The 144179-nt window shown below is 40.3% G+C and overlaps 3 protein-coding genes and 1 long non-coding RNA gene across 9 annotated transcripts; 3 read left to right on the plus strand and 1 right to left on the minus strand.

The window, feature by feature from the left end:
- Positions 1 to 5107: 5107 nt before the first annotated feature.
- TSPYL1 (TSPY like 1) lies at positions 5108 to 8391 on the minus strand. The gene is given in 2 exon segments (XM_070417508.1): positions 5108 to 8053; positions 8055 to 8391. Coding segments are annotated over 2 exon segments (1281 nt in total). The 5' UTR covers positions 8313 to 8391; the 3' UTR covers positions 5108 to 7030.
- A 257-nt stretch (positions 8392 to 8648) lies between these two features.
- Positions 8649 to 54024, plus strand: LOC139013018 (uncharacterized). The gene is made up of 3 exons (XR_011471920.1): positions 8649 to 8751; positions 28846 to 29040; positions 53926 to 54024. It is a non-coding gene; the product is annotated as an uncharacterized lncRNA (long non-coding RNA).
- A 2761-nt stretch (positions 54025 to 56785) lies between these two features.
- On the plus strand, positions 56786 to 113861 carry DSE (dermatan sulfate epimerase). 6 transcript variants are annotated; one of them, XM_070417511.1, is made up of 7 exons: positions 57515 to 57593; positions 62087 to 62239; positions 83756 to 84224; positions 102558 to 102811; positions 106601 to 106840; positions 108951 to 109158; positions 111196 to 113861. In XM_070417511.1, exons 3-7 carry the CDS (start codon positions 83809 to 83811, stop codon positions 112958 to 112960), a joined length of 2883 nt encoding a protein of 960 aa, XP_070273612.1. In that variant the 5' UTR covers positions 57515 to 57593; positions 62087 to 62239; positions 83756 to 83808; the 3' UTR covers positions 112961 to 113861. The 6 variants fall into 6 exon arrangements, with proteins under 6 accessions (XP_070273613.1, XP_070273612.1, XP_070273610.1 ...); XM_070417512.1 differs by lacking the exons at positions 57515 to 57593; positions 62087 to 62239 and adding an exon at positions 56786 to 56937; XM_070417509.1 differs by lacking the exon at positions 62087 to 62239 and having other exon boundaries at positions 57525 to 57593.
- Positions 113862 to 134668: 20807 nt separating this feature from the next.
- CALHM6 (calcium homeostasis modulator family member 6) lies at positions 134669 to 136575 on the plus strand. The gene is made up of 2 exons (XM_070419199.1): positions 134669 to 135318; positions 135998 to 136575. The coding sequence occupies exons 1-2, from the start codon at positions 134743 to 134745 to the stop codon at positions 136418 to 136420; spliced, it is 999 nt and encodes a 332-aa protein (XP_070275300.1). The 5' UTR covers positions 134669 to 134742; the 3' UTR covers positions 136421 to 136575.
- The last annotated feature ends 7604 nt before the right edge of the window (positions 136576 to 144179 follow it).

Genomic DNA, 144179 nt, shown 5'->3' on the forward strand with positions numbered 1-144179 from the left:
GGACCCCAGCAGCAAGCTAACCTACCGGTCAGAGCATCTGCCCCCCTAGTGTTCAGTGCACATCATAGCAACTGGTTGACCGGTCAACTGTCTGCCCCCTGGTGGTCAGTGCACATCATAGTGAGCAGTTGAGCAGCCTTACCATATCATTAGCATATTATGCTTTGATTGGTTGAACGGCCGGCCGGGTGACCAGACACCTAGCATATTAGGCTTTTATTATATAGGATTTTTAAAAAGAAGCAAACTGTGGGACAGCAAGAAAGTAAATTTTCATGGAAAGTACTTACTAAAGAGCTCTTTTGTACAATCAAGCTAATTCTATTCTGTAAGACTACATGGGTTATATGGAGCAGATGTGCTGAGAGCCTACTATATTCCCGGTACTTTGTCTTAGCTGGATGTTATAAGGTGGTAAATTTCTGAGTAAATGTAACAAAACTGGAGAGTGGGCATTTCCTCATTTGAGGAGGAAGGGTTATCCATGATTCTCAAACTTGTTTGCACCTTAGGGTCTAATTTAGTTGGTTTGAAGTAGAGCCTAGGCATCAGGATTTTATCAAAGCTCCCAGCTATTTATAATGGGCAGGTTTGAAAAATATTAGGCTAAATGACTACTGATCTAAACGTAAATTAAATGAGAAATTAAAACTGAGAGGAAGGTAAATGGGAGTTAAATATTGATTACATATTATATGCCAGGAATTGTGGTTGGCATTTTTACACTCTAACCTTTATTAACAACTAGAGGCCCAGTACACAAAATTCGTGCACGGGTAGGGTTCTTAGGCCTGGCCAGCGATCAGGGCCAATCAGGTTCCCACCTCCCCGCCTCCCCACCTCCTCGCCTCCTCCTTTCCTTGCTCCCTCCATGCCCCGCCGCTGGTCACCCACCATGTTCTGTGCTGCCCCCTGGTGGTCAGCACACATCATAGCGAGCGACCAAACTCCCAGTCTCCTGGTGAAACTCCTGAGGGGATACTTTGCATATTAGCCTTTTATATATAGAGATTAGAGGCCAGGTGCATGAAATTTGTGCACTTGGGGTGGGGGGTTGTCTCTCAGCCTGGCCTGTGCCCTCTTGCAGTCCAGGAGCCCTCGGGATATCTGAAAGATGGCTTGGGGAACGGGCCTAAGCCATCAGTCGGAAATCCTTAGTGCTGCTGCAGAGGCAGGAGAGGCTCCTGCCACCGCTGCTGCGCTCACCAGCCGTGAACCCAGCTTCTGGCTGAGTGGCACTCCCCCTGTAGGAGGGCACTGACCACCAGAGGGCATCTCCTGGAGGTCAGTGTGCATCATAGCAACCGGTCATTCCGCTGTTTTGTCAATTTGCATATTAGCCTTTTATTATATAGGATGTTAGTACTTTGAATCTTTTAGCACAGTGCCTGGCACATAGCAAAGCTCCCACGTTTGTTATCATCATCTTAAAACATTATAACGCATTCTCCAAATACAACCTAGGAGAATATCAACTTATAAAATAGATATTATCATCCCTGCATTGTGAACAAGGAAACTGAGACTCAGAGAAGGTATTTATTTTGCCTAATGTACTTGGGGGAAGATTCTAAAACTGTGATTTAATCCCAACTTAAAGTTAGTGTGTTTTCCCTGTCTCTTCAGGCCAGTAGAAAGACATCTGGATATTTATAATAATTAGCAGCTTATTTAAGTGACCGTTTTCATTATTTTTTAACTTTTTTCAAAAACTATGTTTTCTTTATGGATTTTAGAGAGAAAAACAGAGGCCCCTTTTCATTTTTAATAGAACCGGTTCTTCCTGGCCTGTTCTCAAGAAAGTTACATTAAATGCAAGTACTGAGAACATGAAGCCAAAAAGTAGACATTGTTTTCCTAATTTGATCTGATGGAAATTCTTCGGTGGGTCTTAACAAATTCTGAGGTCAAAGGAAATGGATCAAGGTGGCCCTTCAGAACTGAAACAAAGCACTTCAATCAAACATGGAATTAACAATTAATACTAATTAATAAATATTATATCTATTATTTCTATACAGTCTAGGCACTTCAATTATAAATTAACATGGAGAGAGAAGTTGGTCCTGAGGGGATGGTCCTCCTCTTGACCACATAAATCCCATTTTCTTGTGCATGTGACTGGTTGGAGTATGTGATTTGCTCGAGAAAACATCCGAGGAGTGATAGTCCCCCAATGAGATAGAGTTCTTAAAGAGCAAGGACAATATCTACATTCCATATAATCCTTAATATAGTATCCAATACAAAATAATAATTGCTGTTGCAGCAATTAGCACGCTAATTTTTAACAATCGAATATGCTTCTTCAAGTGGTGAGCATTGCATTGACTTGATGTAATGCTAGATTCAGATTTTTTTTCCTGTTGCTGGCTAACAGCTAAAACTTGCAGCCCATGGAGCATACACAAAATGATATATTTAACACATTGTATACGGGAAACGTATTTATACGTTTTACGTTGACTGGTAAACACAATTTCCAGTGAGTTTTCCAGTATTTGTCTGTTTAAAATTTAAGAAAAATAATTCAGTATACATTTTATAGTAAATCACAAAAAGTTTCATTGAAAAAAAAATATGTAAAACTAAAGTTATCATAATTTTACTGAACGTTGCCATTTGCGCAAAAAATTAGCAAAAACGGCCCGCATACAATGTGTTAATGACTGAAATTACTTTTATTTTCTGCGCTTCATGTAAATCTGTAAACCAAAAAGTACAGAATATTTTATTCTAGAAAAATATGAAGCTATAGGTCCTAAATATCACTAGAGACTGAACCAATATAACCATCAGTGCCAATTTGGCACCCAGATCTACCTTATTTATATCCAGAAAAAATAGTTTTACACAGTACATTTTGCAAAGTATTGAATATATCTTAGAACAAGATTATAAAAGGCATTTCATTATCCTTTTTACCCACTGGCCTCTAGTTATACTTTACCCAACTTGAATTTAAACTAGATAAGCCTTGTCCTAAAGTCACAAAAAATTTCATGGGGAGAAAGAATAACGTTTAATTTTTAGATATTTTTATATACTTTGAGATACTCAAGAAGTCTAGACCCATGCTGTCCCATGTAATTTAAAATTTTACCAGTAGCCACATTTAAAAAATGGAGAAATTAACTTATAATGCATTTTATTTAACCCAGTGTATCAAAAATATTATTTCAAATGCAATCAACATAAAAACTTAAGATTATTTACATTTCTTCCAAACCACGTCTATGAAATCCAGGGTGTATATTATACTTACAGCAGATCTCAATTTGGACTAGCCACAATTAAAGTGCTCAATAGCCATTGATGGCTCGTGGCTACTGTATTGGACAGCACATGTCTAGAGTGTAACAACCTTCAATCTCCAGGTGAATAGTCACCTTAAGATGTACAAAAACAAAGCACATAAAAGTTGATCCAAAGTTGATGCTCTGTTAAGATGGCAAGTGAAAAGTTAATAAATGTTAGTGTTTGGATTTTTTCTAATTTTTGCTTTTATTTAATAAAGGCCTTGTAAATTTTTTGACATAAATTTTACAAATACCTTTAAAACCATTTTCTTCTTTTCATTACCTCATCAAGTCTTTCTGGGTCAAGTATGTCAAACTCAAAGGCTAACACAAGCCAAGTAAATAAGGTTTAAGTTTATGTGAGCCACAAAAAAACAAAAGCTTCAATTTTCATGGAAACACAGGTTTATTTAGATATTTAAATAAACAGTTTTATTTAGCTGAATGCAAAGGGCTGAAATAAATGAGTAATCGTTAACATAAAACAATAGAACATTTTAATAAAAATTAAATTTTTCTTGAACATTAACTTACCAGACACTGAATAACTACACAAATAACACAAATAAACCTATTTTTCTTGTTCTCTGAAAGCAAAATATTTCCTGTTGCACACACCAAATAAGTCAGTACAAGACAAATGACGTGGCAATCAGCTGCTAAAATATTCGCTAGTATTAGTGGAGAGAAATGGCATACGGGAAATGTATGTAACAGGATTAGTCAGTCATTTGTGAACGTTGTAGTTCGTTATTAATAATTATGCATAACAGGATATTGTATAAATTAAGTTACAAACTTTTATTGAAACATTCCTTACATACCATTATATTGGCTGGGCCACAGAAGTATTCCTTGTGGGCCACATGCGGCCTGCCAGCCTCGTTTGACATGCTTGGCTGGGTACTAGGTTGTTTCTTTTCTCCATTTGTTATTTTGTCATCCAGTATTTATCTGGTGACAACTATGTACATTAAGCTAGATGCAGTGACAAAGGTAAAAATATCCTTTTCCATCTCTGCTTTCACAAAACTTCCAAACCAGAAAGGGACAGTGAAAGACATGGAAATAAATCTTTGTCACTCTGCCAATTATTTGTTTCCATATCAGTCTTTCCCCAGTTCTTTAACAATAAATGGAATGCATTCTCTCTTCTTACACTTGTTATCTTCCTGGGGCCTGTCAGATGCCTTAACAAATGTTCATGGAACTCAATAAAATGAATTACTGTGTTATTTTCTAGAACAGAGACTCCTACAAAGTACACCAAGTACATAAAAAAGAGTTCCATCTTCCCTAAGGGGAACAGAAAAAGTGTAAAACAGAAGAGTTATTTTTGACAGGCCTTGAAAGATCTGACAGAGATAGAAGGTGGTGAGGTTTGAAGAACAAACAAGTTTCTACAGCTAAGTATGGGATAGAAGAGTATATCACTTATGATAAGAATTCTCTGAATGTGTGCTTATTAAATGCACAAATGACTAAAACTAGCCTGAATGACCTGAAACTATTATCTATATAGACAAAAATGGAAGCTTTAAGTGAAGGTTGGAGTGGAGTAGGGGTGCTGCACAAAGTGTATGGGGAAAAACTGACATCATGAATAAGCAGTTGCAATTGTTGACATTTTAAAGTAAACAAAAGGAACATCCCTTCCTACCTTTCAAGGTGTAGTAGTGTGCCATATTTTATTTACTTTTGGATAATGCCTGTTGTATTCATTTAAGAACTTTATTAAATTCCATAATCTGTTCTCTCTAATAATTTCTTCAAGCATGTTTGTTGACAGGGTGAAAAAATAGGAACTCTTAACAGAGAAACATACTTTTATTTTCCATCATGCACATATGTTAATGGTACACTTCCAATGACAGAGCAATCTCCCAAGTACTTAAGCTAAATTGTTAATAAGTTGTTACCAGTGCAAATTATCAAGCAAAACAATCAAGCCACACTGTTTTTGCAGGTTATTTTTCCATGAAGACAATAATTTCCAAAGTCTTAATAATCTGACAAGATCAAGTTATTTATATTTCTAAGAATGCAGTTTTGACAGAAACAAGAACAAGTTGAAAACCATTAGGAATATTCATTTAAGTCTCTACATCGTCCTGTACTGGAAAGATTGTTATTTTTCTAAATGTTCCCAAACAAAAGCAAAGAAAGCTTGTATAACTCAATTTTCCTAGTAAGCAAAAACAGAAAATAACAGGCTTTTACTAAGTATTAGTGAAGTAAAGGACACAGTATTAATCTACATAAATTAAGTCAAATGAAAACGAGAAAATACCCAAAGTTGTATTTCTTTAAATAACTCTTCTCACCCTTGCCAGTGTGGTTCAGTGATTAGAGCGTTGGCCCAAGCACTGAAGTGTTGTCAATTTGATTCTGGTCAAGGTCAAGGGCATGCACCTGCGTTGCAGGTTTGATGTCTGCCCTGGTTGGGGTGTGTGCAGGAGGCAACCAATCGATGTCTCCCTCATGGATGTTTCTTTCACACCCCTCTTCCTCCCTCCCACTCTCTCTAAAAATCAATGGAAAAATTATCGTTGGGTGAGGATTAACATAAAAAAATCCTGGCCAGTGTGTGCAGTGGTTAGAGCACTGACCCACTACACCAAAGGGTTGTGGGTTCAATCCCCAGTCAAGAAAACATACCTGGATTGCAGATTCATTCCTGGCCCTGGTCAGTCAGGACATGTGAGGAGGCAACCAGTCGAAGTGTCCCTGGAAATCATGGAGAGCCAAATTAACTAAAAGATCTGCTTTTGCAGATGTTTCTAAGCTTTGTTTTTCTTTGAGATAAGGGACACACAGAGAGAAAGTGTACTGCTATCCTGACAATTACTTCAGGATGAGGAAAGAAGGTACAAAGAGGTACCTAAGTTTTGTGTGAATTCACTAGTTGATGCTGAGAAAGCCTGGACACCATCCTTATACTTGTCATGAGGACAAGATCTAAACTGTCACCTCAACCACTTTCCTGGAAGTAGGGCTATTGGGTGATGGGGATCAAGGGAAGAGGGGGTGAGGAACTGAGATGCCTTTTGGGTAGAGGAATGGAAAGGCTGGAAAGGAAACATGTCCACCACCAGTTCTGGAGATTCTGGTTCACCAGAAATCAGAGGAGCTGACAATGGTCTGGAAGATGTTCATCAAATAGGCAGCAGCTAACAGGAGTGGGCACAACCAGAGGTGCAAGGGGAGCAATGAAGTCACATAAGTCACAAAGACCAAGTGGCCCACTGCTGCTCTCCAGTGTCTCTGGTTGCTTTATTTTCTGCAAAAGTCCACAGGCTATATGCCTGCCCTGCAGAGCAGAGTGGGTAGAACAGGCCTCCAGACAAAGCTAGAATCCCAGGTGGTAAGAACCACCACACCAGAGGCCCTGGAAACAAAGAGTCCAAGCAGTGCAGGAAAAGGCAGTGAAATTCACAGCATATTTACTTAACTCAGCAGTAGTGAGAGTCATGGCCTTGCAGAATGTGACAGTAATGCAGAACAGCATGAAGGTTGCATATCAGTGGAAAAGTCAGGCTGTGTAGAAGTGGAGAAGCATGGCCATGAAGGTCTCAATCTTGCGGTTGAGTAAACAAATGTCCAGAGGAAAAAGGTCTTAGAAATGTCAGGGGAAAAAACAGTAGAAGGTATACCCCTTTCCGTTGCTCAAGCACAGGTTTCAGCAAGCAGTGTCAGGGGACCTTGTGCAGAAGCAGTCCCAAGGACAAAGTTTAACCAGACTGGAACCCAAACGGCCTGGGGATCTCCACTGGTTCCCTTATCGGGCGCCGTCTGGCTCTACGGACTCCTTCCCGCAGCAGGTAGTACTGCAGCGGGTTTGGCCACAGGTCCTCTTTGATGATCTCGGCAATCTTGTCAGACTCTGGAAGGCTGTGGTCTGAAAACCAGGTGAAGAAATTGCAGACGACGTCCTGGTTTCTGCGAATGAAGGACTGGGGTTCGTGACCCCGACGCCACACGATGGGAGTGGAGAGAGACACTACGCGGCCGGAAGCTCTGACCTCGTACTCCTTGACGATCAGCTTGTTTCTGAAGAAGGGGTTTCTTCGGAAGAAGAACTTGAACTTGCAGCCAGTTTTCGGGTGTCTGAATTCCTTCACTTCCAAATGGGTGACGTATCTTAACATCTCGGCGTCCTGGCCCCTGATCATGGGGGACAACTGGGGGTGGTTCCGAAAGGCGGTGACCCAGAAGCCCGGGATATTCTGAATGATGTAGTTCCGCCGCTCCAGGTAGTGCCGGCGCATCCGCCCGAACTTCTGCTCCAGCTGCTGGAAGGCCCGGTCAGCCTGGGCATTCACCGTGTCCAGTTCCTGCTGGATGGCCTCCAGGGGGTTCATGCGGAGGTTCACGCGGAAATTCACGTTCAGGGGCCGGCGCCGTGCCCCCTCCATCACCTCCGCCACCGGTCTGTTTGCCTCCGCCACCGCTCTGTTTGCCTCCGCCATTTCTACTTCTTCGCCTACTGGCTTCTCCTCTACCTCCACCTCCTGCTCCATGACTCTCTCCTCCTCCTCTCCTTCCTTTTCCACCATCGCCTCATCCGCGGCCTTCGCCTCGGCCACCACCTCAGCCCCCGGCCTCTCCGCGCCGGCGCCGCGCAGCTCCCCAGGACGACAGCCATTGTTCAGGCCGCGGTCGGTTGCCATGGCCACAGACTCGGCCACCTGGGCCCCGGCGGGGGGCGGGGCCTGTTCTAGCTCCGCTTCAGGCGCCCCGAAACTGCGACCCCCCACCGACTCCGAACTGGGGGGCATGGCCGCAGGCCGCAGGCTCGTGCGCGGCTCCCTCCTCCTCTGGAAGCTGGGCCCGTGGGGGCGCGACGGCCTCCAAGCTTCCCTCCCCCGACTCCGCCATCACCTGTGCCGCCTCGGTTTCCTCACGGAGCTTCGGGCCCTGGTGTGGGTCGGGGGGTCCGGTGGCACCGTCGGGAGCATCGGGGCTGCAGGGCTGGAGGAGAGGAGCCCCCTCGGCCCCATCCAGGCCGCTCATGGTGGTGGTCGTAGCAGCCAGACCAACCGTAGATTAACGGCAGCTTTCCTCACAGAAGCCGCGGGCGGTGTGAAGCGGCGTCTGGCACCGCCCACCCTCCGGTCTCGTCTCGCGAGGTTTTCCGTGAGGGTGACGTCACAGCTGCGGAGCTCACCGCGCGACTTCGCTGCGCCTGTGATTGGTGCCGCTGTTGCCAGGTGCGAGCGCGTTCCCCGTCTCACTGACAGGAAGTGTATCGGTTGGCGTGGTAAATTGACTTACATGTAAATAAATGTACCAGGGACTCGGAGACCGACGGCGCTGAGGGAACCTCCCCACAATGCACCTGGAACCTGCCTCCAGCACATACGCTGGGGTAATTGTAGGGGCCGTAGTGCTGCACTGCATACTTTGTGTAAACACACGTTTCTCTGGTTTTCGGTATTTCTTAGGCAGGAAGGTAAGTCTGTTCCCTGTCACTCCATCATGTCCGAAAGCAAAAATCTTCTCTGTATTTTTAAACCAGGTTGAATCGCAGATTGTTTCCCTTTTCTCAAAGAAGTGACATGAAAATATTAATACCCGCCTGTAACATCACTGGGAGCACAGGCCACTCGGTGAAGCATATTACTCCTTGCTCATCCTAAATTTATAATCTGCATCGAAGAACTTGTGCTGCATAATGTCTGCAAGAATTAAGCCACGATCAGTTTGCTAAGTCTTGCTCAATGGCCCCTCACTGTAGAAAATAGAAAAGCGATTTCCAGCCCCATAAATGACTAATCTGTTCACACATTTAGTTCTGCAAGAAGATAACGTTTGGCTGTAATGAAGTGTGTAATCATGGCAATCAGCTCATAGAGTTCCTTTAAGAGTTATGCCATTGTCTCTGGTGGTTTTATTTTCAAATTGTTGACTTGTGAGGAAAACCAGTGTTAGAGATTCCCAAGGCCTCAGAGAAAGACCACCTGCCACCATTTTAGGAAGAAAAGCCAGTTAAAATGGATAACCAAAATGGTCTTAAAGTAGAAAACAAACTTGCAGAATGCCAACATGCAGTTAGTTGAAGTGTAAAAGAGGCAAACACTTTTTTTCTTTTTAAATATATTTTATTGATTTTTTACCGAGAGGAAGGGAGAGGGAGAGAGAGTTAGAAACATCGATGAGAGAGAAACATCGATCAGCTGCCTTCTGCACACCCCTGCTGGGGATGTGCCCGCAACCAAGGTACATGCCCTTGACCGGAATCGAACCTGGGACCTTTCAGTCCGCAGGCCGGTGCTCTGTGCACTGAGCCAAACCCGTCAGGGCCAAACACTTTTTTCCTATTTTCTTTGCTTTCTATGGTAGGCTGAGTAATGGCTCTCAGAGATTTTCAACTGTTAATCTTTAGAGCCCATGAATGTGTTTTCTACCCGGTAAAGCGACTTTGCAGATATGATTAGCTTAAGGGTCTAGAGATGAATGATTATCGTGGATTATCTGGGTGGACCCTGTGTCCATATAAAAAGGAGGTGAGAGTGTCAGTCTGAGAACAGATGATGACCAAAGCAAAGGGGAGAGAGAGAGAAGGGGGAGATTTGAAAATACTATGCTGCTGGCTCTGAAGATGGAGGAAGGAACCAGGATCCAAGAATAAAATGCAGCCTCTAGATAGAAGCTGGAAAGGTAAGGAAACAGATTCTCCCAAAGAGCCTGCAAAAGAAAGCAGCTCTGCCATACCTTGATTTTATGATACCTAAACTCCAGCAATGTAGGATAATTACTTTGTGCCGGTTTAAGTTATTAAGTTTGTGGTAATTGTTACAGAAGTAATATGAGATGAATACTCCTTGAGTTGAGATTGTGTATTGCATCTATGTGTGCCTCCAGTTTTTCCTAGTAGCACCCCCTTCACCTTGTGAGGTCCTGCCCAACAACTTGATTTATCATATTTTGAGTTTCTTTTTGGTTATCGAGACCAGAAATTTATTTATGCAATATACAGAAAGACAAATTTAAAGTCAAAATCTACCACAAAACATTTTAAACACATTTCGTACCGCTCCGGAGTTTTCTCGTGTTTCCCGCGCCATCTGTTAAGGACTGCTCACGAGTGTTCTCGTTTTTCACGCCCATGGAAGAAGGAGCGAATCTAGATACTTATGTAAATTTTGTTTGGTCCCTCTTCATAGAGGAAAATGTTTTACGCAGTACCATACGTTAAAAAAGTACTAGGAACTTTAATTGTCTAATTGTTTTTGTAAATAAAAATGTTATAATTATTGAAAAACAACACCTAAAGTGCATTATGATGATTTAAATAACATGCAGTTTGTCCAAAAACGTGCGGTCCCTGGCGTATGTCTTAGAGATTTCTATGCAGTACGCAATGTGTTAAGAAGACCTCAGGAACTTATGTTTTTGTTTACCACTGTTTACCTAGTGCCTAGCACACTGCACAGCGTTGCATAGGTTATTAGAATTTTAATAAAGGAACAAATGAATAGTGTGCCGTGCCAGCTCAGTCAAGGGTTCAGTGAGCCTGAAGCGGGGCGGCGAAAGACAAAGAGAATAAGCTGGGTCTAGGCCTCTAGGTGGATCTCCTGTGCCTGACTGAGGCCATACAGAGAGACCCAGACAGCAAGCTGAGCCTTTATTTTATGGCCAGAGGTAAACAAGGTAGTGGTCACCATAGTTACAGTGTTCTTGTGAGCTTCACTTGTTTTGGCAGGTCTTGCTGCACCTCCCACAGCCCATTAGCTACCCAGATAAGATCTAGGGAGCCTCAGAAGGTCAAGATTAATTATGCTAAGAGGATTGTGCCCTCTAAGCTGGGACCTGTTTGTGGCTGTGCCAACCGGTTCAGTCCAGAGGCTTAACCCTATAGCTGCTCCCTACAGAATAGAATACAGTTTCTCCTGCCTGCAGCTTGGTGCTTGTAGAAGTAAGGGGTATTCAGATTTCCCCCCTACCTGCCATCAGGAAACCGGAGGGCTTCTCTATCTCCAGGAAGAAAGTCCTAGTTAAAATGAATTTGTATATATGCATCAGAGACTATTGGAAGCATTAAAAAAAAACAAAAACAGGAAAAAACAGTTTTGTTTTGCAAACAATTTACATTTGTGTGGTCACACTGTATGACAAACTCTGGATGGACCGACATATTTAGGTGAGTTTACATAGCAAAGCCTCAAACTACCAACACTGTATTTCCGATTCTTGAATGCTTCCTGAACAAGCCATGGTAATGATTCCAGGCCTTAACTTCATTTCTCTCTGCAAGAAATGCATATAGATCCTGTGATGCATGTCTGAAATTACTTTTGTATAGATAAGAATGAATAATGGAGCACAGCTGGTGTGACTCAGTTCATCGTCTGGTGCACCAAGATGTAGCAGTTTTGATTTCCAGTCAGAGCACATGCCCAGGGTGTAAGTGTAATTTCCCCAGCGGGGGCCATGCAGGAGGCAGCCAATCGATGTTTCTCATTGATGTTTCTATCTCTCCCTCTCCCTTCCTATCTCTCTAAAATCAATAAAAACATATTTTTAAAAAAGGAATGAATAATGGAGTTTTCCACAAGGCCCACTTCTAATTGCCATGAAATTATTCTCAGTCTTGGAACTGGAATAATTTAATTTGGCCTGAAGTGGAAACTTTTTTACTCTAATATGCCTTCTATTTTTAAGCAGAAGACAGTGCCAGGCTGTGACCAGTCCTAGAAGACATCTTTATTTGTCAAAGTCACCATTATGTTGTCTACATAATGTTATCCTGTTATTTTCTCTGTTTCTGCTTACTGGGAAAATTAATGCACTAACTGGTAATGTTAGGAAAAACTCCAGTGGTAGATGGTATATGTAAATGTAATCAGGACTCTGGTGAGTGTAATTTCCCCAAATAGTATTGAGACATTTTGGAGAAATCCTTCCTTCTCATATCGTCCTTCTATCACTGGAAAAGCTGTGATATGGAATATTTGATTGACTTTATACAGAAAATGAGGAAAAATAATTTTTTTCTAATTTTAATTGTCTGAAAATCACAGTAGAGAAGTGATTGTGATTATATTTAACTCTTCATTGTAGATGATGGTGACCCTAGGTTATGATCACTTTTAAGTAAGAGAAGGACCAGTGAGAAACAAGGATTGAGAGGGGAAAACAGATAGGTGTATTTTAGGCCTTTTTTTTTTTTAAATCTTCACCCGAGGATATTTTTTCCATTGATTCCAAAGAGAGTGGGAGGGATGAGGGTGGGAGAGAGAGAAAGGGAGAAACATCCCAGTGAGAGAGATACATAGATTGATTGCCTCCCACACGCCCCCTACTGGAGATCCAGCCTGAAACCAGGCATGTGCCCTGAGCTGAAATCAAACTGGCAACCTTTGGTGCACAGAACGACATCCTACCAACAGAGCCACCTTGGCCAGGGCCATTGCATCATAGTTTAATTGGCAATGTTTGTTTGTTTTTTTCCTTCTTGGTGATATTTAAATAATACTATATTTTACAACTGGTGAAATGCCATAATTTTCTTCCTGGAAAATTCATTGAGTAGTAAAACTGTAAACATTTTGTTTTTATATGTAAAATGATGTTAAGTTTCAAGCTCAGATAAATAAATACAAGTGAGTTTTCCCCCTTGGAAGTGGAGCAATATTTTGTTGATGAGGACTTCATGCATTCCTGACCCTACCTAATGAAAGCCAATAAAATCCCTATTCTTTGTAATAACCAAAATATATTTCCACTAATTTCCAAGAGACCCCTTAGAGAAGGTATCTCTTTTAAATACTTGGTGGGTATGGTATTCCCATTGGTTCCAGTAGATGGAGCAATTGGTTTTTAAGAAAGTGATATGTCTAGTCCAGCGGTTCTTAACCTGTGGGTCGCGACCCCTTTGGCGGTCGCCTAAGACCATCCTGCTTATCGGATATTTACATTACGATTCATAACAGTAGCAACATTACAGTTATGAAGTAGCAACGAAAATAATTTTATGATTGGGTCACAACATGAGGAACTGTATTTAAAGGGCCAGAAGGTTGAGAACCACTGGCTCTAGTCTATGATGGAAGAACTTTGAAATAATCTTTCACTATAAATGAAATACTCTTATAATTAAATTGAATCATAATATTTTATTTCCACTAAGCTGTAATTGTTACAAAGTCATTTTCTCAAGCAGATTTAGGTTTGTTATGATGGTTTCCAGTAATCAAATCAAGCCAAAATATCAAATGATCCTGCATACTCCTGTGTAGACTGGAGTCATGGACCTAGTTTCAAGTTTGAGCTCTGCTGCTTATTACCTGTTTGACCTGAGCAGGTCACATAATCCCTCTGAGCCATAATTTTCTCATAGTAAAATAGAGATTAAAATACATACTTTATAGGCCTATTAAGAAAATGAAATAAATTTGTAAAGTGTTTAGCACTATAAGCTTTCAATGAATAGAAGCTGGTAGTATTTTTTGGGGGGGGAGTATTTTATGCTAAAACTCATACATTAAAATTAAACTGTTGTACACTGAATTCCATTATGAAGCAGTTAAGTTCAGAGAAGAAAGACATTCATGTGAATTAAAGTGATCAGTGAAAGTTTCACAGAGGAAATGAGACTTATATCCTACTGTGGGTAAGAGTTGAATAGCTTGAGAAAGAGGTGGGGCATGAAGATATAGTAATCATACTTGTCCACTGCTCCAGCTATTTTAACATGCATTCCAAATCTTCACTGTCCAATATAGTGGCCAGTAGCTACATGTGGCTATTTAAATTCAAATTAATTAAAATAAAATGAAAATTTCAGTTCATCCATCACACTACCTGCATTTCAAGTGCTCAGTAGCAACATCTGGCTATTGGCTACTGCCCTGGGTAGCTTACAGCATTTCATCACAGCAGAAAGTTCTATTGGACAGTGCTGTTCTAGACATATAGTTTCTTCAGGTGGAAGAAAAAGAGGGCTTGCCAGACCGAAAGTGCCATACCACTGAGGTAGCCAGCCATTATTTTATAAAAGTATTAACGAAAACATTACTCATGAAAATTTATGTTTTCAGCTAGCATTTTTTTTATTTTGCAAAAATTGTGTGTGTTTATAATTAGGATTAAGTATATTAGAACTGGCTCACATAATATCAAATAGATAGTCCAGATGTTATATTTCTGTATTATAAAGCTTATAGGTTTAAAATAATTTGCAAATGTGTTTGAGCCATTACCCTTCATAGAGAGGAAGTTAAATGAGTCAAATGCAGGAAGTATTAGTTGAAAATTTTATATAATTTCATTAGTCATTTAGATAATCAATAAAATGTATGCTTGGTGGAACAAGCTCTTAATGTGTTTTTAATAAGGTAAAATAATTTAAGATAAAAATAATGTATGTGAAACAATTAATGAAAATAATTACATAGATTTTTATTTTTTAATACATTGTTATTGATTTCAGAGAGGAAAGATGAGAGAGAGAGAGAGAGAGAGAGAGAGAGAGAAACATCAGTGATGAGAGAGAATCATTGATTGGCTGCCTCCTGCATGCCCCATACTGGGGATCAAGCCTGCAACCCCGGGCATGTGCCTTGACCTTCTGGTTCACAGGTTGACACTAAACCAGTGAGCCATGCCGGCCGGGCTACATAGATTTTTAAAAGTCACTGTGAATCATAGTTATTTGTTTGGTATAATACCAAAAATTGACAGTCAAGCCATTTAATAAACATGACTTTTATATCTGAAAACATCTCAAAATCCTGAGGATAAGAAATTTCATACAAGAGAAAATGTGCCTTCCATTTTGTAGATAGTATGAAGTTTAGATGAGTAGCTACTTTTTAACAGTGTTATGAATTTGTGTTGTCACTGTTCATTAAAACTCCAGAGCTAATATATAATCTTACAGAAATATCAGTAAATTTTTGTGTGTGAGTACAGTCCCAAGGTCAAGGAACCTTTTTAGAACAACCAGACTTTTGTGATAAAAAAGAACAAACCAGCTCTTGGTTTGAAGCCAGGTTTCATCAAAGTCATTTACTACTTTCTACTTAAAAATTAATTCAATCTGAAAAGTTCTTATGGTATCTAACTTGATACTTTGGTTGTCATAACACTTCATCCATTAGTTGAGAACTCTGCCTTGTGAATTCTTTGGCTCTAAGACTATATTACAACTTCCTTGGGTTTGTAAGCAAACCATTCTATGCACATCTGTTTTTAAAAATGTGGGAAAGGTTGATTTAGAAAGAGACCACCATTCATTCACTTGATCATTAATAGAAATCATCTCATGACATAGGTAGAATTCACAGAATTCACTTTACTGTAAAGATAGGAAATCTCAGAGAGGTCAAATGACTTGCCAAAAGTTATATAGCTAGTAAGTTATGGAATGTGGATATGAACTTGGTTTGCCTGACTTCGAAGCTCTTTCTACTACTCCCTATTGCTTTTCTGATTTCTTGAAATCTTTGACAATAACGGGGGAACTCAAGGACTGCTGTCTCTTTCCGGATAAATTCTTTTTCCAGGGTTCACATCTTCAGTGCCTGGCACACAGGAGATTCTTGTGCACTGCTGGTTGCAATGATTGAATGTTTCTACAGTGAAGGCTAACTGAAACAGCCATTAAGCTAAACAGAGCATATGGCTTATATGAGACAAGTGCCTTCAGTGGAAGCATTTATTAAATGTGGGACAGATTTAAGAAATAATACCTTCTGCTACTGCTGTTATTTCTAACTTAACAGCTTTTCCAGCTTCTCAGACTTGGAGTTCAGAGATTTCATTTGCTGATGAATGAACTTAAGGATAAAAGAGCTGTAACAAATAAATATTTCATTAGTTTTCACTGTTCTACATTGAGAAAGAAGTCTTGAAAACAAAGGTTTGTTATCAGGAAATACATGAAGTCCAATTTGGAAATAATTCTAACTCACTCTGAGAAGAGAGAGGCAATCTGCATCCTTCCCACTTAGCATATCATCTACCCAATATGAAGATGGAATTAAGGTTGCCAGTCAGCTGACTTTGAGAGAGGAAGATTTTTCTGAATTATCTGGGTGGGCCCAATGTAATTATAAGGGCCTTTTTAAAGTGGAAGAGGGATGCAGTAGAGGTCAGAGTAATGCATTGCTTGCTTTGAAGATAGAAGAAGCCACTAGCCAAGGGGTGTTGGACAACCTCTGGAAACTGGAAAGGGCAAGGAAATGGATTTTCCCCTGGAATTTTCGGAAAGGAATGCAGCCCTGCTGACTTTTTTAGTTTAGCCAAGTGAAGTGCATTTTGGACTTCTGATTTCCAAAACTCTAAGATATTAAATTTGTGTTGTCTGAAACTACTTAGTTGTGGTCATTTATTACAGCTGCTATGGAAAGCTAAACATGTAAAGCATTTAACCCATTTTCTCATGCAATACTGTTAGCTGACTCAGTTCCTGTGTCCAAACTCACAGGAAGCTTTTGACTTTTTCTGCATTGTGAGAGGTGGCCCAGGGGAAGAGGAGCCATCCTCTCCCACTCTGTGTATTCATTCACACCCTTCTCAATCATTTAACTCGCGAATAAAATATTTTTGATATCTCAGTCTATATGTAGTATTCTCTTTTTTGAACCTTTGGGCATTGTTTGTACATCTATTGTGATTACTTGTTTTGTTTTACTTTGTTTTGAGTTATTTATGAATTTATTTTACTTAGCCCTGGTAGTTTGGAAATAAGTTGATCATGAGGACAATTTTTACTAGCTTTTCTATTCCCAGGATGGTATCAGTTTGCCTAAAGTAGGTAATAATTATTAAATGTTGTTAAGCAATAAATATTGGAAAAGAAGTGAAGGCAAGCAGTTCCCTAATGTGACCTAAGAATTCTATAGTCATATCTACTCACATGCCAGTGGCAAAACTTGGTTTGCAAAGGAGGCAGAGAGAAATTAGTCTCTAGCTAATGTGGTTTTGTGCTCAACTAAAATTCTAGGGGAAGGAGAGAGGACTGAATATTGAGGGATAAAAAGCAGTTTCTCCCTTTACCGGTTTTAAGAATAATTTGAGCTAATTAAATGTTATCTGTTATTACGAGTTTAGAAAGCCGTTAAGGAACAAAATGCCCCAAAGGCATGGTAAACTCATCCTGAAAGGCTGTTTGAATTAAAAAAGTTATTCCTTGATTTTGAGTTTCATAGAATTTGAGCTCATAAATCTTACAACTAATATGACTAAAATATATTTGGCTACTTGGGGCCAACATTTTTAAGAGTATAAGCCAACTTAGGTCAGTTTTGTGAAGTCTGCCCTTCAGAACATCCTCATTCTTGAATTCCTGATTTAATGGCGAACAGAGTGAGGAAGAAAAAGCAAAAGAAATTTGTGCCACATTTGTGAGTAGTGGAGAGGTCAATAGAGGTAAACAGAGAGTTCTGAGTATAGTTGCAAATATATATTAACTCGAGTTCTGGATGGACTTTTATAACTGATCGGACCATCAAAGATTTTTAGGAAGAAGAAACAAACAAACTAAAAGTATAAATGGCTTTCATTTTCTGGGGATGCTATGGCTTTAACTTGGGGGATTTTCTACAACATTAAGTCTTTTAGTTAATGCAGAAGCCTCAGCAGCTTGCGGTTAAGTTACTTTAGAATGTGGGTGGGTTGCTTCCTTTTCCTAAATGAGTCATGAGACATTCTAAGCAGAGAGGACATAATCCAAAAACCTATAGGACTAGTTAAAGATTAGGGATAGATGCTGATATATTGAGACAGAGGTAGGCAGGGATAGCAATAGATACAGAGATAGAGATGAGGGAGGTTTCTCTGACTCAACTTGTACCAAATAGGATCTCTAAAACTTGAACAAAACTCAGCTAAGAGGTCCAAGATAATATTTCAGAGGGCACCTCTAACCCTTATTAATGTTGAAATGGGTAATTCCACAATATACTGTGCATTAAAGTTGAGAAAGTAAAATTAGTATGGTCTAAAAGAAAGTAATTAACATTGATGTTTTCTGAGACTGCTAGTGTTTTGGCGATGGGCAAGGAATATTAGATGGAAATATAATTGTGGAATTATAAAAACTGCCAGTCTGCTAATAATTTGCTTTTGTTCAAACCATTTTTAAATTTTTGGCAGTTATTCATAAATCTTAGTCCAGAAAAAAAAAGTGTAATTTTTTTATTAGGAAAATGTGTACAGTATTAAGAGAATAAAGAGAAATCAGACCGTTACATCTTCCAAAAAGAGACTTTATTCAGGACTAACCTACTAAATTTGTACTTGTAGTCCTTTGGATTCCAGAGTCACAATTAGAGGAACAATTGGAAATAATAGAATTAGGGGTTTTTTTTGTGTTTTTTAAAAAAATCTTTATTGTTGAAAGTGGTACAGATATCCCCCTGTTTTCCTCCTTGACCTCTTCTAACCCCCCCCCCCCCCCCCCCCCACACACACACACACCAGGCCTTCACCACACTATTGTCTGTGTCCATGGGTTATACATATATGCTTACAAGTTCTTTGGTTAATCTCTTCCCACCCACCCACCCAGAATTATGTTTGAATAGTAAGTTGCAAATTGTACATTTAGACAGCTGTTGCTATTTTTGAAATATAAAATAGTCCTTAGTGGTACTCATTTCCTTTCATATTGAATATTTTCATACAAACATCAAAATGAAAGAAAAAAGCCCAACTTCAAATGTACCAGTTCCTTTAGCTTCTGAATATATACTTTTACCACTCTTTTTAGTAAACTTTTACAAGTAGTGAGGAGCTGGGAATTTTTATAACTTCGAGGGATCAAGTATAATATTTAGCAATGGCTTAATGTGCTTGAAGAGTATATTTATCTTATCTTTTTGCTCCTGCTAAAGACTTACTTTGCATAATTGTTTTCCTGACTATTCTGCCTCAGGCTATTAAGTCTAATGAAAAGAGTTTTGGCCTTCTACTAACTTACTATTGCTAGTGTCAAAGAACTATTGTCCTTCCCCCATTCCTCCCACCCTTTGAATCTAAGTCCAAAACAAATGAATGGTAACAAGTTTTCTTCACTGCTTTTTAGTATAGAGTTTCAGTTCAGGAAAAGTTCTGTTCAAGAATGAATTCCAGCAGTGTTCCTAATCACTGCCGGCAGCATAAAAGTCTTGGAGTATGGAAGTAAGCCAGAGTAAATTCTGCTCTAAGTGAAGTCATTTATATTGATAACACATGATTATCATTCCTAATGCAAACTCCATGGCCATCTTAAGAGTTTAAATGATGAACATTTATGAACATCAGAGTTAAAGATGAAATCATTTCAACTGTGATTTTTATTCACACACTATTCAAACAAACAAACAAAATAGGGAGGAAAGTCCTAAGAGCTGGAGCATTCTTTGATTGTAGAATGCTGGTTGGACTCCTGAAGGAGTAAGGCTGAAAGGTTTTGGAGTGAGTGTATGTATGAGCAGGGGGCAGGGGGTGGGGAGAGAGAAACATTTTTGGGGGCAGACTCGTCCGTTGGAAGTGAAAGGCTGTCCTGGGGATCCATCTGGAAAGGAGCCTTGATTCTTTGTCCTTCCTGGAGATGGCAGTCCTTTCTGGAAGCCCTGGCCTGACCCATGTGGAGCGAGGCTGTGTAACCCACTGTTTCAGGAGCGGGGAGATCCAGTCCTGCCCAGGGGTCATGCCCATTTGGTGTGCTTCTGTGTTACCTCTTTTATCAGATGTCTATGTGTCCTAAGAGGGAAGAACTATTTAATTCAGTTCTTCATACATTAACTTTCTTTTAATTGAATTTATTAGGGTGACTTTGGTAAATAAAATTATATAGGTTTCAGGTGTACAATTCTATAATACATCATCTGTATATTACATTGTGTGTTCACCACCCCAAATAAGTCTTCTTGTATCACCATTTATCCTCCCCTCCCCCACATACCGTCTTCTACCTCCCCCACTCCCCTTTCCCTCTTGTGATCACCCTACTGTTGTCTGTGTCTATGTGTTGTTGTTTTTTTTATTTGCTTAATCCCTTCACCTTTTTCACCCTGGCCCCAACCTTCACCTTCATCCCTCGAGACAGACAGCTATCAGTCTGTTCTTTGTATCTGTGAATCTGTTTCTATTTTGTCAGTTTATTTTGTTCATTAGATTCCACATATGAGTGAGATCATGTGATACTTGTCTTTCTCTGACTGGCTTATTTCACTTAGCATAATACTCTCCAGGTCCATCCATGTTGTTACAAAGATTCTCTCTCTTTCTCTCTCTCTCTCTCTCTCTCTCTCTCTCTCCCCCTCTACCCCTCCCCCCACTCCCCCTCCCCCTCTAGCCACAGTTATGGCTTTCACTTCCACATTTTGGCCAAGTTCTTTCCTGCCTTGGGTCCTTACTATGTAGTTTGCTTTGCCTGAAATTCTCCCCATCTCCATCCTCCCTCACCTCTATACTCCCTGCCCCCCTCTCCCTTTTCACCTTGCTCCCCAGCTACCTCCTACTCATTTTTCTCACCTTAACTCAAAAGTCACTTCCTCAGGGAAGACTTTCTTGAGCCTCTATGCCCAATTAGGCCCCTTTCTCCTCCTTATACCCTTTCATCATACTCTGCATCCCCATTTGTAGCAGGTACTACAATTTTAATTATTTAATATCTGTTTCCCTTGTTAGATTGTTAATTAAATGATGACATCAAATATGTCTGCTTATTGCTGTACTTTAGGTACTTAGAAAAGCACCTGGCACTTGTAGACATTTTAGTACATATTTCTTAAATGAATGAATGACCCAACAAGTGACCAACTGGATGGTTGAATGGCTGGGTGGTCTGATTCGGTTTTGCACACACATCCCACCTCCCTGTGTTCCAGTCAGGACAGCAGGCGACAGATGTAGGTGATAAGTCCCATATGGCACAGCTCAGTGAGGGCGGAGCAGGGCTGATGGGAGAGAGGAGCTGGTAAGCCCTTTTCTTAGCGGAAGTATGGTTCAGGAAGGCCAGAGATCAAATAGCAAAAACCATATCCTGAAGAAGAGTGAAGGCTTTAAATTGAATGGTGAGCCAGGCCTGTAGTGGTTGCTGAGGGACAGAATCAAGCAAAGAACCAAAGATGCATAAATGAGGAGCATGAGTCAAAACAGGTGAAATGAAGGCCTCCTTGAGTAGTTCCAGATAGAGGTGCCAAAGCCTGTGGAGTCTTCTTTGAGCTCCACTCACATTTTCATGGGATAAATGTTCATTAAAGGCCCCAGTCTAAGTTGCAAAGTATTTACCCCCACTTTTTAAATACACTTCCATATTTCCTTATTTGAAATCTTTACAGTCCCATGAATTTGAAATTCAGATTTTAGAAAAGAGATACAGGCATGATATACCCTGAATTAATTATTATCCCCAGTGAGTTCTGAGGAAGCCCTTGTTATCAAACACATTAATAGTCATGCAGTGAAATGTATGAAAATTCAGAGAGTGGGATAAACAAACACCATCAAAAGGCTCAGGATCATTTCTGGGCAGGTTTTGCTACCAAATGAGATACAAACATACTTTCAGAGTGTTTTTGGATTTGGAAATTCTGGATGAGGGATTGTGGACCTGGTACAAAGAGTTATGTGCTTCTGGCACCCTGTTAATACTTGTTTGGCTGATTCTCAGCAGCAGGGGAGGAGCTGCTCTGGTTTTCTGACTCAAAGGCTCCTCAATTCTGCTGGGAAATCCCTAGAGTCTTCCCGCCGCTCATCTTCCCAGAAGGAAACTTGGCCACCCCTGGCCTTTTGCGTAAGCTACTCTGACATGGTTGTTAGTCTTCAATCTTTATTAAGTGTCTGCCGTGTTCAGGGCTCAGCCAGGAGATAGAAAGACAAATGGAAGATGGGTTTATCCTCCAGGAAAAAATATGTGTGTGTGTATATATATATGTATATGTATACATGTGTGTATATATTTGTGTATGTGTGCATACACACGCATATCTATATATGTCTATTTCCATATGTCTAAATAATATATATGTTATACAAAGAAAAATGAAACAAATGTGGCAAAATAGTAATAATTGGTAAATTTGGGTAAAGAGTATACAGGAGTTCTTTGTACTATTCTTGCAATCTTCCTGTAACTTTTAATGATTTCAACATTAAATTTTTTAATTTCAGTTTTCAAATATTAAACTTGTATTACTGTTATCCATACAACAAACTTTATTATAGCACACACACAATTTTACCAACTTCCCACTGCCCATATGAAGAGATTTTAAGCTCCTCAGTCTCAGGCTCAGGGACTTCTTATAATCTGGTCTCAAATTACTTTTTCCCTACAGGTACTCCTTATTCTGTCTATGCTGAAATGCTCACCATTCATCCCTCCTCCTGCATTTTGTTCCTGCTGTTCTCTCTACAGATGTGCTCCCACTGCCCCTCCACTGGTGAGCTCCTACGCCTGCTTTGAGACCAAGCTCAGGAGTCACTTCGTCTGCAATACGCTCCTGTACTGTAGGCGGAGTGAACACTTTTCTCCTGTTACGCACTGAATGTCTGTGTTCCCTGAAATTATGTTGAAACCCTAGCCTCCAATGTGATAGTATTTGGAGATGGAACCTTTGGGAGGTAATTAGGGTTACTTGAGGTCATGAGAGTGGGAGCCTTATAAGAAGAGACACCAGGAAAAGAGTTCTAGCCAGGGACCTAATCTGCTGGCATCTTGCTCCTGAATTTCCTGAGCTCCAGAACTGAGAGAATGCACTTCTGTTGGTCAAGCCGTGCAGTCTGCGGTATTTTGTTATGGCAGCCCATGTAGACTAATGCACCTCCTCTGTGTATTCCCTGCACCTTGCTTAGAGGTAATCTATTAGGATTCTGTCTTTTAATTGGTTGCTGTCTTTCTCTCCTATTGGGGAGTGAACCCTGAGGGCAGCAGCTATGTGCTTTACTTTTCTGTCAAATCCCTTTTATCTTTTAAGGCCTAGCCCTAGCTGCATTCTCCATTGATGTATTATGTACATTGAAGCTGAAAAAATAAAGAATATTGTCGTGCCTTGGCCGGTGTAGCTTAGTTGGTTGGGCATCATCCTGTGCACCAAAAGGTTGCTGGTTCGATTCCTAGTGCAGGAGGCAGGGGATCATTGTCCTCACATCGATGTTTCTGTTCTCTCTCTTTCTCTCTTTTCCTCTCTCTCTAAATATCAATGGACTGTTCTTAAAAAAAAAAAAAGTTGTCCTCTTATTACTAACCACGTAATCCCTGGAATTCCACACATTTCCTCTCAGTTCTGTCATTTCTTCTGCAAAATCAAGGCTTGAACTAGATAATCTCTAAAGTCACTCTCAGCCTGAGATCACTAAGGTCGTAACACAGATTTTATTTTAAATTTACATTTTATTTTTCAATTACAGTTTACAATCAATATTATTTTGTATTAATTTCATGTGTACATCATAGTGGGTAGACAAGCATATAATTTATAAAGTGAACCCTTCGATATTTCAAGTATCCACCTGGCATCATGTATAAGTCATTTTAATATTGTTGACTATATTCCCTTATGCTGTACTTTACATCCCTATGACTTTTGTAACTACCAATTTGTACTGCTTAATCCCTTCACCGTTTTCACCCAGCCCCCCAAGCACCCTCCCTTCTGGCAACCTTCAGTCTATTCTCTGTACTACAAGTCTGTTTCTGTTTTGTTTGTTCATTTATTTTGTTCTTTCGATTCCACATATGAGTGAAATCATATGGTATTTGTCTTTCTCTGACTGACTTATTTCACTTAGCATAATACCCTCTAGGTCCATCCATGCTGTTGCAAATGGTAAGATTTAATTCTTTTATATGGCCAAGTAATATTCTATTGTATATATGAACCACATCTTCTGTATCCATTTGTCTATCAATGGACACTTAAGCTGCTTTTATATCTTGGTTATTATGAGTAATGCTACAATGAACATAGAGGTACACATAACTTTTCAAATTAGTGTTTTGGATTTCTTCAGATAAATACCCAGAAGTGGAGTTCCTGGGTCATATAATAGTTCTATTTTTAATTTTTTGAGGAACCTCCATACTGTTTTCCATAGTGGCTGCACCAATTTACAGTCCAACCCAACAGTGCATAAGAGATCCCTTTTCTCCATATACTTACCCACACTTATTGTTGATGTATATTTAAATGCTTTGCACATAAATGTTTTAAAAGATTTTTTTATTGATTTCAGAGAGAGGAAGGAGAGATAGAGGGATAGAAACATCATGATGTGATAGAATCATTGATCAGCTGCCTCCTGCATGCCCCCTACTGAGGATTGAGCCTGCAACCTGGGCATGTGCCCTGATTGGGAATCGAACCGTGTCCTCCTAGTTCATAGGTTGATGCTCAGCCACTGAGCCACACTGGCCAGGCTGCATGTAAATTTTCTAATAAATTAATTGCATGCACGGTTGAAGTAACTTATGCTAACTCATATCCTGAATCAGAGGAAAAATTCATAGAGAAATGAATTACATGTAAACTAAAGCCCTTCTAGGTATGGAGCAACTTTCTCACTGTTTACATCAAATTTCACTTATCTTTGTTCCCCAGACTATTAGCCACTGCCTTAATGATTTCCTTTTCCCCATTTTTTCCCCTGTCAATTTAATCTCTTATGCTACAACCAGAGTTACTGGTTTGTCTTTTTCTTTTCCACTCCATATGCTTTCATGATAAAGATAAATGATTTTGCTGTGTTATCAAAAGGCATGACAATAACAGATCAAGTTATGTTTTTCACATAGTTCTAGAATGTTCTGTAACATGTTTAAATTAGTTGCTCCTCTTTCCTTTACTCAATGTCAAATTTAATTGTTTTTAGTTTTGAGGGTCATGGGAATAAATTTTCACTCACTTGCATTATATGGTCTTAACCCTTATAGTTATCTCATAACCCAAACAAATATTAGTCATTCTAATAGTTAGAAGGATTGTTTGGCCATCTCATTGGACTTTGACTCAGATACTTTATCCTAATAAGTTTCTCAAGAAGATGTCTTCAATTATTGCTTTTCTAATTTCTGGTCTCCAGTAAGTTTTCTAAGTTCCATTTGACAATAAAAATGTTTTAAAATACAGCTTGGGCCCAAATATATTTCAAGAAATTATCATATTTTCTTTATTCACAAGATAGTACTATTGCATTAAGGGAGATTAAAAATAATAATAATAATTAGTAGTAGTAGTGTATTAAGTTGTGTCAAAAATGCATTTTATAGTGTTCTTTTACAGTCTTCCTTAGCCATTGTTTACCTATTTATGGTATAAATGGAGACCAGTAGATAGCCCCTCATAAGACTATTTTAATACAAAGTTGCTTAAGGAGTTGGCCTGAGTTATAGGCAGGTTGTGTTCTTTTAGCCCTTTATTTTATCCATGTCCTCAGGGATGACAAAAGTTGCATTTAGCAATATTTGCTTCTGATGTACGGCACCAACAAGAACTACATTCAGATATAGGTATCTGTGTCAAAAGGCAAGCTCTGGTTCCATTGTTTTAGTCTTTGTCTTCTAGCGCCATATTGAAATTCTTCTAGGAGTGAGTTGAGAAGGGGCAGGTAGGAATAGCCCTGAGCCTGATTTGCCTCCTCTCTTAGATGTACCTGGGAAGATTCTTCCATCTCTCTGGATATTAATTCCCTCAGTGGTACAATAAGAGAATGGCAGATAGCACTTACTGAACATGTGCCAGCCACTGTTCCAAGCACCTTACATATGAACTCTGTTAAATCTTTATAAGTTTATGAGGTTGGAAGATCCAATACAGACATTTCTCTCAATCCCCCCCCATCCCAGATTTCCCCTGTATTGTTATATTACATACACACACACACACACACACACACACACTCACACACTCACATTATATTGTCGTTTGTCACTATCCTAACTCTAGAGTGTAAATGGCACAAGGGCAGGAATTTTCTTTTTTAAGAAAAAAATATTTTGTTTTATTGCTTAAAGTATTACAAAGAGTATTACATATGTCTCCTTCCCCCCACTTGACATTCCTCCGGCCTCCCCTACCCCCCAGTGTCTTGTGTCCATTGGTTATGCTTATATGCATGCATACAAGTCCTTCGGTTGATCTCTTACCCTGCTCCCGCCCTCCAACCCTCCCCAGCCTTCCTGATATAGTGTGACAGTCAAGGGCAGGAATTTTCATTTATTTTGTTCACTGTTATATGTCTAGAACACAGCCTAGCACTCAACAAATATACATTAGATGTTGAATATATGAGATACAGAGAGATTAAGTAATTTACTGATGCTTATGAAGCTAGTAAAGGGGCAGAGTTGGAAATTGATCCAAACTTGTTTATCTCCAAAACCCATACTCTAAAGCAGGGGTCCTCAAACTACGGCCCGCGGGCCACATGCAAATACAAATATTGTATTTGTTCCCGTTTTGTTTTTTTTTTACTTCAAAATAAGCTATGTGCAGTGTGCGTAGGAATTTATTCATAGTTTTTTTTTAAACTATAGTCCGGCCCTCCAACGGTCCGAGGGACAGTGAACTGGCCCCCCGTTTAAAAAGTTTGAGGACCCCTGCTCTAAAGCATGATGTTATACTGCATTAAATTAAGCAATTAATGGTGCCCAAAGCCATGGCCCATAATGCTGGTTTCATGTCAGAATTATACCTGGTGATTTAAAAAAATACAAATGCCTACTGCTCCCCACTATCCACCATTAAATATTTTGATCCCCCTTTAGTGGAATACTTGACTCCAAAATGCTCCTGGTAAATATTTCAATTTGTTGTCAGTAGGCCCATTATTGGTGCATACTTTCTACCTCATTGGCTATTTTACATATTTTTAAGAAAATGCCTTGTTTCTTTTGTATATTTTATCTGCCTAATTTTGAGGAGCTGAAACCATTATGTATGTTGCTACAGAAAGTATGTTCTTATACCAGTTGATTTAGAGACACACTGCGAAACATCAGACTCTTGGTTGTCGTTTTTGCTGCTTTCAGTACAAGTTCAGGTCTGTCCCTCTGCATGCTCACTTCCACCACAGAGGCCAGAGCAGCACATCAAAGCCAAAAGCACATCAAGTCCTCAGAGTTCAGATTCCTTCCTGCTTCCCTGTGAGGGGTCAAGAATATAAACATCCTCAATGGCTATCGCAGGAGGGAACATTAGTCCATCAACAGAACCAAACAGGAAGCAAATGGGCATTCCATTTATTTTTGTGACTGTTAAGACAGACTAGTTTGGTTCTTTCAGCCAAATTTGTCAATGAAGCATAAAAAACACCTTATAAACACCTTAAAAGGTGTAGTCATTTTGGCTAGTTTAAACCCCACAAAAATATTTAATGCTGTTTTTCCAGTTCTTTTATTTACTACAATTGATGCAATACTATATTCTTACAATAGTGGAATTTTACTGTATCTTAAGTTATTTTTTAAGCTGCAAACCAGAAATTTAATATTTGCTGCAGTCTATTGGGATTCAAATTATGATTCACTTAAACTTTAATTAAATTCCCCAGGTATTTCCTTTCCAGACCTGGGAGGATGTGCATGTACTGAGCAGAGTTACCACCCTTCAGTTTGTGATAGGGTGTGAAAGTGTCCGATAAGGCCTGGCGTACCTCAAACGGTACTTCAGAGGTTTGTGCGCCTTACCAAAATTTTAATCTTGATATATGAGTTTGTTATCCACTCCATTACATCAGAGTAAGTTGTGTTACTCACTGCCAGTGACAGCAGATAAGCAAACATGAAGCACAGTGTAATAATTTAACCACGCCTAGTGAAGGAGCAAAAGGGAATGTAATTTGTATTTTTTATGAATATTTTCAGAAATAAATCAACCTGGGCATGTGCCCTGTCCAAGAACTGAACTGAACCTTGACCTCCTGGTTCATAAGTTGACGCTTAACCACTGAGCCACGCTGGCCGGGCCTGAAATTTAATAATATACTATATGTAAGCTAAAAATGACCATGTTTTTTATTGCTTATTCTTTTTTTTAATTTCTTTTTTTTTATTGTTTAAAGTATTACATACGTCTCCTTTTTCCCCCATCAACCCCTCCCCAGCCACTCCCACCCCTATTGCTTATTCTTTAATAAACATTGCATTCTACATGGAAGTAACTCTAACTCCCCTGCACTGGACTCAGCTACACATGTTTATTTCAAGAATAAGCAGCCAAGTTCTGTTTCTTCATTTTCACAATCACTGTGCTCAAATTGTTTATTTTGAATCTATATTGAAACACAGGATTCCATAGTACAACAGGGGTTAGGAATATGAACTGAGCCTGAAGCAAGCTCAAATAATATACAACCATTTATAAGCTTTGGTGAATTTTACCAAATATAATAGATATTTATGATAAATTTTCTGGTGAAGGTATTTTAGTGGAAAAGTTTCAACTGCAGAAACATTTGAAAGCTAATCAGAACTGATTGCAAAGAGCAAAGACAAGGATGCTACTGTTATTTCTGGAATTTACAGTTAAATGGGATTTTTATGAATTCCTGATAAACATTTTTATTTTAAAGCTTTCCTAACCATTTGTGTATCTGTTTTTTTATGTGAAAGAAACATTTGAAATGAAAATAAAGTGTCCTTCAATCAACTATGAGTGAAGATAGATTGACACATCTCACTATCCTGATTCTATCCACCATGAAAATGTGAAGATCAGTTTGACAAAGCCATTGACAGATTTGCAGAAGTGAAGGCTCAAAGCCAGAAACTGCAATGGAATTATTCATCACCCTAGAAAATCAACATGTAGGTATACATATTTTTCTAAAAATATGTTAATGTACTTAAAATTTTTTAAAACTTTGCTTTTATTGTTTTTACTAATTTTTTACTAGCATTATTTGACATGCAAAATTTAATAAATGAAAATTGTCACTGTCTACATTTCCTTTCCGGACGTAATAATTATTTATTTCATTTCATCATCATTACTGAAGATACTTTTGTCATCTAGAGGAAAAGGTGTTAAAAATTGTTCCTTTCAGGTGTTAAGTGTACTAGGAATGCCACTGCATCTTTTCATTTTAACTCAAAACAAAATGTATTCTCAGTCTTTTTAGTACCACAATTATGCTTTTGAAAATTATGCCCCAAAGCAGTTCATTTTAATAAGGTAAACTCAAAGTAACCAAGAAATAGAAAGAACTACCATTAAATATAGTTCTTATCCACATAGATTTCAGCAATACTTACATATCTAATAAATGTATGCTTTTTGTCACCTATGTTCTATAAGCTTACTAGGATAAAAATAATACAAAAATTCAGCCTGCTGAAATTTGGACCACAATAAAAACCCAGAAATTATGAATATCTCATAACAACTAAAAATAGTTGAATCTCTAATTTAAAACCTTCCACTACATGTACAGATAGTTTAACTATTTAATTCTAGCAAATGTTTAAGGAATAAATATCTCGCCTTTTCAGAAAACAGAAACAGGCAACACTATCGAACTTAATTTATGAGGACAGTATAACCTTCATATCATATCAAAACATAAACAGGAAATTATGAGGGAAAAGTTTCTGGGCAATCTCAATGAACATATACACCAAAATTCTTACTGTCAGCTCACCAAACAATATGCACAAATGATAAGATGTTGCAAATCAGTTGAGTTTGTTGTAATAATGCAATGTTCATTTAACATTAGAAAATCAATTAGTAGAATTTACCACATTGACAGAATAAAGGGGAAAAGTTAAATGATCATCTTTTAAAGCAGTTGATTAAAGTCAGCACTTGTTTGTGATTAAAATACATCTTTTGGCAAACTAAGAATAGAAGAGAATTTTTCTTTAATCTAACAGGAGATAGCTACAAAACACCAACAGCAGACGCCATGGAAATATTGAGAGCTCTCCTTCTGAGATTAGGAATAAGACAAGCATGAGAGCTATCACCACTGCTAGTCAGCCTACCACCCCTTTGCTATCTTCCAGCAGAATTAAAGCCAAATCATGTTCTGAAAGATAAAGGATTCTACTTCTTCCTTCCATTTGAAGTTATTCACAAACAATTCCACTTTCTGTTGCTCTCTCAATTCACACACTACCCGAGTTTCATAAATTGAATTCAGAGAGTAAGGCTCTCTCTGCTGATGATGTTTTCTTCTCTTCCGTGTGTTCAGTCAGTCATAAACATCTCTCTCAGAATTATGTTCAGCATGTGAATGTCCCTGCTGCACATTTGTATTGGGATGTCAACTCCTTAGGAATCCAGGAACAATTTTATTTTTGTTATACTTAATAAATAAATCTGTTTTATAGAAGAAAAATCTAAAAAATAGGTATCTTGCAGTATATAAACAGAAAATACATTCCTGTTGAAAAGGTTTGCAATGACTGAGACATAATCTAAACTGTTGAATGAGAGAATAATATTCAAGCTTATAAGATGCTAAATAATGTGATAGAGTTAATTTTAGGAAAGTCTTGCTCATCTGAATGTAATGGTTAGTTGTAGCTTCTAAAAAATAGCATTAAAAATAAAGAAGCATTGCTCTGGCCCATGTAGTTCAGTGATTACATTGTTGGCCTGTGGACCGAAGGGTCATGGGTTTGATTCCTAGTCAAGGACATGTACCTGGGTTGCATGTTCAATCCCCAGTCTGGTTGGGGCTCATGCAGGAGGCAACCAATCGATGTGTCTCTCTCATCTCTCTCTCCTCTCTCTCCTCTCCTCTCCTCTCCTCTCCTCTCCTCTCCTCTCCTCTCCTCTCCTCTCCTCTCCTCTCCTCCCCCCCAACTTTCCACTCTTTAAAATGATCAATGGAAATAATATCTTCGGGTGAAGATTAACAAAAAAATAAAGAAGCATTATTTTAAAACTAATACTATATTGCCACCTACTGAGTGACCTGTGAGCTGTTCTATGTGCTTTCATGTTTTACTGAGAAAAAATTATATTGTGCTCAAAATATCTGACTGTGTATTTTAGACTAAGTTTATATATAGTCTTTGTTGCAAAAAAATATTAATGACTCTAAGATACACATATATTAATATTTACGACTATAATGAGAATAGCTAGTGTTGACTGGTATTGCCCATGTGTACTTTCACCTTTTTAAAATGCAATAACCTTGAGTTGTAAGTACTGTCATTACCCTTATTTTACAGATAAGGAAACTGAGGCACAGATAATAAACATTTGCTCAGTATCACACAGCTGATAAATGATAGAGTTGGTACATAATTCTAAATAATCTAACTCCAGAAACCCCACTTCTCACTGCCATGCTACAGTACCTCACATATATGAGGAAAACATGTAGAAGAAAAGTTGCTTTGTGCAGCATTTACTTTGGCTAAATTTTATAATAGCATCAGTATTTATCATTTAAAATTATAAGGCCGAAGCCGGTTTGGCTCAGTGGATAGAGCGTTGGCCTGCGGACTGAGAGGTCCCGGGTTTGATTCCGGTCAAGGGCATGTGCCTGGGTTGCGGGCACATCCCCAGTGGGAGATGGGCAGGAGGCAGCTGATCCATGTTTCTCTCTCATTGATGTTTCTGGCTCTCTGTCTCTCTCCCTTCCTCTGTAAAAAATCAATAAAATATATTTTAAAAAAATTATAGGGCCCTATTTGCAGAATTAATCTGGATAAGCTGAAAAGCATTGGTATTACTAATGATTGCGTAGAGTCTTGAGGTCAAATAGAGGCTGAAGATTTAGAAGAATTATGTTTTGATGAAGTAATGAAATTTTAGATATATCACAGTAAAATGGTTTTACTTCTTAATGACTATTACCAAGCAAAAATGTTCTGTATGATTTGTTTTTGTTTTGTTTTGTTGAAATGGCTCTGAGGACATTGAATATAAGTTAAGTCTGCTCTGATTTCTTTAGACTTTTCATATATTTTTATTGATTTCAGGGAGGAAGGGAGAGGGAGAGAGAGATAGAAACATCAATGATGAGAATCATTGATCGGCTGCCTCCTGCACGCAACCTAGTCATGTGCCCTTGACAGGATTTGAACCCGTGACCCTTCCATCCACAGGCTGATGCTCTATCCACTGAGCCAAACCAGCTAGGGCTCTTTAGATTTTTTATTCCTGCATTCAGTAACACCCTTGGCAGTTTGGGGAGATATTGTGAAATTTGCTATAACTAGTAAGATTGCCTCTTTACCAACTGCAACAGAAAGTTTACCATTATAGGTTCCCCCACTATCCAAAAGGAAAGGTTCCTATGAAACCTTTCATAAGACAAAATGACATAAAGCAGAGTATCCCGCTTTCTGAAAGTTTACATTACGCACTTCACTTTTAGGGAAGACTCTTGTTGCACTCATTCTCACTAAATAAATGAAATATAAAGTTTCTGCTTCTATTAAAAAGGCAATTACCATACTAATGTACATTTTTTTGTAAAAGCAAAGGGGCATAATGAAAAGTTTTGGAAAGCAGGGGAGACCTGTACATTGATTCTGTCAGGTAAGAGAAACACTGCAACCACAGAGAATAAACTTCACTCGTTCTTTTATGTAGCAAGAGTTTTGTTATTCTTCACATCTTTGTTTGGTGTCCTGATTAGCCTTCCTTTTTTTTGCTCCATTTATCTTTAATTAACATGCATCTTTTCATAGGAAAACATTTTAAGTTCAGATCCTGTGAATTCAGAGTTCATTATAATTCATAGAATAAACCAAAGATTACTTTTGGCATAAGTACAGAGATAAGAGGGTTTAGCTAAACAATTTGGCCCATTCCTAACCAGCATTTGCAGAATTTTTGTTATCTGATTTGCAAAATCCAGGTAGCTTATTCCATTTACAATAAGTAGGGATAGAAAGCTGTAGATGAATAGAAAGCTTTTTCCATTTTTCAGCAAAGCACTGTACAGGCAGCAGCATGTTTAGTATAAAAACAGCTTTTTGCCAGTTAATCAAGATTCTTCAGTTTGCTATTTTCAAGGGTCTCTGGACCTCTGAGGGCTTGCCCAAATACCCTTGACCAGGTTAATCTGGAAGTACAAGCCCCTCGGTGGTTCCAAATAGCAAAACGTAGTGTTTCAGAAACGTGTGCTCTAATCTTAGTTATATTTATCTCACGTGCCCTGTGCTAGAAGCTCTGTTCATCTGTATCCATTTACTAGTAACACGCTCCTGTTCAGGAGATGTAGTCATTTGTCTTCTTGTCTGTAACTGGTTGAAAAAGTCCAGGGTGGGTCTCCTCCACCCAGCCCTGTCCATCTGCTCGCCATATTCCATGACCACGTGTCCACTCCACCCTTCCGAGAACTTACATAATATTAAATCTTAGAACACTTACAAGCTGTCAGAAAACACGCACCCACCCACAAGTGATGATCCTTTTCCCCATTTTGTTTCTCTTTCTTTGTACTTCATAGTTTATTTCAATTGAAAAAGTACACACATTTTTTCACAACTGGAATTTGGGGCTGGCGAAGGCAAGTGATAAATACACTTTAGAAAGAAATGTTCTGCTAACAAAATATGATTTTATTTTTTTGAGCCATGGTTAACTATCATTCTATTGCTCTAACAAGGAGTGAAATCATCAGAGAGATGCTTGAGGAATATTAATCTGACTAGTACATTTTGGATGAATTAAAGGGAGAGGAGAACAGGATCATGAAAGCCAGTTATTGCTGTTAGATCCAATCTGGTGAGAAAATAATAAAAAAACTGAACTAGGGAAGTAGCAGGGGGAATGAATAGGAAGGGGAGGAAGTGTCAATAGAATTGGGAGGACTTAGCAACTGAGTGAAGTGAAGGAAAGTCAAAGGTAACTGAGGTCTTAGGTTACCTATTGCCCATCTTAGCATTAATGCTATTATAGGAATACGGAACAGCAGAAAAAGAATCTCTATTCTGCACTTAGGAGGCCAGTAAAATATGCAAGAAGAGGTATTTAGCCAGGCAGTGGCAATACAGAAGCCATGTTACAAGATTTGAGAACTTCTTTACTGATAGTCTATGAAAATGGATTGAATTTCTATGTGAGAGTATGCAGTATAGAAAGATAAGAGCTGCATGGGATTTTAAAACACACTCACTGAGAAGAAAAGGATTGAAAAAGAAAAGTATACAAGAGAAGAATAGTCATAAAGGTGTAAGGGAACCCATGAGAGTATACAAACACAGAAAGCCAAGGAGGAGAATTTTATGCAGAAGGTTTATCTACCTGGGTTCTTTAAGCCTCTTGAATATGCAGATGAATGTGTTTTTTGAAAATATATTTTTATTGATTTCAGAGAGGAAAGGAGAGGGAGAGAGAGATAGAAACATCAATGATGAGAGAAAATCATGGATGGGCTGCCTCCTGCACGCCCCCTACTGGGGATTGAGCCCGCAACCCAGGCATGTGCCCTTGACCAAAATCGAACCTGGGACCCTTCAGTCTGCAAGCCGACGCTTTATCCACTTTATCCAAACCAGCCAGGGCAGATGAATGTTTTTAATCAAAGTGATTTATGTGTCATAAAGGAATAAAATAATAAGAAAATTGAAAAGTGATCAGGCCATTTCAAATGCCTTAATCAAAACTGTTCAAGAGGATATGGTTGAGAAATTGTAAGAAGTTCAATGTAGTATCAATCTACATTATTCCAGGACCTACTTACTTACTCACAGAGTGGAAACTATCTATTCTGTAACTCCTGTAGCAATAAACTTCATTTAAAGAAGCATAATTACGTCAAAACTCATTCTCTTGAGAAAGGAACTGTTATCTTTTGTTTTCACATCACAAAAGCTTACTCCAGAGAACTCTAGGTAAGCCAATCTGAAAATCACATTTAGAACTTTCAGGGTCTTGAACTTCTATTCATTCCAGGGATTAAACAGGACCCTCATTAGCCCATCTTCTATGTATATAAAAGCCTAAGTGACTGAACGACCAAACGACTGGTAGACTGATTGCTATGACGTGCACTGACCACCAGGGAGCAAATGCTCAACACAGGAGCTGCCCCCTGCACTCCCACAGCCAACCTCCTATGGCCGGCCAACCTCCCTCGGCCCCTCCCCCCGGCCAACCTCCCCTGGCTCCAATCAGCCCTGATCACCGGCCAGGCTGAGGGACCCCACCCCTGCATAAATTTGTGCACCGGGCCTCTAGTTATCATATAAATATCCACTGACACAATTGTCTCTTCTTTGAGGAAGCAATGAACCCAGTCTGGCATTGTGTGTATTTAATTGATGATGATGATATTTAAAACTGTTTCTTAAACAGCAATGTATATGGCTCTCTAAATATCAGGCACTCCCCCACTGTCTCCAAGAGGAGTTGTGTTCCACACATATATTTTTACTGACATGTAGACTACGTTATAATCTGCCTCCAAGTAAAGGGAAAAAACTAGGGCAAAATTTGGGTGTTTTCCATGACTTCAGACATAATGAAGATAGACTATTTCATTGTATAAAGATTTTCCTGGCATATCTTCCTTTCAGAAAAAAAATAAGTCCTGAAAGTTGTTCTGTTTCATGAAACGTTCCAGTCTCTGTTCTGCATTATATTACTTGACATAGAACTTACAGTCCTGGGAAAGAATGTTTGTTCCTTTGTCAAAAGCTACTCAAATTGGCTGGTATTATTGAGGCTATAGTTTGTTTTTACATAGTGTTTAGTAGAGCATTTGTTGTGATTACGCATGAATTTGTCTACTTTTCTCTTTTGTTCCAAATAGTGAACACCGTTAATAATTTTCCTATAATAGAGATGTGAATGTTTTCCTCTTGCTGGATTCCCAGTCTCATGAATCCACAGTCTCAGAACCCTTATTTACACAGAACAGTCATCTGATCTCAGTCTGGCTATCCCAAACCCAGATCTCCTGGCAGCAACAGAGTAACCCTTGCTGGTACCTTTAAGAGAAAACAAAGGGTCTGCTTTGAGTGTGGTAGATGGTAAAAAAGAAATCTGATATTTCACTTCACATATTAAACCTTTTACTTTTTATTTTAAGAAAAGTGTTAGTAAGTTGGTAACCTATTAACATTTAAATTCCTAGAAACCATTTGGATAGCTGATTATACTACTATATTCTTATTGACTAAATATATTACAACTACATTTTATTACATTCTGTTATAGTGGTGTTTATTTATTAATAAATTCATTATTTTTTCCCCATCATAAACTAGCTACATATATACTAAAATTTTTAATAATGTTCCACAGGAAAAAAATAGTAAGGATTACTGACCATCTTGGGATATATTTCATGAATCCAGGGTCCTCAAATATATAATTTTAGAAACTCAACTTTATCAATTAATTCAAGTGCTTAGCCTTTGCTAATTAGAATAGTCTTCTCTGTCACCCAGTATACTCCAATTCTAATCTCAGGGCATTTAGGAATTTGAATTTTGTAATCAGAAGGCTCCCTGGTGAGTTATGAATGGAGACAAAGGTCGGAAGCAATGTTCATCCCACCTCTGGCAGAGCCTGGACAGTCGTCTCTTACATTTTAATAGACACCTTTCTGGTGGCTGCAGTTCTGCTCTCCCGGGTGCTACTTTTTAGTTGATGAGAACTTCAAGTCCCATCATTAAGTCTTTACTAATTGTGTGTAACCTCCTTGCTTGCACTTAGTTTCCACTGAACTATAACCAAAGCTCATTCCAGTCTCTGCCCATCACCTTGGAAAAGTTAAAATTTCCAGACCTTAATTCTGTCTATCAATATGTAAAATGAAAAGGTCAGACTAGATGTCTAGCTATAACGTTTCATGATCATGATTTTAGGTGTTTATACATTCTTGGAATCAGTATCAATACACAGTAGTGCCTCACGGAATGTTTCTTTAAGTGAATCAACTACATTCTGTCTACATGCAGCTTTCTTGGCACAACCAGCCCTTTCAAACCTTAGCTTGTATTGTTACTGTGTCTAAGGATCAATGAAACCAAAATGGCCAATCACAACAATTTCTTCTCTCAGTCACAAGAATTCTCAAGACATCAGGCTGTCTCAAATGATGAAGTACCTGCCCTAGAGGAATCTCCCAAAATGGGGCTGAATTGGCATGGCTCATTCATACTAATTTTAGACTCTGTATGGAGGTAACTGAGCTTAGAATGATGGTTCTGAAAGGCAAAAACATTTAAAATTCACAGGGTTAGTGCTGGGTGGAGCAGAAATCATTAGCTCTTGAACTAGGTAGTAAACATCAAGGAAATAAAAAATAAAAAGTAGGAATTTGGGGATGCTTTGAGGAGCTCACTTCAAACTACCTCAGCCTCAGATGTTTGTGTTAAGAAAGTAAGAGAGCCAGAAGAAAACATTAGTCAGGTCTGGGACACCACTCATTCCAATAATATGCCTGGCAGAGAAATCACTGCTTGTTTTGCAACATAGCCTTAGTCTGGGCAAGCTCTGGGTGGGCAAAAAATTGGCTTCCCCAAATTGACCTGGCTTGCCAACCCAACAAACACACATGCCCTGCACATGGAATCTTTTTTCCTCCTCCATTTCCTCTCTCCTTCCCCCCTTCCTGTTTTCCTTCCTCCCTTTCCCCCTCCCTACGGCTCTCTTTTTCTCTCTTTTCTTTCTTTGCTAGGATGATTTGTGGGAGTATGGAATGTGTTTGTCAGAAAAGTCCATCAGGGATGGTTAAGAGTAAGACAGAGGCATGAGTCTTGTGGTCATCATAAATGCTTGAGCTTCCCTACCAACTCATTCTTTTATGTTAACTAAAATCAAGGTTTTTACTAATTTATATTTCAAATATACATAGGAGTAAGTGTGTGTGTGTGTGTGTGTGTGTGTGTGTGTGTGTCCCTGTGTATGCACAGAAGTGTGTATGTGTGTGGGTCTGTATGTGTATAAACACTGATGGATATTTTCCCAAATGAACTGATGATGACCTCTAATTTGTGGTTTAGAGAAGAACTTCGTGTTCTACTTTTTCTCTGGAGAAATAAAAAAACTGTGAAGGGTGGTGGTGAAATAGCATCGTGCATGTGTGAGGGTGTTAGATAATATTGGGTGAAATTTTAGGGATATTTTCCTGTAGTATTCCAAATAAATGTTATGTATAGTTATGAGGAGTAAATATGTTTTTTCGTAAGGGCCTTCTTAATTTCCAGAAAAATCTCATAAATGTTTATCAGTCAGGTCTTTTAATAGCCTTTGTTTTTGATAATCTTAATAGCTACCTGTGAGCATTTACTAGTATTCTACCTGTCATTGTGTCCAACACTTCACATTCTTTATGTTTCATATTCATAACCTCACAAGATGGGCATGAAACACCCCCAGAACATGGAGATTTGGGGAGGCTGAGCAATTTGGCTGAGGTTATAAGGCAAATAAATTGTATTTGAACATAAATCTGTCTCTAGCCATTGGACACTTACCATCATGGCATAAAGGGACTCAGATAGAGGAGCTTATTTATAATTTTTTAGGAGAGCTTGTCTATAAAGATGTTTGCTTTTTGTGATTTTTTTAATGGTCCATGTAAAATAATCTATTATTACGTTAAATTTAATAAAATCTTAGTATCAGTCTAAATGTAGTCATAAGCTATGGGCTGGGATTTGTAGAGGTGGTTTTAGAGAAGATGTAAGCAGCCTTCAGATACTGAATCATAAGGGTTATCTGCAGATCAGGTCACTAGGAACTACAGTTGCTTCTATTGCATGGCTGCTATTGGTAGCCTCTACTTTTTCCCTCATTCCTAGCTGTTTCTGTGTCTCAGCCCTACAGGTCCGGGTAGGGTAAAACCAAAAGAGAACCTTTGTGTAGTGTTCAGAAAGGCTGAGTAAGCTTATTCCTTCTGGGAGAAGGGAACTCTTTCTGCTGGGAAGTTCCCTCTTGGCACTGGGCAATGCTAGCTGGCGGAGGGGGCGGGTGGGGGGGGGGGGGGGTGGGGGTGGGGGGTGCAGGCAAAATGACGCTGTCTTCATTCTCTTCTTGTACAGTTTTTCTCAAGGTTTTGGTTCCACTGTGCTGCTAAAGTTTCTTAAGTGGAATCCCAGAGCTATTTCTGTTTGTGGATAGCTGTCTAATTGTTGATCATTGTGGGAGCACAAAGGCTGGGTTCTCTCATGTCACCATATTGGTCTCATCTATTGTTTTTCACATGATGCTTTTAAACCTTTTCTCCAGTTAGGCCACAAATATACTCATTTCCATTTGATACTTCTTTCCCTTTGATATAACGTTGGCTAATTTCAACTTACCAGTTTTTTAAAAATTCCCTGGTAGCCTCCTTGTCCCTGCTTAAATAGTTTTGAAAGTCTAGAAGGCAGACTTGTAATACATCTACCCATTTTTCCATGTCAGAAATATGAAAATATTATAAGACTCTTCACTTTGACAAGTTTTCTCAACTACTCTGTCACCACTCAATTGAAGAGATCTGAAAGTGAGAATCAGTACCAGATTGAGGGCAACCATTCTACACAAACAGGCTCAAAAACAGATGGGTAGCTACAGCTGCAGCTCCATCAAGTCACCAGCTAGACAAGTCCTGGCCGTGTAGAATCTAGTCTCCTTTTTTTTGCAACATCAGCTCATTGTTTTTTAATGCATTCTAACTTGAAAAAATCAAATTGCCTTCAGTAACTGAAAGCACCTTCCGCTGTCAGGATGAGTGTTGAATTCTCCCAGCCCACATGGCAGATAGAAGGTAGTCCTCTTGATAACTTGCTGGAGAGACCCTGGGGAGGATGCTCACCCCATGACCACTGCTTCCCTTATCCCGCCCACCTCTGGACAACAGGAAGGCTCAGTTAGGTCAGTGAAGAGGGATTCAAACACTGCCCTGCAGCCTGGTATGAACTGGCTGCACGTCGGACTCACCCAGTGAGATTTTCTAAGATACAACCTGTACCCAACGAATGAGGTGGGCTCAGAAATATTTTTTAAGTGCCTCCAGTAATTTTGGTGACAAGTCAGACTTTGAAATCGTGGTTCAGAGCATTGAAGAGAAATGTAGCTCCTGAGAACTTTACTCTCTGGACTTGTACTGTGCAATGTGCTAGATAGGAACCGTTAGCTAAATGTGGCTGTTGAGCACTTGAAGTGTGGGTAGTTACTCGAGATTTCAGACACGTTGAAATGGCAGTATTTGGGTAGGTTAAGTAAAAATATTATATGTTCTTATTTTACCTGTTTCTTTTTACATACGTAATGTAGCTAGTATACATTTTAAATTACATATGTGGCTTGCATTATATTTCTGCTGGGCAGTTCTAATCTAGAAGGCATGTATCCCACAGCTTAAAAACGGAATCATAAAATTCTGAAGTTCAAGGAATCTTGGATATGATGCAACTCTTTTGTTTCATAAATGAGGATACTGGCACCCAGTTGGATGAAATGACTTACTCAGTTTACTGGAGTTGGTGACACAACCAGGATGTCCCTGAGTTCCACATCTCTGGATCCCCATCCAGTGCTAGCTTCTCTGTCTCATGCTGCCCATCTCTGGCTGCAGTGGCCACACTGAATTTGTTTCAGAGTTTCTATAATTCGGAGGCATACAAAAGCTCTCTACTCACAGACACCGCTGCAGTATCTGCTCACCAGATTTTGTCTGATGACTAATGCTTCCAAAATTCATTACCAAAGAGTCATATTTGGCCCTTTTCACCATCTCATATTAATGATCAGTTTTGACTCCACACACATATACTGTGATTTCAGTGAGGTCTTAGTAACTTTTCAAATCATGGCCCCCAAAAATAACCATTTTTAGCTAATTGAGAAGTGTGAACCTTTGACATTCATTAATAATGTTTCTCCCCCAATGTTTACTACATCTTCGTTTCCTTTGGCATCACCAAAACAGCGTTTCTTCTCTCTTCCCCGTACTAATGCGCTCTTCAAAAGGATCAAGTACTGATGGGTGGTGAGCCATTCCCTGGTTCTTGCCCTTTAGCCATAAAAACAAGTTATTTTTTTTTTTTTACATGGCATCAGCAGAGCCTTGCTTATATAAGACTTTTTTTAAAGCTGAAAAATATTTTTCCTTCTCTCTTATCCTTTAATAAACTACTTTGAGAATTTTAAGAAAATAGTGTTATTGGTAGCAAACAAAATATTTCTAGGATATCCCCCCCACCCCATTGGAATATTTGCTGCTCTGAATGGTGCATTCCAGGGACTTACTTTCCTGGGTGATTCCAAGCTATTGAGATCCATGTAGGTACATGTTCCAAAATGTATGAAAATCCATTTGTGTGTGTGTCAAAGTCAGTGAAGATGCAGAGAAATGCCTGACTGATGTCTTTGCACTTTGATATATATCCTTCTGGATTCTTTAGGATTAAGCTGAGCTGTCAAGTGTAGAATTTATAGAGAGTACTTAACCCAAGTCACCGATAAATTAGCATGCCCCAGGCAAATAAGAATACAAACAAATTTGGTTATAAGGTTTCTTAAGAGTAAGTCACAAAAGGCTTTCTAATTTTAGTTTTTTACTGTCTAGTTGAAGCCTTGCTGCTGGCAGAAGGCAGGAAAGTCCTCTTGGCCTGGCTCCAAAGCCCTGTATCCAATGCAGTGAAAATTTCTGACCATGGCCCTCTTTTCCTCATCATTTATAGGTGTCTTTTACTGCTGCGGATTCTCTCTACCATAGAGATATTCACTCTGTGAAAAGAAATGAAAATAACCATCAACAGAGGACATGCTTAGAGATCACAGTATCAGCACCATCTGTAACAGCAGACTGCAACCTATGCTGGTCTATGTACTAGCATACAGTTATTTATAAATGGAGGAGGTAGGAAGAGTTTTTAAGATGAGGTAGTAAGGGAATGTGATGGGTGTGGTCTGGGATGTGCAGTCCTTGGATGTATCCTTCCCAGTGGCAGGAACTGATGACTCCTGATGATCCACGTGGACCTTCTCTTTGGTGAGCTGATGACTTTTAGGCTGTTGGGAACCCGTGGTGCCCTCTAACAATTGCAGGCATTTCTTGGTGTGCCTCATAAACATATACTCTTCCTGTTAGAAGATCTATGTGGTCGTTGGGAAAATCTTAAAGGTAGCATATTGCTTTAAACTTTATCTATTCACTACTGTTTCCTTCTCCTGCCAGTAGGATCAGGTTTCTAAATGCCCCATGTTGTTTGCTTTTAGGCAAAGTGGCCTCTACTTCTTGTTTGGCTAAGGCATCAAGGCATCTTCTTATGTGTTTAACAGTCAGATTTATATAGGTGAGAAAGAGTTCAGAGGCCACTTTTAATTCCATTTTTTTAGAGATCTATACTCTTAAACTTTGATAGCGAATATGAAAAATATCTCTCTACACATACACAAGAACCCCATGCAATGTTTTTAAGCTGGAAGTTGCAATCCATTAGTAGGTCTTGAAATCTAATTAGTTGATCAAAGTATGTCTTTCTTTTTTTAATAAAATATACTAAAATAAAAATGTAAACATTGGTTCCAGGCTTTATTTTATAAATATCTATTTCTATATCTTTATCTATCTATCTATCTATCTATCTATCTATCTATCATCTATCTATCTACCTACCATCTCTCTATCAATATTGGTTTTTAGTTTTAAAAAATGGTTTGAGGAAAAGTTGCCTTAAGGGAATGATCAGAAATACATTATTAGATTTTATAAAAATTCTTATGATTTCTTGGTAAGACAAAATAGGGAACACTTCTTGTAAGTTTGCATATATGATGATGTCCTTCTTTCACAACTTCCTCCTCCTACAATTCCTTTTTTTTCTTTCTTTCTTTTGAATTTGTCTGTTTTTGCCATAACCTTTTAAAGCAGAATGTGACGTGAGCACTGCACTTCTATTCACAAAACTTGCTGAGTGACTTTCAAACGGCTTTACAACATATGCCTCGGTAGCTTATATTTCTGCTAAGCTACACAATCCTTTTCTTTGGAATACAATTCCTTTTTGTTTTGTCCTTTTAAAATTTTGTGTAGAGACATTGAAAAGTTAGTAAGTTTTAAGGACACTTAGATAAACTACCAGAGACTTCACCTGTACAGACCCAGCTCTCTGGGCCAGGCCTGGCTCATGTTCCTCTTCACTGATGCCATCCAGCAGAAGAGGCAGGTAGAAGTCAGCTCCTCAAAGGCCTTGTCTTACTGTGAACTGATTGTCAATGATGCATTAAATGGAAGAAGTTGTAGAAAAATTTAGGCACCTGTTCATATTCTGTCTTTCATGTATCATACTTCAAGCTTGTACTTGGAGGTCAATAGCCAATGAGACTTTTTATACTTCTGAGCAGTAGGAACACCAAGCAAGTAACAGAAATTGAAAGTGAAAACTTTATAATGACATATAAAGCAGAGCATAATTTCTAAAGGTATCAGAAATATTGCTTCCCTATATAATTCTGATACTTCTGTCACACACTCAGGATAGAATTTGGTATGTCTTTAATTTTTGATCCAGAATAATTTTTTTAAAAAATATTTTTATTTCTTTCCATGAGGAAGGAAGAGGGAGAGAGAGAGAGAAACATCATGATGAGGGAATCATTGATCAGATGCCTCCTGCAAACCCCTCTCAGGATCGAGCCCACAACCCAGGCATGTGCCCTGACTGGGAATCAAACCGTGATCTCCTGGTTCATAGGTGGACGCTCAACCACAAGGCCAAGCCGGCCAGGCTGATCCAGAATAATTGAGACATTATTTGTCATCTCAATGTCAAAGCATCAAAAGCCACCTCCAAAGATGGAGGCTAAAAATCATTTATATTTTCTGATTTATCCTTCATTAGAATTATTCTGCTTATTAGGGAAAGAAGACATGAGCATTCTGCCATCAGCTCCCAGCAAAGCTGGCAAGAAAGACTTTCTTATATATTTCTGAACTAAGAAAATACATAAGTTCTGACAACCCTTTCAATAAAAACAAAAAATTATGTTTAGAATGGTACCTTAGCGATTCGCTCACTGAAAGGGAACAGTATGTGTTACTCAGCTTCTTAGTAAGAAAATGCAACTTAACAATAACAATTGCTATCATATTGGAATATATTTTTCTTCCTATTTATAATTTTAGCTCAGCTACTATATTGATATATCTTGTTTCTTATATGTAAAATAGTTTTAATATTCATGAAGTTCAGAAACTTCTTGGCTTTCAGAGAATGACGTCTTATAGATTAGGGATATACCAAAGTTAGTACTATTCTTTTACACTCAAAATAGAAACTCAGTAATAGAGAACTTTCATTTCAATACAGTATACTAGGTATACTGGTTAATAATGTGGATTTATTCCAATAGATGGAGTTACACATATGTTGATATATATGCGATTTGATATGTATGCTATTTTGTTGTATTGACAACAAGCTTCAAAACTTCATATGTCAAATTTGCTGAAGGTGTTAACATCATAGATAATTTTACATTTAAAAATGTCAAATTTCATGCCCCAAAAAAGAGCATTTGCGGGAAGTTATAGTTCATTACTTTATTTTGAAGAAAAGTGCTGCTGAATACTTCAGGAAGCTTATGGTGAACATGCTCCATCTCAAGATACTTGTGAATGCTGGTTTAAATGCTTTAAAAGTGGTGATTTCGATGTGAAAGACAAAGAACGTCCAGGTTAACCGAAAAAGTTTGATGACCAACAATTACAAGCATTATTGGATGAAGATGCATGTCAAACTCAAAAACAACTTGCAGACATTGCTCAGCAAACAATTTCTGATCGTTTACAAGCAATGGGAAAGATTTTAAAGGAAGGAAAATGGGTGCCATATCAACTGAACGAAAGACAAATGGAAAACTGAAAAGTCATCAGTAAAATGTTGCTTCAACAGCACGAAAGAAAGTCTTTTTTGCATCGAATTGTGACTGGTGATGAAAAGTGGATTTATTTTGAGAATCCCAAATGCACAAAATCATGGGTTGATCCAGGTCAACCATCAACATAGACTGCAAGGCCAAATCACTTTGGAAAGAAGACAATGCTCTGCATTTGGTGGGATCAGGAAGGTGTATTATGAGCTTCTAAAACCAGGTGAAACTGTTAATACTGATCACTACCGACAACAAATAATTTGAACCACACTTTGATCGTAAAACGACCAGAATGTGCCAGAATACACGGCAAAGTAATTTTGCTTCATGATGATGCACCATCAGACACTTCAAAACCAGTTAAAGACACGTTAAAAGATCTTGCCTGGCAAGTATTAACCCACCTGCTGTATTCACCAGACTTTGCTCCTTCAGATTACCACTTGTTCTGATCGATGGTGCATGTTCTTTCTGAGCAGCACTTCAAAACATACAAAGAAGTGGACAATTGGGTCTCTGAATGGCTTGCCTCAAAACAAGAAAAGTTCTATTGGGACGGTATCCACAAATTACCTGAAAGATGGGGAAATGTGTAGCTAGCGATGGACATTACTTTGAATAAAGCACTTTTGATGTTTCTCTTGAAATTATCGTGTTTTCTTTGATTACAAAATTCACTATTATTAACTGGTAGACCTAGTATATGTAACAGGCTATGCGGTTAAGTGGAAACAGTTTGCAATATTATCACAAACCAGAATTTTATTTTACTTCCTCTTTTTCTCAAGCATTTGTTAATCTCATCTCATCTGTGGTTCTAAGTGTTGATGTAACTCGCTTTCCTCATAACATGATATCCGCTGACTTATGAGGCAACATCTCTTAAATTGCTAGGCCATGGTTTTTCTTAGTGGCATCCAATAAAAGGAAAATTTATTTGCAGCATTATTTTTAAACAGTTCCCCACAAGTTATTTTTTACTTATAAACTTGTTTATAGAAAAGGAGTATTGCCATGTGTCTGCATATGGAAAGAAAGTCACATCTTGACATGCATTCTGGCATTTCATTTGTAATTTCCTGGTAATGTTTATTTATTGAAAGATGCAGAAAATATTTAAAAGCTAGTTTTTGAGGAGTTTTGAGTAAAGGGGACATCATTATCCCCTTTCAATAGAGCATGGATTTTTTTTATTGTATATGCCAATTTCATGTCAACTCCCCAGTTACTTTGTGACCATTAAAATAGATATTTAATGTGTCCACATGACACATTTGAAGAGGCTACTTTAGCCTCATCAAAACAGAATTCTAATTAAGCCAAGTGCTAAAATACCATTTATAATAAATATTTTATTAAAACCCAAGACTATTAAAAAGATTGTTAGTTTTGATTCATTAGTTCTTGTTCCTCTCTGATGAGTTTGAAGTTTTAAAATGGAGTTTTTAAATGGTTCCTATGCCTGGGAAAAAAAAGAAAGATATCAAGGGGTTGTTTTTTTCTACTTTCATGTGGTAGCTTTTGTGATGACAGAATTTCAGTTAAATTCACTGGTCAGAGCTCTGGTGATTTGAAATATTTTAAAATATCATTTTTCTACAACTATTATTGTACATTTTTGGGGAAATAGCATCTAAAATTCTTGAGACATTAAATATCCTGATATCAAAAGAGATTTTAAACTATATAATTGAATATAAATTTTAATACAAAGAGATACCCATAGTTCCTTTATTTATATAGTTGAATGACCTTTTTTGAGACTTACAAAATAATCACATTATGTTGGTTTGTTTTTTATAATTACCCCTGGACTCTAAATTTATGTTTCTTTTAAAATATATCATAAGCATCTGGCTAATATCCAAACCCGCATTTGGTCTTACCCAGTGTAAAGACATAGACCATCAAATCAACTTTTGATTTGATGAAGATTAGAGCTAGCAAATGTACTACCAAAATAGCAATCCTTAAAAAACAACCATTTAAGACTTGTATGCATGCATATAAGCATAACCAATGGACACAAGACACTGGGGTGTAGGGGAGGCCGGGGAAAGGTCAAGGGGGAAAATAAAAAGGAGATATATGTACTACTCTTTGTAATATTTTAAGCAATAAAACAAAATTAAAAAAACACACACACAAAAAAACCACCATTTAATGCATTATGTCATCAAGTGATTAATGAAACAGAATAACAAATGTATTTGACACTACAAAATAGAACTCGCTTATCATCTTCTTTTGATGTGCATTACCTAGATCATGTATATTACATATAATATATATAATATAATATATAATATATATTATATGTATAATATATATTATATGTAATATAATAGATCATGTATATTATATTACATATACATTCCATTATATTAAAATCCGTACTAGTTAGGACTGAAAAGACCCTTGGAGATCTATGCCAGGGGTTTTCAGATTGTATTAACCTACAAGCTTTAAAACTTGCTTAGAGTGAGCAGCCTGTAACAAATACAAAAATTTATGTCCTGGCAGATCGCTCAGTTGGTTAGAGCATGGTCCCGAGACACCAAGGTTGCTGGTTTGATCCCTGGTCAGGGCACATGCAAGAATCAACCAATGAATGCATAAGTAAGCGGAACAACAAATTGATGTTTCTTTCTCTCTCCCTTTCTCTCTTGCTCTCTAAAATCAATACATAAAGAAATTTTTAAAAAATCTATGGAATTGGGCCCTAGACATCAAAGGCTTGAAAATTCCTTAGGTAATTCCATGTGCAGCCTAGTGTAAAAACAAGTGGTCTAGGCCTGCGACCCTCAAACTTGACTATGCATAAGAATCACCAGTAGAGTTTGCTAAAACATGGATTCCTGGTCCTTCCTCCCAGAGAATCTCATTCATTTGACCTGAGATTGGGTCTGAAATTTTTCAAAATACCAAGTGCCATGGACTAAATTATCCACCTGCACCCCCACCCCAATTCATAGGTTGAAGCCCTAACCCCCAAGGTGACTGTATTTGGAAATAGGGCTTTTAGGAGGGAAAGTTACATGAGGTAGTAAGGGTGGGGTCACAATCCAATAGGACTAGAAGCCTTATAAGAAGAAAAGGAGAAAGTTCTGTCTCTTCCTACATGTGCATGCACCAAGGAAAGGCCACATGAGGACACAGCAAGAAGACAGGAAGAGAGTTCTCACTAGAAACTGAAATCAGCTGGCACCTTGATCTTGAACTTTCCCGCCTCCAGAACTTCTGTTGTTGAAGCCACCCAGTCTATGGTATTTTGTTGTGGCAACCTGAGCTGACTAATACACCGAGTAATGCTGATGCTGGTGGTCCATAGACCACATTTTGAATACCACTTGCCCACATCCCCCAGAAACTCTGTGTTAGTTTGTCTGGGGGCAGTGCAGGGCATTATTATTTTTTAACATTTCCTGAGTGATTCTAATGTATAACCAGAATTCCACTGATCAAGGCCATTTTCTTCAACTTACAGCTGAGGACATTGAGACTTATAAGTGATTTGTCCAAGCTACCATGAATGCTATTGCTGAATTTTCCAAGTTTATAGGAGAAAAAAAAATTCTTCTGGGGTCACACTACTAGTATGTGAAAGACTTAGTCCTAGAACACAGCACTCTCAATGTCCAGTCTTAACCCATTTGTTTTCCCCAAACAACATTAAAATTGGTTTAATTCAGGCAGATTCACTTCACATGACACCATTATACTACAACCCAAGAATGCTGTATTCTATATTCTGTGTCTGCTTCATAATAGTTGCTATTTGTTACAACATGCATAATGACTCATCTGAAGGTGAAATTTATATGTATAGTTACCAATATGTATCTACACACACACTCACACACACACACACACATACATAAATACTACTATCTAGTATTATCCTTTTTGTATAATAGCAGGAAACATAGAAAATTGATTCATGCTATAAAAATGCAAATTTGCCTGGTTGATGTGGCTCAGTGGTTAAGCATCGATCCATGAAATAAGAGGTCACAACTTCAGGTTATTCCTGGGTTGCAGGCTTGATCTTCAATAGGGGACATGCACAAGGCAGCTGATCGATGATGTTTTTTTCTCATTGATGTTTCCATCTCTCTATCCCTTTCCCTTCCTCTTTTTCTAAATAAAAATTTTTAAAAATCAATAAAAATATATTTTAAAACATGCAAATTTGTTAAGACTTTTGAATGCCTTATAAACCCCAAGTATCCTATATAATAAAAGCCTAATATGCTAAGTGTCCAGTCGTCTGGTCAACCAATCAAAGCATAATATGCTAATGATATGCTAAGGGCACTCAACTGCTCGCTATGACGTGCATTGACCATCAGGGGGCAGATGCTCCGGTTAGCTTGCTGCTGGGGTCCAGCCGATCGGGACTGAGCGAGATGGGTTGGACATTCCCTGGAGCCTTCCTGCGGTCCCTCCCTGGCTGGCCAACCTCCCACATCCCTCCCCAACCCTGATCATGCAACGTGCGGTCCCTCGGCCTGGCCTGTGCCCTCTCACAATATGGCTCAACGCAGGAGCTGCCCCCTGGTGGTCAGTGTGCTCCCACAGGGGGAGCACTGCTCAGCCAGAATCCGGGCTCATGGCTGGCAAGTGCAGTGGCAGTGGCAGGAGCCTCTCCTGCCTGGGCAGGAGTGCTAAGGATGTCTGACTGATGGCTTACGTCCGCTCCCCATCAGTCGGACATCCCCCAAGGGCTCCTGGACTGCAAGAGGGCACAGGCCGGGCTAAGGAACACACACCCCCGCCCCCTGAATGCACGAATTTCATGTCCAGGGCCTCTAGTAATGAGGATAAGTGATTCAAGATGGGTAAAGCTTATTGAATATTTCACCTTAAGGATAGGAGATTGGTTAGGTAGCAACTATAAGTTGTGGTGATGAGCTAGCTTACTTTGTCCACATGCCAGTGGAAAATGATGAGTAAACCTACATCATAAGTTTAACAGTGCTAAATGAAAGCTATCATCCCAGTCACATTTGATTTCCTCAAAATATAAAACTTATTTCTCCTTATGCATTGACATTTTGTTAATGGAAAGAATGCATCTTTGCATTTTTCTATAAATTGCCACAATTCATGTAAAATATGAGAATCCCAAAAGAAGAAGTCGGTTTAACTTTCTTGGCCAATGATGCAGATGGAGAAGTGGGAAAAAGGAAGTTTGGCGAGGAACTAGGAGATGACTTCTCGTCCCACCTTTACCAGTAATTAGCCGAAGTAACTGGTAACAATCATCACCTATGTTAACCCTGGTTTCTTTGTAAAATGAAAGGGTCGGCTTATAATTATTCCAAGTTTCCTTCTACTTTTTTTGCAAAGATGATAAGTTCTTCTAAGGAATGCTGTTTTTCGTTTAGACTGTAGTCGGGCTTTTAAATTCTGTTATTTTAGCATTTTAAAAAATTACCTATGTTTTCCATTTGGCCATGAGGAGTAAAAAAGACCATCTAAAAATGTCACTATTTTTTAAAATAATGAAAATTAAAGTACAGAAGAAAGAAGAATCTGTATTCTTTGGCATTAGGTTAGAAAAAGAAACCGAACAATGTCATTGGATTACAAATTTAGGTTTAATATCAGCAAAGTGTCAATCATTCCTCATCTAAAATATACTATAAATGCAAAACAGCTAAGATTTTCTTTTCTTGATACAGCTAATCTCATCAGCAGAAGAAAAAGTCCAAATAGACTGGCTGTTAAATGTTTTATTGAAATTCATTACTTATATGATATGTGGCAGCAGAACATGGAGTGAACCATTAACTACAATCTGCAAGCAACTTAACTAGTTCAGGCAATACTGAAATCAAGTATTACTTCCCTAAACTGCATATCTAAGAAAAGTACCTAGAAATAAATATATTAGTGAACTGGTGTAAATGAAAACCAATCTTCATAATATTTTATATAATTATTAAACCAGTACAAACATGGCAAGTAAACATAGGACCTGAACCTAATGCTTCATTTGGTTCAAGAGCTTGCTTAGTAACATGCCTATAGAGCCAGGGTTCCTAAAGTTTCCGTTTATTGCAATCATAGGGCTTTGTACACCCCAGCTATTATTGATTGGCATAGGCTACAGCCTGAGCATCAGAAGTTCTAAAAGCTCTTCCCAGATGCTTCTAATGGCCAGCAAGGTTTAGGAACCATGGCTGTGGAATATTGGTTCTAACTGGCTGCACACTGGAATCACCTGGTATTTGAAAGCACATGGGTTACTTGAAGCTCATTCTGGAAAGAATTAAATCAGGATTTCTGAGACATTGGTGTGTTCTAAGTACTCCCCAGGTAATGCTAACATGCAGCCAGAGATTAGAATTACCACGACAGAATATTGCTGGAGCAACTCCTTATCTCCTCCTAAATAAATTAGCATATAATCCCATAAGGAGTAGCTTCAAACTAGTGCACACCCGGTGTAATCTCTACTTTTAGCAGGGTTGTGATTGAGTGGGGTGCATGAAAAGAGAAGTTGTGCTATTTCTTGAACTAGCAGGCCATAATAGCACATGGACATTGGGAAATCAGATTCCTGGGCCATGAACTTATCCTTTGAAACTTCTTCATACAATTCTTCATTAATTGTACTTTTCTGGAAAAAGCCAGAGTTTGGTAAAAAGGGGAGGATTAAATGTTATGGGTTCACTCAGCGAGATAGACCACCGACTCAGAATTTAAATTTAAGAGCCTTTATTAAGCTGGCCAGCTGACTACAGTTACAGCACCCTGCCGAAGCAGAGGCTGAACTGTAGCGCTGACTGCAAGAGTTACAGCATTTTTATTTGCAAAAACCACAAAGTTACAAAGCCTTGTTTACACAATTAGTTCCCGACACAGTATAGCATCATTACCTTCCTATCTATGTGTTTTAGGAACAGAGAGTACAGCATATTGAGAAGGGGCCATGAGACCATATCTCAAGGCCTGGCCTGATGTCAGTACCTTCCTATCTATGTGTTTTAGGAACAGACAGCACAGCGCGCCCCGTCGTCTGGCCGAAGTGCCAGATATGCAGCCCAGTACATTAAATACTAGTCAAGCACCTATTATAAAGAGTCACCAGATTAAATTAAGCCTCAATAAACATTCATTTTCTAAACTCCTCAGTGATGTCTACAGTTCTTTACAGTTCTCAAAAACCATGTTCAAGAAAATATTAAATGCTTAAAGTCCTTTCGGGTCATTTCATAACTCCAAGGAAAAGAATGAGCTTCTAATTTCATTCATTTGTGTGGCAAATATCAGTAATCATTTTTGTATTAAATATCAATAATCATTCAGAGAATCGTGCTGTAATTTGGTAGGTGTATGGGACATCTTGGGTAGTTTAAATCAGGAGGTGATATAAAAATTATCCATTTCAAAAGTCAATCTGGAATGGAGAATAACTTTTACCTGAGGCCAGGACACTCACATTGCAAGTGGGGCTTTAGATAATGAAAAGCCAGATAGGCTGAGGGGTTTAATGGAAAGAGCCTGGATTTGATATAAAAAAACTTAATCAGCCCTAACCGGTTTGGCTCAGTTGATAGAGCGTCAGCCTGTGGACTGAAAGATCCCAGGTTCGATTCCGGTCAAGGGCATGTACCTTGGTTGCAGGCACATCCCCAGTGGGAGGTGTGCAGGAGCAGCTGATCGATGTTTCTCTCTCATCGATGTTTCTAACTCTCTATCCCTTTCCCTTCCTCTCTGTAAAAAAATCAATAAAATATATATTTAAAAAAAAAAACTTAATCATATGTGGTCTGAGCCATTTATACCTTGGGAAATTGGCTTCAACTTTCTTAGCCCCCGTTTTCTCATGCGTCAAATGTAATACCAACATGAGTGCCCGCGAGGACAAAATGGAACACACATGGAAGTGCCTGACACACTTAATGATCTGTTAAAAGATTGTGAGGCCAGGAATTATATACCCGAAGAAGAATTATATGTAAAAGCCTCAAATTGTGACTGGGGTGGAGAAGGTGCAACTCAGTTATGATTAGGAATGTAGGTAAATGTTACCTTTTGCTTGTTTGTTTTTCTTTAATGGAGGTAACACTGGTTTATAACATATGTTTCAGGTGTACAACATTATAATTCCACATCTGTATATACTACAGTGTACTCACCACCTAAGATCTAGTTTCCATCGTCACCATACAAATTACCCCTTTATCCATTTCACTCTTCCCGCACCCTCTTCTCTTCTGGTAACCACCAAGCTGTTGAGTTGGTTTTGCTTATGTTTTTAGATTCCACATCTGAGTGAAATCATATGGTATTTGTTTTTATCCATCTGACTTATTTCACTTATCATAATACCCTCAAGTTCCAACCCTGTTGTCTCCTTTTGTTTTAGTGATGAAAGTGTGACCCATCTAGAAATGAAGCAGTAGCAGATCAGCCTAGGTCATGGAGGAAAGCAGGCCAGCCCTGGGAGAGTGGGGAAGGCAGCAGGCCTGAGCAAGGGGGGTTGGAGAAGCCTCCATGGCTACCTGGCCAGAGCTGAATGCCCAGAAAGGGAAAGGGAAGCAGAGATTATCACTGAGTAAGTACAAGGAAAGGGCTTGAGACAAACCAACATGATCATACCTCTCCAGTGACTCAAGGGTGAACCTTTTAGGTGAGGGTAAGTGGTTATTTACAAATGGACTAATTTGGCTTGAGAACTGAAGCAGTTGTTCAGTCATGGACCAGCTGTCTGGTTAGGAAAACCTAAAGGGCAAATTTGAGTTTAATTTAATGAATTATAATTAAACAAGAGAACAGAAACCATGTATTTGTAACATCCATGTAAGACTGGGCTCCGTTAAGCTAGAGCCAAAAATAAACTAAGGACAACAAATATATATAATTTGTTTTGTTTTGTTTTTGTTCAGGTAAGAGGAACACAGGAAAGATGCCACTACTAGTACTTGGGAGAAGCAGACAAACCAGAATTTCTTTTTTTCTTTTTCTTCTCTTCTTTATCATGAAAAGACGACCATTTCAGTGGAAAGAATGGAATGAACTTTGCAAGAGTTAATTGAAAATTAAGCAAAAAACTTGTAGGAAAATATCCTATTTCCTAAAGCTTAACTTCTTTTGCCTAGAATAACTACCTCTCAGCAAAGATAGTTTATATATTTAGGACTTTCATCTAGAATCAGCACCAAAGGCTATGAACACTCAAAGACTAGAAGAGATGGACAAGGGCGTTTTCAAAGAAGAGCAGCTTGATTCTTGAAACCAAGACCAGGGGCTTTTCACATATCCGAAGCAAAATTAATAACCCTATTATTAAAGTAATATCTGGGCCCTTGGAAAAGGAAGAAGAAATTCAGAAGTTAATGAGAATTCACCAAGTAGTCATTTTCTTTTTTGACAACACCAGCAAAGTAAACATACTGGATGGTCCAAGCACATCTGCTGTTTGGGATTCTATCTGGGAGGAAGGGGTCGATTTTTCCTAATCCTTCAGCCTGAGTAAGGCTGGTATACCTTCTTCTAATTTCCACAAATATGCCCTGCACTCAAAGCACATAGAGGCTGCTCTGGAACAAGTAATGAAAATATGACTTAATAACACATTGGGTCCTCATTGTCAGCTGCTAATTCAGTTTCAGTTGGCCTGGAAGGCACCTGAAAATGAGAACATGAGTGATGACATGGCATACAAACCAAATTTACAGAAGACATGAAATTGGGAGTTGGAATGACTCGTTCACATCAATGATATCCAATGCCAACTGACTTAGCACAACAGAATTTTAATAGATTAGTATGTTAAATGCCCAACACAAGTTGTAACGTGTAGGTTGAGAACGTGTATTTTGTAACAGTTGTAGAAAACACTTTACTGCTTGAGAGTCTTAGTAAATTGTAATATAGGAGTCAATAGGGTAATATTACTGTCATAATAGCTACCAGGATTTACTTGGGGAAATAACAGTAATTAGAACAAAGCCATTAACAATCTTTTTACTGTGTGTTGTTTGGGTAAAACCTGAATTAAATTCTCGGGATCAGATTTTCAGAGGGATGATGGCAAAGTAAACCACCTTCCAAGGGCTTTCAGAAAGGATGAGGAAAAGCTGATGGAGTTGTAGGTACCCAGGTGAATTGAAGCACTTTTCCTGTGGAATCAAGGCTAGTTGCATCTTGGAAGACTCCAGAGGGCAACATTGCCGATCTTTGAGACCTGCTACACAGGGGACATTTTACAAGAGGTGGTATGCAGGTTTCCAGGTCAATTGAAGGCAAAACTGGGAGTTAAGGAGCAAATGCCAGTGGGTACCACTGCCTCCTTTGAAGAGTTCTCAACATACTGGTTGCACTTGGGAAGAGCATTGAAAATGCTGATGCTTAAACTCTAGCCCTAGAGATTCTGACTTATTGGTCTGGTGTGGGGCCTCTATTAAAAAGTATTTTTCTGCCTGGCCTGCGTGGCTCAGTGGCTGAGTGTCGACCTATGACCCAGGAGGTCATGGTTCAATTCCCCGTCAGGGCACATGCCTGGTTTGGGAGCTTGATCCCCAGTGTGAGATGTGCAGGAGGCAGCTGATTGATGATTCTCTGTCATCACTGATGTTTCCATTTCTCTCTCCCTCTCCTTTACTCTCTGAAATCAGTTTTTTAAAAAAAGTATTTTATCAAAGCTCTCCTGCTGATTTGATGTTCTAGGTTGAAGACTCACTGAACTAGATGACTACTTGTTGAGAGGATAAATAAAAGAGATGTTTTTTCTAAAGTCTCTTCCTAATTTGAGAAGATAAATGGAAAGAAACACTTATGGGTTACATACCACAGCTAGGCACTTACACAATTAGTTGTCTCTAATACTTGAATGAATACATGTAAATTCCTTAGCCCCATGTCTGGCATGAAGTAACTCTCAGATATAAGCTATTTTTATTGCATCCTCTCTATAACTGTTCTATGAAGGTATTAGACATCTACATTACAGATAAGTGAACTGAAGCTTTGAAGTTAGTTTTCCAAGGCCCCTAGTAGGAAACTGCAAAATAAGGACTGAAACCAGAATTAAAATCTAGTTCTAAATTCTAGGGCCGCTTCTCCTTTCTTCTACAGGCCACCTCTGAAACATTTGGAAGTTATGCAAATCAGTGGTTTACCTGTGTAAACATTTCAAAAATCTAATTAAACCACTTCCTCTTGACCTGTTTGTAAGGAATGTCTCTTCAAATGCAATTTTTTTGAGTAAGAGAAGCATAAAAGTAGACATCCACATTTTTTTTCTAATGTGGCCTAATTAATGGAAACTCCTCTGTAGGTCTGGGGAAACTCAGGATAGGGGGTGGCCCTTTCGACTTCCTCAAAACACTTTGAAGCAAAGTGGGGGTGGGGGGTTGGGGGGGGGTGGAAATCACGGCTCTCAGGTAGAACATCTGCAGTTCTAAGGGATGGGTGAACATCTGTCACTCCTGTGCTGTCTAGCTCTGGTGGGCTAATTGCACGCTAACACAGAGGCAAAGTCAGCCCGGAGGTGGATGGCCTGGTTCATACCTGACACCTCTCTGGAGCCATGTTGGTACAGTGGCTGCTTTTAAGAAAATGTAGAAACTTCTCCAAGGGAGCTGTGATTGCTACTGAGGTTGCAGAACTCAGATGGAGGAGGGCACTTCCTCTCCCGTTCCCCCACCCACCCGCGCAGGCCTAGGAGATAAGATAAATGGCATTTCCTCTTGCGAGCTGCATACGTTCTATGCTCTGTTCCTGATCCTTTGCCTTTGGGGATTACAACCCATTCCGTTTGCAGGGTTCAGTGTTTTCAATTTCGTGTATGTTGGTTAGTACAGTTAAAGCAAAGAAGTGCTTCTAAAGAGGTGATTTTCTGCCTTCTCTCTGAGCAGAGAGTAAAACCAGAGAAAAGGAGAACTATTTTGGAGAAGGTGAGTGGAGTGGGCAAGGGCCCCCCTAGAAAGATCCCCCTATTTCTTTCCCGAGCTGTATGGAAACATCAGTTCCTCCCCTGGGCCTCCAAAAGTATCTTTCGGTTGCGGGGGATTCCAGAGTGGAACCCGAAACGCACGGGTCACTAGAAACTACCAGCGCAAGTTAGAGCCAAAGAGGCCTGGCAAGGCAGGGGTGCGTGGAGTCGGGCCGGCGTGGAGGGGCAGGCCGGGCGCAGCTCGAGAAACGTGAGTCCCGGGAGGGGAGGAGGGGAAGCCGGGCGGGCCGGCGGCCGGGGTCCGGCTGGGGGAGGGGGTCCCCGTCTCCCCCTCCCAATCCTCGCCTCCGCGGGGCTGGTGACGTTGCGGTTTCCTCCGCCCTCCGGCTGAGCCTGGGCGCCCGCCGCGGCCCGCCCTCCTCCGGGCTCGCCCACACCCCGCCCGCCCGCCCGCCCGGCTGGAAGAAGCGCCACCCGAGGCGGCGGCGGCGCATCCCGCGGCGCGGCGCCCACCAGCACCGATGGCGCGGCGGGCGCGCTGAGGGCTGGGCTCCGAGGGCGCCGGGCGCCCTGGGGTGCGGGGGGCCGGCAAGGTCTGGAGCCTGCGCCGAGGCTGGGGAGGCGCCGCCTGGGAGGACGAAGCCGCGGCGGGGAGCGGTGAGCGGGGGCCGCGCGAGGGGGCGGCGGGTGCGGATCTGGGCCCCGCGCGGCGCAACTTTCTTCCGGAGGCGCTGGCGGTGGCGGGCGGGAGGGGGGAGCCACGTCCCCAGCCGTCGGCGCCGTGGGCTGCGCGCCCGGCTCGCTCGGCGGGGTGCCTGCAGGGTGCGCGGGGCGTGGAGCCCGAGCCGTGGGCTCGCCGGCGGCGGGGCAGGCTCGGGGCCAGCCGTTCGCCCCTTCCCACCCCCCGAGCGCCCGGTGCCGAGCCCGGCGCGCCGGAGGGACGCGGAGATCGCTTTCGGGGCGTCGGGTCTGGTCCAGCCGCGACTCCCCGGACGGCCCGCGGGGCTCTGGCATCCCTCTGCCGGGTTGGGTGGCACGGCCTCGCGTCTCCCCGCACATCGGGCTGTGGGGCGGGCGGGTCCTGGCGCTGCAGCCCGCCTCTGGCTGCGGGAGCCCGGGGGCACGGCTTCCCCGGCCGCGGGGTTCCAGCGCCGCGAAGCTCGGCTGACACTCGGGAGAAACTGCTGGTAAACCTCACGCCCTGGCAGCCCCTGGCGGTGGCGGTGGCGGTGGCGGTGGCGGTGGGGCGCTTGACTCACCGGCGGGGAAGCTCGCTCCGCAAGCAAAGCCACAGGGGCTCGGCATCTTCGCGCTGGAAGCCGAGCTAAGTGTGCGACCCCAGAGCGTTCTCATGTTCATGCTCATTGGATGGAGCAGCAGCCCAGGCCGCCTGGCAGGAAGGTTGAAACCGAATCCGTTGCTTAAAAGCAGGGAGTGCACCTCGTTTACCTGGAATTCCTTAGGTCAGAAAGTGACACTTCTAGTTTCTAGGGATCTTCGTGTAACAAAATTATTTAAAAAAATTTTTTCGTTAGTCACGGTTTAAAAAGTCATGGGTTAAATGTTACATTAAATTTGAGAATGGACATCCTCACTTAGAAATAGTTTAAAAACGGAGTTTTAAGTATTTTTTTTTACGTTATAGAATTTAATCTTCCAGTAATTACCTCTTCCGCAGTGTTTTTGGATTCCTCAACAAATGATAACCTGTGAAATGAAATGTGATGTGCAATGTTTTGTAGAATATTTAGACAGTACTACTAAAATCAGGTCATAAAAAAATGTGTGTAATACGCATGGAAGAAGTAAAACACGGAATTATCCATCTGAGTACTTGACTGTCGTGTGCTACTCTTTTCTTTTAAAGTCACCAAACATACGTAAGTCCTTTTGGGAAGTGTGTAGGTTAAAATATGTTCCAGTTAAAAGGGAGAAAGGATGGAATTTGATGCTTCCATTGTTGCGTCACCCATCTGTGTGGGTTCAGCAAAAAGTACAAGACGGTGCTGGTCTCTAGGAGCCACTTCGAGGTGCATGAGAGACTGCCCTGCTCTCCTGGCGCTGCTAATGCAGAAAGGGAGGGAACCTCCCCGAACGCTTGAGAGCTTGAGCTTGGGAAGCGTCCTCATCATTGATGGGTATGTGTCAGATCAGTGTGTTCTAGTTCAATTAAACCAGCGGTTCTCAAGCTGTGGGTCGAGACCCCTTTGGCGATCGAACGACCCTTTCTCAGGGGTCACCTAAGACCCTTTCTCAGGGGTCACTTAAGACCATCCTGCATATCAGATATTTACATTACGATTCATAACAGTAGCGAAATTACAGTTATGCAGTAGCAACGAAAATAATTTTATGGTTGGGGGTCACAACATGAGGAATTGTTTCAAAGGGCCAGAAGGTTGAGAACCACTGACAGTGGCCTACAAAGTCCATTTTTACATTCAGGTTAAAAAATATTGATAGTACAATTACCAAGTGAAAGGGAATTCTCAAAAAAAAAAAAACTTGGACAAAGAGAAATTTGCAATGGAACACACTATAGAAAGGCCTTTGCCACAGGGGGAATTATTGGGACTTCCCCAGTCCTGCGTTCCCAGTGCCTCCCTCTGAGGTTAGGGGCCTGGTTGTGGGAAAGTACCCTCTAAGTCAGCCAGACTGGCCACATGAGGTCAGGACCATCACAGCCACTAACATTAATGTGTGCATCTACTTTTGTACTTTAAAAATTACTCCCGATTTAGTTCCTATAGGTTTTTAATGAGATCTGTGGTCTTTCAGTTCAGTATCTGCCAGTGCTGCTTGGGAGGACCTGGTGGTTGTCCACAAGGTGAAGTTTTTTTTTTTTTTAAATATATTTTTATTGATTTCAGAGCGGAAGGGAGAGGAAGGGAGAGGAAGAGAGAGATAGAAACATCAGTGATGAGAGAGAATCATTAATCAGCTGCCTCCTGCATGCCCCACACTGGGGATCGAGACCACAACCCAGGCATGTGCCCTTGACCGGAATCGAACCCAGGACCCTTCAGTCTGCAGGCCGGCGCTCTATCCACTGAGCCAAACTGGCTAGGGCATAAGGTGAAGGTCTTACTTCACAGATGCTCCTCTGCGTTCCCAACGCCTCCTTATAAAGTTACTTTTAGCCTCTGAAAAGTGTTCAGAATCATAGGTGCAAATGCATTCTGCAATTAAACAGTAAAATACTTCTTCATGTTATTTGTGGTAGATGATTTTGGTATTTATTTCTACTAATTTGGATCCCACTGTGTTGCCTGAAAGACATTACATGATACCCTTTCCATAGCATGATTTCAGCAAATGACTGGGGAGAAATAAAGGAAGATAAAACATTTAAATTTCGGTTTTAATATATCAATAATCTTTGTTTCCAAAAGAAGTAAAGAAATTAGTAGTAAAAGACTAACATTTTGTAGTTGCAGCATATATTAAATAGTACTTAACCCACTGGCACCGTTGTGTCCTAAATATATAGAGTAAATGTTCTTATCATTTGTCACTACCCCAACAAAAGGAGAAATGTTATTATCCTGTGATGTGTATGTGGCAGGCTTTTGAGGTGATCTGAACCTGTGGTAGAGGTAATGTCTTCATCATAGTGGATGTTGTTATTCCACTTACTGGGAGCGGCGGGATCTTTACTGTTCTGCAAGAGGCGGGAAGGCACCTGGTGAGATGCAATAACCAGCAACCTTCTAAAAGTGTCCAAGCAGAGCACAGGACAGTTCTTATTACTCATGCCTTAGGGAAGTGGTTCCCAACCTTCTGGCCCTTTAAATACAGTTCCTCATGTTGTGACCCAACCATAAAATTATTTTTGTTGCTACTTCATAACTGTAGTGTTGCTACCGTTATGAATCGTAATGTAAATATCTGATATGCAGGATGGTCTTTGGCAACCCCTGTGAAAGGGTCGTTCGACCACCAAAGGGGTCGCGACCCACAGGTTGAGAACCGCTGCCTAGAGTGATATGTAGACTAAAATTCTTTGGGGTCACCAAATTGCCAGCAGATGTTTGGATGACACAACAAAATTCTCTAAACCAAGAGTCAGTCCCCCATGTGTGGTTTCAGAAAGTGTATAAACCCAGACTACCAAAAAGAGAAAGTATTTTCCCATGAAGTTCATATAGTGAATTAGTGGCAGGATGGGAAGTAAAGATTAAAATTTCGGATTCCATTTGGTGATAGCAATAATTAGAAATGGACGAATTTCAAACAGTCTTGCCAACGCCAATGCCCAAGTCTAGTAGAGAATTTAATTGTGTGTGTGTGTGTGTTTTTTTCCAAGAAAATCTATATCTGTTAGTAAATAAATGCATTCTCAGGTTCTGACATCTAAATTTAGTGTTTCATCACTTCTTATGTATAGGAGAGTGGTTTGGTTAGCTGATGGTGGAGAAGTGTTGCAGAAAAGAATGAAACTAGAAAGAGAAATGCAAAATATTGTGCATGGGTTTAAAAGGTGCCACTAGGATGAATAAACTCTTCCTTACAAATGTATATGCTTTTAGACAATTGGAGGAAAGGAAAAGTCCCCATAGATCCTGCAGCTACATGAATACTTGCATTTTAAAATTGCCTAATACTTGTTAATTTTTTCAGATAATTCTAATATTTTCATATTTTAGCCTAGTGAAGATGGAGAGTGCTGTAGAGCATGTGTCTCCTCTTTTTAGTTGTGGGGAAATGGAAATAACTGTGAAAACAAGCAATTTGCTTATCATATTACAAGTAATTAGTGGCCTATCTTAAATATGAGATTAACTTGAATTGCCCATTTAATTCTACTTTTCTCCTTTATGACTCCAAATTTATGTTATGAAAGACTCTTGCATTTTATTTTCCTACAGATCTAGTTTATTATCCCTTTTAATTCTCACTACTGTCCATGAACTGTCAGCTCCCTGGAATGTTCATGTGCTGCTCAGGCGCCTGTAAACTGGCACGTACAGACCCCCTTCCCACAGCACCCTCCTCTCCCATTCTGTGGCTCTTCTCATGCCTTATTAAGGATTCTGTTGTGGGGCGTCTTCTACCTTCTGCAGAGCCCTAGGCTCATCACTCAGTTCTCATTAGCTGGCCTCAGGTCTTTGGGTACTTGACCAATGTGTTGTTTACTTCTGTCTATCTAGGCAAGCTCCAGCCTGTTGAGGGTGTAGATTCCAAATCCTCTCAAACGCCCAGAAGACTATAAACCTGCAGGAGGCAGAGTGTCCAGAGAGATGGTTGGAGATCACCAAGAAGAAAAGGGATTTAGAAAAAGAAGAAAAGATTGTTGAGGCCATGTGTGTATTTCTTGAACGCAGTTGTTTGTTCAGTCCTTAATTCAGAATAACACCATGAAAAAAATTTTCTTAATTGATCTTTATTGGAGGATAACTTTTTGCATTGCCTTTCAGAGAGAGTGTGGAAGGGAGGGAGGAAGGGGGTGGGGAAGGAGAGAGACATCGATGTGAGAGAAACACATCGATTTGTCGTCTCCCCCATGCAACTCAACCCTGGGGCAGGGAGCAGACCTGCAACCCAGGTACTAGCACTTGACTGGGAATTGAATGGCTGGTGCTCCAACCATTTGGCAACACCGCCCAGAGCAACTACATAAATTTTAATGTGCATAAAGATTACCACAAAGATTCTTTGTTGGGTTTCTATTTGTTTCAACTTTCTTAGGATATTCCATAAAAATGATTTTGGTTAGTGTTATTAAATGTTATTAAACAATTCCTGAAAGAACAGAATTTGCCTCTTCAGTAATACTTAGAAGCTATAAAGAGACTGATAATAAACATGACTTATGCTGGCATTGCATATTCAGGAGTAGCTATAACTATTACGTAAGTGTAGCCCTGATCTTAAAAGTATACAAAAGGCATATGCAGTTAAGTCTCAATTACAGATACCTGACATAGTTATTGTAGGTTATTTGTGTCCATCTTCTTTTCCTAGACAGGGTCAAAGTGAGTTGGCAACTGAGTGTATGTGTCTGCATGCCAAAAAAGTTTTTGGTATTATTTATAGAATTAATAGTGCCTCTTTTCTCCCTGTTTAATGTGAAGAATAGCAAGACAGTCATAGCAAAATTCCTTGTGTGTGTTTAAATTAATGCACAGTCTTTTAGTAGAAATTGAATAAGTTCACAGTCAGTTTAAAAAGCTGCTATTGAAATCTTCCGAATTATTTGTTGCACACACAGATGTCATAGAGCTGTAAAATGTGCATTTGTTGATTAAATCAAGGCAAGGCTTTTGCTTTCTTCTTATGTGTAACAAACTTAGCTGCTAAGCAACAGACATTTAATACATGCAGATGTGATACCACAACAAAGTTGAATCAGCATTTCATAACCCTTAAAAGGGATTTGTAAAGGAAATCAGCTCACCAGGCTTTCGGATCTATAACATTTTTATTGATGAAGTAGGCAGGCAATGTACTGACTTTACTGTTGGAATCTAACGGTGATTGCAAGAAAAATGAGGATATTTGTTAGCAATTCCTGAAGTGGGAGGTAACAACATTAGGTTGCTTGTATAAATTTTGGTGTAAAACGTGACCTGCAGGTCATGTTGTGAGTCTAGTAGAGATGATTCCTTTAAAGAATTAACAGACTGCAAATCGACACTTTCATTTGGAGTAGTCCTTTAGATTGCAGTATTGAAAGAGTTACTGCATTTCTATAAATAGCTTACATCCAGAAAGTTGCGTCAGTGACAAGAAACTCAAGAAGTGCATGATAAAAATCCCCAAGGAGTTGAAACATGTTTCATGCCAAAGTGCACTCAACACCCTGCCACGTGGAGGAGAACAGTAGGGAAGCCCAGGACGGGCTGGCTGCAGGACGGGGCTGCTCACCTTCTGTGCAACTCTGACTGCAAGCTTCTTCGTGAAGAAGTTTGAATTTATTTTTGTTGTTTGAATATGTCTGAGGACAGACTGTAAGCAGCAGATTTCTAGAATTTCACACATTCTGGTAAAGAACTTTTCTGGGGGCCTTTGCAGTTTAATGATGTCATTGCAGGAGGCACGCATGGGGCCAGGCTCACGGAGCCCGTGGATAATCAGGCATGGGCCAGCTGGATTTTGGAGCCACCTGCAGTGTTTACACTTGGGGTGGGGGGGAGGGGACTGGCAGGAAAGAAAAAGTAGCTTGAAAGGGGATGTTGAACAGCTGTTTTCCATCTTTCCTGAAGAAAAAGGAGAGGAAATCACTTACAGCAAGCATCAAGAGGGATTTATGCTAAATACAGGAAAGTTTTTCTGGATGTTTTAACCTATAGACTAGATTTCTGATAGAGGCCTTTGGGTTCTTCTCTGTTTAGAAAGGTTTAAGTGAGGTTGTCCTGAGGGATGGTAGCATCTGTTTTCTGGGGTTCTAATTTTATGGCTTCTGCTCACCTGGATTTGAAAATCTTAGAAATTAAAAATGATTTAATTACAGTTGACCCTTGAACAACACAGGTTTGAACTGTGGGGGTCCACTTATATGCAGATTTTTTCAATAAATACGTACAGTACAGTAAATGTGTTTTCCTTATGATTTTTAAGTAAGATTTTCCCTCTAGCTTACTTTATTGTAAGACTATAGCATGTAAAACATATATAAAATATGTCTTACTCAACTATTTATGTTATCGGTAAGGCTTCCAGTCAACAGGAGGCTGTTAAGTTTTTGGAGAGTCTAAAGTTAGATACAGATTTTCGACAGCATTGGGAGGTGGGTATCTGTTGCTCAAGGGTCAACTGTATTTTGAATGTAGAATAAATGGTCAGTTTTAGTGTCTGAAATACAAGTTGCCTTTGTAGTTTCTACTTAACATATCTATTTGTTAGTACAAAGTATTGGCTAACTGGCTAAATATTGATCACATATAAGATTCCTTTAATTTTTCATGTAGGTACACATTACGATAGCTGAAAAATCCTCTATGCTTAATTTGTTTTTACCCCAAACAGGCCACTTTCCTTTACATTTCTTTTTTATTCTAGAAAAAAAAAATTTTTTTAAAGGCTTTGGCACTAGACTATTGTGTTCCATTTGTACTTTCAGTAATATCCTTTACATTTCTCTGCTCCATTTTTTAAAGTAAAACTAGACTGGCACCAGTGCTAACACATTCATCAATGTGGTCAAAATATACAGGTTTCCCTGTCTGGAAACTTCTCTCATATACCAAACTTCTTGTAGCAGTATTTATGGTTAAAAATAATAATATTTATAGAAACAATGTGAACTTTGTTTGATTTTTGTTTAGGAAGATAGACTATCCAGTAGAATTCATAATGTGGTTTCAGGCCAGTGTTTCTATTTTATTCTCAATATTAAAATTAGGCAGTACTAAATGATATAATTATCTTAAAAGAGGGTTCATTTTGATGAGCAAAAGGTGCTTGAAAATGCACTCTCAGCCAATATTGGGTCAGTGGGCTTGGGGGATGCCAGAAAGTTAAGCCCAGCAGTCGTGTCTCAGACAGTTGGAATTAAGTGTTTCACCTCAGTTTTACAGCCTGTAGTTGTAAAGCAGTTTTGAAATGCTTTTCACAGTTACCTTTCTCAAAGGAAACTGATTCTTGGGATCATTGAAAAAGCGGCAGAGTTTTCTCAAGGAAGAGTGTCTTTTGCTGGCCCTGTGACTTGTGAGGCTAATTTCTTCCTCTTTTTATTTTTCTAAATTGATTTTAGAGAGAGAGAAAAAGGGGTGGGGGGGGAGAGAAAATTCATTGGGTGATTCTTTTATGTGCATGTGCCCTGACTGGGGATTGAACCCACAACCTTGGCACATTGGGAGGACTCTAACCAACTGAGCTACCTGGCCATGCTCTTCCTCTTTCTTTGTTGTAAATCATCTACAAGATAGACCCTATTGGTTCTAATGAGAACCCAGGATAACTAGAGGGCGAAATTCAAATCCGTCAGTTGCTTTTGTGCAGTAGTTCTATTTATCAGTTAACACTGTTGTGAAATTTTAAGATCCACCTTTTTTCCTAAAGAAACCAATATTCAGATTGGATTCATCCTGTTAACCACGTGCTATGATAGGGTTTTAAGATTTGCACCATTAAAATTTTTAGACTTTTGTGACTTGTGTAGAATTCTATATAAAGTTCAGATTAATAAATGGTATTTGAGTATCTGCTATGGGAACTTGGGAACTTTCAAAATTCAATTTCACCTCTCCTTGTTAAATTTCATCGTGCAAGTTTTAGGTTAAGTAGGACCACTTCCAATATCTCTTTCTTGGGGAAGAAATGTGTGGCAGTATTTATTCTACTAAATTGCCATAAAATGATAAATCCTGTGCCTACAGTTGAAGTGAGCTAGCAGTAGTAGGGTGGTTACATAACAGATCCTTCTTTGTGTGCTTGCACCTTTTTTTTTCCTTGTTGGTGAAGCCACTGACGTTTGGTTCAATGATTGCAAGTTTTAGAAAAGATAAATCTGTTACTTGGCAATGAATGCTTTGATATATAACTTTTTCCAATGTACTTTTGAACCTGCAGAGTCAGATGAAAGAATGCTATGCTTCAGTGATAGAAATACTGAAAGGATTTAGCCATTCAGCAAGTATTTGCCAGGTACTTCTGTGTTTGCGGGGACATCTGGGTGGAGGTGAAGAGGGGAGGCGTGCAAAATAAATATGGCATAGTTTTCACCCTTGGGGAGCAATAAAATTTGGTTGGCGAAATAGCTGAACATGAATCTTTGTGAGGACAATTAAGGGCTAAACAGAGACAAATGCATGCAGTGGAATTGCAGGCCGGGGGAGATCTCAAGTAGGAGGGGAGAATGAACTGTGTCTCAGAGGATTTCATGCCCAAAAGGAGGAAGAACATCGCAAGGAGGGCAAATGCACAGGAAGAGGAGTGAACAGCAAAATGGGGTGGCTACCAGGTCAAGGAGAACTTAGAATGATTGTGGAAATTCCCTTATCTCCTTTTATAGCATTATCTTTCCTTTTTTCCTTCCTTTCCTCATATATTCTTTCATTGTTTTCCACAGATATTTTTGAAGGACTGTATTGCATGTAATCAGTGGTGCTAGACACTGTAGGAAAGAAAAGACTAAGACCCCTGCCTCCCAGTAGCTTATACCTGCATTGGTTGAGTTCTACCTCAAATCCCTTTTGGGTTCAGAGAGGACTGACACAATAAATGTGAGAAAAGAAGATAAACATGTACCTTCAAATAACTTGGTATACCTGTAACTAGTACTAAATGCATAAATTAGTAGAGACAGTTAAAGCTGTAAATATTCTTATTGATCCCCCCCTTTTTGATCCCCTTTTATTTTATTTTATTTTTTTAATATATTTTTATTGATTTTTTACAGAGAGGAAGGGAGAGGGATAGAGAGTTAGAAACATCGATGATGAGAGAGAAACATCGATCAGCTGCCCCCTGCACACCTCCCACTGGGGATGTGCCCGCAATCAACGTACATGCCCTTGACCTGAATCGAACCTGGGACCTTTCAGTCCACAGGCCAATGCTCTATCCACTGAGCCAAACCGGTCAGGGCTTTTTTGATCCCCTTTTAAAACACAGTTTAGATAATGCATTCTCAGTACCTCCTTCCCTCTCAATGCTAGCCAGAAGTGTGAAGGTGCATAAATTTCAAAAGCACTTTGTCACTCTCACGCAAACTTACTTCCTTTTATTTTAGTGATTTATGTAAATATATTATTTCTTCTGTCATCTTATCAGATGATATAAGCACCTTCTTGGCAGGCCTTATCCCTGAATTCCCAGAGAATACTGAGTAATGCATGTATGGGCAACAGGGGAGACGACTAATGGATACGGTTGTCGGGGAAGGCTTTATAAAAAATGTTGTGTTCTCTGAAAAAGGCAAGGGTTGGGCGTGGAGCACTTAGAGGGAACCCCATGAAAGAGTATCAGTGGGAATAAAGGACAGAAAGGTGAGCCATGATCAAGCAAGGATGAGCAGGTGAGTGTGGAAGGGAGTGTGTGTGGAGAGGAAATGGGAGATGCTATTGAAAAGCAGGCCAGAGCTACACGGTGGAAGCTCTTGGTGGAGAAAGTTGTTCATTTTGCTGCAGGAAACAGAGGCTCTTGAGTAGGTAAGTGATTTGATGATGGCGACTTACTTAATTTGGGAGGAACTTTATGGTTCACAAAGATAGTTATGTCTCGAGTAGTATTGGCACGTTGCCTAGGTTTACATCTTGGCTCCTTCACTCTTTCTCTGACCGTGGGTAACTCACTTTATCTATGCTGCAGTTTCCTCAGCTGTGGAAAAGGGATGCTATTAATATCTACGTTGTGGGGCTACGGTGAAGATTAGATGAGTTAATCCATGTGACATACTTAGCATAGTTCCTGGCACTTGGTAAACATTATGTACAGGGGTGGGCAAAGGTAGGTTTACTGTTGTTTGTATGGAAAATAATACAATAATTAATAGATAACAATACAAGAATAAACTCTGTTTTCGTGTACTCACATCTATAAACCTACTTTTCCCCACTCCTGTATTTTTATTGTTTATAGCAGCCTAGGACTCTACATACTTTGCTAGGGCTGTTGTAACAAAATCCCTCAAACTGGGTGTCTTCAACAACAGAAATTGATTGTCTCAAAGTTCTGGAGGCTTGAAGTCTGAAATCAAGGTGTCAGCAGGGTTGGTTCCTGCTAAGGCCATGAAAGAAAATCTTTTCCATGCCTCTCTCCTAGCTTCTGGTGGTTTCTGTCAGTCTTTGGCATTCCTGGGCTTCGCCCCAATCTCTACCTTCATCTTCACATGACATTCTTCCTGTGTGTGTGTGTCTGTCTCCAAATTTCCCCATTTTATAAAGACATCGTTCATATTGGATTAGGGGCCCATCCTACTCCAAATGACTTTGGCTTTACTAATTATATCTACTATGACCTTGGTTCCACATAAGGTCCCATTATGAGGTATTAGATATCAGAACTCCAACATGTGAATTTTTGCAGGACATAGTTCAACCCACAACAGACTCAAAGTCAGATCTTTTGAGTATACCACACTATGACCAGGGTGTGCTGAAAGCATTGTAGAAAAGAGGAGGAATCTGTAGGTTTATATGAGAAACAAGGCTCTTCCATCTCCTGTTTTCCTAGACCTGAACCATCCCCCACGAAGCCACAGCAGTGGACATGTCACAGCAGGCCTTGGGATGGCGGTGTGCTCCCTGCCTCCTGAAAGGATCTTTTCCTTCTTCTTTCCAACATGGCATTCTCTGAGACTTCTTTCCATTTTGCCGGGGTTCTTGTCCCAGCATCAAGAAGGGTTCCGGAATCTGGAGAAGGGGCTGTGCGTAAATGACATAGGAATCCAGAGACTAATAAAGAATCCGGAGACGAAATATAATTTTGAAAGGCATTGGGGGTCAGAGGAGCTTAGCTAAAGGAGCTAAGATCCAAGATCTTAAGTCTAAGGTCTTAGGTTCTCTCATGGTCTCCAGGACCCCATGCTTTTTATTAACACGATTTGTCCTGAAGCAAGGCAGAGATACACACTTCAAAGGGTATACAGAAACATTGTCAGAATGGGGGAATTAGCCTACGGCTGTTAAGGTGTTTGGCCAGTAGGAGGCAACAACATGTAGATTAAGATGCCCTTTAACTGTCTGGCAGCCACAATCAATTTAATGTATCCTATTGAGGTTTGGGGAAATGCCTTTAGCCATTCCCAGATGCAGGTGACTACATGTGTGACTCAACCCTGTTGAGTCCCCAAGTCTCATCAACCTTTTGATGAAACTCTTGAAATTATGACATGCTGGAACTGGTCTGTGACATCATTTGGCATTGGAGATACAGAGATTAAGATAAATTCAGGGACATTATACTTGCACTGGTAAATTTCAGTCCTCTCTATAAATTTGGATGATATATCACTGTCCCAAAGTATAGGTAATAAAGGAAGAATTGAATGCTTTTGGAAAGAGGCAAAAATCTGAAGTATCAATGGTAAGGATTTTGCTGAGGAGGCAAATGGAGATGAATAAGTGGTAGATATGCTGCTATAAGCTAAAATAGAAGCTGATGCCTCTCAAGTGTAAATTAAGGATTGAGGTAGAATGGGATAGAGGTGCCTAAGTCACTGAGGAAGTTAGAAATACCCCCAAATGATTAGTTACCTGTGAAGATTAAAAAGGGTACAAAGACGAATGGTGATTGAGAGTCAATCCTAGAGTCACTCAGAGGACCAGGGTGGCTCCAGGAATTGAAGAGGCTGGCTCTGTCTTGCTTGTGGATTGGGGAGAATAAAATTCGGTCTCTATGGGAAAGCACAACAGAGGATAAGATGTCACTGAAAGAGTCAAAATTACTTCATCAAATCTTTAATTTGGAAGGATTGTAAATGGCATCTGGTTCCCTCCCCTGCCTCCATTTAACTCAGGAATCACCTGGCAGAAGGCCTTCTGGTCTCTACATTCATTTAGGACAAGACATGAGAAGAAAGTTTAAAAATTTTAGAAGTAGTATGAAAGCAGCATAGATGAAGAGAATTCCATCAGATTTGACCAAAAGAAGTAGCCAGGTGGAATCTGGCTGTCAGCAGAGATGGGGCGAAATGGGTAGGATGGATATATGAGAGAGAGAGGCCTAGATTAGGAGATGCAACGAATGGGGCAAACACTCCCAGGGTAGGATGTTAAAGACAGTGAAAGGCAGACAGATTCACCAAGACAAGGGTGTAGACTCCCAGTTAAACATTTGTGACCTTGAACATGCACGTAGACATTAAATATCTGGCCATGTTTCAAGCTCTGAGTTGGGATATGTCTGGTGGGAGCATGTTTTTTGGCCTGTGGACCTGTGGCCAGCAGTTCAGAGTTTATGCTTTTGTTCTTCCCATAGTGCATGGTCTCCAGCATTCTAGTAAAGCATTTTCCTCAGAAATTCTTTCCTGACTAATAACTCTTTATAGACTATGAAAACTCAATACAATAAAGTTTTTAGCACAAAATAACAGGAATGGTATAGGTACCAAAGAAATAATAGCTCATTAAAGCATCCTTTTTCTTTTGAATTCTGTAGCTAAAAGAAATGTTAGCAGTATAGCACACACACATGAGTAAATTACATAATAGATTATAAGATTAAGAAGGTTATAAGTACTATGAAGAAAAATAACCCAGGAGGGAGTTAGGGAATGGTGGTGTTTGTGCATGGTAAGGGTGTAATTTAAATAAGATGGTCTTGGCTAGCCTCGCTGAGAAAGTGTCATTTGAGCAAATACTTAAAGGGGCTGAGGGAGCAAGCCAGGTGGATGTCTCAGAGGACAAGCACAACTGGTGCTGAGGAGGGAGGACTCCTCACTGTACAAGAATAGCATGGAGGCCACACAGGACAAGAACGGGGAAAGACACAGAGAGTTGTGGGCCGTGAAGGCAGAGAGGTAACAGGGCCAGACCATGTAGAGCCTTGCCAGCTATTGTCAACACCTTGGTTCTTACTCTGAATCAGATGGGAAGCCACCAGAGCATTTTAAACAGAGCAGTGATATAATCTGGATTATAATTGGGCAAGATGGCTTTGGCCCCGATGTTGAGAATGACTAGCGAGAGGAGAGGGTGAAGGCAGAGAGGGTAGTACGGATGCTCTTGTAGTAATTCAGGCAAGACATGGTGTGGTGTGGCTTAGGTTGTTCCTGGCTGGATTCTGGATGTATTTTGAGGATGGAGTCAACAGAATGTGCTGATGGTTTGGAAATAGAGACAGAGCCGGGAAGGGAAAGGGGGGTAGTTTGGGGAGCATATGAGGATGATATCCTGGCAGGATTGGTTGCCAGCAACTGAAATGAGGAAGTCTGAGAAGGCAGTGCCTGCATCTTTGGGTCTGTGTGTCATTGTTTTACAAACCAAATCTGTGGTGCTCTGAGTTTTTCTTATGATTCATAAGAGGACGTTTGGAAAGTACTCAGGGATTTTGATACCAAAGAATTATGATCTGTAAGATTAAAAAGTATATACAAAAATGTTTATGTATGTGAAAGGCAGCCAAAAAAAGTAAATTTATCATTGATGGGCATTTGAAGATTAAAATGGAAGAATGCTTGAATATAAGGAACGAACGAAAAAGAGCTTCCTGTATAGTGCTAAAAGCATCACTCCATATGTACTCATCCAGTAAGTAAGTTTCCTATTTTATGTCAAATGTACTATAAATGTAGGTTTAATGCCAGCAAATTACTTTCCCATGAAATGCTTCTAAGTCTTTTGCCTCATATCTGTGTATTTCATTTTTAGACAATGTCTAAAGCTTTTAAGTAATTTGTAAGTCCAATATATTCTGCTGTGTATTTTGCTCCAAGAGTAACGTCCGTGGACAGAATCTTTTTTCTGGGTACAAGTCAGAAAATAACAAACATTGGGTGAAGAGAAGGATTTGGTGAAAAGTACCACATTTTCTATTCTCGTGGGACAAGAGTTAGGGCAAGATTCTCATAATTCTAGCAGGAATTTAGATGATTGGACTAAAAATGAAAGTCAAAGTCCCCAACTCCACCTTTGGGCTCAGTGAGTCACTAGAAGGATTCACAAAAAACTGTTGCACTCAGGTTTAATGCCACCACAGGGAACAGACGGAAGTCAGCAGAGGGAACGGTCCACAGAGCAGACGAAGCCTGGGAGAAACCAAGCACAGCAACTGCGACAGCATGTGCAGAGCCCCAGCGTGGTGTCCAGGGCTTTTACGGAGTTCAGTGATGTGGGCGTGCAGCGCCTGCGTGACTGACTTCAAATCCTAGACTCCCACAGCAAAGATAGTTTATCGTAAATCATATTTAGTATAAACTGTCTGATCAAACTGGTACCGTATGGCTCAAGGCCTCAGTTATACAAAAACAAAACAAAACAACAAAAAACAACAACAACAAAAATCTCCTATCATATAATAAAAATAATCCTGTTATTTGCAGATTTTTAATATTTCCTACCACTTTTGTGAGATCATACTATGTTAGTACAGTTTTGGTAATATTATTATACTTAAAATCCTTTTATTATTGAAATATTAATGTATATTGAATGTAACATTATCATATGTAAAATCTTTCTTGAATAATTGGTGTTTATTGCATGTAATATTATCATATGTAAAATCTTTTTCTTGAGATATTAATGTTTATTGCATGTAACATTATCATATTTAAAATCATTTTTCTTGAAATAAAAAAACTAGAAAAAAAAAAAAATCTCCTATCATTCAGAATATTACAAGGGCTCTAAGCTCAGCTCCCCTGAGTTAGACTAGGGCCAGTACTGAAGACAGGCCTGTCTTAGAAATGTGCAGTGTTTGAACAATAGGCCTGCTGTGTTAACCCTTTTCTGTCCAGCATGGTAGGGCCTTGAATATGGATAGTATCAGTGCTTCTTAGAGTCATTACCATCAGGGGTGAACTTATAGGACCTGATCCTGGAGGAGATGATATGAGGACATACCCAAAATGTATAGTTTTGGCTAAATTCATAAATGCATGAACCAGAGGAGATTGCATATAAGAGATTAAACGTGTTTGGTGGTACTTTGTCTAAAAAATCTGTAATTGATGTCTTGACTCATCCCACAGAAGTTTGCAACTATTGGACTAGGAGAACAGAGGAATATGTGGTATTGCCTGGCATCAGGAAAGAGGTAGAAAAGAGGAAAGGTGGCCTGGAAGCTGACGTTAAGGCAGAGGAATTGGCTCATGTGACAATGGAGCCTGAGAAGTCCTGGTGTAAGTTCCAGTCGAAAGGCAGGAGAAGACTGATATTCCATCTCAGGGAGGGAGGGTGGGGGGATGGTAAAGGCGAGGGGTGGGGGTGAAGGTGGGGAGGGGGTAGACAGAGAGAAGGCTCTCCTTGTGGTGTATCAGTAAGTTTGATCTCTGTCTGTAAATTTGGTTAATGAAGAAATTGTATTAGATTGGAAGACTTTTCTCCTCCGATGTGTTCAGTACCTTGGAATATGTATCTTGAAAGTTGTCAGTGTGCAGTTGAGCAGGAAGAAGGAGAAACCTCTTGGCATCAGTACTTTGTATTTGATATTTTTAGTCTCTTGAGAGTCTTCAAGGTTGTGAATGCACAATACACTATATCTGTTTTTTATGAGCACTTCCTGGTAGCATGGTGCACTTCCTTTGGGTGGGAACGACCTTGGGGTTCTTCTTGAGAATGTGATGATGCTTCTACAAGCCCTCATTGAACACTTTGCAAATCCGAAGCACCCTTGTATTGCTTTACGTGTACCCGGTAGTTGAAGATCACAGAAACCCTGTGAGGAAGGTATTATTATTTCACCCCTTCTACAGCGGAGAAAGCAGGGACATAGCTAAGGATGTCGTGTTCCTGGGATTCAAACCCTGGGAGTCTGGCTCCAGCTGGTGCCCTCAACCACTAATCATATTCTGAGGTGAACGATGGTTAACTAGTATTTTGAGGGAACACTTGGCAGAAAGTGGTGTTTTGTAGGTGTTATCTCATTTAATCTCTCAACCAGGCTATAACACAAATGCCATTTTTATCTTCCCTTTAAATGAGGGATGAGGCTTAGATGGTTAGCTTGTTTGAAGCCATTCAGTGGTGAAAAAAGCCATTCTGGCCTCTGTGCCCGTCCTCTGAGCCACCTCACCATCTGCCCTCGTGACTCGATGGCAGGAAGAAAAGTTTTACTTTTGTTTTCATGAGCATTTCATGGTTTAGCTTAACTGTTATTTGAAACTATGATGTTATATTTAGCTATTGGCTTCATTATCTCTATTCATCTTCTTCTCTATGCTTTATTATTTTGTCAGTAATGCCAGAAAAGAGTGTTTTCATGCTTAACGCTCTTGCTGAGAAAGCTATAGGTGGTTTCTCAGATCCTTCCAGAATATCTTTGGTTACTTACTGCGTAGAAAAAATTTGAAAACAAAGATTGTTAATTTTCTTTTGGGGTTAGGCACAGTAAGTTAAATAAATGGCTTTGGACTAAGGGAGACATAACTTTTAACTTTAATGCCAGACAGTAATGCAAATACTGCAGTTAAAAACACCACCACCAAAACCTCAGAAACACCAGTTTCTTTGATTTTTTTATCCTATAGTTATTTAGGGCAGAGCATAGTTTTTCTTGTTTACTTTGTGTTCTCTGACTAGCACATTTCCTAGATTTAATAGCTGGTAAAGACATAGCTGAATCAATTAATTTTTTTAAAATATATTTTATTGATTTTTTACAGAGAGGAAGGGAGAGAGATAGAGAGTTAGAAACATCGATGAGAGAGAAACATCGATCAGCTGCCTCCTGCACATCTCCCACTGGGGATGTGCCCGCAACCCAGGTACATGCCCTTGACCGGAATCGAACCTGGGACCTTTCAGTCCGCAGGCCGACGCTCTATCCACCGAGCCAAACCGGTTTCGGCAATCAATTAATATTTATAAAACATTCTTACCCCCAACATAGGGAATTGATACTCTAATTCTGGAAATCAGTACATTGGAAAAGTTAATACCTATGCTTCAAATACTACTTTTGAAAAGATTGAGAATACCAAAAATAGTTATACTCAACATTAAATTATTCTGATAAAAAGATCAGAATAAAAAATTCTGAAAATTCTTTAGGATATTGTACTCCAACACCATGTGGAAAATCAATTAAATATGTAATAAAGAAGTACGAATCAGATGCCCAAGTGTTAGACTGCTCGATAAACTAGAACTTACTTATATCTTAGATAGTCTAACCATTTCATTTTCTCCCAGCCTTTGTAAAGTAAAATTAAGTACTCCAGTAGTTGCATCAGTGACTTTGCAGACTCCCCACCTCTACCCTGCTTTCTCTTTGGCTCCATGAAAATGATACAGATTTAACTTCCTTTCTACATTTCCTAAGGCAATCACTCTCTCAAAAGCTGGATCTTAATGGTTCTTAGTTTTGTAACAATGTGCATCAGGCAAAAGCTCTACTACTCAGTGCCTCCAGTTTGATATCCACTACAGTACTCCTTCAAGTAGTCTCTGGTGAATGGGAGATGGAACGAACCTTCAGACTTGACACCGGAAACTATGTGTGGCCGTTTTAAACTTACTTCAGATTCATTATTCTTCTCATAAGAGAAAGTTATACAACTATCATTGCTGATGTAGGAAAGCAGTGAGTTTCAGATGTATTAGGAGACAGTGTGGTACCTGCAGGAAAACTTCCTTGGGCACAGTGTAGAAATGTTCTTGGCCTGCACAGAGCTGCACTTAAACTTACAAACCTAACCCACAGTTTCTCAGTGTTGAGTGCGGAGGTGGTGAACACCATCATTATACAGTGTGGCTTTGCTGTGTGGGTTCAGGGTTATAATTACTCCCTCAGTAGTGTGTGTAAATTCTTGGGGGTTCCGTCTGGTATAATTTCATATTGTGGATTTTTGTTTGGAAATGACTTTTTAGGGAGATATAATTCATTTCACCCTTAAGTAAGGAAACAATAAGCCCTCAGTAAAAGGCACTTTCATTTTGATTAAGAGCCCTTGGTTTTAAAAAATTTTCTTTTTTTGGCTGAGTCCACAGACTTTACACATCAGGGAGTATAATTTTAGGGAATGATTGTATAGTACCCAAACCATATGTTTTCTTAGGATTTGACATATTTAAGAATAATGCTCAATTTATTTCACTACAAAAATTTACCAAGAAAACAAGGTTTATTTTGCTATTTAAAAAAATTACTTTTCAAAAAATTATTCTAAATCTACATTTAATAAAATTGAAATAGAAAAGCCAGGAGAACTTTTAAAATGTGTACCTTCTATTAAAATATGCGGAAACAGTGAGGTTAGTAAGTATGAGACGACCATGGCAAGATGTTTCTCAAATACTTGGGAATAGGGTTTCTCTGAGAGTTAAATCCTAAAATAGATCAGAGAAGGAAACGGGCATCTCTGTTAGGATATATAGAGTGCCCAGGCCATCAGAGTTTTCCTAAAACCAGATTGGAGGCTCAAAGAGGGAGGGAACTTGGGTTTCAATGAAAGCATGAACAGGGAAGGAAGAGGTGTAGATGCTAACTTCTACAGTGTCTACACATTTTTCAGGGGTGAAGGTATGATGTCAGGGACATTCAGCTGTCTGGTCTGTTGGATTGTTTTAGGGATATGGGTGGGAGGCATTTGACTGTCCTAATCATGTAACTAATTCCTGGGCCATCTATTGGGGGTGGCAAACTGCAACAGCTACTCTTGGGTGAGCTTGGTGGGGGTGGTGGCAGGAGCTGCAGGGATGTACATTTGCTCTTCTTTCCTAAATGTCATTACAAGTTAATTTTTAAAATGTTGTTTTTAATGGTATCCCAGATGCTGACAATACAGCTTCCGTTCCAATGCAGTTACGGTGGTGAACTTGACTGGTTAAGTTGCCCCAAGCCTAAGGCCCTTCCCACTTCCTTTGCTCTGATTCCTGTTCACCAGGCAATTATCTAATAACTTTACTTCCTGTGCAGTGTTACGACAATATTTCCCAATCTGCTTGATCATTGTATTTCTCATAAATGAATGCAGACATTCTGGGAGTAGAGTTTCAGTTTTATTAACATTGCAAAGCATCTCCTAGGCTGATCAGCTGAGGTGTTGATGACAGCGACTGAAACAAGACTAGACCCTGGATTGAGGTTAGCTCAGTGGTCAGCAAACGGTGGCTCACGAGCCACATGCAGCTCTTTGGCCCCTTGAGTGTGGCTCCTCCACAAAATACCACGTGCGGGCGCGCACGTACAGTGCGATTGAAACTTCGTGGCCCATGCACAGGGGTCCGTTTTCAGCCCGGGCGAGTCTATTTTGAAGAAGTGGCGTTAGAAGAAGTGGGGGGTGTCGGTCGGTCGGGCGACGGGAGCCGCGGCGCGGGGGAGGTACATTGTTTTCAGGCACCTTTGCTGAGGTCCATCCCTTCCAACTCTCCCATCCACTCTATCTGAAACAAGTATACAAGACGAGTGTGGATGGGAGAGTTGGAAGGGATCGACCTCAGCGAACGTACCTCAATCAGATTGAGGACGTTTTTAGCAAAGGCCAGTTTAGGAGTACCCTAATTAAGTTAATAACAATGTACCTACCTATATAGTTTAAGTTTTAAAAATTTGGCTCTCAAAAGAAATTTCCATCGTTGTACTGTTGATATTTGGCTCTGTTGACTAATGAGTTTGCCGACCACTGGGTTAGCGCATCAATTCTGGCAAGGGCAGCAGGTGTCCCCCAAGTACTCACGTCCCTTCCATAATATAGATTCGTTACTTGGAAACAGCCAGAGATTGTAGTATTTCCCAGCCCCTGTTATATCACTTGGCCTTTCTTTTGAAAGAATACAGCAAGAAGCCGTCACCTTTTGTACACTGGCCATGGGAAGCAGTCAAACTCAGGTACAGCAATAGTTTATTTTGTTGTTACTCTTTTCTTTTGGGGCAAAACCGCCAACGAATACTTGAAAATATTCAAGGGTCATATGCTTTCCTTCCTAGTGAGTGTTGAGCTTACTGTGAATGATGTGTTGAAGCGTCAGGAGGATTGTGTTCAAGTTGTAGCTGTCTCCAAGTGGCATGACCTTGCCCTAGTCTGTTAACATCTCTGATTCTCTTGCTTATAATATTCTTTTTCTTTCAAATAAAATATTTTATGGGTAGGTTAGTACAATTTTACATTTCTAAAACTTCTTCCCTTTTATTAAAAATTACAAATTTTTATTGAACTCTTACTTCATATCAAGGTCTATGATAAGTGTACTTAATCTTCCCATTAGGTTGGGATCATTTTATGAATGAGAGAATAGAAACTTCGAGACCAGAAGTCAGTTGATCAAAACTAGTAGACAGCCTGCTCAGTGTTGCTCAGTGGTTGAGGGTGCACCCATGCACCAAGAGGTTTCGGGTTCAATTCCCCGGCAGGGCACATGCCCTGGTTGTAGGATTCCCCTGTGGGGGTCATGCAGGAGGCAGCCAATTGATGTTTCTCTCATTGATGTTTCTATATATCTCTCCCTCTGTCTTTCTTTTTCTCTAAAAATCAATAAAAACATATTTAAAAACAAAACAAAAGTAGTTGCACAGCTGGGATTATACTCATGTCTGCCCAACTCAACACGTATTATGTTAGACTTTGGCACATATTATAAAGGGGGTTAGGTGAATATTAGAAAAGGGTTTTTAGGCCATCTTAACTTGGGATATGTTTTACTTTATACAAGGTGATTTCTCTCTTCCATTCTTATGCATTCTATATTTTAAATTTTTTTTAATACTTTCTATATTTTCTAAAGCCAGAGGAATTGAAAGAACTTTTGTACTGCTATGCATTTCATTTTTAAACAATCCCAGACCACTTGGAAACCCACTTCATTTTCGAAATTTGATGGACTAATTTAGTTTTCAGTTCTTTTCATTTTCATACTCTTTCTGTGCTTTCCTTGTGTACGGATGGCAGAAATGTTGTTGAATTGTTAAATGTTTGGTTACAGGAAAGGACCTTGGCTTAGGATTTAGGAAATTCGGGTTCTAGCTCTGCCTCTGAAGTTTAAGATACTGAATAATAGCATATAGTAACTCTTAATACTGTTTTGCCACATTAATTTATTGTAAATAAAAGATCAAATATGTGAAAAGCATTTCACAAAAATATTTCTCTGTGTGTCAGAAATCATAATAGCTACAGTGGACAGTTGGAACCAGAACTAAAGCAAAATAATTTTAGGTTTATTGTTGTTGTGTGAGGACCTGCTTACGATTTGGACATCTTGTTAAATGCTTGTTATATCCTTTGGCTTGGCCGAAGCAAAATGCCAAACTAGGATTATTGTGGATAGATGACCAAATTGCTACCTGAATTATTTTGTAGTGACAGGTTAATTCTTAAAGGACTATATTGTATTAATTAATTAGGTCTAAATTAGGGAATGTTTTGCTCTCTGAGCTTTGTAGAGGGAGACAAAAGAATGGGAAAGAAAACTGGATTGGGGAAGCTAGCCTATGGTAGTGGAGGAGAAGAGGAATGACTCTTGGGGGGAATGGGGCCTAATGGAGTCTTTGAGAAACATCCTGAGAACTGAGTAATGGGTAAACTGTATTATTAGAGTCAGCTGCGGAGGTCACCTGTGCTTTTGCCATATTGAAAATGCCATGCTCTTTCTTGAACTGGGCCAAGTGCAACTCAAAGATTTAAGTGAGTTGGCTCTGCTCGTCTGCAACGTAATGAACGAGGTGGAAAATGCCTTGAGAGGTCACTCACAGACAGAATGGTTTGTCCAGGGGAGTGTGTGTGTGTGTGTGTGTGTGTGTGTGTGTGTGAGAGAGAGAGAGAGAGAGAGAGAGAGAGAGAGAGATGTGGTAGGGGGAGTAGGCCATTCTGGTAAACTCATTTGCCTTTAATGGCCATTGTTTCACTCAGCATTCCCAGTACCTCCCAAAGCTCAACAAATTTTGCCTTATCTATTTACTTAAAAAAAAAACAAAGACCACAAACTTTTAATACTTAAACGTATCAGAAACAAGAACTTTATATACCTGTTGAAATTTCACGTTTGCTGTGCTATAGTTTTTCCTAATGAAATAAGTAGGTCAAATTAGCATAAGACCAGTCCATCTGTAGTCCACCTAAAATTATCTTGAGGAATGTTCCTTTCATCTAATTTTAGCTCTTCTCTTTACAGAGTGGGTCCACAGGATGCCAGGGTAGAGGTCAAAGGGGAAACCCAAAGACTGCAAATAAGGGCTTTTTGATGGAATTTTCTAAATCAACTTAAGCTGGTAGATGGGAATTAGGTTTCCCTATAGATTATCAGACTAAAGCAAGTTTGAGTTAGACTTTAGTTAGGTTTAATTTTTTCCTTTCTTTCTTTCTCTCTCTTTTTTTTTTTTTTGGAAAAACACACAATACTTTTTAGGCTGTAGGAGTTTCTAGATCTTATGTTTCCCTCTGTGGGTTTCCTAGCAGACTTTTTTCTGAAAAATTCTAAACTTGGGTTGGCTTCAAATAAGAGGAACTAAGGTTTCTTCTTGTTGATTTTAGCGATCATATCTACCCTGCCAGCTCTAAGCCCAGGAGTTAGCTCAGTTCAGCCAGAGTTTATGAGCTGCCTTTTCTGTGTCAGGCACAGTGCTAAGCCCTGTGATGCAAAGAGGAAGCTATGGTCCTGTCTTCTGTGAGGCGCAGCATATAAACAGCCAAAACAATCCAACGCAATACAGCTACGTGCCAGATACAGCAGAAATGAGCTCTTTGGGCAGAGCAACAAAGGCCTTAAAAGCTGGGAGAGCACTGGGGGCTGGGCACGTGGAGTGTGATACGAGGGGGGCAGCACACAACTTACGCCGCGATGAATGCTGTGGGTTTTTTCTGCCCAGGCAGTCTTCATCGAAGATCATTCTGCAGAATTTCTGTGGGCTCTGCCTTGGCCCACATGGAATTCCAAGAAGAATTAACGTTTTACACGTGCGGTAACACACAGCCTCGCTGCCCTGACACCCTCACATGAATTTGAAGTAATAACTAGGGAACCTTCAGTTGGCATATTGAGATGGCATCATTCCCAAAACAACATCGTAATGCGGTTCTGTGCCTCAGAAGCAACTCTTCTTGTTTAAACACTACTCAGGCACAGCCTACCCAACGTATTGGAAGCAATGTGGCAGAATGTGGCAGAAGTGGCTGGGCTCAGAGTATGCGTCTCAGATTGTGAGGGACTGTCTGGAGCAGCCTTGACTATGTCAATGACCCTGGACTTAGCTAGGGGGATTAGATGCCTAAGGAAAGAGAAAAAGCTTAAAACCAGTCAGCCTTAAGCACCTTTAGGGAATGTTTGTAGAGAGTCTGAAATAGGAAATTTCTAGTCTACACATAGCTATTACCCCACCCACCCCCATAACCCAAGCCACCCCCTTCTAGAACTTGAGGTACGCATTCAAACACTAGTAGCAGACAGATCTTCTGTTCTATGCATGTAGGGGTCAGTTAAAGGAGAAACTTCTAACCCATCCTCACTCTGGGTACCTAAGCTCCCACAGTGTTCATTGTATTGATGTCTGCATTCAATCTTAGACTTTGGGGGATTTAATATATACAGGCTTTAAAAAATTTATTAGCATGATTGTCCTCTGAAAAGAGCAAGAAATAAACCTGGGATTGCAGGGAGGGGGCAGTGAGGACTGAGCATTACTTCAGACCCAGCCACACCTCTGTGTTGCCAGAGAACCACACCCCTTCTTAGACACAACCACAGCCGATTATTGCTTTTGGCCAGGTCTCTGACCTTGAAGGATCCAGACAGCCGCCTTGAAGCTTTGGGTGCTAGACATAATATGGGCAGAGTCCTAGAGTTATTTCTCTTTTATATATTTTATTTAGCATGCCTATACTGATTTTTTTTAATTCACCACAAATTCTCTTGAAGTAAATCTAAAATGCTTTACCAAACCACTGCCATTGATGTCATTACGGTACAGAAAGTCTAAAGCACGTTCAGAAATATAAAGAATGCTAGGACTTATGGCAGCATCCACGGGGGATGCCATATTGCTCTTCTCTTGGAGAGCCAGCAAGTTGGGAATCTGGATTGATCTCTGATGTGTGTGTTAAATCCTTGATTTCCTTTCTTCTGAATGTGCTGAGACAGTTTTTTCTTGGAAAAATAGTTGATGTTCAGCTGGGGAGGTTGATTTTTCTCCATCAGTTTACCCCTTTAATAATTGAAAACTACTGTTCATTATTTACATAAAACTGTCTTTTACTGGTCTGCTTTCTATAACCTTTCCCCTCTGAAGAATTTTAAGAATTCCCTGACGTTGCTCTAGGGGATTTAATGCGTGCTTTAGCCCAGATGTGAGACATAGACTAGGACTAGGCTGAGGTTCCTTTTTTTTTTTTTAATATTCCTACATTTGAAAGACATTCTTTTAACCTCTGAGCAAAGCTGCCACTGAAAAAAAAGAACTTTTAAGAAAATTAAGTAGTTAAAATATGTGAGTTTGGTTTAAATGTCTGATTTACTGAATGAAACCAAAATCCCATATGCAAAATGGAAAAGTAGACAGTAGTTTCAAATAATAAGGGGGAAATGCCCACGTGTTATTCTAGCCTTTTGATTCTGGGATCTTGTTTTCTGAATGAAGGCGTGTCAGCTTCCAGTCCCAGCAAGCCCGGGCCAGGTCTTTCCCTCATGCTCGTGCTGTCAGCCCAGGGGACACGCGGACCCAGCAGACGTTTTCCCTGCTTTTGTCTTCTCTGTCCCACCTTCTGCGGACACAGTGAGGATGTTTAGCTTTACTCGTGATAGTTTGTCTGCTTGCATTCTTATAGATGTATTGATCCTAACCCCCAGTTCAGAATATAGAATGTTAGGGAGAGGTTAGGGTGAAGGAGGCTCTGCTATAAGCAAGACAGGATTTTCCATTTTTTCCTAATGTCCATTCAGATTCCCAGATGGCATTTCACCACTAGCTTTTGGTGAATGTGGTTTTCATATTAGTGGCTAAAAAAATAACCATCAAGCCTAAACTTTTAGCGTGACAAAAATGTGACAAGAATGCCTACTTACTGCAAGTATTATACTGTTTTCCCAAGTCCAAAGTTCTGTTTTCCACAGTGTATACATATCTGATGTATCATGCCTAATTAATTAAATAACTGATTAATTGACTTTAAATTATTAGGTTTCAGTAAGTACATATCTTCCTAGTTCAAATTTCGTTGTATTAAAAAATATCTAAATTTTCAATCCTTGGACCTTTTCCTAGTGAGTTCACTACCTGCCATATGCTTCTACTTTGCCGTGTTTCCTTGGTTGACATGTCCTTCTTTTCTTGTTTTCCTCCTGCAGTATCTTTCGAAGATGGTTTGGCTGCCTTGGAGGTTTGGAGATCTGATGCCACGATGAGGACTCACACACGGGGGGCTCCCAGTGTGTTTTTCATATCTTTACTTTGCTCCGTGTCAGCCTACATCACTGACGAGAACCCCGAAGTCATGATCCCCTTCACCAACGCCAACTATGACAGCCACCCGATGCTGTACTTCTCCCGGGCGGAGGTGGCGGAGCTCCAGCTCAGGGCCACCAGCTCCCACAAGCACATTGCCGCCCGGCTCACCGAGGCCGTGCACACCATGCTGTCCAGCCCCTTGGAGTACCTGCCCCCCTGGGATCCCAAGGACTTCAGTGCCCGCTGGAATGAAATTTACGGCAACAACTTGGGTGCCTTGGCGATGTTCTGTGTGCTGTATCCTGAGAACATCGAAGCCCGAGACATGGCCAAAGACTACATGGAGAGGATGGCAGCTCAGCCTAGTTGGTAGATTTTTGTCTTTTTCTTCTTCCTGTATTAACTCTGCAATTTAAAGAAACGAATTTATACTCAGATGAAATCTCAAGAGGCCAGATTTTCACATACTTGTTTGTGTGTGTGTATGCATGCGCATGTGTGTGCGTGTGTGTGCGTGTGCGCGCGTGTGTGTGTGAATGAAAGGACTTACTTGTTATTTGTGTTGTCAGTGGCTTATCTAACATCCATAGTTTCAAAAGGGCTAGTAACGTCCATGTTTAAAGTTAGAGGGAAAATATTTAGATACAACCTAACCAAAGAAAAAGTAATTTGTTGGATTGAGTAAACAGTAACATTTTGACTGTTGAGAATTTTTTCCACCTTGTTTAAAAAGCACACATTACTGTCATCTGGCTGTAGGTTCTGATTGACCCCCCCCCCCCAAGTGGTTCAACCTCTATGCAGCAAGAAATTTCAGGCAATTAAAATCTATTTTTATGATAGGAGCTAAAAGTAAATGTGATGGGATTATTTTGTAGTCTGTAAACAAGTTCTTATCCAGTTGCCAGCAAATTAGCCAAACCTGTAGGAAAACTAGTGTTGTAGTGTAATTGTGTAAGGAATTCTTATCTATACTAATAAAAGCCTATGTGGTTGTGACACCCTCATGCCGTGATGCCCTCATGCTGTAACAATCCATCACCAGGAGGCTGTTTGCGCAGCGGGCATGCATGGGTGGTCAGGGACTTGATGCTGTGTGTGCAGTGCGGAGTCGGGACCCCCCGGCTCTGGCCTACCTCTTTGGGGCAATCCATCAAGGAGCCCCAGATGGGTGGGGGGGCCTACCTCTTTGGGGTGATTGCTCCCGCACTGTGGGAGGGCACAGGCCAGGCTGGGGAATCCCCCTCCCCCCGAGTGCACAAATTTCATGCACCAGCTCTCTAGTTATGTAATAATTTACTTTCAAAAATTCAAGATTTGAGGACAAACTTCCTCTTTTTGATTAGTTTAACTTTATTTGTTTTTAATTTGTTTCCAAAAGATATGGATAAGTAGATTAAATTAGAGAATCTATGTAATCTTACTTAAGCTATGTCTTAACACATATGCATGGCTCAGTTACACTAAAAAAAATTACAAACTATATGATATCCTTTTAAAATTACATAAACTGCTACTTGTCATAGGGCTAGAGAGAACTCATTGTTAAGTGCTTAGAAAACTCAGTGAATGTATTTAATGCTGTGATGAATTAGATCTCCCATGAATTACATCTTGCATTTCATAGGGGTGAGGAATGGTAGTTTGCAAGCTTCCTGAGTTTTGCCAATAGGGCAAAGAAACTTAATTCTTTCTAAATTTCTGCTAATAAGGTAAAGACTATTGTTTGCTTATAGAGTTTGAAGGATTTTCTAGAATTTCTCAATGAAAAAGATTATGGAAGAGTTGTCATTAAATCCCTAACAGAGCTGATTTTTTAAGACTTCTTAGTTAGATATGTCTAGTCATTTTGAAGCTTTTACAATATTTTAGATAGAAAAGAACCTTTTTAAAAAATTTTGTTTCAAAGCTGAGCCATGTATGCAGTAGTTTCTGACTTTGGCATTAATTAACTGATCTTATTTTATTGACACCAAGAAAGAATATAAAAGATGTATGAAATTTTATTTGATAGTTGAGTTACAAGATTATATTACATCACATGTTATAATTACCTGACATTGTGTAATTAGTTAAACTGGCAAGCATCTTTATTTAGAAAGAAAACTTTGTTGTCTTATAAGGGTACTTTTTTTTAAAGCTCTCCTCACCCACCCTTTTTTTATATACATAGTGAAATTTGACAGATTAAGATACTGGTGAAATTGTTCCAGAGATATAGTTACTGTAAAAAGTCATCTATTTGACCTCATAAAAGAGTAGTTGACTATGAAGTATCATTTCCTTAATGGAGATTATTTTAGCACAAATATAAAAACATTAAAAGAATTGAATGACTAGTGCAGTTTTATTTACTATAATATAAACATTCAGGCATATAAATGTCAGCTTGAATGAATGCTGTTAATAGAGAGGATTAGACTCTTATCATAAAAGGAGAATAACTGACTTCATATAAAAATGAAAAGTTTTACATAGTTTCTACAGGCTTAGATTTACTGGTTTTTGGAGATGTGTAGAAATTTACTAGAGGGCTAGTACTTTATTCATGGTAATATTGATAAAAATGGGTATAACCCTATGCCATTATCCAGTAGCGTGTAAACCAGTCTGTGACTTAATAGAACTGAACAATTGACTTCTTTTGCTTGACCTCCTAGAAGATGCAGGTCACAAATTGAGAATTTACTTTTACATCTAGTTTCTAGCTCCAGAAGTGATCCTAGCATAAAAATTTGAGCTACTGGAACATTTTGTCTTGGCAAGTACTGTTACTAGGCTGTGTTTTTTAATCGTTTTGTGGAAATTTTAACTTTCTAAAAGCTGCCACACCTAATCCTTAGACTCTTAAATTCTCACTTAAATTTGTAGTTGAACATAATCACTTTTTTGACAATTTAAAACACTGTTAGATGTTTTTCTAGTTCAACTATCTCTTTAAATCAACTAAATCATATGTCCCCATTATGCACAGAGAAGTATATTGTGGGTATGGTCATTGTCTTAGGATAGGTTCACCTATATTTGGTTTTTAGGGGGTGGGGGGAGACTAATTCTTATTTATAAAAAATCAATAATCAGTAATTCATATTTTGGAATTTTTAAGTAAAGTGTTCTACAAGGCTTCATCAGATTTGCTATATTCACCATTTTCCTTGAAGAACATTCCTACTGTTTCGAAAACCACTAAATTGTGTTCATTGACTTAATCAACAAACATTTATTGAGCATCTGTTGTATGTCATACCCAGTGCAGGGTGCTGGGGACTCAGAAGGGATGCAAACATTGGGTATTTGAAAGCTAAGCGAGGCCTATATCCTCTCCTCAGAAATGAGTGTACGGTCATTACGAACTTACCAGGTGCTTCACGCTGCACTCCAGTGCAGTGGAAAAGTGCCAGGTCTGTAGTCACATGGCCTGGATTGGAATCCCAGCCTCCCTTCTTCAGCTGTTTTACTTCAGACTAGTTTACTTACCTTGTTTGAGCCTTAGCATTCTGATATATAAAGTAACAGTAACAGTGGTATCTACCTCATAGGGTTCCTAGGATTAAATGAGGTAAAGTACTTAGCACGGTTTCTGTCACACAGTAAATAAGAAAAATGACAACTATGATAGTTATTGTTACTGTTATTTACTTAGCACTGGACCCTGTTTGGTTTATAATTTGGTATATGTAGCTCTAAGGAAATAGTATTTGTTTGGTATTAATTTGGAGACTTTACTCATTTTTGTTCAGATTGCTCTCAAAACTAGAACATCTGTGTAACTCATAAAATTTTCCTTTTCGCTTTATTGCATTAAAACTTTCAGCAATGCTCCCCTGGGCCCTTTATGCATCTAAGAATCTGATGCTGATGCCAGTGAGGAAGGCTTACGAAAAAGGGACAATGATGTGTCTTTTGTCTGGTATTAGAAGGAACTATATCTGAGTTAAGCATGAATACAGGTGTATTCATGTGGTTCACGTCATTTGAATATTTTGTAAATAAAGATCTGAAAGACCATATATATAGATTCACTTATTTATGAATCTTGGGCCATTATAAAAGAAAAGCTAAATGGGAAATGTTACCTAATTCTACTGATGTTGTCATGTGTCTGATGTACTACAAAGTTGAAAGGAAATATGATGGATTGATGATGATGGTGGTGGTGATTGATACCACAGAGATGAGACTCTGTGTTCTGTGTCGGCCTATGCAGAGATGCCCACATCCTGTTGCAGAAGCTCTCTCCTTTGAGCTGTCTTCTGCTAGTGCTCATACGTTCTTCATAACAATAAAAGTAACAGTACTTTAAGCTTGCTCTTAGTTCTAAAAATCAAATTTTAAAAGATATTTTAACCAATATATATAAAATGGCCAATTATTTTTCACACAACAAATAATATCTTTGATTTTTGAATGAAGCCCCTTCTCCCCCATAGATCTCATCTTCCAAATGATAGTTGGGATTTGGGTTGCAGTTGGCTCTGTGTTAGGTAAAAGCGTGGCCAGAATTCAATATGCAACCACTTTAAGTACGCTTAATGAGCTGAGATCATAGATCTGGGGCTGGTAACAATACAAAATGCGTTTTATTGCACTTAAAATGAATTCACTTTTTTATATAATGTCACCTAGTTACTAGAACAAGTTCTGTGTTAGGCCAATTGGCACATGGAGGTATTCTCATTTATAAATGGTTGCTTTGTGCATTCAGTTCTGACATAGTTAAGAAAAAGAGCACAATTGAGCTCCAAATAACTAAAAATCTTTCATCTTTTTTCCCCACTCAAGAGCTTAAACTTTAAGGTAGGAAAATAATAAAAGAAGTTCTTAGTGGAGATTTAAAGGGATGTCTATAAAGTCAATTTCTAGGATGAGTTTTTGGAGTCAGCACATAGTACTCTACTTTCTTAAAATTTTTAAAATATTTATGTATATTTTTATTTACTTATTTCTACTGTGCCTTTCCCTCAGAAGAAACATTAAGGAAAAATAAAATACAAGAATCAAATTTGAAGTAGCTGGGAAAGAAAAGGAGGGATAAGAAGGTTAGGGACATCAACTGGACTGGGAGTGAGACAGTAGCTGAAATGCTTCTTCTATGCCATGGGTGGGCCACAGGTGGACCCTGAGATTTTTAGCAGCAAAGAAAGTAGGCTCAGTTAGTTTTCAGCAAACAGCGTCCGTGGGATTGAAAACAGATCAGTTACTCTGCAGAGATGCTATTCTGGACCCAAGGATCAGACAGAAATTTCTCTTGGGGTATCCATGAAGAATCTTCACCCTAGTGTCAGGAGCACTCATACAGCACATATGTGATGAGTTGTACAGTGCTGTTCTTTTTACACCAGATTAGACTGAGGGCAGGACTATGTCTGTTCTGCTCGTGTGTGTATCCTCCACATCAAGTCTATATCTGTCTAGTGAACGAATGAATACTGTAGCATCCCTGGATGGAGGATCTCCACAGTCAGGTTCCTGAAAGCCAGGGTGGAGGTGGAAGGGACGAACATAAGGTTCAGACACAGTCTACCATTTTCCCCCTACTCTAGCCTACTCCTTCCGTAGAATTTTGTTTATGTAGAAAAATGAAATGCCTGCCTATCTATTAGGGAGCCTCCCTATTCGTTGTGTATCTCAGCCTAGTCCTTGATTGAGTTGTGAGCTTGGCATTATAGCCCTTGGCAAGTTTCTACAGTAATCTTCTACAGCTGAAAGCAAACAAAACCTCACTCAAATAGTTATTGGAAAACACTACAAACCCTGAGTCACTAAAGAAGAATACAGTTATGTTGACCATATTTTACTTAATAATATGAAGAGATTGATCGCCCAGCCAGTGTGGCTCAGTGGTTGAGCGTCGACCTACTATGAGCCAGGAGGTCTCGGTTCGATTCCCGGTCAAGGCACATGCCTGGTTACAGGCTCAATCCCCAGTGTGGGGTGTGCAGGGGGCAGCCAATCAATGATTCTCTCTCATCGTTGATGTTTCTATCTCTCTCTCCCTCTCCCTTCCTCTCTGGAATCAATAAAAAATATATTAAAAAATAACATGAAGAGATGAATGCATTTCAAAGAGATTTAAGCAAGGACTGTAGCAGAGAGGATTTGTTGTTCTGGTTGATGGTGTACAGTTATCTTGTGTGCATTCCAAGCTGCAGGCTTTTGGGGGCTTTTCTTAAGCATCGTAAACCGTGGGGAACAGGCCAAACATAGTGGGCTGTGGCGGCAGAAGTACACTTGCATCTCGACTCTACGATTGTATTAACCAGGTGTCCTTTGGCAGGTTCCGTAACTCTTGTGCAAACCTCAGGTTCTTCATCTATAAAATGTGGATGATTCTTCCCACGTAAGATTGTCCCAAGGATTAAATAAAGTAATGCATGTAAAGCTCTGAGCGTTATGTGCCGGGAACACAGTTTTATCAAGTTTACTATCAATACACAGAAATACATACAAACATGCAGCTTTATTCTTGTTAAGTTCTTGCTACACTCTGGAGTTGTGCTTTTGAGAAGTATTTGTTGTGAATCATTCTTTCCCCCTTTCTTTATGGCATTTTTGCTTACTTATCGTCAGCAAATAAATCACAGAGGAAAGAAATTGCTTCACCCTTGCATTAGAGCCAGTCAGTGACAGGAAATCGGAACTGGTGAGGGAAACAAAGAAAGTTGAACTTTCGGACAGAGAAGTAATTATATTTTTATTCGCAACAGACTGCATATTAAATCCTTACCTGTGACTTGCAAATTTCTGGAGAGTGACCTCGGAGGATGTATTTGCAAAATAAAAGAAAATAATAAAGGAAAGAGAGAGAAAAAGAAAAAAGAAAGAAAAGCCTCTGGCATAGTGAAAGGAACCATCCGGTTTACTCCTGCACATTCCACAATGAAGATTGCGCCTGTCTCCCTCAGCATGCCCTGCTCGGCTCCCAAGGCAGTTTTCTCTACAATTGTTCTGCAGGCTTTTTACTTGTCTAGTTTGCACGTTAAGGCTGGGCCCTGACATGGGAGGATGTAGCTGGGCCCTGACATGTGGAGCTACAGCACCGTGAGTGAAGGTCAGGGTTTCCTCCCTGACTTTACAGTGGTGAGGACTGGGAGGCTTCTCCCAGAATGCACCTGGACTCCATGCATTCAAAGAAACAGATCCAGGGGACCCCTGGTAACAATTGCTGGGCTCTCAGAAAATACAGCTCCCAACTCCCCTGGCTTGTTCTCATTCATGTTTTTCCTTCCTTTTACTCTTTCTCCTTTCCTTTCTGCCTCTCTTTTCCTCTGTTCCTTTCAGTCTGTGATCTAAAGGAAGTTATCTCCTTTTACTTTGCTTCAGAACTTTGGAAGCAAAAAGTTAAAAACTGGTGACTACAAGGCTTTGAATGATGACCACATTCTTTAACGTGGATAGAAACACATGTTTTAGGAACCTGGCCATTGGGAATTCCCTTCTTTTTTTAAAAATATATTTTATTGATTTCTTACAGAGAGGGAGGGAGAGGGATAGAGAGTTAGAAACATTGATGAGAGAGAAACATCAATCACCTGCCTCCTGCACACCCCCTACTGGGGATTTGCCTGCATCCAAGGTACATGCCCTTGACCAGAGTCGAACCTGGGACATTTCAGTCCGCAGGCCGACGCTCTATCCACTCAGCCAAACCGGTCAGGGCGGGAATTCCTTTCTTGAACGCCATTTAATAAGCAGGCTGTTGCCAGCATCATTCCAAGTGAAGACATAGAGCAAGGGTGGAGGTCAGGTGACCTGTGGCAGCGGGAAGCCTGTGAAAAGTTGCTAAGGGAGAGGTACAGTCAGCTCTGCAGGTTAGCTGAGCATCTCAGGGTGATTGTTCAGCACACAACAGGCAAATTGTGCTCCATCTATTTCAGATCAAGTGATGATAAAGCAGTTTAATAATGCTTCTTTCTAACAACTAATTGAAGATACTGTACAAGAGTGATAATGCACAATTGAAGAGAAATCCAAAGTTAATTTTGCTTATGGGATCTGTTTGCTGTTTGACTCCAAGATGCATTATTTGGTCTGACCTTCAACACATTTCAATGATGAGTGACTCGCTCTCTCCTACATCCTGCCCTTTTAAGGTCACTTGTTGTCTTTTATTTTTTTAATATATATTTTTATTGATTTCAGAGAGGAAGGAAACAGAGAGAGATAGAAACATCAATGATGAGAGAAAAATCATTGACCAGCTGTCTCCTGCATACCCCCTACTGGGATCAAGCCCCCAACTGGGCATGTACCCCTGACTGGGAATCGAACTATAACCTCCTGGTTCATAGGTTGATGCTCAACCATTGAGCCACACTGGCTGGGCACTTATTGCCTTTTAAAATACAGCAGGCTTTCAGAGTTGCCTGAGGGAGCTGTGCTTAAGGCCAGAGGAATCGTCCTTCTCTTTTTGGTTGGGTTCTAACTTAGTGCCCTTCACCCCATATATACAGAGACATGAATGTATCAAGTTCAACATAGTCTTTACAATTAGGCTCTCAAAATTTTCTTATTAAAAATTTGCCAATCATGGTGTTTATTTAAATGTTGTGCATTCCTTGCCCAATCTCTTGAGGGAAAATGCTAGTTGGGAAGTACTAATATATATATATATATATCTGTATTCTATTTCAGTAATGCTTTGTAATCATTTTTTTAAAGTTGGCTTTATCTATGAAGTAAAACAACTATTCAGTTTAACATCACTTAAGAATAGAGTCTTACTAAAAAAATAAAAGTGTAAGGTCTTACTCAGAGGAAGACAAATACCATATGATTTCACTTATATGTGGGATCTAAAGAACAAAATAAAAAACAAACAAAGTAGAAACAAACTCATAGATAGAGAACAGACTGATGGTTGCCAGAAGGGTTGGGGGTTGGGAGGCTGGGTGAAAAAGGTGAAGGGATTAAGAAGTACAGATTGTTAGTTACAAAATAGTCATGGGAATGTAAAGTACGACATAGGGAATATAGTCAGTAATATTATAATAACTATGTATGGTGCCAGGTAGGTACTAGAAATATCAGGGGATCACTTTGCAAAGGATATGATTGTCTAACCACTATGTTGTACACCTGAAACTAATACAAAATATTATTGAATGTAAACTGTAATTGAAAAATAAAATAAAAAAAAAAGAATAGGGCCCTGGCGGGGCAGCTTTCTTAGTTGGTTGGAGCGTCATCCTGTACACCAAAGATTGTGGGTTCAATTCCCCGTCAGGGCACATACCTGGGTTGTGGGTTTGATCCCTGATTGGGGTGCCTATGGGAGGCAACTGATCGGTTTCTTTTTCACGTCAATGTTGCTCCTTTCATTTTTCTAAAATCAATAAAAGACATATTCTCGGGAGAGGATTAAAAAAAAGAATAGGGTCTTGCTGACATTAAGTTCTTATTAATGCTGTATAGATCCCTATAACTACTAGAAAGTGATAATGACCGGAGTATGCCCATGGAGTCCCGTAAAGCTGGGTAGTTCCTTTTACCTTAGTTATCCTCAGAATGGCTTTTACTTCTTCATGTTCTTCTGCCATATACATGAAGGGAATGTGGGTTAGCCATGCTCAACACAGTTGCTCATCCTTTCCTTTGCCTTTCCAGTGTCCACATGCTGGCATAGGACAGCAGGCGGAGACACAGTCAGGGGCCTGATCACTGCTGATCCCACATAAGCCTGTGGTTTAGAAGCTTTGTGTGTGGAATGGCTTGGAGGTGAGGGATCAGGAAGAAGGGAACGTGGAAGAAGCTTATAATATTAGTCTAGGAAGGAGATGAAAACCACAATTAAAACAGTAGGGTGGTGAGAACATAGGATGAATTTAAGAGACATTTAGAACAGAGAATCTACACAGAAATTGATTGGATATGGCACAGTTTTTTCAAAGTATGGTTCTTTTATCAGAAACATAGAGGTAGTCTGAAAAAGAGATTCCTGCCTTAGCTGGTTTGGCTCAGTGGATAGAGCGTCGGCCTGCGGGCTGAAGGGTCCCTGGTTCGATTCTGGTCAAGGGCACATGCCTGAGTTGTGGGGCTCAATCCCCAGTAGGGGGCATGCAGGAGGCAACCAATCAATGATTCTCTCTCATCATTGATGTTTCTATCTCTCCCTCTCCCTTCCTCTCTGAAATCAATTTATATATATATCTATATCTATATATTTATATCTATATCTATCTATCTATATCTATCTCTATATATTTTTTATTTTATTTTATTTTATTTTATTTTATTTTATTTTACTTTATTTTCTTTTAAAGATTCCTGGGCCCTACCCAGACTCAATGAATGATTTCTTTTAACAAGTTCCCCGTGTAATTCTGAGGTACACTCAGATTTAAGTGGTGAAGGGAAAGGGGTGTAAAGAATGGTACAGTACTTGGTTTTGTGTTGGGTGAATGACCTCACAGTGATGCCCCAGACGAGGTAGGAGAGCAAGTGGGTTTGTGGAAGAGAAAAGGTCGTTCACTTCTTTACAAACCTTTTTGAGTCACTCTCCCCCCTCTTTATTCTCCCCTTTTTCTCCTCCTTTATTCTGTCCTTCATTCTTACTATTCTGAATGCATTTTGTTATTGTTGTTTGTGTTCTTACTGAAAGTGGGTGAGCTCTTCAAGAAAAAGTATCTTTAGGTGGTTAAAAAAAAAGAAAAAAAAGGTTAACTTGGCACCGTCACTGTAAAACATGCCTCCATCCAGAGCTTACAGATTTTTAGAGTTGCTTTTTCTAGAATTTTGTGATTTTAGTGTTTTAGGCTTTTCACTGACAGGCATTGATGTACATCTCCCCAGTGGTCCACTTGTACCACGTGAGGTGACATTTTCAACTCTGCCCAGTCTGGTGGCAACACGTTTACAGACCAGCCCTGAGCTGGCCTTTCTGCCTGCAGGGATCCAGACTTATCCATCCCCTTTCTTCCTTCTTTCCCTCCAATGCTACCCAGACTTCAGGATACAGTTAACTTCTCCCTCCTCCATAACGTTTTCTCTAGCCTCTGCCCCTCTCCATTCCCAATAGTTATTTTCCATGTGACTCATTGGTTTGTAGTAGTAACTGGGTTACTTACCATGTTCTCTCATCAGGAGTGTATGTCTTCAAGATGCAACCCCAAAGAAACTTCTTTCTAGAAACTTCCTGAAGTCCATCTTCTACTCAGACCTTGGCCAGTGTGATCCAGATATGCCAAGGAATCCAAGCAAAGCTCTTACAGGATGCTTCGCCTGTACTGTAATTCCTGGTTTATTTGTTTGCCTCCTGCACTGACCCATAAGCTTATTGAGGTTACACCATCCTCACATTTTGCCATCGAGTTCTGAGAGCCAAATAGGGCACTAATAAGATACAGTAAGTGAAGGAGTAAATGCTCTTAATTATTTTAATTGAGTCTAAACTTACCAAGAGCAGAAGTCCTGAATCTGTATACACTTTGAATCTGATTTGGTGCCTTGCACACTGTGGGTGCTCCTGTCTGCCTACCCTCACGTTCACTCTGAGGAGCTGCCTGTTGCCAACCTGTAAGTTGGAGGCCGGTCTTGGTACCTAGTTTACCAGGGGGTCTTGCATTACTTGCTCTTTGAAGTGCTCCTCTTGCACTTGTTATTTTCTCCTTCCAATCCTTTGATTTTGGCATCCAGGATCTAAACATGTATGTCATATTCACGAATGTTCTCTATCAGATAATCTCAGTATTTTTTTTTTTTTTTACTTTAAAGCCACCTCTTCAGTCTTTGAAATGAATAGTAGTAACATTAGATGGTGGGAGGTGATACTTTATTCGAATTCAGGGCGAGGACTGCGGAGCCACACCGCCTGTCTTCTACTCCCGTTGATGAACTGTTTGACTTGGAGCATGTTTCGTGGCTTCTTCATGGTTCACCTTCCTCACCTGTAAATTGGTGATAAATATAATACCTCCTAGTGCTGTTTAGAGGACTGAATGGATTAATGAAAGGAGTACCTGGCATAATGTGTCTGCTGTAACTATTACTTTGTTTATATTTTGTGTTCTTATAAATTAATGCCAACAAAGGCAATTTTAATTTATAATAAGTGTGTGCACATATTCATTTTATGTAAGTTTATTGTGTACTTATTCTGTTCTAGGCATTGTGCGAGGTATTGGGGATACAAAATTTTGAGGACAAGTTATACATCTTGCCTTAAGTTGTTGACCGCTGGAAGATATAAACGAATAGGCAACGTGAATGCATATGATACATGTTATGATAGGGGACGGTACAGTGTGTAATGGGAAGACTTCGTCCAAATTGGAGCACTGGGGGAGGCTTTCCTACTGGGGCCTGAAGGACAATTAGGAATCAGCCAAGTGAAAGGGGAAGAGAGCATGTTGGAATGTTCCAAGCAGGAGTGACTGATGTTCAGAGACTGTGACATAGAAAGCAGAGTGCTTTTGAGGAACTAACATTTAATGTAGGGAGGAGACTAGCAAGCTCTGAGTAGACAACCAGGTGCTGCAAGGCCTTGCCTGCCATGTGAAGGAACTTGAACTTTTCTTTACAAGCACCATGAGGCCACTGAAGGGTTTTCACAGGACAGTGACAAGATCAGATTTGTGTTGGGGAGTTTTTGTGTGTTTTTTAACCTTTCCATTGCAAAATAAAATAGAACACCATACAGACTTGTCTACACACGTCTGCTCTGGTAACCACAGCAAAGATAAAAAATAGAACTTGCCAACTGCCCAGAAAAGCCCCTTCATGGGGCCTCACCCCAATCTCAGCCCCCGCTGTCCCCACAAAGACCACCCTGATTTCTACACTCACCACGTCCTTGGGTTTCTTTATGTTTATTCAAGTGTGCATCCTAGGCACGTATTTAGTCTTGCTCATTTAAAAAAAAAATGTCATTTTTATCAGCAGTTTTCCCTCCACCTTTTTTTTTTTTTACAATTATCTCTGGAAGGACCTGGGCCCTTCGGCCTACACAGCTTCCGACAGTCTGGATGTTGCTGACTGTGCAGTCGGGGTGCAACTCGGTGGGTTCCCCCACCCCTGGTGTTTCCTGCAGACTGACCACTGGAGGCCGAGGCTTGATGGGACTCAGTTTTGATCACTTTGACACGAGCATAGGTGAACATGAAATGGCTGCTGCTTTCTCCAGGGGACATCTGTGTTTTAGGAAGAAAGAGTCTCTGACCACATGTGGAGGGAGAGTAGATGGAAGAGGTCACACCAGGAAGATCAGTTCGTTTTTCTGTGTTTATCCAGAGGAGAGCCTGGAATAGGGACTCTGAGAATGGAAAGAAATGATGGTTTCCAGAAAGGTTTAAGAGTTATTAGCACGTGTAAGACTTGACAGTTATATTTGAGGACAGCGAGGACAAAGAACCCTCTTTGTGGGATGCAAGAGGATGGCAGGACCTCTCCATGAAATTGTGAAACCTGGGACTGTTGGGAAAGGCTCACAGGCGTTTGGTTTGGACATACTGAGTTTGAAGTGCCTGTGGACCGACGAGGATATGTCAGATTCATATTTCAAGCATTATTTTTAGCTACTTCCTGTTTGCCAGTAGTGTGTTGTGACTTAAAAAAAAAAGGTTGTCACCAGAAAAGAAATACTTTATTCAATATAAAATGTGCTTTCAGGTACAACATACATAGTTTCTGTCAATGACTTAAAAAATACAGAAGGAAAATTCAAAGAAGGTCAGCTTTAATTATAAGTAAATAAATGAATAACAGCCAGAAGAATGAAAAGAAAAGGTGAGATGCGAACAGAGCATTGCAGCCACACGGGTGTCCTCAGATCACTTCTGGAGCTGAAACCAAAGTGAAGCATTGGGCAGGCGGTGCTTCCAGAGGGAAGCATCAACGTGAGTGAATTGTGCCGTTTCTTCTGAAGTTAGAAAACGGAAAAAGATTCTCGAAGTGTGGATAGTGATTTGGGCTTGTCTCAGTTTAAGGAGCACGTTACAGTTCATTTCTGTGATTCCTTGGCAGTGAATTCATTATGACAAGAAACAATGTGGGGAAGGGAGAGAGAAGAATAAATTAACACATGTTACGAAAACTTTAGTATCTTCTCACCCTACTCTTTTAGCCATAATTTTTAAAAAACCCCATGGAGTTTACTGTTTTCCTGTCTTTGGAGAGCTTGCTGACTTGGGAAAGATTTTAAAGTATTACTGAAGCCAGTTTGAATCTTTTGCTCTTTGCTTTCCTACCATGGCCTGTCACTTGGGCAGAGAAGATGGAGAGGGTGTGATTACATTCAGCCTTTGGGGAAGGGAGGGTCAACTTTTATTTTCAATATGACAAACTGGAGATCTAAAATTTGGGAAACTGTTTAATGTCCATGGCTTGTTGAACATAGCCCACAAGTTTGACTCATAATTTAATTTAAATTTAATTTATTCATCAATTCTCTTTTATGGCAACATATGAGATAGCACATCTCCAAATTTTTCGTGATTCCCAAAGAAAAATCCTAAACTGACTTTTTCCCCATTTTATTGCCAAATTACATTTTAAGAAGTACTCCTTGAAACTGTGTCCCCAGCACATGAAAGACAAGAACCATTATTGGTGTAGGGTGCTGTTCATAGGCATTATTTCATTATCCCTCTGGAATAGAAATGGCTTCAAAGTCCAACAGAATATTTTTGGGGACGGGAGATGTATATTATTGATTTTCCACACAGTGGTCAATTATTTTGTTCCTGCATTGACTGCCTGGGCCCATTTGGTGTTTCTCATCTGCCTCCATCCTACAGCACCTCTGCCCTCTACTGTGAACATTTTGAACTTCTCCGGTGTCTGGGTTCCTTCCTGATGATCTCACATGGAATTGTCCTCAGTGCTGGCCCCAGACCCTCTGCTGGAAAGTGCCCTGGGAAGCCGGGACTCCACCCAGCTCCACGCACTGCACCTGGGCCCGGGTCCTCTCTGCCTGCAGGGTGCATCTGAGGGCTGCTTGTTTGGTGTCACCTTTACCCTCTAAGACAGTGGTTTCCAAACCTTTTTCACTGTGACCCACAATAAGAAACAAAGTGGACATCACAATGCAATGTACACATAACTTTGACTCTACATATGTAAATATGTAAGTGAAAGTTGCACAAATCACCCCTTGTATTTAAGGCATGCCTTGTAGTCTACTTTTTCCTATTCAATTCCATTAAATGACACTAAAAATATGCTGGTCATAACCCATGTTCATTCTACAATTTATTAATAGCTTATAATTTGTAATTTGAAAACTCTGCCTAACATTCTGACAAACACATGATTCCTTTTCAGAGAATCCCTCCTTAATATATCTCTGTTCTTGAATATCTCCAGAGAGGGGACCGCTTCATTCCATAGTTCTATTGTTTAGAGGACTTGGATGCCTTTTTTTTTTCTTCTTGTCTGATCACTGTGGCTAGGACTTCCCGTACTATGTTGAATAGGAGTGGTGAAAGCGGACATCCCTGTCTTGTTCCTGTCTTTAGGGGAAATAGTTTTAATTTTTGCCCATTGAGTATGATGTTGGCTGTAGGTTTGTCATATGTGGCCTTTATTATGTTGATGTATGACCTCTCTATTTCAACTTTACTGAGATTTTTTTTTTTTTTTTATCAAAAAGGGGTGTTGGATTTTGTTGAATGCTTTGTATCAATTGATATGACCATGTGATTTTTGTCTTCCAGTTTGTTTATGTGATGTATCACATTTATTGATTTGTGAATATTGTACCAGCCTTGCATTACTGCACTTGATTGTTAAAGGACTCAGATAATCTCTTAGAAATATAGCTATTTATAGGCCAGATTTCATAATGCTTTAGTAGTGATGAACCCAATGGTACCATGAACTATTTTTATATTTGAGTATTTTATTTAAATGAAAACTGCTTAGAATAAGTACCTGTATATGGGAGGTTGGAAATTTTCACAGAAATTGCATAATAATATTTCTTAAAGAATGAGAATCCTATTAAATGTCCTTTTATCTATAAAAGTAAGTATATTGGTTAATCAGATGTGTTAGAGTTTGGTAGGTGGTCACAGTTCATTGGCATCAGCTTTATCGTGGCTAGATGTATATGCTGTCATTTATAGATGCAACAGAGCTGGGAAATGAATGGCTTGGATTCTCTGCCTGGCTCACCAGTCACCGTGAATCAGTAGAGACTGTGTTCCTAACTCCCTGGCAGTGAGCTTGCAGTATGAATTATTATTTTTTTTCCTGGAAGTAGGGAATTAATTCACACTCTTCACAATCTGTTTACAACCAGTACACACACTGGCAAGCTGACCAGCAAGGTGGCTTTGTCTGTGACCAAATGGTTAAGAAACTCATCAACCGTAGTCACTTTAGCACCAGTTTGTATCACCAGCACAGCTAACCAAACAGTGGTATTATTCTGAAATTCCTAGGGATTCCTCCAAACCTCTGATGTCATAAGGATTGCATATTCATTGTCAACAGTGTGGCTGAGTTTTATAAGCTTGTTCCTTCATTTTTGCTTTTAACAAGAACACTTACTGAGAGTGTACTATGTGCCAGACACTGTTGTAGGATTGCGGGTGCAATAGTGAATGCAGCAGAGCAGGGAAAATAACCCTGCTGTTGCAGAACTTACATTTCAGTAAGGGATATATACACATACAGTATCACATACATATATGTGTGCATCTGTACATATATACATATGTATAGTAAGAGCACCAAAAAATAAGGAAGGGAAATGAGAGATTGTTGGTTGGGGAGTGATGAACTTCTGACAGGGTGGCCAGACAAGACCTCACTCAGATGAGTTCTTTGATATAAACTCCTGAAGGAAGAACACAGTCTAGAAGAAGTCTCTCAGACATTTTTTTTATTTTTATTTTTTTTATTTTTATTTTTTATTGCTTAAAGCATTACAAAGGGTATTACATATGTGTCCTTCTCCCCCCCCCCCCGCCCTTGACAATACCCCAGCTTCCCCTACCCCCCAGTGTCTTATGTCCATTGGTTATGCTCATATGCATGCATACAAGCCCTTCAGTTGATCTCTTAACCCCCTCCCTCCTGCCCCCCAACCCTCCCCGGCCTTCCCGCTGCAGTTTGACAATCTGTGTGAGGCAGCTCTGCCTCTGTAGAGACATTTTTTTAAAAATATATTTTATTGATTTTTCACAGAGAGGAAGGGAGAGAGATAGAGAGCCAGAAACATCGATGAGAGAGAAACATCGATCAGCTGCCTCCTGCACATCTCCCACTGAGGATATGCCCGCAACCAAGGCACACGCCCTTGACCGGAATCGAACCTGGGACCTTTCAGTCCACAGGCCGATGCTCCATCCACTGAGCCAAACCAGTTTCGGCACTCTCAGACATTTTTAAGTATTCTTAACTTGGGGTCTATGGAGTTTGTATGGGGGAAATATTGCATCTTAATTTTTACTAACTCTAACCAAAATTTATTTCTTCCAAATCATGAATGTAGATAACCAACTATAGTACTATTGGGAGAACCTGTAACTTTGTCACAGAGAGAGATCACAGATATGTTCATATCACACACAGTTACTATAGACATCTCAAAATATTATTTGTGCTCATCACTACTTATAAATTATGATAGTTAAATCTTGCAGTTAAATACTGTTATTTAATAAAGAAGAACATATCACGATTTAAAAAATACCTGTTTTAATAATTATACTTCAAAGTAAGAGATTTCCTTGTATCCCTCCGTATTTCAGCTTATGAATTTTCAGACATCCTGAGAAAGAGGCTAACACTTCACTAAATTGCCAAAGGAGGCTCCTGGCATAGAAATGTTAAGCTTTAGTTTAATCCCTAACTGAGAGCTTTCTTCCACCTCCCACAAGAACGGCACACTCTTCATTTGTTTTCCTCTCGTAGAGATTACTCAAATACATCCTGAACAGATGGGGAGGGTTTTCTGGATAATTCCATAGCGTTGTGACTGCGAAAGATCCTTCTTAGCTTCCTGTTTAACGCAGGCCACACACTATTAAAATACTTGCCGAACAATGCAGCAAGTCAAGCAGACATTTGGCTTCTTAGAAAAAATGGCAGTTTAATACTTCACAGATCAGCTTTTAGGCTTCTCAGAAAGTTACTCAAAGGGCCTTAACGGCAGTGCCATTTATTTTATGAGAAGAAGGAGATGTAGAAATAGAATCAGTTCATTTCACTCATTTACATCATCTTTTTAGCCAGTGCCTGCATCACAGTGTTGACCCAGAGAGTCTGTCCTGATTGAGAGCTCATAAGCTATGGACCGTGCCACCTTCACCTTGACCAGCCTGTGGGAAATTGGAAGGGATATGCATGTTTGACCGTTTTAGCGAGGCAGTCATAAGAACAGGACCTCTTATGCAGGTAGAAAGGGGAGGGTGACCCCCTAGTTAAATGGATATGCCAGAGAATTTTGCCTTGCTGCTACATGTTATGTGCTTCAGATCTCTTTGGATATATTCATCTACCTCTCAGCAAGAGGAAAAATATCAAATGTAAAAATTCCCAGCATCTTGATATTGCTGGGAACATCAAGAGAGAAACTCTGTAATTTTCACATTAAACTTTATGCTTGTCTAATGCAGAGGGAAGTTGATTCTGTGTCATTAAACCTCTTGGATTATATCTTCAGTTGTATCCTTTAGTTCTGGGTAATAGACACATGAAAGGTGTGATGAAAGCTGTGAGCCCTGTTGCGCTCATTTGCCCGCTTCTTTTCCTTTCCAGGTTGGTGAAAGATGCTCCCTGGGATGAAGTCCCGCTCGCTCACTCCCTGGTGGGTTTTGCCACTGCCTATGACTTCTTGTACAACTACCTGAGCAAGACACAGCAGGAGAAGTTTCTTGAAGTGATTGCCAATGCCTCGGGCTATATGTATGAAACCTCATACAGGAGAGGATGGGGATTTCAATATCTGCACAATCACCAGCCCACCAACTGCATGGCCCTGCTCACAGGAAGCCTAGTTCTGATGAACCAAGGTGCGTGTGGACACAGCTGAGGGACACCTGGGCTGACACGAGATGTGGCTGCCATGTTGCGAGCAAAGCATTTGAATATGTTTTGATTTCAGAGAAAGGAAGGGAGAGGGGAGAGAGAGAGAAACATCAATGATGAGAGAGAATCATTGATTGACTGTCTCCTGCAGGATCCCTACTGGGGATCGAGCCTGCAACCCAGGCATGTGCCCTGATTGGGAATTGAACTGTGAGCTCCCTGGTTCATATGTCAATGCTCGACCACTGAGCCACACCAGCCAGGCATGAGCAAAGCATTTTTTATAACTAGTCTTAGTACATGTTCATATTTGATCCTAAGTCTGTGAGATGAAGTAATAACTAGGTTATCTCTTAGAGAATTGAGAGACATCTTTCTTCATTTCTGCTAGTTATATTAGCATGAAGGTTATTGAATTAGGGCTTTTTGATTGTCCCAAGCCATGTTTTTAAAATATGCTTTTATTGATTTTAGAAAGAGAGGGAGAAGAGGGAGAGAGAAACACTGATGTGAGAAACATCTATCAATTGTCTCCTGCATGCCCCCTACTGGGAGTTGAGTTCACAACCCTGGCATGTGCCCTGACTGGGAATCCAACCAGCGACCCTTTGGTGCATGGGACAATGCTCAACCAACTGAGCTACACTGGCTAGGGCCCAAGCCATACTCTTTTTATTTTATTTTTTTATTTTACTGATTTTTTACAGAGAGGAAGGGAGAGGGATAGAGAGTCAGAAACATCGATGAGAGAGAAACATCGATCAGCTACCTTCTGCACACTCCCCACTGGGTATGTGCCCGCAACCAAGGTACATGCCCTTGACTGGAATCGAACCTGGGACCCTTGAGTCCGCAGGCCAACGCTCTAGCCACTGAGCCAAACCGGCCAGGGCCCAAGCCATATTCTTATAGCACAGAACCAGTGGTAAATACTGATTTTTCCAGAGAATTTTGACAGTGAAGACAGCCGGCCTGAATAAATGGAGTTTTTAAAAGCTGAATAGGTGGTTTATTATTTGAAATGAATATTCCTTGCACATATGTGTATCATTACACCAGTACTCTTATTCTCTAAAGACTTCAAACTACCAATGTGGATCATTTAGGTCAAATTTGGAAGTCACTTTTGTGGATTGTATAGCTATTTTGCCTTCATGTATAACATAATTGCTAGTATTACATTTTCTTGGTTCTTATAATTCTGTCTTAATTACAACTCCTGTGGAAGTTTATAAATGACTAAATAAGATTATATTTTTTAAAAGCTGCTCTAAGAACACAGTGAATTATAAGGATATTAAATATATACTTGGAGCAGGCAAGTCTAAAAGGATTTAACTCTTACATTCCCCATAAGAATATGAATTCTCACATCAACCATATAAGGTAGCAGGGATTTTTGACCCACTTCCGGTCAAACTCAAAGTTCAGTCTCTTTTCACTATATTTTGTTGCCTCTCTGGGAATAGAAATTTAATTTCTAGCAATAAGGAAAGCTTGCTTAAGAGGGTAAATTTTCATGCTAGCTTCCTTTGCCCCCTACTCTCACAAAAACAAAATTTAATCCCAAGGTCTGTGGCTGGCTCAGATTGGAGCAAAATTTGTACTTCTTCCCTGGTAGGAGTTTTGATATGTATTTTTTCCTGATTAAAGTTATTTATAAGAAGACTGGGTAGAAAAAGGGTGAAATCTCTGGTTTTGCACATCTCAGTTAGGCTTGTAGTCCTCACTTTCTTGGCATACTCCTTCCAACGTTAAGAGCTACTTTGGTCAGGCTGTTCCAATATTCCATGTTCTCCAGACCAGCCTGCAGGTACTGACTGAGGTAGCTTAGAGCACACCGTAGTTACATTGGATTCACATAAAATCTCCAAAGAGGGAGAATTAGAATTTTCTGTCTGTACTGCTAACCCTATCTAAGTCTTGGTGCACAGAAACCACAGGACCACATGTAAGCAGTTTACAAATCAAGAGGAAAGAAGAGAGATGTGAAATGTCCAAATGATTCCCCAATAGTTGTTATAATAGCACCAGGGAATTAAATAAGAGGTAGCATGAAGTTATGGTTACATATCAATCGAGTATATTACGTTTGAATTCAAAAGAACAATATTCATTAAGTGAGCTTGAGAAGGGTGATGGAACTTTGAAGGATAGATAGGATTTGGTAAATGAAAACGATGAAGAACATTCTAGGTAAGGTATGTGGATGGTAGAAACATAGCATTAATCACAGCAATGGTACGTCATATGACAGATTTGAAGTTTGCAAAATATGTTGGGGGACATTGCCTCATTTCTCCTGAACAGGGTTTTTATAAGGAAAATCAGGTTATCTGATGTCCTGGGAGCAGTGAGCATCAGTCGCCTTGGTGTCTGGTTGCAGATGGAAGCTACAGACAGGGAAAAGATGAAGATGATCGAAATTTTAAACCCTAACGATTAGAGAACGGAAATTGAAAAGTATCCAGAAGATTGGCATGCCAGGTGTGGAGCTGGGTGGGAGACAGATCTAGGGTACAATTAACAGTCACCTCTGACCAGCGAGCCTGAGAACGGTGTTTCCACATGAGGTGGGAGCAAGGACTTACTTAGCCTGGGTCCTTAGATTTAGGCTGGGAACTGTGGTCCCGGGCCTCTGGAAGCCTCCACACCCAGCACACCAGTAGCCATGACGGAGTGCTCAGCACTGACGGCCACACACACGTCTGTGGGAGTGAAGCAGTCAGACTGCACCCACATTAGGGGGCAGGGAGCTTAATTTTATCCTCAGGGGTTGTGTGTTTTAAATACAAGACAACAAACCTTAAATCTCAAGACTTGGGCTCAGATCAAAGTTCTGTTCATTTTCAGTCATGTGTCCGAGGTCTTGAACAAGTCAACCTTTCTGTAACTTCGGAGTAATAATGCATCATTGAGCTATTAAAAGGATTAAGTAGGATTATGTTCAGTGCTGTGTAAATTACAAATGTTATAAAAATGTGAGGAGTTGTTATTGTTACTTAAATGCTAGTCTCGCAAGAATTATAGAAAGCTAGCATTTATGTTGTAAGGATTTTGAAAAAGTTTTTAGACCTTTAGTTTTCATTTGGGGAGATTGAAGAATGTGACAGGTTGAAGAAGTGCTTGAACAAAACCACGTAGCTCGTTTTTGGCAGATTCTGGACTCCCAGCTGATGTTTTTGGCCCTTAAGTTGCCACTTCAATGGTCTCTTCACCCCATTGGGCTGCCTTTTCAGATCCCAGGGAATCTAAAAGCACAAAAGAATGTGAGAAATTGTTGTCTGAGGATAGAACAAATTGAAGATTGCCCATTTAGCCTTTGTAGTATTTGTAATTATTACAAATCCTATAAAATAATGGTGAAAGTTTTATAAACTGGTAAACTTCAAAAAATATATTCAAGTAGTAGTTTTTAGTAAAATTGAATTAAAAGTCTTAATGTACAGCATAAAGTTATGTGCAATTTGTGATCTTAAATGTGATGTGGTTTCAATTTATTAAAGATTAGGAAATGACTGATGTTCACTTGAAGGTTTATCTTCATTTAATTAATAAATGACCTGTATTCAAGAACTTCTTAACTTACATCCTATACCCATCACAATCCTGGATTAGCAGCATGTTCTTTATAACGTTGGTAAGTGGGAGTTTTACAAAATGCAGTTTGTAATGTAAAGGAGTCAGATAACTCAGAGGGCTTTATTTGGCCACGTTTTTGTTTATGTTTGTTACAGCTTTAGTCATTGTTTCCATGTGTTTTCACCCTCCAGGGTATCTTCAAGAAGCCTACTTATGGACCAAACAAGTTCTGACCATCATGGAGAAGTCTCTGGTCTTGCTCCGAGAGGTGACAGACGGCTCCCTCTATGAAGGGGTCGCGTACGGCAGCTACACCACTAGATCACTCTTCCAGTATATGTTCCTCGTGCAGAGGCACTTCGACATCAACCACTTTGGTCACCCGTGGCTTAAGCAACACTTTGCCTTTATGTATAGAACCATCCTGCCAGGTATAGTGAGGAATCGCAAGTGGGTCAACGTTAACTATTGTCATTTTTCCTGATTATGAAAATGGGCTGGAGAAATGTGGGGTTTGAGCCATATTGAAAAAAAAATCAAAATAGAATTCAATGTAAGAGTTACATAGCCAGAACATCTCGGGAGTTAACGGGAGCATTTGTGATTTAGGTATTGTAAAGCTTGGAGCATGACGGATCAAGGAGAGTTTGTAGCCGCCACAGAACTTTTATTTTTGTATGTGTAAGCCATGCATACATATACAGAATTCATTTTCATGAATCAAAACAGGATATAAACATTTATGATTACATGTTCATTTTCCTTTATATGTGATCCCTCATCAATCCTATTTTGGTTTTTAGTTCATAATTTTTTTCTTCCAAACTATATAGACATGATTCAAAATGAAATATTACATCTACATATTTAAGTTGGGGCTTTAGTATTTTCTTTAAGTTTTTTATTGAAATAACTAGTATAAAATATAGGAATATAGCCAAAAAGTGAATTTCTATAAAACTTATCTCTTGTTGCTGTGTAGCTTAGTCTTCTAAGAGAACTGGCTCAAAAAAAGTTATATGTGATTTAAGAACTGATTTATTTCTAAGAGAGCCTTGTAACGCTTCTTATTTCTAAACAGGACTTAAAAAAAAAATTAGGAGGTAGTTTTTCATCAAGATGGGTTCCCCTACTCCCTCCAGTGAAATGAAGTTTTCAGATGATGATTCTAGAATTACAGTAAAATCAGTATTTAAATCTTTTTGCTGTGGTTGTATACACATGGATTGGATAGAATCTCCATTATTGGGTTAGTTTTTCAAAAATAACACAGAGCAAAAGAACCATATTAAAATTTAGTTTAGACTTACATTCACAACTCTGTTTTATTGCTTATTCTTAGACATACCAGAGCGACCTGTTTTATAGTTTATGTTGATAACCAAAGGCCTTTAATGGTCTCAGTGTTCTGTAATTTGAGCTGAGATCTAACAGCCAACCGCAGCAGGGCTGGGGTCTGCTGTGAGCTGTTTACGTAGCTGCTGCTTAAGCTGGAAAAGACAGCATGAACACCTCTAAGAAGAGGATTCAAGTATTTGTGTCCATTAACTCAACAAACCTTTCTTGAACACCTATGTGGTGGGCAGGAGATTCAAAGAGGAATAAAACATATCATCTGCTTTCAAAAGATTCAGAAAATCACATTTTATAATAAGACTTATTTAGAAAAGCAATTACTAGACAATTGTCTAGTAATTGCTTTTCTAAATAAGTCTTATTGTAAAAGCAATAGTTAGAAGCAAAAATATTAGCTGTAAATTATGGAAATGCAGTCATGGTCACATTTGGAAGGGATTCTGTGTTAAGTCAACCTGCTCAACCTTTCTCTTTTTTCTCTCCAGCGGCTATTCTAGTGACTAGTGCTGTCTGACCCGGCGTTTTTGCCCATTCTTCTTCTTTAAGAATGTCTGGAGCATATCCTGTCTTCCCTGCTTTTATTTTTCTGACCCATTTCAGTATGATATTTGCATTTCCCCTCTTCCCTTTAATGTCCAGCAATACACACTCGCAGCATCTCTGTGGGAATTGTTAGGTTTTCTTCCTGTGGAAACTCAGTTTCTCCTCTACACCTTATAACTTCCGCTTGGTTGGAGGGCACATTGAGGCATTTGTGTTACTGTTTTGACGTAGGATGTGGGTTGAGTTGGTAGGAGAGCTATTGCTCATTTGAGGTCCAGGAACTCACCATGCTCAAGAGGATAATGCCTGTATCTGTGCAAACATAACTGCACATAGCATGGACCCTGAAAACCCAGGAAGGTGGGCAGTGTACGTCATTAGTCGTCGTGGCATCTTCATCACCAATGACAAGTTGCCACACAACAAATACAAACTTGCACACAAGATTTGTGGAGGACCTTCCGCGGGGTTCTGATTCATTGGTCCGGGGTGGAGTGTGGGCATTGTGGTTTCATTTGTCATTTTTATCCAAGGTGCACACTTGATTCTAATTTGCAGGCAGGATTGAAAGTCATTGTTTAGGCCTTTATGGGGACATGCAGTTTTAAACTTACCTTAGTTCTGTAAAACTTCTTTCCCCAGGATTTCAGAGGACTGTGGCCATTGCAGACTCAAATTACAACTGGTTTTATGGTCCAGAGAGCCAGTTGGTGTTCCTGGACAAGTTTGTCATGCGTAACGGCAGTGGTAACTGGCTGGCTGACCAAATCCGGAAGAACCGCGTGGTGGAAGGCCCAGGGACCCCCTCCAAAGGACAGCGCTGGTGCACTCTCCACACGGAATTCCTCTGGTAGGACACGTTGCGTGGGCTTTGCAAAGAAATTGTACCCAGGGGTACAGGTGTGCTAGTTTTTTGCCTTAAAAAAAAAACAACAACAAAAAACTAATCTAAAGCTTCAGTACTTACAAATTCAATTCCTATCACAGTGTTTGAAACTCTGCTAGAAACATTTCCTGACATTTAAATCTAATTACCGTTTGCAGTTTGATTTTTGTATGTTAGAGATGTCCTAGGCTCACACTGTTTTACAGATAGGCCTGTTTTCATTTACATCATTTTTGAAATTGTATAAAGAGAAAACCATCAACTAAATTTAGACTGGGTTCTTCTGATAATCACACCCCAAATAATTTGTTTTGTTTTGGTAAATGAAGCATTATAATCTGCTAAGAGCAAAGCTGTTACCAAATTTTCAAAACTATTTAAAAGTGTTTGACAGTTTTTGACAGTTTCACTTTGATAATAAAAGAACCATGTAATTTTTTTTTGGCCTTAATCTTTTAAACCAGAAAGAGAACCAGTGTCTCCTTTTTAAAGTCCTGCCAAATATATTACTGGCATCCAATAAATGAAGATAAAAATTACAGGGACCTAGTTGATAATTAATCTCTTATGTCTTTTCAAGCTTTTGACACCTGCATTCAACTCTGAAATAAGCTTCTGAGGTGTGATTGTTTGCCTTCATTATTTTTTAAATTTTAGACAGTTAAGAGGAAAATAACACTAGAAAAGAGGTAATTGTCTCTAGTTTAACCACCTTTTTTTAAAACTGTATTCACAGGTGAATTAAATATATTAATATGCAACCATTCTTGCCTCCTTTTAGGGAGATAAAGTCATTATTTAATTGTGTTTTCACTTAAGCAACCGAGAGAGTTCTATAAAGCTGACTATAAAGCTAACTTAGATTAATGCTAAGTCTGACTTGGTTCAAAATCTGCCTGATAGGAGTATGCCAACTGGCCAAAAACTGAAAGAAGGCTGGAAAGTTCAGCGTGTGTCTGGATTTGGTAAATCACAGAAGGAAGCCAACCTTATTATACCAGGCCTGGGAGAGACACGCTTTCTGATGTTCTGAAACTGAGACTCTAGAACAACAGATGAAACAGCCACAAACACCAATAAGATTAACTCTGCCGTACGCGATTGATTCACTGTAGAACAAATTCTCTACGAGCTAATGACACAGGTCTGCCTTTCTGCCCTTGGGCAGGAACTTACATGAACCTGTCAAGGCTGTTATTTCAAATCATCAAAAGCAAACAATCATATTTATTATTTTTGCGGCCTTTCTGAATCAAAAACCTGTGTTCTTAATCACTTGGAAGTTTAATGTTAATTTTTTATTACTTGATAAAAAACAATTATCCTAAATAACAGGTCATTTATTGTCCAAAATGCATGACATCATCTGTAGATGAAAACAAAAGCTTTAGATCTGGGCTAGGCAGTAGTAGCCACAATTAGAAATCCTCAGTATTAATAGTTTCCTGAATTTCATCTATTTATATTCTTAGATGTGGTATTCAAAAATAAATTGTATCTAATATGTGAAGTTTAACTTCATTTAAATTAAATTTTAGAGGCTAAAAAGTACTCTGCCAAACGTTAATAATACTATTTATTGTAGAAAAATATTTCATTGCAACTCAAGGCGTGTTAGGTTCTAGATCCAAACACAGGGTTCCCTAGAATGGGAGCCCCTCAAGCTAGAGGTTTGGGTGAAGTACTTAATTTTCTGATCCATGAGCCCCAGTAACATTTGGATGGCAGCTCTGACATGGTTCTGTGAAGAAGGTTCATATAGTCATTAGCAGCAGGAATCATTTTAGGCTCAAATCCGAGGATCGCATGTTGTAAAGATATTCTCCTCTCTAACCAAGGGTGTTAGTTCCCCTGCACAGTGTGACCATCCACAGGTGTTCTCAGAACTGTCCCTACTACAGTCTGTACTGCCAGCGCTCTGGGTAGCATCGGTGTGTTCTGATGTGTTATTTTCACTTCCACCAGAAAACCAATTAATTTTTTAAAAATGAATTCTTTCAGGTATGATGCCAGCTTGAAATCTGTCCCTCCTCCAGATTTTGGCACCCCTACATTGCATTATTTTGAAGACTGGGGCGTTGTGACTTACGGAAGTGCACTGCCTGCGGAACTCAATAGGTCTTTTCTTTCCTTCAAGTCAGGAAAACTTGGGGGCCGTGCAATATATGACATTGTCCACAGAAACAAATACAAAGACTGGATCAAAGGATGGAGAAATTTTAATGCAGGGCATGAGCATCCTGATCAGAACTCATTTACTTTTGCTCCCAATGGTGTGCCTTTCATCACGGAGGCTCTCTACGGGCCCAAGTATACCTTTTTCAACAACGTCTTGATGTTTTCCCCAGCTGTGTCCAAGAGCTGCTTTTCTCCCTGGGAAGGTCAGGTCACCGAAGACTGTTCATCAAAGTGGTCTAAATACAAGCATGACCTGGCAGCTAGCTGCCAAGGGAGAGTGGTCGCCGCAGTGGAGAGAAATGGAGTGGTTTTCATTCGAGGAGAAGGTGTGGGAGCTTACAACCCCCAGCTCAGTCTGAAGAACATCCAGAGGAATTTGATCCTCCTGCATCCACAGCTTCTCCTCCTGGTGGATGAAGTCCATCTGGGAGAGGAGAGCCTCTTGGAGACGGCAACGAGCTTCTTCCACAACGTGGACTTCCCTTTTGAGGAGACAGTGGTAGATGGCGTCCATGGGGCTTTCATCAGGCAGCGAGATGGGCTCTATAAAATGTACTGGATGGATGATACCGGCTACAGTGAGAAAGCAACTTTTGCTTCCGTGACCTACCCTCGGGGCTATCCTTACAACGGGACAAACTATGTGAATGTCACCATGCACCTCCGAAGTCCCATCACCAGGGCAGCTTACCTCTTCATCGGGCCATCTGTGGATGTTCAGAGCTTCAGCATCCACGGAGACCCCCAGCAGCTGGATGTGTTCATAGCCACCAGGGAACACGCCTATGCTGTTTACCTTTGGACAGATGAGACCCCAGGCCAGTCTGCCTTTGCACAGGTCATTGCCGATCGTCAGAAAATTCTGTTTGACCGGAGTTCAGCCATCAAGAGCGCCACTGTCCCTGAGGTGAAGGACTATGCTGCTATTGTGGAGCGGAACCTGCAGCATTTTAAGCCAGTGTTCCAGCTGCTGGAGAAGCAGATCCTGTCCCGAGTCCGCAACACAGCCAGCTTCAGGAAGACCGCTGAGCGCCTGCTGAGATTTTCAGACAAGAGGCAGACTGAGGAGGCCATCGACAGGATTTTTGCCATATCCCAGCAGCAGCAGCAGCAGCAGCAGCGCAAGTCCAAGAAAAACCGAAGGGTAGGCAAGCGCTATAAATTTGTGGATGCCGTCCCCGATATTTTTGCACAGATTGAAGTCAATGAAAAAAAGATTCGGCAGAAAGCCCAGATTCTGGCACAGAAAGAACAGCCCATAGATGAAGATGAAGAGATGAAAGACCTTTTAGATTTTGCAGATGTGACGTATGAGAAACACAAGAACGAGGGCCTGATGAAAGGCCGGCTTGGACCGGCGCGGATGGTGACGACCATGCACAGCAAAGCGCCGTCACTGTCCGCTTCTTACACCAGACTCTTCCTGATTCTGAACATTGTTATTTTCTTCGTCATGTTGGCCATGCAACTGACTTATTTCCAGAGGGCCCAGAGCCTACATGGCCAAAGATGTCTGTATGCAGTCCTCCTGGTAGATAGTTGTATTTTATTATGGCTCTACTCTTCTTGTTCCCAGTCACAGTGTTAGCACTGAAGCTGTCAATCGCTCAATTATTTGTGGTCACAAATCTATGCAAAAAAAATTTTTAAAAATCGCCCTAGTTATTGGATTTTTTTCTCAGATTCATTTTCACAAATGAAGGGGAAGATATCTTCATACAAGAAAGCAAGGACATGGGGAAATCAGAATTGAAGTAGGTAAAGAATTTGTCAAAGGAATAAAAGTAGTTTAGATGTCCCATGATGTTTCTGGAAGTGTTTGGCTTGGCTAATTTAGTGGTCCATATAGTACTACTCTTAAACACAAAGTCTGGTTTTAAGTAATTTTTAAACAAAAAAGACAGAATTGGATTTTATTAATATTAATTTAATGCTACTAGCAATCTTCAGATACTATTTTATGAAAAGTTTGAAGCACACAATTCTGAGAAATACAGACTTTTTTTAAATGGTGTAGCCATGTTAAAAAAAATAAATGTTGCGAAGTCCTGGTATGGCGGTGCCATCTTCCTGGGAGAGTAGTTCCTTAGTTAAGTGAATAACAGCACTTGTGTATTGAATTACTATTCAGATAACATGGTAAAATGATGGCAGAAAAATCATTAAAAAGTTAAGATATATTTCCAGTAGAATACATGTATGTATGAATGACTGTTTGCTTAATGATGTCCATTTCTGCACACACATAACTGATTGCTTTTATGCATACATTGGTTATTCAAATAAGACAATTTCAGATAACTTGATTTCCTATTTTTTTTTTAATATGGAAACTTGCTGTGGACCTAGTGACTAAACTTTAAAATAAAATATTTTATATCCTTAATGTTAATTTCAATACCAAAGAAGATGGGGAAGCTAAAATTTGGATACGATTCTTATGTTTTTTAATAGAAATTTTTCTTTAAATTTATTTTGTTTAATAAACATCATAATTGTGATTTTTCAGTAGTGTCTGTCTTCTTTGTTCCATTATAGTTAACAGCAATTTTGAAAACTTTGAAGAGAAATGTTTATTTGGGCATGCATTAATTAAGCTTATAAAGTAGTATTTGAATTGAAAGAAGTAATTTCTCTGCTTATTTGCCTTTGTGTTGTTTAAACATTTTAAATATTTCAAACCAAAGCCAACCTCTGATATTTGAGTAATGCCATACTTTTAAAAGCATAAAGTTTTCTTATTTATTTGCAATCAAGTCCTCAGGAGGTTAACAGCAGCACAGAGTACACTACTGGAAACATATTCCACAGTTTATACTTTGGCATAAGAAAATGATATACTTAAAAGGAACTGAAGAGTAAATTAATTACCTTACATTCAGCATAGTTGAGTCTTCTCCATTTCTCCCCTGGAAATATGTTTGGCTCACATTTTACATTAAGGTCACATTCACTGATTTGTACGTCTGAAGTCATAATGGTGATCTTTTCCTTTTACATCGCTTTTTTTTTTCGTGGAAATACGATTGTGTAACAGAAAACAAGAACACAGAGAAACACTTTGTGAGCACCTTTTTTGCGGTTCTAATTTTGAACCTTCTTACATAAATGAAACCCAAGTTTGACTTTTAACTGTGCTTCACTCATTATACTTGGAATCTAGAACATGACTTATGGGGAAGTATTTTTTTTTTCTTTCATGGAAAAGGCCTCCAGGGAGGATGTCATTACACACTGCTTAAAAGAATAATGTTTTCAAAAGAAGAATGCTTCCGTTTGTCCTGCATGGATGCTGTTCCTGGGATTTAAACTTGCTTTATGTGACAGATTCTCCGTTTACTTAACCCCATTCGGCATTCCTCTTTCCTACTCTTTCTCATTCAAAACCATGAATTGTCCGAAATGATCAAAAGCAAATTTTGAAAAAAGGGGGCAATTGCCCTTTGAGGCTACCAAGCAAACCTGATCTGAGATCCAAACACTCACAGGCCTACTTTCTAATCGAGATGAAAAGTGTAAGCAAGCGCCAAATCCAGCTTTCCTTCTGTTTTCATTAGTTTAAGGGCAGATGATAAATTAGTTTGAAAGTAACTTTTTAAAATGTGGTAATTGTGCATCTTTAAAAACAAAATTAACTAGTGGGCTTTTTACCCTTCTAGTGGACCTCATATCTACTTCACTTAAGAAGTCATTTCCACGGGCAGTGACTCAGTGAGTGAGTGAAAAATAATGCTGAGCCCTAACCGGTTTGGCTCAGTGGATAGAGTGTCAGCCTGCAGACTGAAAGGTCCCAGGTTCGTTTCCAGTCAAGGGCATGTACCTTGGTTGTGGGCACATCCCCAGTAGGAGCTGTGCAGGAGGCAGCTGATCAGTGTTTCTCTCTCATTGATGTTTCTAACTCTCTATCCCTCTCCCTCTCTGTAAAAAATAAATAAAACATTTTTTAAAAAAAAGAAAAAAAGAATGCTGAAACTAACCACTGCTCTTCAGACAGGCATGTTTTATCTCAGGGCTCGTGCATATTTGATTAAGACTGAGAAGCTCTTTGTATCTTCCAGAAAACCCAGCAACGTTACATCTCCCTTGTAGCTGAGTGATCAATTATGGAATCTGTTCCCGTGCTGCTCACTCTGAAAGGAGTGCTTCAAGTTCATGGGATAATCTGTGAGCTTTTGTTCAGGGCATTGGCAGGACTTTCAGTCCCAGCCTTAGAGAAAATTTGGGAATCGTTAGCACACAGAGCTTGTCTGTGCAGTGGAAGGGACATATTCCCCTTTTGGTTACTAATTAAGTAATAAACAGCCGTGATGGTCAATGAAATCTATTATCTGCTGAAAGAACATTCTCTTAAGATTGTTGTCATCATTGACAATGAAGTCAGAAGGAAGACCTTATTCTGTGACTTAATAATTAAAATTTATTGTCTCAAATATTGAATTAATCCACAATATTTGTCCTAATTTTGTAAAAGGACCCAATGTCCTAGGTTATTAGGAAATTGTTTTAACAGGTTATGCTCACTAAATAATATGTTTTAAAAAGAAGAGTTTACATTATCACTCTGTTTTTAAAAAATTCTTCATAGTTCACAAGCCACCCACAAAGGAATCTTAAATTTCTCCAAACTTTTAAGAGGATTCAAGTTATGAAATGTACAGAAAGTGGGTAAAAATAGATTAATAATAGTAATCAATAATACACTAATAAATAATAATATAACAAGAGCAAACAACAGATATAAACTAAGACTGTCCTAGGAAAACTAGAGTATATGGTTATCTGTGTCAGAGATTAATTCAGGCAATAAAAGGGTTAGGGAGGTGTGTGAAGGTCCAACTTTAAGTTTAGTTCTAAAAAAAGGAACTTCGGATCTGATTGAGCCTCCAAACCTGCAGATAAAGAAGCTGGGCTCAAGCAGAGGCTAACCTCTCTCCCGTTCCCTGCCGTGTTTACCCCTGTGCTTAGTTCATTTTCTGGGCAAAGCCCATTGACTTGATTGTCTCTTCCTTAAGTTCCTGTTGAGAAGAGGTCAGTTTCTGCAGCTTGCTTAGCTTACTGGCAAAGATGGCCTATTTACCAGCCACGTGTCAGCTAGATATTTGCTTTATGCTACATAACATCCATAACATACTGACTGGTTTTCAGGAAATGACAGAGAAAGCATGCATTCCACTACATGGCCTAAGTATTTAATTTTGGGTCACTTAATGGGCAGGTTTGAACACTGTTAAACAAGATGTCATCACAATGTGAAGAGTAGAAGCTGAAGCTGCATCATAACTTTCCTGTTATTTTTCTTGGCTTTGTAGTTTCCCTCCATGTTTTGAGGGTGTGTGTGTGTGTGTGTGTGTGTGTGTGTGTGTGTTTTGTATAAGTTATAAAAATAGATGATTGAAAAAATAAATCATACTAGCAGGCTTATAGTTTTAAAAATCTGCCCACTCCCTTTGTAACTGTGCAGAAACCTTATTTTCTTAAACCTGACCTTTTATTTTGATTCCCCCGCCCCCTTTCATTCAAACTGGCCTCACCTAGCACCTGACTTACCTCCCTCCCTCTCCTTTGCTTAATCATTAGGGCCTCAGGACAATGAAGCTGTCAGATCCAGTAGTCTTAGGAACAAGGTCCTGGGTCTATTTACTACTGAGACACAGTTAGACGTAATATCTAGGCTAGGCCTCGTTGTGTTTTAGCTCTGGACCCAGGAAAGCAGAAGGATCCCACAGAACAAACCCTTGTGAAAGGAAACAGAACAACTCCATGGCTGACATCAGGGCTAGATGCAATGATCAGTTACCCCTACCCTAGCACCAACCAACCAGCAGAGGCCATGGTCCTAACTCCATTAGTGACCATGAGTAGTGATTTGTTCCCTATATGATCCATCTCCTTGAAGCCAGCAGGGAGCCAGGTTTTTGAGCATGAGCTACCTGAGACTCCGGGCATGGAGCCATCTCCTTAGTCAATCCTTATTTTCTTAGCTGCAAACTCCTGTTTGTGTCTTACTGGGCTTTGACGCGTGCAGGCAAACGGACCCCTGCAGTCCGGTAACATCTTTTCACTCTTGTGCTCCTCAGAAGTAACAATTTCTGATTTTCTTAGCTGTTGCATTCATTATGCCCATATTTATAAGGTCTACAACTTGCTACCTACAAAGAAGAGGATTAGCTTTTTTTATCCATCTCCCCTCTCTTCATACCTGTTTCATTCATCCCAACCTTTTTTTTTAATTAATTAAGGTATTACATATGTGTCCTTATCTCCCTATTGCCCCCCACCTCCCACTCATGCCCTCACCCCCCTAATGTCTGTGTCCATTGGTTAGGATAATGCATACAAGTCCTTTGGTTGACCTCTTTCACCTTACCCCCACCCTCTCCTACCTTCCCTCTGAGGTTTGATGATCTGATCGATGCTTCTCTGTCTCTGGATCTGTTTTTGTTCATCAGTTTATGTTGTTCATTATATTCCACAAATGATAAGATCATGTGATATTTCTCTTTCCCTGACTGGCTTATTTCGCTTAGCATAGTGCTCTCCAGTTCCACTCATCTGCATCCCCAACCTTCTAACAGAGCTATCATAATTTTTGGTTGAGTCAGTATTCAGTGTTTATGTTATAACTATGTAAATGTGACTCACAGGTTAGCCATGTAGACTACAGGTTAGCCATGTAGATTACTATCTTATTTCCTTTCATGTACAACTTTGACTTCCTCAGAGTTAGTGAAATTTTTTTTTCATTTGCTTAGTTGTCAAGTAATCTCATTTTATCACCAAACTTTCAATTTAAGTGTGAATCTCCTCACTCTATGTTCAATCACACCTGTATAATCTGACGGTGCTTTTTGTTCTCGGAGCCAGCCCGCCTTGCATGTTAGCTGTCCCCAGATCTCTTTCCCCACCGTTCTAAGGATTCTCTATGCCTCTTTTCTGTGTAAAGATGTTCTCTGAATCCTATGCTTCCCTTTTTCATCAGTGCCTCGTTTTGCTGGAGCACGTCCTCCCTGAGATTCCATGGGGAATAGATATTCTGCCTCCTTTCATTTCTGAAAATATCTTTATTCCCTCCTTCACTTGATTTATCATTTAGCCAACAATTATAGGTTGGAAATGACTTTTCCTCAGATTTGTGTAAATAATGCTTCATGATCTTCCAGTTTCTGATGTTGTTAAGAAATCTGTTACCGAGTTTTCTCTCTGATAGAGCAGTTTGAACCAGTGAAAAACTCCAATCTCCTCTCTAGTTAGTTTGGAGGAGGAATGCAGGAGGAAAGAGTTGATTAATAGGCCTAACTGCTTGTGTTCTTAAAGTCAAGTGGGGAAAGGGGGCTAGAGATCTCTATTTGGTGAGTAGACACATCCTCTAATTACGTATAGCACTTCCACTCAGCTGGGCTGTGTCTTGAAATCAGAACACCTCTTCTCATCTGTCCAGGGAGTCAAAGTGCATTTGCCTGCTGTGGTTCCATTTCTCATTCTGGTGCATCCCACTTTCAGAGGTACCTGCTGAGCAAACAGGCTTGTTTCTGTCAACTCCATCCACATTCTCTTGCTGGCTTGGATTTCAGCCTCCTGTTAGTTGCCATTCATCTATATTCTCTCAGCTTCTACTGTCCAACCATTCGCTCTACAATTATTGTTTGAGTAACCTCTAAGAGCTAGGCACTGTCTTAGTGCAAAGAATACTACACTAGTGAATAAAAGGAAGATCCTGACTTCTTGGCACTGACATTCTAGGAATGGGTCTGACAATTAACATAATTTATAAATTATGTCATCTATGAAAAGATACTGGGTGCTACAGGAGGAAGGGCAGGATGAGGAGGCTGAGGGGGAGGGTGAAATTTTAAATAGGGTGCTTAGGATAGGCTCTATTGATGTCCCCACTCCCATTCTCTTTTTTTGCTTTTGAAAACCCTTTACTGTCCATTTAATGGGGTTTCAGGAAGCAACAGAAATAAAATCCGTATACCAAACCTAATGTGTTTAATTGGGAGGCCCACTCACTTTTCAGGTGAGTGGACAAGTGAAAAGAATGACAATAACACCTGTTTATAGAGCATGTATATGTGCCCAGTACTGTTTTAGGAACTGCAGGTTTTGTAGAGAACAACAACAAAATAAAAACTGGTACTCATATTTATTTCCTGATTTTGGGAGCTGGGGCAAATAATAAAAAAATACATTATGTCAAGTAGTGATAAGTACTATGGAGAAAAAAACAAGGGGAGGGGATGTGAAGTACTGATGAGCTGGTACTGTTCTATAAAAAGTGCTTTCAGATGTGATGATATCTGAACAGACACTTGGAAGACATGAGGGTGAGAATCCACAGGGACATCTAAGAGAAGACCAGGCAGAGAGAATAGCAGCTACAAATGCCTTGAAGTCAATATGTGTTTAAGGGCAGGAGGCCAGTGTGGCTGGAGCAGAAGGTGGGAAGCAAGGTTTGGTCATACATGTCCTCCAGGTTGTAGCAAATACTTGATTTTAAAAAATGATTTTTTAAAATTGATTTTTAGAGAGAGAGTAAGGGAGAGAGAAACATTGATGTGAGAGCAAACATTGATTGGCTGTCTCCTACCCTGACCAGGAATCATCCTGTGCACCCAACCTTTGAGTGCATGGAATGATGCCCAACCAACTGAGCCACACCAGCCAGGGGGCAAGGACTTGGGTTTTGAGGTGGGAAGTCTGCTGAAAGAATGGAATTGCTGTTAACTGAGATGTGGAGAGCTGTGGGAAGAACATGTATGGGCAGGCGAGTCCCAGAGCTCGCGCATTTTCTAAACATCCAAGAGGAGATGTACAAGCCTGAAATCCATGAGTGGGTCTGGCAGAATACATAATTGTTGGTATCTTCTTAAAGGTTAAATGGAAAAGCACTAGCTGTATGAGGAGAAATGCATTCTGGGTAAGTGGACTAGCATAAAACAATAGAAGTATGAAAAACCAAGTCTCATTCAAGAATTCACCCAGATTGGTGTGGTTGGCTCACAGAGTGTGTAGTGGGAAATGGTTGAAGATGAGACAGGAAAGGAAAACAAGGAGGATTTGTGCATGACTTTGTATGGCATGCTAAGGAATTTGGACTTTATTCTGCAGTGAGGGCTCCTTAACCTTTTTTGTGCCTCAGCATAACTGAGGGGTACAACAAACACCCAATACTGAGCCAGTATGGCAGCAATTTTCGCCAGGTGGGTGGGATATGGGGATGGAGGCCACAAATGACGGGTGAAGGGAGGTGACGATGTCCCACATCCCCGTGTGTGTGTGTGTGTGTGTGGTTTTGAAAAATCCTTGAAGTGGTGCTGATATGCCCCCATTTTCCATACACTCACTCTAAGGAATGGTTTCCTCCTAGATGGAAATCAGTACAAGCAGTGGGGAGCCATTGTAGGATTTTCTTTTTTTAACTTTTATATTGAATTTATTGCCATGAAATTGGTTAATAAAATTATATAGCTTTCAGATGTACAATTCTATAACACATCATCTGTATATTGTATTGTGCGTTCACCACCCCAAGTCAAATCTCCTTGCATCACCATTTTTCCCCCTATATTATCTTTTATCCCCCCATCCCCCTTTCCACCTGGTAATCACCATACTGTTGTCTGTGTCTGTGAGTTTTTTGGCGTGTTTTTTTTTCCCCTTTTTAATCCCTTTACCATTTTCACCCAGCCCCTCAATCTCCCTTCAACAGAATTTTCTTTTTAAATAATCAGATTTGCAATTTGCTTTAGCTTCAACATAGAGGGTAGACCCAATGGGGAAGAGATTAGGAGGCTATTTTGATCATCTAAATAAGAGATAACCAGCTTCTTAACTAAGTCTAGAGAGGGAATAGTTAAGGCCTCGCTCACAGGTAAAACACATGACCAAAGGAATGGATATTGTGTGGGAGTATTGGTTAAAAGATGATAAACCTCGGGACACTCCCGATGTATGTGTCTCTGAGTCCCATTTACTATAGAAGCCATGGCTCTGCCCCAGTTCCCGGACTTTCTCTTAGTAAACCTAGGAAACTGTCCACATCTTCCTGCCAGTTTTATTTTAAGCCAGTTTGTTTCAGCGGGGACTCCTCCCGGACCGGTGTGGCGGGAGTGCAGGGTGTGTCCGGGAGGGTGACGGGAAACAAGCTGGAAAGGTATAGAAGGGGTTGGAGGGCACGTCCTCCCTTATCCTCTCCACTTAATTTTTTAAAAATAGTGCCAATTGTCTGAGCATGTGGATTAACCAGGCAATTGGCGTAACTTTGAAATGGGTAAAGTAAAGATGCAGCTCTGTCTACAAGTCTCTGGAAATGAGCCATTGGGAAGCCTTCGTCATGGGAGGATCATAAGATTTCAGTGGTGAATCCCAAAGGAAACCCTCGTGATTGGGATGGGCCTTTGAGGCTTTGGTTTAAAGCAGAATTTCTTCAAACGAACAGCTTCTAAAAACATTTCAGTCAGCCACAACTTTCCAAATTCAACAATGAAAAGTGATTTTAGTATATATTTAGGAATTATTTTCTGGACACATCTTCAGCGGTTTAGGCACCGTCTTTTCCCCCCCAAAGAAATAGTAAAAAAGGATACCTTTCTGTGTGAGGGAAACATCTAGTCAGTTTTCCAGCCTTGGTTGTTTACCACTTCTTTATCTTGTTCAGGATAAGAGACAGCCGGTACAATAAAAGTAAGTCCCTTTTACTGACTTCCGGTACAGATCGTCTTGATTTCTTAGCTCCTTCACCCTGCTCGCTAAGGAATTTGTTTTACTGACAGAGGGCTGGATCTGTTATTTATTAGAGTTCTGAGGAGAAATTCTTGGAGCACTGCATGTATTGTATCTGTTCTTGACACAAAAAGGCTGAAGAAAGGAAAATGTGATTATTTTGAAAGGTGAATTCACAGAACTTTTAAAATCAAAGCTGAAATATAAACTGCAATTACATATTAAAACATCACTCTTGAGAAGGTGCTGTTAGAGCATGAACTTACTTTCTTCATTTCTTGATCAAAGAATCAAGTTTCTATCCAGCCAGTGTAGCTCAGTGGTTGAGTGTCGACCTAGGAAATGGGAGGTCATAGTTTAATTCCTGGTCAGGGCATATCCCCAGTAGTGGGTGTACAGAAGGCAACTGATGGATTCTCTCTCATCATTGATGTATCTATCCCTTTCTCTCCCTCTCCCTTTCTCTCTGATATATATATATATATATATATATATATATATATATATATATATATATATTTAAAAAATAAAGTTTCGCCCTAACCGGTTTGGCTCAGTGGATAGAGCGTTGGCCTGAGGACTCAAGGGTCCCGGGTTCGATTCCGGTCAAGGGCATGTACCTTGGTTGCTGGCACATCCCCAGTGGGGAGTGTGCAGGAGGCAGCTGATCGATGTTTCTCTCTCATCGATGTTTCTAACTCTCTATCCCTTTCCCTTCCTCTCTAAAAAATCAATAAAAAATATATTTAAAAATAAAAAATAAAAAAAATAAAGTCTCTGCTCCAGTTTAAAAACAAACAAACAAATATATATATAAAAGCCTAAGTGACCGAATGACTGAATGACCAGTCAACCAGTCACTATGATGTGCACTGACCACCAGGGGGCAGACGTTCAATGCAGGAGCTGCCCCCTGGTGGTCAGTGTGCTCCCACAGCCAACCTCCTATGGCTGGCCAACCTCCCACGTCCTTCCCTGGCCCCGATCATGCGTTGGTGGGGTCCTTTGGCCTGGCCTGTGCCCTCTCGCAATCCGGGACCCCTAAGGAGATGTCGGAGAGCCGGTTTTAGCCTGATCCTGCAGGCCAGGCCGAGGGACCCCACTGGTGCATGAATTCGTGCACTAGGCCTCTAGTAAATAAATAAAACATCACTATTACTGAATACTGCCCTAGGGTAGCTCACACTTAGGCAACATGAATATCGCTCCTCCATCTGTCTTCCCCAGTAGGGCAGAGAGGAGAGATTGTGTCTCTTGCTTATTACATGTATTGGTTCTTACACAGTGCCTGGCACAAACATGGTATACAATAATTACTTGACAATTGACAGTAAATAAATAGAGCACAGAAGTCTGTGGTCCCAAAAGACCTTACATATAAAGCTCCAGCTCTTACAATGAGCTAGCATCCCCAACCTCCCACACATAGCTGTGAACTTTGGCCCTGAGAGATGCTCCAGCTGGATCCTGGTGCTGTTTCCACTTTGTCACCTTTGGGCGGTGGAGACCTTAAAATTCAGTCTCTGAGACAGGGTACATCAGAAAGGCAGATGTGAACAAGGTACACCTGCAGTTGCTGTATGACTGTCCCCACGTGGGATAGGAAGCCCAGATGCCAAAGCACAACTTAAAATAACACACCATTTGTGTGGGATGTTGTAAACCACAGTCATCAACAGATTATTGCTAAGCTTCAGCAATTGCCTGTGAGAAGGCTTTTGAATTCACAACATTGTGCAGTCCAACAAGCAAGGCCTCATCAGCACATCTGTCTTCCTAGAGAACGTAGGACAGTGTGGTGTGGGTGCAGGGGATGTGGGTGGGCCATGTGGCTGGGCCATGTGGCTGGGAGGATTGGTTATTCAGCTGGCTTTGCAACCACACCTACACACATGGGGAATCACACCCTGGCACCTCGGAGTACACGGGACTCCATGAAAAAGACTCTGGCAAGGTGAGGATCTCATATAAGTTACTGCATGTTTACTCTACTTCTAAACTGAGTTTCTGTGTTGCTTAGTGGATGTGTTAAGAGCCTTATAGATGATGAGAGCACCTTCGTGAATTCGCTGCTAAGGAGAGGTCATTTTTATTGAATAAAGGAATTAGGATGCCAGAGGAAGAAGTGAGGAATGAGTATTTGACAATTCTGTAAAATAAGTTTTGTTTTAAAAATAAGATATAAAGAGCCCTCCTGCTAGGCTTATTTTATAAAATGTGCTGAAGTTCATGAAAATACTGCTCAGTCCCTATTTACAGCATTAGTACATTAAAGCATACTGAATAGCAATGGATAATAGTAGCCATCTTACAGGGGCTTATAGATTTTAAGAACTTTGCACACATCTGCGCACTGATTCTGTCAGGAAGATACTATCTATATCCTCATCTTATAGATTAGGAAGCTAGGGTCAGAGAGGGTAAGAAATGTGACCAGAAACAGCCACCAAATATTATGGGCTATTGCATGAAACTCAAAATAAAACAATGTTTTAATATTTGTTTATAATTATTTGGAATTTTCAATATGCCACATTATAATTATTTAAACTATTGATGAAATTATGAGTATAATTTTTAGAAACTATTAGTCTCACTACAATGTCCTACCTTTAATCTTACGAAACTGAAAAGAGCAAGAAAATTTTTTTTGTCAAAGTAGACTTTTTAAATAAGCTAAAAGGACATCTCTATATATGAGAAATTGCAACTATTTGTCACAGTTTAGAACCCTGCAGCATGGCTTACAGAGAACATAAGGTATGCACCATCAGTGCAAAGTCAGAAGTCTGCTTTCTGTTTCTAGTCTCATCTTGCACCCAACTTTGATTATTTCATTATAGAAGAGCTTCATGCACGTAAAAGCAAATGACTTACCAATTTCTTCATATCCATCTCTTAATTTAGTGTTGTTCTCTGGACTTTGCCTTTAATCATGAATGTTTGTGGTTTCTCAGGTAATTGAAATGAATGAAGTCATTGTAAAACTATCATGCTTTCAATTGTCCGGCTAATACTTCACATAAAATAAGCCTACTTTAATCACCTTCTCTTAAAGAAGATAAACATTTGGCTGCAATCATTATTAGCAGCTGTGGAGATATAAAAGCGGCTAGAAAATATTTCAAAATTAATGCGTCTTTCAGACAATCATTCGTCAATCACATTGCTTTTTTAAATCCAGCATTATATGGAAGGGGAAAATGGATGCTCAGTTTTGTTTTTTTCCTGTTTGGGCAGATTTTAAAAATTCTTTATTTTTCACTTTTGACTGAATTACATCATTTTTTTTTTTTTTTGCTTGAGTGTTTGTATTTTTTGACATCATGCCTGCTCTTTCTAGAACTAGAACTGTATATTACAGAATGGTAGAGTTGAAAGCGACCCTGAAGATGACCACTCCCACTTTACAGTTGAGGCAACACCTTGCTTGGCATTTCTTCACTTTAGGGCAGGTGAGGGTATCGCCTCAATCGACAGTGCTTTCTTTGCTTGACTGTTGCACTTCTAGGTGGAACAAGCCTAGGTTGGGGAATAAACAAATAGGGTGGAAATAAGTGTGATGCCATCAATCTGGCTGATAGATTGTTCTCTACCAAAATGTTGTCAAGTAAGTTATAGATTTAAATGTTTGAACTATGTTAACTTATTTCATTGAACAACGGTAGACGATATTTTGTTTACTAAACATCTGATTCTTTCTTTGGTTCCCAATTAGGTGAGCAAGCAAGTGTTAACAGCCCATAGAGCCTATTATGGTGGTGAATTAGCGCCCCCTAGCACATTCACCACTGTTTTAAAAAATCTTTTATAAAATATAAATGTGAAACAAAAATGTTCTCAATATTGTGCTTGGTTCTTCATACTATCTCATTTTAATTCTCAAAAAAATTGTAAGACACCTGTTGGAACAGTTTTGAAAGGAGATAAAGCTAATGTGCAATGTGGTGAGGGCTGTTTCAGGTGTGAGAAGAGAGTTGTGACAGGGAGTGACTCACTTTGTAGAGGAATGCAAGGATGAGTAACAAGTCCCCCCTCTCTGGGAGCTCTCAGATTAGCTGGGTAAACACAGCTCTGGAAAGGAATGTTGCATGTTTAGAACTATTGCAGCATTTTTATTCATTGAATGATGTGGGAGCAATGAAACAGAACCACTAACTCTGCCTGTAGGTTTTGAAGGTGGCTTCAGTGAAGAGATGACTAAGTATTAAAGGAGGAGAGTCATTTTCCGGGGGAAGAACAGAGAAATGTCATTCAAGGCAGTGATAAGAGCAAGTGAGAAGGCATAGAATTGAGGAAGACCATAAGATGTAAGTTCAGGTACCAGTAAGGGGGTCAGTGTTTTTGGAAACTGGGGTCACGGGATGGAGTGGCACTGAGATGGATAGAACAAGACTAGGAAGAGCTTCTGTGCGAACTTCGGGAGTATGGAACTTGTCCTCTTGACAGCTGGGAGCACTGGGGGTTTTCAACTGGAAAATAATGTTACTGGATTTCTTTCTTTTCCTACCTTAAGTTGAGAAATATAACCTATAGTCAGAAAACTATTAAAACAAATATACTGTAAAAGCATAGTTATAAAGCAAACACTTCCATAACTGTCACCTGGTATCAAAAAAAATAGCATTGTGAACATCTTGCTTGTCCTCCCTACCCCAATCATAAGCCCATTCATGCCCATTGTCCTTGTGATTCTTCATCACTATTTTGTTTTCCTTGTAGTTTTACTAGAGCCCCGATGCACGAAAATTCGTGCAAGAGTAATGCACAAAAATTCGTGCAAGAGTAGGCCTCCCTTCCCCCGGCTGCTGGCACCGGCTTCCCTCTGGCACCTGGGACCTGGGCTTGCTTCCCTCCAGCCGCCGGCAGGCACCCAGGACCTGGACTTCACTCTGGTCCTGGCTTCATCCAGAAGGACATCTGGAATGACGTCCAGAAGGACGTCCGGTCTAATTGGCATATTACCCTTTTATTATTATAGATTACTTATGTATACATCCTCAGAAAATAAAGTTTAGTTTTGACTATTTCTGAACTTTTTACAAATAGAATCGTACTGAATATATTTTTTGTGTTTGATTTCTATTACTCAACATTGTTTTAAGACTCATCCTTGTTATTTCTTGTTGTTGTAGCAGCATTTATTTATTTTCATTGCTGTATAGCATTTTCTTGTTTGAATATTTCACAGTTTATCTTGGCTGCTGCTGTTGGATATTTGTTCTTTGATTAAAAAAACAACAGTTCTTGCCTAATGCAAACGATATTGCTCTGAGCTTTTGTGGCCTGTATCGTGTTCACACAGACCTAACAGCTTGTAGAACATGTTCAGATTCCTTTTTCAGGAAGTTAACTGTGACAGGACTGAGTGGCATAAACTAGAGTGGGGTGAAGTGCTAAGGGTCTGCTTCACTTTCAGTGAGGATGGAGAGAGAGGTCCTATCTGAGAGACGGTCCTGAGACAGAATGGAGCTCACAGGAATGGCACCCACAGGTAACCCTGAGTTTTCTAGTTTGAAAGACTGATATCCTCAACTGACTTTAAAAATCTGGAGGAGAAATAAGTTTTAGGGAGAAATGAGTTCTATTTTGGGTTTGAGGTGGACTGCTGAACACACAAGTGGAAATATCGGCTAGTCAGAAATGCCTGTCTAGAACTTAGGAAAGGGAGGAGCTAGAGATGAACATTTGGAACTAGTAGCATACAGTTGATTGTCAAAGCCATGAGAAAGGAGATAAGAATAATCGACAATACTTTTTGAGCATTTATTATGAGCCAGGCACTCTTCTAAAAATGTTACATGTATCGACTCATTTCATCAACAACCTAGTGAAGCAGGTACTATTTTCATTTTGTACGTGAGAGAATTGAGGCACAGAAAGGTCAATTAGCTTGCCTGAGGTCACACATGTACTCAGTGGTGATGCCAAAATGAGATTATTTAGGAAGTGTATGGGGAAAGGATCAATATTAGTGAGCATCAATATTAATGGTTGGGAAGAGGAGGAGCCTGAGAAGGAGACTTAGATGAGTAGTTATTGAGTTAGGAGAAGAGCCAGAGAGTGTCATTAATAGCCAAATTCAAATTAACTTAATGAGGTTAAGTACTGCAGGTGCCTGGCACTACTGTAGGAGGTCAAATGCCAAAGCAGAGTCACAGATAGTCAAACTCTGAGATTAGGTGTCAACAAAACCTGTTCAGGCTTGGTTCATTGCTTCCAAGATTCCTCTTTAAGGAATCTATAAAATATAGAAAAAGAATTATTTCCCTTTGGTTACTGTTCACAGCTAAAGTAAGAAGAAAAATCCCTTCCTGAGGCAATTCAGTTGTGTGGGTCTGGGAAGATAGTGGAGAAATGGGGGAGGTTGTGGAGATGGTGAGCGCCCCATACCAGACTCTGCTGAGTAAACAAGCTGAGCTGGGCAGGAAGGAGGACAGGAGGAATCGTGGGAGAGTCCCTGCTCTGCCAAGGCCTGCAGCTCTACCACCCCCTACTGTGACTGTGGTGACAGTGGGTAGCAGTGGGTGTCCAGGTGGCCCTTCAGCTGCACCTGAAATTGCCCCATGACCCTATCTTCTCCCTGGTGTTGCCTTGTTTCTCTCTAGATAGACTTAACTAGTGTTTGTCACAAGGTTGGCATTTGAAATGTCATGGTATTGTCATTTAACAAATGACACTCCTATGCCAAAGAAAAGATCTGTTCTTTCCTCTGTTTACATTTCCATAGGAAGAACTTTTATAAATGTTCAAAAGTCTTAACATAATAATAGGTTCCAGATTTTATTTATTTTTATTTTTATTTATTTACTTACTTACTTGCTAGAGGCCTGGTGCATGAAAATTCATGCATTGGGGGGGGGGGGGCGCCTCAGCCTGGCCTGCCCCCTCTCACAGTCCAGGAGCCATCAGGGGCGGGAGATGACCCAGCAATCAGGGGAAGGTGATGCCTCATCACACCTCTGCTGCTGCCACTGCCGGCAGTGCAAGCCTCGACCAGCCCTGGTTACCTGAGCCTCGGGCAGGCCCTGGGCGGCTGGGGGGCTGAGGGGACTGGGGGACTCAGACAGGCACGTGGCAGGGCTGATTGGACTGGGCGCTGCCATCATTGGGGGTGTGGCAGTTAATTAGCATATCCCTCCTTATTGGCTGTGGGGGCTGCCATCTTTGCAATGGTGTGAGGGTCAATTAGCATATTCCCTCTTTATTATATAGGATTAAAATATATTTTATTGATTTTTCACAGAGAGGAAGGGAGTGGGATAGAGAGTTAGAAACATCGATGAGAGAGAAACATCAATTCAGCTGCATCCTGCACACTCACCACTGGGGATGTGCCCACAATCAAGGTACATGCCTTTGACCAGAATCAAACCTGGGACCCTTCAGTCCACAGGCCGACGCTCTATCCACTGAGCCAAACCGGTTAGGGTTGGTTGCAGATTTTAAAATATATTACATAACTAAATGATATATCTACAAATTATAACATGCAGAACAGTATTCTTTTTTTTTAATCCTCACTCAAGGATATTTTTTTATTAATTTTTAGAAAGAGGAAGGAAGGGAGAAGGAGAGAGAGAAATACCAATGTGAGAGAGAAACATAGATTAGTTGCCTCCCCTACAAATCCTGAGCTGGGATTGAACCCACAAACCTTTGGGCGTATGGGACGATCCTCCAACCAGCTAAACCCCTGGCCCAGAAGAGTATTCTTTATGCTTAAGAGTGTCACACTTTCTAAATTTACTTAAGTTTGGCATTTAAAGTTGTATCTTGGCCCTGGTCACCTGGACACCCGCTGGGTAATTCAGTTGGTTAGAGCATTGTCCCAATACAACCAAGGTTGTGGGTTTGATCCCCCATCAAGGCATATAAAAGAATCAACCAATGAGATTCCAGGATGGCTACAGAGTAACTGGAAGCTGCTCAACATCACTAATTAAAACCATAATGAGATACCATCTCACACCTGCCAGAATGGCTACCATTATAGTATTAAGTCAACAAACAACAAGAACTGGCAAGGATGTGGAGAAAAGGGCATCCTTGTGCACTGCTGGTGGGAATGCAGACTGGTGTAGCCACTGTGGAAAACAGTATGGAGTTTCCTCAAAAAATTAAAAATGGAATTGCCTTTTGACCCAACAATCCCACTTCTAGGAATATATCCTAAGAATCCAGAAACACCAATCAGTAAGAATATATGCACCCCTGTGTTCATGGCAGCATTATTTACAACAGCCCAAGTGCCCATCAGTAGATGAATGGATAAAAAACCACTGTGGTACATTTACACAATGGAACACTACATGGCTGTAAAGAAGAAGGAACACAGACCTTTGTGACAGCAGGGATGGACCTGGAGAGTATTATGCTGAGTGAAATAAGCCAGTCAGAGAAAGACAAATACCAAATGATCTCACTCATATGTGGAATCTAGTGAACAAAATAAACTGATGAACAGAAAAGAACCAGAGGTATGGATACATGGAACAGACTGACAGCTGTCAGAGGGGAGAGGGTTGGGAGGAATGGTGAAAGAGATTAACCAAAGAACATATGTGCATAACTCATAGACACAAACAACAGTGTGGTGATGGCTAGAGGGAAGTACGGGTGGAGGCTGGGTGGAGGTGGGCAAAGCAGGGGAGGGTGGGGGAGAGGGAGATGGGGACATAGTGTCAACAATAAAAATAAAGTTAAAAAAAGAAACTACCAATGAATGCACAAATAAGTGGAACAACAAATTGATGTTTCTCTCTCTCTCTCTCTCTTTCTCTTTCTCTCTCTCTCTCCCTCTCTAAAATAAATAAAATTTTTAAAAAAGAATTTTTTTATTTAAAAAAATACATTTTTATTGATTTCAGAGAGAAGGTAGATGGAGAGAAAGATATAAATGTCAATAATGAGAGAGAATCATAGATTGGCTGCCTCCTGCACTCTCCCCACTGGGGATAGAGCCGGCAACCCCGGCTTGTGCCCTGACCTGGACTGGAACCCTGACCTCCTGATTCATAAGTTGATGCTCAACCACCGAGTCATGCTGACTGGAAGAATGTTTCTTTTAAAGTTGTGTCTTACACATGGAAAATACTTACAAGATGTGAACCTTAATTTGATTTTACTCTTGTAGATGTGTCTTGGGGACAGGATTGACACTTTGCTAGAATCTAGCAGTTGTATTCCAACCAGGTCATACCATCAGTCTGGGTTCTCTTGAAACCTACAGAGAATAAAGTTTGAAAACTAGCTCCTTTGAAGATGATTGCTATGAACAATATGAATGTTTACTTCTTTTCAAGACTTGATCTTGCTTTCTTTTTTGAGAAATGTTTTGTGGTTTCTAAAACCAGTGATAATGAGTGTTGAGAAACAAAGTAACGCAGTTAAAACAAAACCCATAACCACTGGTGTTCTAATGGGCTTAACATTGGTGTTCAATTATGGATTTTCAAAAGTGTAAAGGTCTTTCAAATATTATTTACTCTACTCTCAGAGAAAATTCTTGAATCCTCTCTACATCATTAGTATTTTATCCTATTTCCACTAGGGGTTAAACATCTAAGCAATGTTTTCTCAGAACAGAGCTGGACATAGGGCTTGGGGATTTTCAATGGACCCGAACTAGAACCACCCACTGCTCCAGAGGCAGTGGGTGGATGTCAGTATATAAGAGCCAACTGCAAGTGCTGGGAGAAAATGCAGGCTGGCAGGCAGGACCCAGACTCTCGTGGCTGTGGAGACGTGTCACAGGGACAGAATGATCATCGGAATCTGTGGGATCCATGATGAGGGAGCACAGGGATGGCAACCTCAGGGGGTGGTGTTTGCAGACACAAGCTGACAGGATAATAGGTCAGGATGCAGCTCAGGCTGTAATGAGTTTCAGGGCAGGAACATATTCTGGTCTATAAAGACCTTAACCCTGACCTCAACCTGCAGCGCTGCCCTCATGATGGGCCACTTTCCTTCTCACCTCAGTACTCCCAACACTTTCCAACCACTGCATGCCACACTCCTTGGCACTCCAGAGCCTTGGTCATTCAGATCTCTTGTTTCTTTTTTCTGTTTAGATTTCTGCTCAAGTGCCCTCTACTATGGAGGCTTTCTCAGGACATTCTCTACCACACAGTTCTATCCTAATTTTCTGCATAACCTTGAGAACTTTCCCTTTATTATCTATATCCTCTCCACTATAATATACATGGGCAAATTATTCCTGCTGTATTCAATAATCCCAGTCACATGAGCATGGAAAGGCAGAGGTTTTGTTTTGTTTTGTTTTTTGGAAATGTAAGATTACAGAGATGATAGTCAAAAGTGATTTGCTTCAAACATGCAATTTTGCTGCCAGTGTAGAGGGAGCCTGGCAGACCTGGTCTAATCTCAGAGAAGATGGCACCCACTGCTTGACAATGAGGACCCTGATCTGGGGACAACTTCTGAAGACGCAAAAGAGAGCATAACTGTTCATCAAAATGCTACAGAACGGTAGTCTTGTACCAGATACGGGTAGTGGGAGGTAACTAAGACGGCATCAAGTTGGACTAAGAAAAGAGTAATACATTTCTTGCCCCTTCTCTAACAATGCACTCGGTTCTGTAGGTTACTAATTCTTCCCAGATAGATAAAGCAAACATAGTTGATGGGTGCCAACAGCGACCAGTTCATTGTGACCTGCCCACCTAGACTCCATATCCCAAAACCCTCCTGGTGATGAGGTGGACAGTTAAGGGCACACCAATTCTCTTAAGGTAGTAGAGGATTGTTGCATCACTGGATATAGTCCTTGGTCTAAAACTCAGCATTCATCTGAATTCTTTTTTTTTTTTTTAATATATTTTATTGATTTTTCACAGAGAGGAAGGGAGAGAGATAGAGAGTTAGAAACATCGATGAGAGAGAGACATCGATCAGCTGCCTCCTGCACACCCCCCACTGGGGATGTGCACGCAACCCAGGTACATGCCCTTGACCGGAATCGAACCTGGGACCTTTCAGTCCACAGGCCGACGCTCTATCCACTGAGCCAAACCGGTTTCGGCTCATCTGAATTCTTAAATTATGTTCAAGTTATTTGTTGTCTAATCCCAAAGTTGCAATGTAAGAGGTAATCGCTCACATTGAGTATTCATTTAATAGGCACACCCTATATCTAAAGGTGCTTGAAAAATGCTACTCAATTTACTCGGCTCAACAGTCTTGAAAAGTGAGCACTATTACCCTGCTTTTACAAACGAGATGCTGAGTTTTAGAGGCACTAACTTATTATACACACACACACACACACACACACACACTGCACCTAACTTCAAAGTACACCTGCTCTGGAGCCACGGAGTCAGGTCAGTTTCACAGACGTGGTTACAGTTTGTGTCAGAGCCATGCTGCTTTGAAAAAACTAAAGGTAGCGGCGGAAACAACATGTTAGTTAGATGTAGCTGCAGTTTGAAATGTTTTTGGTTCAAGTGATATTTTTAAAAATATATTTTTATTGATTTCAGAGAGGGGAAAGGGAGAGGGAGAGAGAGCTAGAAACATCAATGATGAGAGAGAATCATTGATCGGCTGCCTCCTGCATGCCCTACACTGGGAATGGAACCCACAACCTGATCGGAAATCGAACCCAGACCTCTTCGTTCATAGGTCGACACTCAATCACTGAACCACGACGGCCGGGCTCAAGTGGTATTTTTGAACAACCGTATTCTCCTCCCCAGTCCCCATTGATCAACTTGGTGGTCATTGAGTAAGAATTTTTTTTTTAAGAGAAGTAAGCTTTATTTCCTTGTTTCTCAAATAGAGTTGACTGAGCTGGTTGCTTCTTGGTAATTAATCAAAGAGACCAAATCCCATATCCTCGTCCGACTTTTCCGACTGAGAAAGAATTTGACACTCCTCCAGGTACCCACAGTATAAGGATATACCTGAAAAAAAGGGCAAAAGTCAATATAAAATATAATGTATTTAATCTAATGTCCTTTATGTCCAGTGGGAGATCAGGCAGCGGAGAGAACAAGGTGAGTGATGTGGGGGTTCTGTCCGGAAGAGGGACAGGAAGGACACAGACACCAGGGAGATGCTAGAATTTGAACTGGGCTTTGTTGTGAATTAGCTTATGAAAGAGAAACCAGGAATCTGTGTTTCCTGTTAATGATCAGAGGGTTTTTTGGTAACTGTTCCTTCAGGCTTAGGAACTAGGTGGCTGCAATCAAAGAAACGGTTTTCCCCAGTTTGCCCAAGTTAGAAGTATTGTTTGCTTTGGGAAGCTGCATTGGGGTAGGAAGGGTAAGGAAAATCCCCTGGTTCGTTGTCAGCTAGGTGGAAACAAATGTTACCATGAAACAGAGTCCACCTTCAATCAGAGTTCATGCACTGGGGAGGGAGGTCACCAATGCAGCAGCCTTGAGAAAGGGGTGGGCATTGCGGAGGCCAATGGTGCCTGTGGTCGGGTCTGCTTTTCAGTCAGGGCTGGTTTCTTGAAATAAGAAAGCGAAAGCTCAGGGCCAGAGAAGCCCTCTTCCGTTTTTTAGGAGTTGCTTCTTAGCAGAGTGGAAAGCCCCAGACCCCAGTGCACCGAAAGCATCCCAGGCGCCGGGCAGCCAAGAGGCAGAAGCATCCAGACCTGTCCGCTGCACCTGGGGCATGGAGTCAATGAAGAAGCTGCAGACGGTGCTGGACCTGTACCTCAAGCACCGCATCACGCTGGGCTACGGCCTGGTGACTCTTCTGACCGTGGGCGGGGAGCGCATCTTCTCCACCGCGGTGTTCCAGTGCCCCTGCAGCGCCGCCTGGAACCTGACCTACGGGCTGGTGTTCCTGCTGGTCCCCGCGCTGGCGCTCTTCCTCCTGGGCTACGTGCTGAGCGCTCGCACCTGGCGCCTGCTGACCGGCTGCTGCAAGCGGGGCGCCGACGACCACGACGACGACACCGGCTGCAGCGCCTGCTGCCGCGCCTGCTGCAACGCGGGGCAGCGCGGGGCCCTGGTGTGCGCGCAGCTGAGCGGGGCGGCCGCCATCGCGCCCCTCACCTGGGTGGCCGTGGCGCTGCTCGGGGGCTCCTTCTACGAGTGCGCGGCCAGCGGGAGCCGCTTCCTGGCGCGGCGCCTGTGCTCGGACCGCTCCCCCCAATGCGCCCAACAACTCCCGCTGGTTCCCTGCAACAAGGCGCAGGAGTCCGACGTGCAGGACCTCCTGATGGACCTCAGGGCTCAGTCGCAGGTCAGCGGAGAGGGCGGGCTTCTGCGAGCGGACCCGGGAAAGGAAAAATCCGTGCCCCTTCCCCAGACATAGGACATCTAAGACGAACTAGAATGGCTTCTTGCTTTTCATGAGCTAAGAGGCAAATGTGATGATAAACTGGATGAAAAAGAGAAAAGGCGCCCCATTCAGCGTTAGGCACCTACTCTGTGCCAGATACCGCGCTAGGTCCTTTACGTCCTACATTAGACTCCGACAAATACACTGAGTCCAGGTGGGGTTGTTGGCTCAGCCAGAAGAAGGCAGAATTGTCACCACGAAATGAGTCTGCCTGGCTCTAAAGCACCATCCCACACTTCTTGGAATACATAGCTCAGAGGTTTTTGAAAATGAATGCTGGCTTCACTGGATTTGCCAATATTCCACGTTTTGAGTTCGAGGGGAGCGACATATAGGCATCTCCCGGACTCTTGACAGGACTTGGAAAATGACTGACTTGCAGAGCAGGCAGTTGTACCGAGTGGTTCCAGAGGGGTTCCGGAGGGGTTCCGGGGGTCACTGCCACTCATTTCTCTTACGAGATTAAGACCTCAAACTTGCTTGTTCATCATGACTGCGGAGTAGTTCAAACTTTTTCTGAGGATTTAATAATGGCTTGTAAAAAATGCGACTAAATTAGTATTTTGATGTGTTTTCCTAGGTACTGGGCTGGATCCTGATAGCAGCTGTTATCGTCTGCCTTCTGATTATTGTATCTATCACCCGATGTGTATCTCCAGTTAGTTTTCTACAGCTGAGCTTTTGGAAAATCTATGTGGAACAGGAGCAGAAGATCCTCAGAAGTCAAGCCACAGAACATGCAACTGAATTGGCAAATGAGAATGTTAAATGTTTCTTTGAAGGTTCACATCCAAAGGAATGCAAGACCCCGAGCATGAAAGACTGGCAGCAGGTTTCAGAACTATATACTTTCAACCCCAAGAACCAGTACTATAGCATGTTGCACAAATATGTTAACAGAGAAGAGAAGAATCGAAGTATCAGGATTTCAAAAGGAGATGCAGTGGTTCCTATTCTTGGCTTTGTAGATTCACATGGTATGCACGCCACTGCTGAGTTATGACCCTGTGAATGAATAAAAAGAAAAGTGTTCTTTTGAATTATTACTTCATTTTTTAAAGAATAAACATTGTTATTGTTTATGGTGGTTTTTTACTTTGGTCTTCCAAATTATGGAAGTATGGAATTTTAGATCTGAAATAAAAATTTATAATTTTACCTCTTTATTATATTAATTATTTTAAAAAGGAAGTGAGGTTAAATGTGTCACTGAAAGTGACAAACTGGAACTAGAACAACAGTTTTATATCCTTAGTCTAGGGTCCTTTATGGTAAATAATATTGCTGCTTTCAAATATAAGACTTTATTTAGTAGCAAAAAAACAGTGAAAAAAGCAATTGAATTTCAGATCTTTCTTTTAGGCTACGTGATATCAATTTCAAGTTCACTTTCTTGCAGGCAACACCTTGTTAGGAACTTAAAAATACTGGCATTTTATGTCTGAACAAAAATACAAAAATTTATCCTGCAAAGGAAGGTAAAATTGTTTAAATACGAAATTTGAAAAACTAGTTTAGGGTAATTGCAGACAATAGTTGTTTTTAGTGTGTAGGATTAGAGGAAAAACTTAAAGCTGTTTATTATGGTAAATTTCAAATATGCACAGACATAGAGAGGATAGTATCATGAACCTCCATATAGTCATTACACAGCTTCAACAAAACAGGGAAGTCAGATAAAATCCATATCATACAAATAAATGTAGAAATACAAATTGTGGCCTAATGCAGGAACAGTATGTGCAAAGGTTGAGGGGACAAAGATCTTAGCAGATTTGGAAGCCTTAAAGGTAACTGGAAAAATGAGCAAGGGACAGATCATGCAGATGATTTTAGGTTCATCCTATGAGCATTTTAGAGATATTGATCTGCTTTTCTTGTGGAAAATAGGAATGGCCAGGGGAAGAGGGAGAGGCAAGGTGAAAGTGGAGAGACTGGTCAGGAGGCCATTGCAGTGGAAACAGGCAGGAGTGACCTTGAACTGGGTTGATAGTGATGAAGAGAGAAAAATTAGATAGATTCAAGGTAGATTTTGAATATAGACATGACAGGATGTGTGGATGGAAAGGATACAAGGGTTCATTGAGAAGAAGATTATGTATAGATAAATTATGTTGCTTGATGATGTCAGGATTTTCCAGGGGACATTCAATTGTCATTTTTGTCCATTCCACAAATTCATGGCTGTTTGTGCATTCAAAAAAAAATGATATATGGAAACTTTAAACTGTAAAACCATTGAGCACTGACCATGTTTAGCCGTTCTTCCTCTCTTGGCAGACCCTTGTACCAGCTTCTACTTGCCCTTTGTCACAGAAATCCATTAAAAAAACTAGTGAGCAAGGCTGAATATCCTGTGGTTGAGAGTCATGTACAACAAGACAGCTGGCAGCAGAAGCTGCATGCTCAGTTTTTCTCTATTCCCTCATGAATACTTTTGAAAATCATATCACATCTACTTTCATTTTTGCTTCCTTTATTTCACTTCCTAAATTCTTTCCTTTTTTTTTTTTTTCTGGTCTACCATTTATATGTACATCTTCAGTAGTCTTACATTGTCTCCATTTTGTTGATAGATGCTCCACGTTCTTGTACCCAGTCTTTAATAATTACCGTTAAAGTATACATACTTAAGATAAACAATGATAATGGTAGGGAAGCATGTGAAGTAAAGAGTAAAATTACTTTTACTCATTCCTTTGTAATATATTCTTCCCAGAGGAAGCCTTATACTCTGTGTCTAGACAAACATTATCACACTATCAATGTGGTTCTCCAACTTTGTTACCTAAAACATTGTTGTTCCCTATACATATGTAACAATTTGCCTCATAAAAATTACTGCATAGAATTCTGATTAGTATATTATGATCCCTTTTTGTTAAAAAAAAAAAAGTACATACACACACACATACCTATAAAGATAAACATTAAATTGTCAAATTTGGTCAATTCTGGAGACTAATAAAGAAGAAGGGGATTTGTTTTCAAACTTCATGCACTTCTGACCTTTGGATGTTTTGATAATGTATAATACATACTAACTGTGTTTTTACAAAAGACTAGAGACCCAATGCACAAAATTCATGCAGGTGTATGTGTGGGTGGGGTCCTTCAGCCTGGCCTGCACCTTCTTGCAATCTGGGACCTCTTGGGGGTTGTCCAACTGCTGGTTTAGACCCGATCAGGCCTAAACCGACAGTCGGACATCCCTCTTGCAACCTGGGACCCCTTACTCCTAACTGCCCACCTGCTTGGTCTTAACCACCCATCTGCTCACTCATTATGGCCTGCCTGCTCGGTCCTAACTGCTTGGCTCGCTGCTCCTTAGTGCTGCCATGGAGGCAGAAGAGGCTCCTGCCACCACCGCTGCGCTCGCCAGCTGTGAGCCCAGCTTCTGGCTGAGTAGTGCTGCATTGAGCATCTGCCCCCTGGTGGTCAGTGCATGTCATAGTGACCGGTCGTTCTGGTCGTTCCGGTCATTCCACCGCAACGGTCACTGGGCTTTTACATCTACACTAATGAAAGACAAACATGCAAATTGACCATACCTTCGCTACACCTTAAGCCACACCCACCAGCCAATCAGAGAGATGATATGCAAATTAACCCAACCAAGATGGCGGCTGGCAGCCACAGAGCTGGAGCAAGCAGGAGGCTTGGTTGTCCCAGTAATGGAGGAAGCCAAGCTTCCCGCCTGCCAGGGGCGGCTCTGAGCTCCACTTGAGGCAAAAAAGTTTCAATTATAGAAGATAAATAACCCCCAGATAACTACTTTCAGCCAGCCGTGGCTACGGAGCTGGAGCGAGCAAGAGGCTTGGGTTGCCCCTGGCAATGGAGGAAGCCAAGCTTCCCTCTCGCCCTGGCCAGCTCTGAGCTCCACTCAAGGCTACAAAGTTTCAATTATAGAAGGTAAATAAATCCCAGAATAAAAAAAGAAAAAAAAAAGAAAAAAAGGAGAGGCTGGGAGCTTCCATTGCCAGGGGGCTTGGCCAGCCTGAAAACAGCCCTCAGCCTCTCACCCAGACTGGCCAGGCACCCCAGTGGAGATCCCCCTAAAGGGAGTGTGGCCAGCCTGCAAACAGCCATCAGCCCCTCATCCAGGCTGGCCAAACCTCCATGGGGTGAGGGTCCCCACTGGGGGGGTGGGGGGGGCTTGACCAGCCTGCAAACAGCCATCAGCTCCTCACTCAGGCTGGCCAGGCACCCCAGTGGGGGTCCCTACCCTGAAGGGGGTGTGACCAGCTGCAAAGAGCCATCAGCCCCTCACCCAGGCTGGCAAGGCACCCCAGCGGGACCCCCACCCTGATCCGGGACACCCTTCAGGGCAAACCAGCTGGCCCCCAAGCGTGCACCAGGCCTCTATCCTATATAATAAAAGGGTAATATGCAAATTGACCCTAACAGCAGAATGACTGGGAATGACTGGTCACTATGATACACACTGACCACCAGGGGGCAGATGCTCAATGCAGGAGCTGTCCCCTGGTGGTCAGTGCGTTCCCATAGTGGGAGCTCTGCTCAGCCACAAGCCAGGCTGATGGCTGCCAGCACAGCAGTGGTGGCGGGAGCCTCTCCCGCCTCCTCAGCAGCGCTAAGGATGTCCGACTGCAGCTTAGGTCTGCTCCCTGCTGGTAAGTGGACATCCTCCGAGGGCTGCCAGGCTGCCAGAGGGATGTCTGACTGCCAGCTTGGGCCCGATCCCCCCGGGAGCAGGCCTAAGCCAGCAGGTGGACATCCTCTGAGGGGTCCCAGACTGCAAGAGGGCATAGGCCAGGCTGAGGGACCCCCCTCTAGTGCACAAATTTTTGTGAACTGAGCCTCTAGTATATAGATATATAGAGATTAAGAAGAACCCTTACACTGTCAACAAAGCAGTTTTGCATCTTTCACCTCATTTCATTTTCAGGTGTTTGTGGGGTACCCATGAAACACATCACTCACACTTACAAATGAGGAATTGAAGATGAGAGGTTACCTTACTAGTCCAAGGTCACACGGCCAGCGAAAGCAGAACTGAAGCTAGGGGCTGATCCTCTCTGGATCATGTGGTACAAAGTGGCTATGTGGCTGTTTTTATTACAGATTTTTCTATTTTAGCCGATGTGTCCTTATAAGCAGAGAAGATAAAGATACCCTTAGTGACCCCAATATTTCTCATCTCATTCAGAAACTTGGCAACTGTTGGCGGCTAAAACAATATTGAATAAAAATAGTGAGATCAAGACAGTTATGTCATGATGGGAACATGGTCACCACTGTTTGTCAGGACACACCACTCCTATGAGTCTAGCCTCAAACAGGCACATCATGGGCTCAAGAAGCATCTCTACACTTGGTGTATATTTATTTGCTGGCTCACCAACTGATTCTTCATAAACACCCTGGCTTTATGCTACCCTAAAGCCTTAACTTTGGAAGAGGTCCAGACACAGCACCTGCTATTAATATTTGTTGAAAAACAACCATATTGTTGTAAGGGATGATTCTACAATGCATTGAGTACTGGCAAAATGACATAATTTATAGAGCATAAGATTAGTCCTGGTCTCTTTCCTCCATTCAAAGGCATGGAGAGAAAGATCAGTGGTCTAGGAACTGATTAAGCAAGTCCTGAGGGAAGCATAAGAATATACAATTAGCCATGTACAGAAATGTCTGGTTGAAAAACATCTTGGAACCCCCAAGTTTCACATCTTGCATCTCGTCTACCAGGTGGCTTATTGTAAATAATTCTTCCAAAGACAATAGATGGAGAGATGCCCTCTGAGTCAACCCCAGCAGCAGCAACCACTGTCTATTTTGTCAGCAACAAACTCCCACTGAGTGTCCACCAAGTGTCAAACATCCAGCTGACCCTGAGTGCTGAGCCTTTAGTTGATTACTTTAACTCTTACTCTTTATTACCTACTTATGAAAGACTGGTTGTGAATAGCAGAGTAACAACAGTGGAATTAATTACATTACATTCTTATCCAACGAAAGAGACCTGTAGCAAAAAAGGGATATGGTCTATTAAGAACCTTTGCTACAAAACAGAACATAAGAGACTTCCACATGAGAGAAAAATTGTACAAGATTAGGCAATTTATTGTCATTTTTTAAAATGTGAGATATTAAACATAGAGAAGAGTAAATGAAACATTTATGTATACTTTAAAGAATAATGAGCCCAGCCGGTGTGGCTCAGTGGTTGAGCCATTGACCTATGAACCAGGAGGTCACGGTTCGATTCCCAGTCCGGGCATATGCCTTGGTTATGGGCTCGATCCCCAAAGTAGGTTTGCAGGAGGCTGCTAATCAATGATTTTCTTTCATCCTTGCTGTTTCCATCTCTCTCTCCCTCTCCCTTCCTCTCTGAAATCAATTAAAATATATATATAGAGAGAATAATGACAAACAAGCATCTGTGTAACTACCACAGAGGAGAAAGAACTGGTACATTTCTAGCATCCTTCAAACTCCCTGCTCTTGTGCCTCTGCACAATCCCAACTCTCTCCGCCTAGAAGTGGGGGGTGACCATTTTCTTACTTTTGTTTATGGACTTATCACCTACGCGTGTACTCCTAAACTATTAATCTTTAATTTTGTCTATTTTTGAATTTTTTATCAATGAAACCATCCTCTAAGAGTTATTTTATCTTCTTTTTTATGTTTTCTGTTTGAAAGATTCATCTATATTATGCCTAGAACAACTTATTTGTTTGAATTGCTATATAATATTCTACGACATGAATATACTATCTATAACAATCTAGTTATCCATTTAACTGCCAATGGATATTTGGGCTGTTCTCAGTTTATGGCTCATATGTGCAATGCTGGAGTGAACATTCATGTATTTGTATTCTGGTATACATGGGCAAGGGTTTCTTTAGAGTGTGTTCTTAGTAATAGGTGGTACCACAAGGGCATGTACATATTCTAGTTTGCCCCAAGAGTTGTACTAATATACACTACTTTGAGAGCAGTGCTTCTTATCTCTATGACAATTGGTAGTTCCAATTATTTTTTTTGTCACTCTGGTGAAAATGTAATGGTATTTCTCACTGTAGTTTAATTGGCATTTCCCTAACCATTAAAGGTTTTTGGCAGCTTTTATACATTTGGTAGCCATTGGATATCCTCCTTTATGAAAGGTCTATTTGAGCCTTTTGCGCATTTTTTTATATTTAGGTTGTCTGTCTTTTTCTTGTTGATTTCTGAGAGTTCATTATTATTTTATTCACTTAAAGCAACAAATATTTATTGAATGGCTGCTAAGTTTCAGGCACATTTTGGGTATTTGGGATACACCAGAGAACCAACAGCAAAGACCCTGACCTTATGGAGATTATAGTCTAAAACAATGGCTCCCAACCTCTTATGGCCATGCCCCACCTAAGCATCTCTAAAATCCCGATGCCCTACCCCCCGCCCCTGTGACATATAATTCTTATTCAAAAAGTGAACTCCTATTCATGTGGAGGAAGCCTAAAAAGCCATTAACTTGGTCTAAACAAGCTTCCAAAGAACATGGCATCCATGAAAGAGAAAAATAAAAGAACAAAAAGACGAAGTACTGAGGAATAAATCACTAACAAATTGTTAAAAAACATAATAATATGAAGTGATGTAAAAAATAGCCAATAAAGTTTCAAAAGATATAATAGAGAACTGAAATGCATAAATATGTCACAATATATATATATATTTATATACTGTATATGAGGCCCCTAGCACCATAAGAAACGCAAAAAATTCACTGTTAATAACTCATTCTTGAGTTGCCCCCCTGTAGGGCATGTGCCCCATGTTGGAAACCACTGTTCTAAAGGTAGAGAAATAATAGACAGTAAGCACTATAAAGAAGTAAATAATTGTGTATTTTAGGAGGAAAAGAACACTATAAAAATAAAAGAGAGAGAGGACTCTAAGAGGCATAGAAATGCCACAGGTTGGAGAACTGTTACCCTCACTGAGATGTGATCTTTGAGCAGAGACTTGAAAGGGTGGCTTGAGTAGTGAGGTAAGGGACAAAAGTAGGCCATAAAGTCAGAGACGCAAGGGGATGGCAACAGATCATGTAAGGCCTTTGGTTTTTACTCTGAGTGAACTGAATAACCACCTCACACATCCTCTATGATGCCTAAATCATCTAATGATTGAATCAGACCATTGGACACTCTGGGATAATCAACAGAATACAAGTAGATGCTGATTTTAAAAAAGAGAAAGTGATGCTCCCTTTTAGACTATAGATGTCTATAAGTCTGGAGTTGGAGAAATGAGGCCTAAGACTTAATGGAATACGTTACTGTGAAATTAATGTCACATGGGAATGTGTATGTATGTGTGCCTATATGTACATGAGTTCTCTTATAGTATCTTGTGTACATTTTTAATAGTTCATTTTTCTAGGAGAATATCACTTAACTTAATAAGATTATTGATAATGGTCAGACTTGAATTTATATAATCAATAGTCACAGATTGCTTTTTAAACCCTGCAGCTCACTTTTCAGTGATTCTTCTTGTCAAGTTTTGGGCTCCATTTAACCAACAACCTCATGTTCACCATCAAATTCTTAATACATTTATTTTCAGTCATTCAAAAAACACCCAAACATATTACCTACTATATGTGGGAGTCTTTATAATGTCACAATTAAGAATTCAGTCCCTGCAACATCCTTTCTTGATAAAAATGCTCAGCAAAATGGGAATAGAAGGATCATACCTCAACATAATAAAAGCCTTGTACGACAAACCTACAGTCAAT

The sequence above is a fragment of the Myotis yumanensis genome, unplaced genomic scaffold (assembly GCF_028538775.1).
Source record: "Myotis yumanensis isolate MYYU_CA2020_CCGP unplaced genomic scaffold, mMyoYum1.0.hap1 SCAF_6, whole genome shotgun sequence".
NCBI lineage: Eukaryota > Metazoa > Chordata > Mammalia > Chiroptera > Vespertilionidae > Myotis > Myotis yumanensis.

What these genes read in the sequence shown, in the direction of transcription:
- DSE (XM_070417512.1), top strand. Translation starts at nt 83,809, where the DNA reads ATGAGGACTCACACACGGGGGGCTCCCAGTGTGTTTTTCATATCTTTA. An exon ending in CCTAGTTCTGATGAACCAAG is followed by an intron (nt 102,812 to 106,600) that starts GTGCGTGTGGAC and finishes TTCACCCTCCAG; the next exon opens with GGTATCTTCAAGAAGCCTAC. An exon ending in GTATAGAACCATCCTGCCAG is followed by an intron (nt 106,841 to 108,950) that starts GTATAGTGAGGA and finishes TTCTTTCCCCAG; the next exon opens with GATTTCAGAGGACTGTGGCC.
- CALHM6 (XM_070419199.1), top strand. Translation starts at nt 134,743, where the DNA reads ATGGAGTCAATGAAGAAGCTGCAGACGGTGCTGGACCTGTACCTCAAG. An exon ending in ACCTCAGGGCTCAGTCGCAG is followed by an intron (nt 135,319 to 135,997) that starts GTCAGCGGAGAG and finishes GTGTTTTCCTAG; the next exon opens with GTACTGGGCTGGATCCTGAT.